Raw genomic sequence first — 144,179 nt, 5'->3', positions numbered from 1 at the left:
ATGAACACCAGTTGGCCCATAAATTAGTGCCACAAGCCCCCCACACTGGCCTGCACAAATTTGAGGCTTCTCCCATCGCAGCTGAGGTGTTGCAATACACTATTATAAATTAAAGGTAAGAGAATACCTATTTAAAAAGATTTTATTTAAATTTTCTGTAGAACGCCGGGCAGTGATTTATAACTTTACATTTTCCATGACATTTGAAATCACTTAGAATATAATAAGGACTATTGCAGACCCAAGTTAACTACTATATGTTAAATAAAACAATTCAAATGTTTAACGGCTATACAAATTTGGTGATATTTCCCAAACATAAAGGTAAAATATTTATTTAAAATGTTATACAGCGATTTTCTGTGCTCTAACATAAATAATAAAGCTCCGAATATTTTTGGATGAGATTCTAGATAATCAAACTTTACATAAATATCGATATTTTTTTATTTTATTATTTATTAAAGTAGACAAAAATATATTTCACAAAATTTTTCAATAACCAAAAACTAATTTTTTGTTACCATTTAAGCAACTGTCACAATAGTGATATTTTTCATCGATACTAATTCTTTATAGTAAAATATATTTAATTCAATTGCAATATATTTATGTGTACTCTTCTCCAATATATTGCTCTGAAAAATTTGAATATTCTATAAGAGCCCATAACCCAAAATAAAACCACTTTGGTTGCACAGTGTAATTGCTTTCAATTATTTAAATAAATAAATTAAGTTGCCATCTCGCATACTAATAGTAATCATTAAAAAAAAAAATAGCTAGGCCTTCGAAAAAAAAAGAGTGTTATGGTTGCTTAACTAGGGAATGTTTTTGTTTTTTTTTTTTTTCTGTTATGTTTAACCGCGATTTGGGCGAACAACCATCACTTGGGCCTTATTCTTGCCCCGATTGTTGCCACGCCGCCGACGTCGCTGATTGTTGTTGATGCTGCCACGCCTCTTGTTGACCCGACGCCTACGGGCGGGCACACGCCTCCTATTGATATTGTTGTTATTATTCTGACCGGGACGCACTCGACTGTTAACCGCCTGGCCAACGATCTGCGGCAAAACACTGGCGATCGGTGATGAGCCATAGATCACCTGGTTGATGGCCGCGTTCGTGGCGGATGAAGATGAGGACGAGGATGACGACGATGAGGTGCCCGAGTTGCCCAGATTCACATAGATGGCCCCATTGGCGGTGGTTGTAACCAGACCCGAACCAGTTGTTCCCGTCGTTGAGCCCGTGACCGTTCCAGTTCCACTTGTCAACGATGTCCCCGTTCCAATGGCCGTCGTGGGACGCAGTTGCTCCAGCATGTCCTGCTTATTGGTTATGTACTGGTTGAGGGCCGAATTGAGACCCGTGTTGGAGGTGCTGCTGGTGCTGCCACTGGTCAGGCCGGAGGCCAGGAACCGCAGCTGGCCATTCTCGTTGCCATCCTTGACGTAAATGCCGGCCAAACGGGTGGCGGGATCCTTGGCCACCACCACCTCCTTGTCCACATTTTGGGCAACCATCGCCGAGGGCCAACTGCCCAGCAGACAGAGCACTAGAATCGCGTTGATCATTTCTGGACGATGGTCTTGCAGACTGTGTGTGCCCATGTCCAGATCATTGCCACTTTTATAGCCCACCATGAGTTGACGCTTTCTTCGCTCATCGGTTTTTAATGGAACACGGAATGCTGGGTGATTTTAGAAAGCCTTTCTTTATTTCGCACTTTGTGGCCCCAGGCGCCACAAGCAATGGCCAGTGCCAATAGCCTGGGGTTCGAGTGGCAAGAGCGTGTCAAGAAGTGCCCGCACTTGTAGGCCATTGTTTGCTTTTAGCCGCGGATCGTGGACCTCAAGTGGTCACAGCAAAATAAGCCAAAACCCATAGCCCGAAAACCCAAAGCCCAAAACCCAAAACCGAAAGGCCCAAGAAAACCGAGAAGTCGCACTTTAATTAAAATTTAAAATCAGCAACAGAAACACGCTGAGATGCAGCATCAGTTGGTGGTTTTTCGGTTTGGGGGCACAGTGGGTTAATGGGGCTTTGACGGAAAATAGGTAAAATCAATCTTCAATTGATAATATCATAAGATCAATTCGAAATTTTGGGTGTTTCATGCTTCTTTGGAAATGTTAAATTATTGTTATATTTCTTCAACCATTATTTAAGCTAATATTTGAAGTTATTATATTTTGTATTTAGTATTTTATTTACCATGCTGTGTATTCAATTTAAAAGCAAAGTGGGAAAAAGTTTGGTGTAAGCATTAATAGTTTAATATTTTAAATAAATTTTAATACTATTAACATATTTTGGTTACTATATCCAGAGTTTAAATAATAATAGAACTGAAAAGCAGGTCCATGCCAAAACAATCTTAATATAAATGAGAATGTTAATGCATGCTTACAAATAAAAGAAGGACGCATGCTCGAAACACTTGCATTATGTGGCAAGTATTTTTACACAATACAAAGTTTAACCCATAAGCCGCTGTGGCACTTTTATGCACCCCCCCTTAACGCTTTTCGCTCTAAATTGCATCTCTTACTTTTTGAGATCAACCGCTGTGAGATTGTGCATTCGGAATGGTTTCCATCACTTTGGCGCCAGTGTGCCGCAGATGGCGCCCCCTATTGGGGCATTCCCAGTCCCATTCCCATTCCCATTCCCCCTCTTAACCCCCTCTTAGCCCCGCTTACTTAACCCCCGCTTGCCAGCCTCATTTCATTCTATTGCCGTTGATGCTGCTCTGCTGCCTTGCTTCTCAATTTTTCGCCTAAGTTGGCCAACCGACAGTTTTGGGGCTGAATGCCTGGCGGGGGCTGTTGAAATAAATTTCACTTACGCCAACGCACACACATACGCACGAACGATGCACTGAAAGCAAAGCACTGATGTTTTATAAAATTATTTTGAAAAAATCAAATTATAATCATCATATCATAAATACAGGACAATACAATTAAATGTTGTTCTTACAAACTAAGAAAAAAAAAACAATCTTATAATAATATTATAAAATTATTATTATACATATACAAAAAGTTGAAAAATAGGATCATCAAAGAGAAAAATTTTGTTAATGAAATGTTTTATATTTTTTTTTTTTAATCATATTTTTGTGGTATTTTTTTGTACAATTAAAACGCAAGAATGTACGTAAAGAATTATATATTAAGTAATTTTTTTCCGTGCAACGCTCACATGCAGAGGCACTCCCATGGAGAGACATATACGAATGTCGCTCACTGTTCGCGGTTCGTCGTTTACTTGGCAATGCAATTACAGGCGCTAACCGCGCGTGAAAACAGCAACAGCGGCTATAACAACAACGGCTGAAGGAAAAACTATCCACACCGAAATGGGTATTGTTCTCTTTCAATCGTCTTCAAAAAGTACAAATTTTGGCTAAATTGAGAAAATATATATATGTTGCTAACTAAAAAAAAACCAGGAAAAGAATACTTTTGAAGTGATTTTAAAGCAATTAATTAAAGCCCAGCTTCATGTCCTTAAGTAGCCTTAAAAAAATATGGCATAAATGCGGGTCTTTATTTAAATTTTCAGTTACCAATTTCATAGATTGCTAAAAAAAAATTTTAAAATGTCATAAAATGTTAATAATGCCAAAAGTTTTCATTGCCAAATTCTTCTAAGTTTGAAGTACTCAAGAGCTCACTGCATCTTAAATTTTATTGCATTATGTACTGCTTTTCAATAAATTTTCAAAATTTCTTAAACTTCTATATTTTTCTAGAGATTTTGAATGACTTTTGGCAAGAGTATGTGTGATAGACTTTGGCTGCTTCTTGGCCGTCCTCTTGATTCACTTTATCCGCCACCACCCCCCTGATTTTGCCAACCCACCCACCCACTGCTTCACCTTCCATTTCCCATTTTCCTGCCACTGAGCGGCTTAAAGCGACGCAATGACAATTAACAACAGGCGACAAAACGACAACGAAAGAAGGTGAGGCCAGAGAGCTGGGTGGCTGGGAAAATTCAAGGGGGGAATGGGGAGGGGAGGAAAATTCTGGGGGGGGTATATGTTGGGAAAAACTCAGTCGGTCTGCGTGGCTACAGAATGCCATATCAATGACAGCGCCAGAAGCCTGAGAAGAAAAATAAAGAGACAACTTCACGCCAGGATTCTTTGCCAGATATGCCACCCACTCAAGTCACCCACCCACTCAAGCCACCCACCTGCCTCACACACTTACGCATATTAACAGGCTTGAATTTTTCAGTTTTTCACAGCAGTCTTTTCCAACGCCACCCCTTCCATTTTCATTTTCACGTGCAATTGAAGTGCAAAATGCGTTTGGCAATAGAATTGCCAGCTAAAGTTTTTCCCAAAAACCCAAAAACCACCGCCCAACCCCCACTAATACCACTTTTCCACCGACTTCTCCACCACAATACAAAACTCAGTTCCGTTTTTCCATCTACTCAATTTTTATTTGCTCCAGTTCGGTTTGGTTTTTGAAGGGAAATTTTTGTAAGTGAAATTTCAATGACATTTTAATGGAAATCGCAAATGAATGAAGAAGTGGAAGCGGGGGGAAGAGGAAGAGGAAAAAGGTGTACTTAGTGGCTTGGAAAACTACCAAAAGAAGGTGGGCAATACAGAGTTGCATAATTGATGCCAAACTCTGGGATATCTTGGTTATACACAGAAAATGACACTTAAGAAGCCAAATGCAGTGTCATTAAATTTTAAATTTATATACATTTATACTGCATTTAATATCAAACTTTATCTGTTGGTATTTCTAAACGAAAATAAAACTTTATCTCTTGACGGAAACTAAATTCTTTATTAAACAATATTCAATATATTCGTTGATGCAAGACATTAAAGACATATATTTTAACATTTATGATTTATTTATATTTATTGGTCTAATTGTTTAATTGAATTTAAGAACCTTTACATTGAAAAACTTTGAACAGCCTACCAAATATTTGCTTTAAATTATTGTTTGAAAAAATCGTATTTAAAGAAGTTTCCATCATAGAGTCCCTGCTAAAAACGTGAATGGAGTTTTAAAAAAAGACTTTCATTCAGATCCAATTTTGTGGAATTTCTCGACGACCCCATCGCCGCTTTTTCCCCCTTTTTTTGTAAAATTACAGCCAGGGCAGCAGACAAAGGAAACAAAGGGAAGAAGATCGAGTCAGACATGCGAACTGAGTCCCTTCGATCGGGGAATAGAGATCCACATGGCATTACGTATTCGACTTTGCCCTCGGGCCTGGCGTCAGCTGTCTTTTCCACCGATATTCAGTGTTGAGCCTGCAGTATGCAGTCTGCAATCCAGCGTCTGCAGTTTGCGATGTGCTATGTGCTATGTGCTATGTGCTATGTGCTATATATGCTATTTAATGCTGAGTTGTCTCGTCGGCAACCGAAATAGATAGAGTCAGAATCGGAATCAGATTCAGAGTCACAAGAATTTCCAGCCTATGTCAACGTCGCCTGCGATGGGGAGAGACGTTCTGGCATTCTGTTTACGAAAATAGAACTATGAATGTCCCTCAATCTTTTAAACGGGACTTTGAAGCGGTGTGCAGTGGGAAAAAATCCTCAGAGACTTATATAAATATATTAAAATATAAATAAATGTTATAATATAATATTTATACATTTTAAAAACTTAGCAAGTATTTTAAGCAAGCCACTAAAATGTTTGTTTTGCTTTTACTCAAATGATTTTTACAACAAAAGAATACATGCTAATCTTTTTTATTTTATAAATATATAATTATTTATTATCTATTTATTTTTGTCCTATATAACGTATTAGCAAAATAAAAATATAAATATATTATTATTTCAAAAATAATATTAACACTGCATTTAACTTAACACATATACATACAATGTATAAATAAGAAATCTTGATTTTTTCCGAAAGCAAAATATTCATATATGTAAAATAAAATAATAATTTATATTTTTCATTGAAACATTATTGTTATTTATATACATACAAATACATACAACTACTCAGTACAGTAGAAAAATAATAGTACAAATTCTGAAAATGGTCTCTAGCTTTATCAGTTACATTAGGGGTACAGAAATTTCTCTCAGTGCACACTCTCCCACTGCTTTCTCCCTGCTTCTCCCGAGATTTTCGCATTAAACATGTCAAACGCTCGTCTCGTCGACTGCAATTAATAAAGGTGCTACATGGATGCGACTGGGGATGGAATAGGATGGAATGGTGTGGACTACTACTGGATCAGGCGACTGAGTTGTCTGCCCCGAGTCTTAAAATAGATCCCCACGAAGCTCCCGTATTTCCCGGACTTTCGACTATCGCGGCCTGGCGTGTTAATTTGTCGCTCGCCCGGGGGTTTTGTTTTAAGTGGGTAGAAACCAGGGGATCCGTAATACCCCCGGCTATGTGGCATTACGCCCCCTACACAATATGCCACGTTATTTATTTGCCGCGTCTGTTTGTCATTTTGGGTATTCGGTATTTGGTATTCGGTATTGGGCATTCGGTTTTTCCAAGGGGTGGGAACAAAACAAAGCGAAATGGGGAAGTTGGACACCTTTTTTTTTATGACCCAGCGCGGGGCAACATTTTTCAATGTTCCTTGTTTTCTGTATGCGACGATTATTGATCTTTAGCCAGAAGTTTGTTACATTTCCGTGTCTATTTTGGGGCACCCGGGGAATACACAATTGAAACACTTCCGTTAATGCATTGATATCACGTGCGAGGCCATGTTGACAATCTGATTTCGAGATCCTCGACAGGGGATTCCATTATTCGGGGTGGGCCTGGGGCTTTCTTTTGAAGATCGGGGCAAGAGTTGGAGGAAGTTGGGATGGCAGTTTTTTTTTTTTTTTTTTTTTTTTTTTGGGGGGCGGAGTGACAGCGCGGATGCTGTGGGGGATTTTTAAGCACTCGGAAGAGTACCTTGCGCAGAAAGAAGAGTGAAACTTGGGGTGGGATTTTTTTTTCGAAAAATAATGGCCTAGAAAATAAATTACTGTCTTATCTGTCATACATAAAAAGTCTAATTTAGTAGGTTTCAAGCTCTCAAAATTAACTATTATATATATTATATATATATTAAATTATTAAAATTTTAAAATAGTTGTAATATTTTTATATTTAAAGTAACTAAAACCGCAATGGATGAAAATCAAAGCGAAAAATATTTAAATTGAGTTCAAAATATAATATATGGACCTCCACGTTTATTCTATGTCAAATGGCTTTGGCATTTATATATTGAAACTATTAATAAACTATATAATAATACCCTTAAAAAATGAAACCAGAAAATTTCAACATTTGTAAAGTAATAATCTAACGCCAAATATCATAAATAGAAATAAAAAATATTTAATTTATATCTGTTTTCTTGCATTAATAAACTGGCTAATATTTATATCATTAATTACGAACTTATTCATGATATTCACTTATTTTTTGTTAAATATGACTTTACTAAACACAAAAATGAATGGAATTTTATGATATCTTATATTTAATGCAGTATAAAGAGGCTCCATATACTTGAATAAATTTCAACAAAATTGCTTGAAATTTATTAAGTGTTTTTAACAAGGAAATATTATCGCTTAAGATTAGAATGTGCGACAACATCCATCATTTGTTTGTAAAAGGCCCGAGATAACTGAAGGATCCTGTTGAGAGCCCAGCCATTTGGCTGTTCACCCGCAACTTTCGTCGCCGGTCATTAGCGACATCCTTCCAATCTCAAGGGGATGGGGAATCTCTGACCTGTGACCTGGGACCCTCGACCAAATCTCTGCTGGAACACTCCAACTAAGTTCGGAATGCCAACGCAGTTTGAGACCCGAGTCCACACCCACTCGAGAGGATTTTGAGGACTTTGAGGACTTGAGGATATGGAGATTGGTGATGGGAGATGAGAGATGGGAGATTGGAGATCGGGGATGACAGCTGCAGGCAGGCCCGATTGCAATTAGGAGCGGGCCTAAGTATTTCCAGATGACCGCCATAAATTATGGAGAGTGCCGGGGCGTAACCCAAACATCCAAAACATGGAAATCAAATTTCAATGGGCCGTATATGCACATTGCATATATATATATTTCCGTTGACCACTTGAAAGTATCGGATTGCGGGCTGCAGGCGCCTGTGGGCGAGTCCTTTGAGTCCTTTAGGTCCTTGGGGCACATCAATGTCCAGAGATGGCCTGCAATTGCACTTAAAAAACACCAAAAAAAAAACCAAGAGTCTCTTGGATTGCCAGCCCAGGATAATGACAGCCTTTGTAATGCGATATGCAACTTCTTCTCCACGTTCTTGTTAGCGTTTTTCCTTTGAATTTGCGCCGCAAACTTTTGTTTATTTGTTTTGTCAACATTTTTGAATCTTTTTTTTCTTTTTAGAAGTCGTCTTGAGTTTCGGTTGAAGTTTCGGATTCGTTTTGGAATTTTTTGGAAAATCAGGAAATGCAACTCAATCAAGATGAGATCCGTCGACTTGTGTGGCTTTGCTCACACGCATTTTTCACGCTAAGCGATCGGCTCTTTATTGGCCTCAAAAATCAAAAAAAAAAAAACACCCGCTGGGCCCCCCGAAAAACGGGCCCTCCATTTGTCATGCTCTCCGGGTTATTTTATACCCATTTTCATTTTCATTCTAGTTGCGTAATAAATTAGTTTTAACCAAAAAAAACTACCGTGCTTCTGTGATACACAGCTGTGTTCCAAAAAATGCTCCTAAACAAATGATTTGAATATTCAAATTGCTTCTACAACAAAAAAACAAAAAAAACCATAAAAGTTTGTATGATTTTTCTTTTTTTTACAATAAAATAATATTCATATATATTCAAAACTTTACGAATTTAATGTTTTAAATAACCATAATTAAGGGCTAGCTTAGAAAATCATTTTAAAGTAAGTTTGAATAATTCAACTTAAGTATCCAATTATTCAAATGTAAAAATTTTGAATGAGTTTTCTAATGGTGTACTTCTTAAAACACAAAACTTTTATTACATTTTTAAAATAAACTTTTGACACAACCCTTTTTATAACTTATAATGCATTCTTTACTTGCACCTTTAAAGATTTTTTCTATTTTGTAAAATATTAAAAATGGTTTGAAATTTCCTGCAAATTTATTCTGTAAACGCCACTATAAATTTGAACATGACTGTTGATGCCCAAAAAGTGCGGAGTTTTCCCGTGTACTCACTCTGCATGTGGCGCTTTTCATTGGATTTTCATTAATTTGAGCCGTGTAGTTTTTCCTTCCCGCTGATTTTTTTGTTGTTGCCGTCGTTGTTGTTTTAGTTTTTGTAATTGCTGTTATAGTTGCTGCTGCTGTTGTTTTTGTAGAATTTGTGGTTGTTGTTGTTGAAGAGCGCGTAATTGATTTGTGGTTCATGCATCCTAAGCAAACAAATTGGATTTGCAGCGGTTGAGTGGTGAGTCTCGGTGTTTTTGGGGGAAAATTCGGAAAGCAAATCAGGCAAAATTGTGGCGAATCCCTCCCGCTAGGAATGTTTTTAAATCGCCGGGACACTATGGCAAAAATGTGTTGAACATTTTAAGTAAAGGATAATATTTTAACAGCGGAAATTGCCCGAAAAATTCAATACAAGTATTTTGTTTTACACAACTGGGTGAAATAAATTAAACAAATATTAATTATTAGTCGAGCCTAGAAATAATAAAGACATACATATGTATAACATAAAATTCAATGACTGACCGTCCTTCATTATTTCTATATTGGTTGATATATAATATAATATTAACATTTATTTCATTAAGACCCAGTTGAGTATAGTCAAACACTTGTATTAAATATTTCGAGCAATTGCCGTTGTAAAATACTACTCTTTACTTACTTATTTTAAATTTGATTTTTGTAATTTATATTTAATACGAGAAACTCTCGTTTATTTCGTATATTGTTTACTTAAAAATTGTTTTTTTTTTTTTTAATTAAAAAACCTTAACATGCGACTGAAATCGTGAGCTTATAGTTGTGATAAAGAAAACTAGCCTGTGTTTAAAGCCCAACTTAATTTCGATAAGGAATCGCTCTGGACATAAAAGTCCCTCAACAAATTATAATCAAATTATCGTTAATTCCAGCCCCCCGCCGACGGTGAACAATCCATTATAAGGGTCCTTCCGGCGGACCCTCCACTATAGCCTAAGCCCCCGTCCCAGCCCCTTCCCTCCTCTCCAATAAACCACGATTCCAATCCGTTTCATCAATCATCCGCCCAATCAAATTCGCCGACTCATTCGAGTGACTTTGGTGTTGCTTTTGACACATTTCTCGAGCGCCAAATCGATCATTATCAGCAAATGCCGTCGACGCAAACGCCCCACAAAAAAACAACACACACACAAAATATAAATCTATACCTAACTAAAAACAAAAAATCTATAGTTGGAAGCTTAAATACCCTTTTACAAGAAACTACTTTATGACAGTCCTAAACCGTATAATACATTTAAAGATATTGAAAATTAAATATACATATATAAAATACTTTACTTAGACAAATATTTAGTTTATTTTAAACTTGATCTTGTAGTTTAATAACTCCTAACAATTCGTTTTTTACCTATTTTAATTATATACTTTTTGTATTTATATTCCAATAAATAGATTGTAAAATATGTTGATATTTTCTTAAGTTATTTAAATTAACTAATTAATGTCTAAACTTAATTTTAAAAACTTAACTTTGCTCATATATTCGTAAGACTTGGTTAAAGGGCATAAAGGCCCCACAAAATTATAGAAAAAAGAGAGAACGATCTGTGGAAAGTAGTGGGCAGCTCATTTAGAGCCCTGATTTGGTCATTTGGCGTCCGCTTCGCTCGTCTTTTTATTCGCCCTGTGTGCAAATTAAGTTTTATTAATTTAATTTTTTAACGAGCCGCGATCCAAGCCGCGATTTATGGCCCCCGACTTGTATATTGAGACATATATTCAGTATGGTCTTTCTGCCTATTTATTTCTAATTTCGTTGCGAGAAGGCATCGTAATGATCGCTGATGAGGTGTTTATGAGCATGGCCAGGCATTCGGGTATTTGGCATTAGTCACGCTTATTGTTTTTCGGCCGTAACGGGGGCGTTCCTTGGTTTTTTGGTTTTTTGGGGGTCTCCGATCTCGGATCGGCATTGCCTTTTGTCTTTGTGGTTCATTTTCCACGTCCAAACTGGGGCAATCATTAGACACAGGGAAATCGCTCGAAAATCGATCCGCCCGATGAAACCGAAAACGTGAGAAATTGATTTCGTTATGCTGGCAGTGAGTGAATCGCCGGAAGCCCATCTTTTAGGTGTGGCTCATAATCACATGCGGGCTTCTTTTCGGTTATATGAGCTTTTAAGTGACGGTCAGTTATGAATGAACAGTCGATAGTTGGGTTACCATTATTATAATAATCAGAAAACCTAATGGAATCGTTAGGTTTTATGCAACAGGTAGAATAGAATGTAGCAAAGATAGTACAAATTAGTTTTTGAAAAACAAATTGTGTCAATAAAAAGGTCTGTTTATTTTTTATTTACTAACTAAATAAAATTAAACAAAAACACATCCCTTAACGAGATTAAAAATTAATAATTATTGGTTCAATACAGGGTTTTCAATCGTGTACACAAAATCGAGAATCAGAGCTTCGATTATAAGTTTTGCATACATTAAAATGATATATAAATAACATAGTTTTTAAAAGTTTTGTAGGTTCTTAAAAAATAAGATATTGACATAAGATGTAGAAGGTATATTCTTGGATAGTTGTAGAACCGATACAAATTATTTTGGAATAAACCGATTTTATGAACCAATAATTGAGGGACCATTTCGAGCCCTTAAGTTAAACTATTCTTGGCAGTCTGTGAGCCTCATTAAAGTTGTAATACATTTTTAGTTGGCCTGTGTGAACTGCTTAAGAGTTTGGGATTTGTTTCGATATTATTTGAGAGCCCTCGTCCATCAGCGAAAGTGGCCCCCGATGGAAGCCGGTGAATTTCTCGCACCCATTTATGCGAATGGCTCTAATGGAAGCCCACGTGTGGAAATGCGCTAATCGGGCCACTGAATACGGCCATCCATCTATTTGGCCTGGCCAAACATTACTCCCCCAACCCCCTAAATACTGGCCACTTAGCGGATCTCGAACTACTATATATATAGTATACAGGACGGCCAAAAGTGCAGTGCGGAAATCAAACAATGCCATTAGGCTAATAATTGCCGCTCGTTATTGTTGTAATTGCCGGCATGGAGGCATAGGCATGGAGGCTCTCGCTCGCCAGCCAGACTAAACGTATTAATTAAGCTATTTATCTAAACTAATGCGAGCATTTAGTGGCCAAGACAAGAAGCAAATTGCACTCATTAGTCCAGTAGTCTGATACTCTGATAGTCCGGTAGTCCACACTCCAGTCTTCGATGAGCCGGCCAATCGGTTTTTCTTCCCAGAGATAATTGGCCCGGATAAGTAGCAAGTGGATCCAATCCAAGGATTGGAGGAATGTTTTTCGGGCCAATTCGAGATATCGTCACTCGCCGGCGGAGCGATCAGCTATATCATCATTAAAGCCGCTTTCAGGTCGGCAAAATGGTACAGGCAACACGCTAGCGTACACTCCGCAAAAAGTTCCCTACAAAATTAAAAAAATAAAATTAAAATGGAAAGCGCTTTTGATGCTGTTGAATAGTTTTGTTTTACCATCAACGTAATTTTATTTGTGCGGAGTAATAAATAATGAAAAATAATAAATATATGAAAAAGAAATTAAATTTATATTATTTGAAGTAAAGTATAAATGGTTAAAAGTTGCAATAGTAACTTGTAACTTGTTTTTAAAAATAAAATAATGACATATTGTCTGCAATTGCTTTACACAATTAAATATATTCTATATTACCATGTATTTTTTTCTCTCGGTGCAGCTTATCGTCTGCCGCATCATTAGCTTGATTATGATTATCAATGAGCACATCGCCAACGCCGTCGCCGTGCCACATTAAATAACACAAGAACTTGTCTTTGTCTTAAAACTGGAACTGGAGCTCAGGGCTCTTTCTTTGGCTTTTAACTTGGCTTTTGTCTTTGTCTTTGGCTTTGGCTTTGGACTTGGACTTGCCCAACTGACCGCTGAACTTCTTTCACAAATTAATCGTTAGCCATGAGAAGGAGTCCATCGGTCGTTCTGTGAAGTTGGTATCAGATATTGGTTTAAACTGCTCTCCTAGAAACAAAAATATAAAAATTGTACAATTTTTCAAAAGGTTTTTTTCAAAAATTGGACAAAATTATACTATTTAGTGCCATTTGACTGGAAATTTCAAGACGATTTCTAGTTGTTAGCAATAGGACTTTTATAAAAATCAGCAAAATCAATTTTTAACAAATTATTAACAAAATTGTATAAAGTTGTTTCATTTTATTTAATATTTTTATGATATTATATTGAAAAGCCAAAAGACTGCTTTTATTTCCCATACTTGAGGGTTCTTAAATAAAGAGTCAAAAACCTTATTTAATATTTTATAAGTCTTTTGTGGACTTTAAGCTAAAATCGGTAGTGCATACCTGAATTACAGGGTATAGATCTTTAATCTCCGCCGTATTTTCGTTTTTGGGGTTTTTCGACTCGTTCCCCGACGATTTCAAAGATCTGGGGTCTCCGATTCGAGATCTGGTGTGGCCGATAAAAGCGGTGGGCTTCCCAGGCGGCGTGACAAATTGCTGGGAGTCGGGGTCCAGATTGGTTTCTGGGTTTCACCAGCTCTAATCATTGTGATTAGCATAATGAGCTTGTGCTGGGGTTGGGGTGGGGATATATATATATATATATATATATATATATATATATATTTGATTCTGTCAGCTGTTGCCGGTTTCTGATTTCTTTAATGGAGCCCAAAGCCCGAGGACAGAATGGTGGGACCCCAACTCCTGCACTTACACGTAATCATAATCGTAATAAAAGGCCACATATGGTTGCCAGGTAGCGCGATGGGATAGGTAAAAACAGCAATGGTATTGGAAGGGGGGGAAATTACGCTTTAGCTGGAGCTGGAGGTGGAGGTGGCCACATGTGCCATCTACACAACATCTACACACAGGAGCACACACTCTAAGCGAGTGAAATGTGCTCATATTTTAACATTCCCCAACCCCCAAAAACAAAGCAGAAAAAAAGAAAAACGAACCATCAAAAAGGCAACAACATCATCATAAGCAGCATCCCCCACACACGTGCAGAAAAATGTTCCATTCATTTGAATTTAATGTATTGCTAAGATATAAACTGATATAAAGCTTAAAAGTCTAATTTTTAAAATCATATTTATTTTTAACAAAAACTCATGCTTTTAAATGTGTAAGAAAATTGTCATATTTAATTGAAAATATATTATTTTAAGTTCTTCTCTACAAATACCACAATTACAGTAAACTAATAGTTATAAATGGAGGTATACAAATTTTATGCAACTCACATTCTTAATTTTATTTGCAAATAAAATGCTTATCTTTAATTATATCAAATATTTTCAAAAGAAAAGTCATGTGAACTATAAATCTACTACAAATAATAAATATACAATTTATGACTCAAATTCAAATGGAAAAATAAATAACTTGTATTAAACTTACAGTTCAATTTAAACCAATCAAGTAAATATCAAATTAAATTCATCATTCTTAAATGAGTATAACTGGTATCGAAATGTTTTTTCAGCTTAGGAAAATGTTAAAGAAATATTGTTTTGCGTGCAGAATGCTCAGCTCATTCACCCCAAAAAAAAAACAGGAGCTCCCCCGGCAACAATAAAAAGCCACAGAAACTGTCACCGGGCACAATGTTTGACAGATGGACTTGCTAGCTGAAGCCGAGCTCATCTAATTTCTGGTATTTGTTCTCGCTGCCGCTGACGGGGAATCCCCGACCCCCAAAAATCAACGAATCCACCATCTCACCGCATATTCCATTTCCGAAATCAGATTTGAATGCGCTCCTTGCGGATGGAGATCCTGCTCATCGCGTGTATCCTGCAAACCGCAATATGAATGAAGTTTTAATAGATGTCTACGGTGACACATTAAAGACCAGCCAAGCAAAAAACACGATGGGGACGGGGGTTTTTTTTATTTTGGGGGGGAGGGCAAATGACAATGGAAAAGAATAATGAATCGCAAGATGCAAAGATACAGAGATACAAAGATACAAAGACATACGGGAAGCGGGAAATATGAAAATACCCACGGATACTACACGGAATCACTCATATTTTACGACCCACACGCATCTGGCACTTTAATGGGGATTGGTTGCAGGCTTAAAAGATCATAAACTGGAATACCGGAATACTGGCAGTACGCAAAGTTCATAGTTCGTGGAATTATGGGGGGTCAGAAATTGAATTTTAATTGGCACGGCTTAAGACTTACTGCATTTTATTATAATTTCATGTTCAAAGGAAATGTGTGGGGCAAATAAGAGAAAAGTATTTTTAGAATTGTGTATAACGCAACATAGCAAAATACAAGTATGTCTTTTCTTCTAGCTTAGAAAGTCAACAAGCAATGAAATATTAAATTAAAACTTTGTATTTTCAGCTAGCTTAGAAAGTTTGAAGAAATAAATATTTTAGACATAATAATTTATGCAAAAAAAATGCAAATTAATTAAAAATGTAATTTCACAAAGAAAGTGATCGACTTAGTAACTATATAATCCCGATTACAGCTAAAAAAAAAAAGACAAAAGTGCCTAAACAAATATATATTTATTTTGAAATGTAAACACATTAAGCACTTACCACTGCTATTATTTTAACCGCATCTGTAAGCTCCCTCGAATTGCCTTTTTTTGAGGGGGTAGCGGGGTCGGTACTATAAAGTAATAACGGGAAATATTCCATATCGAAAAAGAATTGTTGTAGCGCCTTTTATCGCTGGCAAACTTTCGAAAGTTAGTCACTTACCTTCGTGTGCCTTTCTTATTTTTTTTTACCTTCTGGACCCCCACAACCTTTCACGATATTTTCCATAAACATAAAAGTTCCCTGCTTCCTTCCGCAAAACAGATGGGCGGCGAAAAGGGGGGACTGGAAAATTCGGCAGGGGTGTTGCCACAAAGCCCGGCATATTGTATTTATATTTTGTGATTTTAATGCGGCATTTTGTGGCTGCGGCTTCCTTTGTAAGTGTGTATTTTTTTGGCACATGCACGCAGCCGAAAAAGTTATTAAAAAAGAAAAATAAACAATATTTGCTTGTTTTTGGGAGTTTAAATTGGTTTTCAACTTCAGTAAGATTTAAAGAATATTACAAAATAGGTTTAAAGGTTTTTATATTTTTTGAATACTCCGTTAACATTGAAAACATAATCCTTCTTTAATATAACTGTTGAGTTATATATTTAAAAACTAAATTTTATAAGAATTGAGGAAAACATTTTATTACAGTAAATACCTTTGAGATTTAAACGATTTACCATTATATTTACTTTGTAGATCCACTTTAAGTATACTACAATATATATTTACCATAAGATTAAATAAATAAAAACCACATGTTTCTCAAACACCTTCGAGTATTACTTAAAAAAAAAAATATTTGGAATAGTGAAATGTTATTTAAACATAAACTATAATTATTTTTGAAGTAGAGAAATAGATTGATCAACCTAAATCTATTAAATAAAAACATGCTTTTTGAATTGCCTTTCAAATATTTTTTTAAACGTAAAAATTAAATTTCCCCCAGTGTATGTGCTCAACATTAGCGGCAACATTTTTATGACATAATTTCTGTGTTGTTCACCAGCAGGAAACACAAAAAAGAATGGCACGAGGGCGCCCAAAAAAGGTGAGCCAAGCAGACAATCTGCATATGTGGGCACGGGGATTTACGGGTCCCGATTCCCGACTCCCGACTTTCGAGAGCTCCCTCCCCCCCGAAAACTCTCCCGACTTCGATGACCCGGCAGGAGTCTGCAGGACGAAATTCAGGAAAAGGGGCGGTTGCCTTGGACTCTTGTTTTTTTTGCCCCGTGTTCCCTCTCTGTCTCTGAATTGTAATTACAAGCATGTAACCTAATGACACGCCGCTGCCTTTACGCCCCCACCCACTACGAAATCTCCGCCAGATATCCACATCCCCATTTCGGTAAGAGGAGAATCTGTTTTTTGGGTTTTTCCTGTGGCTTAAGTGGAAAATGTTGTACAACAAACATTGAGAGGAAAATGCAAAGAGATACGGGGTACGAGTATATCATCGCTCGATTTATTTGTTCATTTTTTTTGTTGGCCCTTATTATACGTAGGATACTATACGATTTTGTTTTAAATTTTACATTTGGTATTATTGTTAATTTACAACGAATGGTTAATAAAAGCTTTGCAGGAAAAGCTAAAAAGAGAACTTGTAGCTTTAGGTTAAGAAAAAAATAAATTAATGAATAAATTAAAAAATAGCCTGAACTTATTTTTAATCAAAGTTTATATTAGAAAATTGGGTAATTAATAAAGTTTAGTTTTTTTTTGACAAAAGAAAGCATTCTTTATATATAATCTTTTTTATAAACAATTAAATTATATATATATAGCTAGCTAAAATCAGAGAAGAATTTAAAAGTGAAATTATAGTTCCTACACATCTGGTTAATGAAGACGATGTCTGGCATTAATAAACGCATCGTTATACGCAGTAACCTCTGACCTCAGCCTTAGTCCTGCCATCTAACCTATTGCCGTACCCACACACACACACACACACATACACATACACATACACATACACATACATATACACACACAACCTCATTAACACCCAACCAGTGGGGAAAACAAAAACGCGGCCCAACAACGCCAATTGCAGGTGTAATATTTCAATGTGCGTGGGTCTTAACTCCCTACCGCCCCAACACTCGGCTTAATGTATACTCAGGCTTGGCTTTACGCTGCAACAAATACACTGCGAGTAAGGCAATTTATCTATGCAAATACATTATATATAAATTTAACTAATATAAAATGGTGGATTTTTAATGGAATTTTAAAACTGTTGCCCAACTGTCCCATTTTAGTAACGATTTTCTTGCAGTGCAGCAATCCCAAGGAGGACAAGGCGAGTTATGTGCAGCCTAGAACAGGCTGGAAAGAAACCCAGAATAGAGCCCCGAACACCGAGCCTTGTGGGTGTATTATCTTTTGAATTTATTACCTACAAATGTTATTTCTAGAACGTTAGACACCGCATTTGGAAGCTGAGTTGGAAGTCGAGTTTTATGCGCCCGCCTCATCAGCGCGTTCATTAGGGGCCCCATGGAAAAACAAAAACTGAAGCTGATGCTGAAGCTGAAGCTTGAAAAATACGCACGAAAAAAAAGAGAAGGAAATTGTGAAGGCAAGAAGGAAAAGCCGAGGCAAAAACATCATTAAATTTATGAGAGACTTTGGCCTGGCAAAACACGTAAAACAGCTCGAAACAAAGCAGCTTAGTGGGTGATGGAGGGGGGAGTAGGGGTCTATATATATATTCCGATATAGGAGCACAACTTTGCCATAATTATCCCAGGTGGGTCTTAGGCCAAAACTAAATATTTCAGTGGTTTTCAAGAATTTAACACAAGCCAAAGTTTTCCACTTCCAAAAGGTGGCAAGAAATGGACAAGACATTTAAGCGATTTAATTTTAAATTCAATTTTAAAGGATTTAAAGCAATTGTAAAAGAAATGTTCAATAACAAGTACAAAGATTATTTGAAAAAATGTTAAGGCTTGTAAGAAATAATTAATAAATATAAATAACTGTAGCTTTCAATAATTGTTAATTGAAAATAAATAACAAATATTTTTGTGTGAAAAATTGTTAAGGTTTGTTAGAAATACTCAAGAACCGAAAGAAAAAACGGTGAATATTAATAGTTTATTATTATTTAAAGTTTGAAATTGCCAGCGATTATTATACAATTACTAAGTAAACTAAGATATTGTTGTACCTATTCTTGTTTTTAAATACAAAATAAATAATGTAATTTGCTGTTAGTTAACATTGAAAAATTCTTATATTATTTGTTGAATTTCCACACGCATATTGCACTACTTTAAGAGGAAAATCCATTATCGAAATTTAGTTGAAAGTAACCGAAGCGAAATTGTATTTTCCCCCCATTTTCGCAACTTTTCCCCCCGCGTTGTTGCGGTTTTGAAATGTTGCAAAAAGAATCTGCTACTTTTTATTTGGCTTTGGGCACGGTTAACCCTTTTGGCTTAACCCAAAGACAGCCGAAGGCAAAACTGTTGCATTTTCCCCATCTTGCCTTTCCGGTCTTTGACATTTACAACAGTTTTCCTCGACAGGAGGTGGTTTTTCCTGGAGGGAGTTGGGGGAATGAGGAGGTCATGACAGTTAGTCATAGCATGTTTACACAGTGGGTGGTGGGCGGAAAACACACACAGAGACACACACACACACACACACACACACTCGCACACACGAGGAAAAGGGTGAAAATGTGGGTGGAAAAGCAAGACAGCGACAGCGACCATAATGGCGTCATAAAGATGATATCATAATTTCCTACTTTGCTTTCCTTTTTCCCCATTATTGTGTGGTCTCCCTCTTTTCCCCTATTTCTCTCTCTCTCTTTTTCTCTCTCTTTCTGTCCTTTTTTGCTCTATTTCTTCTTGGTTTTCATTTGGTTTTTCCGCTTTTCCTGCTAACTGTTATTTGCTTTTCCTCGCATTCACAGTAGTCAATCGACAAGTGGAAATTTCTATTTTCAGTTTTATTTCTTCATTTATGTCCGGTGCTTGTTTAGCGTTTCTATTTGAATGGTGGCCAAACAATTCGTCAATATTTGTCAAGCCGTTTGGTCAAGGTGCGAGCTCCGCCTTAACCCCCTAAAGCCCCCACCGCTCTTAATGTGCTTGCAAATCGTTCCAGGAAATTGAGTGGGCTGCACTTCAAGGCGGGCAAAAAAATAAAATAAAATACAACACAAACAAAAACGACTTCAAGCGGTGGCGAAACGCAAGCAAACTAAGTTCCCTTAGTTTGAAAAAATTATGAATAAATTTAATTTTATCAAGTGGAGAAAAAATCCCAGGAAAAAGCGGAAATATTTTGTATAGCTTAACGCACTATGGCCCCTTGAAATCCGGGCGATCCCTGAGTCCGGGAATTCATTGGAGTCCTGCGTTGGGGAAAGAAATGTTGCAAAAAAGGGGTCCCTTCTGAAAACAGAGAATCTATTTCGAGTGACTGAGAACGTTCGCCTTAAGTGGCGGCGATAAAAAATTGCGGAATCTGGAATTACGCTTGAGATCGCAACGAACTCGGAATTCTCGTTTTTAATGGACTCTACTTGGAACTCTGAGCTCTTACATTTAACGCAAGTATTTACGGCTAAATGAATTTTTAGATCTACTACTATTTGCTATATTATTGTTTTTTTTTCCATTTAGTTTTCCAAATAAATTGTAGGAATTAATTTAAAGTTTTTTTGTTAAAAAAAATGTTTAACGTAATCGAAAACGATTTATACTATTAATTTTTGTACTTCATTGTACTTTTATTTATAATTTTTGTAGAAAAAAAATAATTTTGCTGGAAAAAATCAAAGTAAATCAAACGAAAATTTTACTAGTTTATATTAATCACTTTGGTAAGTTGGATTTGGTAAGTACGTTTACAAATGTACAATTTTTTTAAACAATAAAAATAATCTAGATTTTTATTGAACTCGTTTATTTTTCAGGAAATAAATTTATAAGCTACAACAATTATAAATATAAATGCATAAACAACACAAATACTACTTCATTTTATTACCTAGTAATGGATGGGAAAAAAAACTTTTACGACGTCTTAATTTAAGCCATATTTCGTGTTAACATTTAACGCACCCTCAAAGCCAACCCCCTTAGCTTTTATCGCCCCAAACAAAAACCGCAAAATGTCCCTCACTTTAAGTTAATAAAATTTTATTTGCGTTTCATTTTCATTTACTTGCATTTTATTATTTTATTTTTATCATTTCGTTAGTGGGGGTGGTGGGCAAATTGACATGAAATCAAATGAAGAAATTTTTATGAAGCTATTAAAGCGAACCACAACAGAAACGGAACCAAATAAATAAATAAGAAACTGCAAGGACCTCAAGGAAGAAAAGCCGAGGAAAAACATATTTATGCATGGCAAAGGGACGAGACGAAAAGCGGTGGTCGGAAATGGAAATCAAATCAAAGAAAATTAAAAACCCATAAAAAAGCGTCCTTTAAGCCGGAAAAACAACACAGAAAACGAGCAAGTGACAATATTAAATGGCTAAAGGCAAAGTAAAAACAATAAAATGAAATGCAAATCAGATAACTGAAGTTTCAATTTTAAAATTCCCCCAAAGAAATTAAAAATGAAAAATATCAAAAAATTAATAACAAATAAATTACTACGTCAAATGAAAGCCTATCAAAATAAAATACCAAAGTGTAAGTGTACTTTACTTTATTTAAGCTCAGCCTGTCCGAGTGAATGTGCATTTAAATTGCATAATCCCGATTAAATAGAGACAAACATTTGACTAACATATTATTCCACTCTTACATTCAAATCCAGTTGGCAAATCCCCTAAGCCAAAACCCGAAGTTTGCCATGAAATTGCCACCAAAAATTTACATTAACCCCATGGAGTGTGAACGTAAATATGTGCCAGCACATATCTCTTTCAGAATAATTAAATGCTAAAGTAGTGCCACAGTCTCGTCCTCGAGGAGCTGGTTTCTCCCAAGAAAAGCGGCAAAAGTGTCTGGCTCGAAGGGGTTAAATGGCAAAGAAACTGGAAATGCACACACTCAAATGAATTAAAATGCGATTGAAATATGGCAAATGGCATGCGTCGAGACTCGAGAAAACAACTTAAAAGGCTGGTGGGTGGAAGAAGTGGGCGTAAGTGCGACAAACGTCTCCTTGCGCTTCAAAGAAGTCGCAAATAGCCCGAAAATACATAAAAAACTGAAGCGAGTAATGCAAAAATCCACTTTTCTTAAAATGTTCTTTTTATTATTATTATAATTATGTTTTATGGTAGGGAACACTCTTGGGGAGCCAAGAAAAGTTGAATGTTATGCTTCCCAACGAAATTTTCTGACAAAATATTATAACAACAATTTATTTTTTCATATTTCGATTAGATATTATATTACTTTTTAACTAACAAGTAACAATACCTACGAAAATATTTTGTGATTTTTTTATATAATTTAGCAATAAATGTATTTTGTTGATAGTTTAATAATTTGGGTTTTAATTGAAGTCAACTGAAAAATTATAAGAGGTGAAGTTTATTATGATTAATTAAAGAAAAATATAACTTTAACAGACGTAAATGCTTTCCACTAAAATAATTATAATTGCTTAAATCAATTTCAATCCTTCACTCAAGCCTTTTATCAATTGAACACATTTCAATTCATTGATTTCCTTAAATTTGCATTAATTCCTTATTATTTATTAGCTGCTAAGCGGCCAGAAATTCAATTCTAATTCTGCCAAGTAGTTTCCCCACTCAATCTATTATTCCTTGTGAGCTTATTAATAACGTACAAAAGGCATCAATCAAACGAGCGAAATTAAAATTATTTCACAAGAAGGCAAATTACAACTAAAGTATTGAAATATTGCCAAGTTCATTTAATTATAAATTGGCTCATAATCAAAGAGCAAGAACTGCCAAGACAATGTCTCGTCAGCACCCCCATTTCCAAACAGTTTTTCCACCCACCTTTCCCTCCCCCCTTGATTTACCACCCCGATTTTCACTCAGTCCGAGCGAATTAAGCTTCAAAAAACACTTCTTTGTGTCACTCAGGTATTTAACCTGAAGCTTTTGCCGCCAGTGGGCGGCTAATTGGAAATTTAAATGCCGCTTCTGCGCCCACTGATGCTGCCACGCCCGCTTCCCGCCCGCTTACCGCCCACGTACCGCTGCTGTGGCAACGTCTCATGTCTAATTAAACGTGAAAATCCTTGACCTTTGAACCTTTTGTCGGAGCTTGGCTCAGGAAAACTCTAGCAAGAACAGGAAGTGAAATACTTGCGTTGACATTGCTTTGACAGTGTTTGTCTGTTCACTGTGCACTGAGCATAAATATGTGGTACTGACGCAGTTTTGTAAAAGATTTAACATATCCTATACCATATATATATCATGTACGGTTATTATATCTTTATTAATATCGTAGAGCAACAAGTAATTGTAATTTAAAGTACTAGTCACAGGATTATCTCTTTTTTTACAATTTTTTTTCCGGCTTTGTTATTTTGATCTCAACTAATTTTCTCACAGTGTGGGCAGCCCCTTCTTCTGGCTTTCATCGCTGGCAGTCGCTCATCTCGAAAACATGTAGGGGTAAGAAAAACATTTGCTATTGTTGTTTCAAATGGCGTCACTGTTGTTGCAGCAATTGTTGAAAACGCAATTTCGATTCGAGACGCCCTTCTCGGGGGCTTTCCCCTTGTTTTTGTATTTTTCGTATTTTTCGTATTTTTGTTCTGCTCCCTCAGCCACTCGAATCGCATTTCAGCTTGAGTGTGAATCATTTCCGTTCGAATTTGGTTCATTGCATGATTTTCACATTAAGAGCTGCACGAAGGGACGCAAAGGGCACGGTGGGGCAGCCAGGGGTTAAGATCTTGGCAGGACCCCTCGCTTGATTGTGTTTTCCTTAACTTCTTTTCGAGCGCAATTATTGACGTGTGCCCCTTGATAAAAGGCAACAATGAACGACTTACAACAGTCACGGTGCTTCTTTTTCATTCTCACTCTATATTGATATTTAAGCAGTTTGCTTACCCTTTTATTTAAAAAATGTTGGCTATTAATGGCAATAAGCTAGGTATAGAGCTAATAATACTTTTATTTTTATATCTTCCATTGAATTTTACTGAAATACAAATACAATAAAAACCAAATAGATTTACAATTGATTTACGTAAAAAATAAAAAACATATAGTTATAGTGCTTTATCTTATATAATACACAAAAAAAAAATGTTTTTAATTATCCGTATTTTTGTGAACTGACTTTTTAAAACATATTCAAAATATAATTGTTTAAAACAGAGCACATTATTTTTAACTAGTTGATGAAAGTAAGCTAATGTAAAGTTCCCAAAAACTCATGGTCTACGTAAATATGCGTGTAGATTAAAATAAATAAAAAAAAATATAAAATCACTCAATTAGCCGCAACTTTATGGAGTGAATTCACAAGCAAATGAAGTACAGCTCGCTAAAAGCATAATGGATAGCAAAGGGTCTGCTACGTTTTGCTTTATTTTTTCACATTTTTTTTCAGTTCGAATTATTTGCGCTCGAGTAGCATAATAATTGCCCTACTAGCGCCGGAAACGGAAGCGCTCATCACGCATCCCCCTTCCACACCGGTCCTCTCGCTCGCACCCACTTGAAATCGAACATAAAAACAAAATTTTCGGCCTGACTAAATAGAAGTATCAACGCCGAAACTCAATTTCCAAACAACAACAAGCGGCGGAGCTATATACAAATATATCAAACGCAAATACAATAACATGGGCATCAGGCGCTAAGCACACAAAACTTTAATATTTAAAATTTTCTGTTGAAATGCCCGAGCAAACAGTTGAACAAAAAAACAAAAAAAAAACAGGAGCAGGAGGTAACAAAACAAATCACAGAAAAAAATGTAAAAAATACATAAAACGACGGAAGTGCCAAACGTCACAGATTTTTTAGGCCATGATTGGAGGCTGCGTTACAGTGGATTAAGTGGAAAAAAATTATAAAAATATCTTATGTAATTTTAAATTACATTAATCATTTCAGTTATTCACTTTACAATTGCAAAATGTTTTTAAAGAAAAAAGTTTTATTTAAATCACTGAATATCCGTTTTAAAAGCTCACAAACAAATACATAATGACAAAGCTAGCCCAAAAAAATAAAAAGAATTGTGAAAATTCCTCATTTAATATATTTTTTTCCAAATTGTTAATACCATGGATCTAACCTCGAAAGTAGATAGCACTTTGTCACCACATAAATTGACTTTCCAAAAATAGAAATAGTAAAATTTTTTAATATTATTTAAATATGACCAAACAGTATCTAAACATAACCGGTTTTTATAAGCTATTTATAACATTTTTGTAGTCCATATTTTACTCGTTTATTCCACTGTAATTCAGGCGGCGCTTCCTTCCAATTTTCAGCTGTCATCGGCCACAGAATAACAATAACAAGAGCGCCTCGAACAACTGCAATCATAACAACACTAAAGAGGCAGAACACAAACAAAAGCAGCAACAACGTCGTAAAAGGGCAACCAAAATGAAAATAAGATACTAAGAGAAGAAAGCAAAGAGACATTAAAGGGGGCGGAGAATCCAGGGAAGAAAGATTAAAATGCAAAGTCAAAAATGCTCGTTTGAATTTTCTGGAGTGCAGCAATTAGAGTAGACTTCCCTCTTCCTTTCACCCATAAAAAGCCTTTCCTTTGCGGTGATCACATAGTTCTGTCTCTTTCAGTTCACATATACCCCTCTCTTTCTGCATGCAGCTTCCGTTGTTCCGCTCCCGATTATGCGGAAACAACTTCAGCACCGAAAGTCGGAGGCTCAACTACAGTGATCACTTAATAAAGGAGATTTTTGAAAAAAAAAAAAAACATATAGGTGTATTTAAATTCAGCAATTCAAATTTAAATATTTGTAAAAACTTTTTTTCTATTTAGTATTCACAACACATAATGTATGTAATTCTACATATGCTTAAATTGATGACTTTTTTACCAAAGGTTTATAAAAATCTTTTACGAATTTCTGGCCACACAATTTTACCATAAAATAAAAAAAAAAGTGTGATTTGCTTTAATTTAATTTAATTTAATTTAATAAAAACAAAATTGGTAAAATGCTGTAATTTACTAACTAACACATTTTTATTAATATTAATTAAAGTGTTTACTTTTTTCCACTTTTTCGATATGATTAAACTGTAAGACAGTTCTACACATTTTTTTGCATTCTTTAAAATGTTTAAAATGTTCTATATTTGTAAGAACTAATTTTTTTGTAACTACTGTAGTCCGCATCTCGTTTATCCGCGGCTCATTGGCATTTGAAACGTCTCGTGTTTCCGTCTCCATCTCTGTCTCTTTCGCTCCTTTTAGCCCCCTCTCTGTCTAAAGTCGTTTGTCGTTTCCACTAAGTAAGTAATCCCGATAAATAAGAGGAAGAAGCGACCGAGCGCCAAACGAGCATTCAAAATCCCAGGAAATATGCACAAAAATGTACATAAATTCGTTTGTAAGGGATTGGTAGTGGGCAGGGGGGTATAGCAAACTGATCCACATGGACACGTGTGTCCCGCTCTGTCGAGCCCTCCCTGTCACACCGCTTAAGACTCCATATGCCCCTCTCACTCTGTCCGCACCTCGGCATTCCGCTCAACTACCTCATCTGCCGTTCTTGGCCATACATTCCCATTCATTCAACGCTTCATTGCTGGGGTAATTGCTTCCAAATGCTTAAACGCTTGCATTGTTGCTGTCCTACGAAACACTGAGAGAAAAGTTTTTAATGCCCCCAATAGAAGTAGTAAGCTTATCTAGGAATATTATTTCCAAAGATTAAGATTAGCAATTTTCGATTTCGTTTGTTGTATGTTGCCCTAGAAGAAAATGTGTTTAAAATATACTATTTGTATTGATTATTATTTAACAAAAACTATGTACTACTTTAAAAATTGTTTTTTAGGTGTAAATTTAGATTTAACTTTTTAAATGAAATCCCAATAAACTTTTAAACTTAATTTTGAAACTAATTGTTGTTTTTAAAACTAGTTTAATTGCTTAAGATAATCAAACGATCTCTGTAATAAAAAGGATCGCAAAAAAAAAAATGTAATTATCTATGACGATATATAACTTTTTTTCAGAATTATTGTTTTAATGATAGAATTTGGAAATATAATTTAAAGAAAAAATATAACTTAAATATAGAGATAACAAATTTAACATAAATGCATTTTTAGCTTATTATTCCGATCCTAAACAATATAGCGTAAAAGTTATAATAAAAGTTTTGAGTTTTTTAAATGTTTGGGTATGGTTGGAGAATAGATTTCACAGTTTTTTTTTGCCAGTGCACCCTGATTTCTTGGTGTCGTCCCCACTCTGTACTATCTCTTCCGACTTCCAGTTTTCGGTTTCAAGTTGGGATGTCCAACATGTGTCGTCGTCATTGATTTGTTGTTGATGGGCATACGACGGCTGCTGAGCTGTGCGAGTGAGATGCGGCGATGCCCCAGCCCATCGGCCTTCTCGTTCTATTGACATTCGTCTGTCACAACCCCCAGAAATCAAAATCGAAAGAAAAAAAATGAAAAGCGAAACGAGATCCCGGGCCCGAAAAATCACGAAAAGACGCCCCCATTTTGTTGTTTTTAGCTTCTGGACTATGTATTTTTTTTAGTTCTTTTTAGGAGGCGTTACTCGTAAATTTCGGCTTAAAAACATTTCGCACTGTCGAAGAGAAAAAGCCTTGGGGCACTGAAAAAAATTGGGCTAATTTTTTAGGATTCAACTTTAAACAGCATTAAAAAGTTCCAATTTTTGGCATCAAGCACTTTTCAGTAAAATAATGATTTAAATAAATGTTAATTTGCGTTTCAAATATTGATCTTAGAATTTTAGGGACTTCGTTAAAAACTATAATTTGCCATTAATTGTTTTTAATATTTTTTTTTAATTTTAATAAAATAATTAATATATAATAATATATAATATTAATAATTAATATATTTTTAATTTTAATAAGATGTGGTATGATTTTACATTGTATCGTTTATTTTATCCACTAAGAGAAAAATCTTAAAGGTGATATATAATTAAACTATTGTGGGCCAGTTCAAGAAGTGGGCGGTACGTGGGCGGGCGTATGGAAAGTTTTCAGTTGCATTCTGGGCCAGCTTTTAATTATGGGCCTGGCCTTTGTTGTAAACATCTGTTGTGTCTTCTTCACATTGCTCCCTTTCCCCTCTCTGTTGCCCTTTCTTTTTTGCATGCGCATTTTATTTAAATTTTTAACCCCATTCCCAATCGCAGGGAACAATAAAAGAACGAGATGCCGGCAGCGTGAATTGTCAATAGTTCTTCGAACTGGAAAAACTGGGGAAAACGAGGAAAACGCTTTCAGGTGCTTTGTCACGAGACCGCAGGGAAAACAGTGGCACCAAATCGGATGCTGCCAAAAATCAAGTCATCTCTTAGAATTTATACAGACATAAATAAACAATTATAAATAAAAAGGTTTAAATATAAAATGCAAAGAATGTTAATATAATTTAAATTCTAAACATAGTAAGTCAATACACATTATTTAGGATCTATTTTGCCCGAATCGAGAAAGAGTAATAGAGGCCTAAATGAAGTGTATAATTTGCTGTAATAATAAACTCGATAGATAAGAATTTTTCAACACCCACTGTGCTTTCCCAGCATTTGGGTGACCCATTCTCCGGTGGAAGTGGAAGTGGCAGTGGGACTCTTTATGCCAGTTTGTCTTATCAATGTCAAGAGTTCGCCTTCCCATACAACACTTTTCCCCCGCGGGGGCTGCCCTCTCCAATATATGGCTATACCTATCCATTTACAGCCAAGTTCAAGATAATAGTGGTGCTCCTTTTGGCATTTTAAACCATTTTTAACATAACTAATGTTATAAATAAATTGTGAAATAATATATATATCAGAATATAACGCTATTTTCTAAATACGAAATTATTCAACACATTTAGGTAAACCTTATAAAATATTTTGATTTTTTAAATTATTCTATTATTTTGAGCAATATATTTAAAATATTTAATATATTTATTTTTATTTAAAATATTAATATATGTTTAACCCTTTTTTTTTCAACAGAAATTAAAAATGTAAAATGTTCCTATTTAGTGATTTTGTCAACTTTCAATCATAATATTTTTTAATTCCAGCAAATATTACTATATTTTTAAAGTCTGATGTATGCATGTATTTATTTATATATGTATATATATATATATATTTCGATGTGGGGCATGCTGTTGCTGCTGTCACTTTTGTGTGGCACTTCCGCTTACTTATTTCTTCTTTTGGGAACTGCATCTGCCGGCCACCAATCAAGATTTTAATGCGTCGGACCCGATGGCTAATTTATGCCGGGCTATAATATCACTTAAGCCCCCCGATATCTTCGGATACCATAGCACCTCCACCCAAACAACAAAAAAAGCCAGTGCTGTTATGGTACCGAAAAACAGAACTGTTATATCCTGTTAACATAAGAACCGAGCCGACAGCCAACGACGACCTGGTTTTTAAGCACGAAGTTGCCTTCGTTTCACTTCGCTTAAATTTAGTACAAAATGCTAGCCATGCATTAGAGAGAGAGGGGCATAGGCAGTGCGACAGAGAGGGAGCAACGCTCGGGTATTTTATTTTTAGCAGCAGGACGGCACGCGAACTCCACTATTTGGGAACACTTTGCCCCGATGGGTGGTGGAGGAGGGGGGTTGGGGCGTCAAAACGGGAACAGTTTTCCCAACATTGTTTTTGCATGCGCGTGCCTCTGTTAACGTCGACAGCGCTTCCAGCGTCGACGTCGACGCCGGCAGAGGCGGTAATGCGACGGCCAAAGAGCGATTTTCCTATAACAAGTTTTTAGTACGTGTTCCGCCGTGTCAGCAGACAGTCGTGTAATTCGGTTGCGTGTCGCTCGCAACAACAACAACAAAAATCACAAAAACACAACAACAACAAATACAACAACAACGAATCAAAAAACAAAAATAAAAAACCACAACAACTCCATGCTGCAGCCAGAATAAATCAAAAACAACTGAAGTATAACCAACCCAAAATATATTCCGAACTTCATTTTTTGAAAGTGCAATCTGTGTTTGTTCCTAAAATTGATAAAATACATCTAAAAACCATGAATAAATCACAAGAAAATCCATATTAAATTTTAAATAAATACAAAATAAAATGCAAAATAAATCTACTAAATATCTGAAAGATATTCCTTAATAACGAAATAATAAATTACTTTTTTTTCTGTTATTGTGTGTGCCTGTGTTTTTGTGTGTGCTGGCCAACTTCCTGTGCAACCGGTCTGCAAAAAAAAAAAGATCCAACCCATTCATTCAGCATCCGAGGCAAGTTGCACCTGCAACTAAAAAAAATACGAAATACAACTAAAAAAAAAGCAATTTATAGAAGTAGAAGTTGGCGACATAAACCCGTTTTTTTTGTGGGGAGGGAAGAGAGCAGCGCCTCCAAGGCCAAACACGATATCCACTTGGCCACAACAAAACACCTCGCAGGACCGCAAAAAGAAAGAAATAGTATAAAAAAAAGAAAATACAGCAGTGAACAACTTTCCACATTTTTCCTGAACATTTTCCTTTATGGTAAGTCGCATTTAAGGCCGTTGTGGCACTTAAGTGATATGCCAAGACTTTAACTTATACGGCTCTTGGAATTTATTATATTATATTCAGTTTACTTGGTGTTGGAATGCACATAAGTAGATTTTACATAATTACTTTGCTTACTTAAGTTAACACCTAAAAAGATAATATTTACAGTGTCACATATCACATTATAAGTCAAAACTTGACTTATAAAATTATTCACAATTTTTAAGGGTCATTAACCTATACTTTTTGTTTAAGTTAAAATTAACTAAGGATATCGTAAATCTACATTAACAGAAAAAAATATTTTTGACTTATTACCTGAGTCACAACTTAGTTTGCAAAGGTTAGATTACAATAAATCTAATTTATATTGAAAGTTTATTTAAAAATAAAAATAACTGAGTTTCGATTAGTTATACTCCCATATCCTTATATTATCTATCACACACAAACTTAAAGAAGTTTGCTTTATGTTCAAAAGGTAAACTTAAAAAAGCCCAAAGGTTTGGCAAGAGCTAAGAGGTCTGAGCTTCGCTCAAGGACTTTTACTCAAGACCAAAAAATGTTTCTCCTTCATACTTGATGCAGCTAAGTATGCTATGCTTTATTTTCCCCATTTTCCCCCGAGCTTTTCTTTGTTTGTCTTGCATTTAAGGGGCTGTTGCTTGAGTGCAAGTGAAATCCAAGCCAGGCCAATCAGTCAATCCACCAATCAATCAATCAATGCAAAATGACTTGCAACTTTTTTTTTTGGGTTGTACACGAGTTTATGGTGGCGGCATTTAGTACATTGTGAAAATGTTTCAAGTCAATTAGGAGAGGCGCCCACGTCATAAATGTGGGCAAACCAGAAAAAAAATAAATAAAAAGGTAGGTGGGCGGTTTTCGCCGGGTTCAGAGGTCGTATTCTGCTTCCGGACTTCGCTAATGGAATGACCAAAAATGCCAGACTTCCACAACTGAGCAAATTCACTTTGATGTTTTCGCTTCTGTGGGCTAAACTTTAATATATATTCCTATTCACTGTACTTAGAGGCTTGAATTTTTCATTAAACACATTTTCGTCAATTGAAATTAATGATAAACTATTATTGCTTAAGAAAGGTATTTTTAAATCCAACTGGGTTTCTATTAAGATCATGTATGCTTATTGGCTACAATGGAAATATTCAATTGGGAATGCATATACAACATTTCCAATGGGAAAATATTAAAAACATACAAGAAACTAATAAGGCTACGATTATATTAAATATGAACAATCAATTAATTTGAATGTCTTGCATTTCATTTTCCATTTAATCAAATAACAAATAAAAACATAATAAAAAGAAATGACAAATAATTATAACGAAAGTCAGTTGAATAAAATATTTTTAAGCACTCAAGTAGGAGCCCAATAAGACATATTCCAATTACTACAATAATTCAATAGGATTGCTGTAACCATAAAAGAAAAAAATAAAATAAACCTTTAATAAATATTACTTAAGCAAAAAATTAAAACAACATTAAAGGTTACACATTATGGTTTTGTTGTACTCCCACAAATTCCCATGTCTAGGAATAGATGTATATTTATCTGTCAAGTCACAACGATTTCCGAACAATTCGTAGATACTTTTATGGAGTTCAGATAGCCATTCCCAAGGCCAAGCTTGAAAGTGAAAGAAAATATACGAAGACAAACATTTTGTGGGTTCACTTCTGACAGATTGGGATTTGATTTGGTTCAGATTCTCTCACAATTTAATTGTAGTTTGCGAGCGATTCACTTGAAAGACTGTGAAAAACCCCCCGCTAGTTCCCACTCCATTAACTTTTAGCCAATTGCCAAAATGACAGAAACCAACAGCAACAAAAAGTCTTGTTTGCCAATCAAATTTTTCAAGTGAAGACCACAACAAAGCGACTGAGGAAGAAGAACGGGTAATAGCGGAAAATTCGGCAAAATGTGGGAGGAAAACCTCAACAAACCAGACCAAAAATATTTCTCTCCTTCTAGTAGTTGTTTTTTTTTCCTGGTGTTTAAAATTTTTTCCTTGGGTTCTTGAAGTCATAAAATTTTTTTTTTTTTCGAAGTCGAAACTTTTCTAATCAAATTAAGAGTGGGGCGAATTGGGGGGCGGGTGTGGGCGGTGGGGGCGTGGCAGTGTGATGCTGTGAAAATGAAAATTATCTAAAACATTTGAAAGTCGGTGGAAATATTAAATGTAAAGTACAGTAAAAAAATGTTATCAGGAATTTTTTTAAGCTATTAAAATATTAATTTAAATAGAAAACCACATTAATTAAAAACTTAAAGTCGAAATATTAATCATATAAAAATATCTATGACAATTATCTCAGTCATTTGTTAAAATTAATTAATAATAATTGCTCTGTGAACTTTTAAAATTATTTTAAACATAATATCTTAGTCAATCTTTAAAATAAAATTTAATGCCAAGAAGCATGTCATATGGAGGAGAGTACAGTCCAATAATGGAAAACAAAACTCAAAAGTAGAACAATAAATCCAGCGAATATTCGCCATGGCAAATGGAATCCGTAAAAGTGCACACAACTTTACAGACTTCTCAACTCTGATCCCTTGCCAGTGATTTAACGACGTGAAACGCACTGTGCTGCCCCATAAAAATGTTCATCATCATTTGTTGCTTCGCCCAACTGCAAATGGGCAAAAGTTTACACATCTCAATGACCTTGGGTACCAGAAACACCCACCACCCACCGCCAAAAAAAAAACAAGCAAAAGAACATATTTATTTATAAATACGATGCGAAAAGCGGAGTGGAGCGGAAAAAAATAGAAAAGTTTGCTGCATAAAACTGAATTACCGGAAATTGGCCAACAAAATAAAAGGGAAATAAACGGCAATGCGAAAAAATGCTGGAAGCTCTTGGTTTTGGCCAAAAGTAGGTGGCCAAAATGGAGAAGAGGAAACGGAAAAGTTTTTTACCTACTTTGGAAAGCGGGAAGAAGCCAGGCAAAAAGTGAAAAATACCCACGTATATAGGTGCTTATATATAAACAAGAAACTAGCGCAAAAACTTTGCTCAAAGTGAGCAGCAATTGGGAATCAAAGAGAATCACCCTTTTAAATTTAAATTCATAAAGTTAACAAAAAAATATCGATGGGTATTAATCCAAAAAAGTTTGCGTAAAAAGCGCCACTATTTATTCGACATTTATTTACTTAAAAACAACTTTCACAGTGGATTTATACAAGGCAAACATTCACGCATAAATAAAGTTAAATCTAGCTTGAAGTTAAAATAAAATTCCTGAATTTAAAATAAATTACTTTGGCAAATATTTTATTAAAATATTTACATAGAGGACAAATTATGCAGGTAAATAAAATTAATTTGTAAAATTGTTCTGGACTTTATTTACAAAACAAGCAAGCAAAGTGCTAATGATATTTAAGGTTTGTATATACACAAAACAATTTAATAAATACATCTTGAAACAGAGAACTAGGAGTTTATTAAAAAGAATAAACAAAAATATAGTCGATTAATGATGGTTATAAATCTCTATTAAACACAAATAAAAACTTGAAGTAAGTAATTTATTATTAAGTTTCTAGCAATATCAAAATTATAGAATCTTACAAAAACTAGTAAAATATGCGTTTAATTTCTTAGCTTTTTACCCAGCTCCAAAAAGTGTGCCATAATTTCAGCATTTTCTTGGGTTTTCATTTAAATTTTTGCGTGCCTTTTTGCGGCTCCTGCTGCTTTTTGTTGTAATTGCAAGTGCGCCACTTGCTTTTGACACCTGCTTTTCATTGGGTGGCCAAAGGGGGTGTGAAAATTCGCCGGGAGGGGGCAGCCATTTATTATGGCCAGCTTCTTGGCTTTTCCGCCCACTCCAACAGCCATTTTTCCTCCAGCTCTTGCCTTCTTTTTTTGCTTGCAATGTTTTTGCTTTTGTTGGCTGTCGCCGTTTGTAATTGACATGAAAATTTAATACCATAATTTTATTTTGCACTTGGCCTACACTCCACCACCCACCAACGCACCACCCACCAAAGCACCAACCACCGCCCACGCCTGGTGTTTGCCTTTGTGCTTTTTTAGATTAGAAAAGTTTTTTCCTTGTTTGTAATTTTTATTTTTATTTTATGTATACATTTAGGTTGGGCTTTCTCTTGTTTTTCTACGCCTATGCAGCATCGCCGAGAAAAGGGCAAAGTTTTCGGTCAACTCGAAAGTTTTTAAAGTGGACAAAACTGCAGTTTTCCTTCTTTACTCGCCGACCCATTTTTTTCGCAGTTTTCCCGCCTTTGCATTTTTTTTTTGCAATCGATCGATTTTAATTGAATAAAGCAGTCCTTTATGTTTATCTTGCTGTGTTTAAATTAACTAAATTCATTTCACTGGATTTTTGCTAACTTTTTCTATAAAAACTGCAAAACCTTCTGCAAGCTTTTAAAAATTTTAAAAATTCCTTTAAAAACTTACTGACACTCTTGAAAAAATCGTCAATGTTTTTATTTTTGTATTGTATTTCCACTTTTTTATACAGCCGAGTTCTGCGAAAGGTCTGAAAAAATATCCTTACATACTTTACTTAATTATTATTTAAGCCAGTTCACGGCGTAAAAAAGAGGAGCTCCAATTGAGCTGCGATTGAGTTGAGTCCGTCTCACTTTGGTTAATTTTCATTTATTTGCCAGGGAGCATTTACATTTTACTTTACCGCCGTGAAAATGTTTCCCGGCTTTTTCCTGCCGGGTTTTCTTTCCCGATTTTGTTAAGTTTTTTTTTTTTGCATTTTTTTTTTGGCTAAAGTTTGTGCCTCCATTTGAGCAGAAAATCGCGTAGCTCGCTGCCGGCGCTTTCTGCATTTGAATGATCTGGCAGCGAGAGAGCATGCTTAATAATTCAATTCATAGGCGCAGTCACGAGAAGGAGTCACGGAATACAAAACAAGGGGCAAAATAAAAGGAGGAAAAAAAATAAATGAATGTACTGTATAGTATATACAAGACAGAAAATAAAAGGCCGGCACAAAAAGAAGTTTGCCACTCATCCTTCGTTATCCCTGAAGGGTCCTGGTCCTGGATCCTTAAAGCAGAGTGACACACCGTCCAGGAAGTGAGTCCTGCCCTTGTCCGTCCGTTTCACCTCCACACTCCACATTAGAGGCAAACAAAATGGGCAGCACAACAACAAAAAAAAAAAAGAAAATTCAACTTTTTTTTATTCCTTTTGCTGCTGCCGCTGTCTGTTTCTGCTGTTTGCCTTCATTTGCATACACAATTTTTATACAACCTGCAAGCGTTTATTTGCCGACATCCTGGCCATGTCCTCTGACCATCTTATTGCGCAACGCATTTCGTTTTAGTTTGCTGGTGCCAAAAGCACAAAAGTGTCGAAACGCAGTCAGGGAATCATTTTTAATATGATCTTAATAATAAGCATTACAAAAAATATATAAATATATAATAAGTCATTAAATAATGGTTATGATAAACTAATAATTTAGAAAAAACCTTTAATCGTATAGCTAAAAAGTGAATACAAAGTGTTTTAAAACTCTTCATTTAAATTTTTAAATATTTCTAGATAAATGTATCTCATAGCTCATATTTTGAAGGCATGACTTATATGTTTGTATGCCAGACAAACAGAGGCTGCAAAATGCCTCCCACTTTGCAAAATTCTTGCTCATTTGTAGCTGGAAAATTGCTTTGGCTTGCAGGCTGGCCGAAATTAAATTTTCCTAAAATTGTTAAATGAAGCCAAACTTCAGGAGCAGACAAGAACACAAGCACACACACAAACCAGCTTAGTTTGTACTTATGCTTTGTTAATTTAGTTATGCCCAAGTATTAAAAAGAGATTTTTGAGCTCATTGAGCTTCACGCAGAGCCAACAAACTTTTCCCCCATCTTCATTTTGCTTATTTTTATTTCCATCGCCATGTTTTGCGGCCAAAAGTTTTGCACACATACAGTTGGATACAAAATTATGGTATCTAGTATTTACAGATATCAAATATTCTTATTGAAAAGAATAAATTAGCCTCAGTTGATTTGCAACAAATTATGTTTTTGACCAAGCTTAGCATTTTTTGTAAGTATAAAATTTCCATTTAAAAAAAAAAAATGTAAAACAAAATTAGTTTACACATATTTCGAATTCGCCATTAAACATTAGAAAATCCATTGAGCTCAAATTTTTTTTAAAGAACTTTTTAAGATTATGATTATGTCCACAGCTGTCCATACACTTGGCGAAAATGATGGTATGCCACTTTTGGCGCTTCCTTGGCACTTTTGATTAAAGTAAGTTAAGGGGCTAAAAAGGAAATGGCCTCAAGGGCCAGTCAAAAGCTGGGAAATGGTCAAAAAAAAGGCAAATGGTGCGAGGGGCAACCCGTTGCCTATCCAATCACTTACTCCACTCATTCATTCATTCGCTCATTCATTCATTTTTCGACTCGAACTCGGACTCTCGGGTCGACTTTGCATTTAAATCAATTTAAGCGTTTTACAGTCAGTTGAACCTTTTGTGCTTCATGTCATGTGCACACCGACACACACACACCCACACACACACTGTGGAAAACCCACAGGCATAGAAATGGAAAATGAAATGGGAAAATGGGAAATGGGGGGCCTCAAAACTGCACAGCAAAGCCAACCGCAAAAATAGAGATGGGTCAAAAAACACGGAAATTCTTGGCCATTTATTTGGAAAACTGAGTGTCAAAATTGCAGAAATTAAAAAATATTGACAACTTGACTTAAAAAGAAATTTAGTTTTGATGTGCATAATTTAAAACCAAATAAATATATAAAAACAATAATCATTAATCAATTGTGCTGCTATTTTTACTTTCTATTTCGTTTTGAAGTTGCCGTTTTAAGTATAAGTACTTATAACCGCACCATATCACAAGTTTTAATAAAAATAAAATAAACGAAGACATGGACCGCCAATCCCGATTAAAAAACAACTCGAAGAAGCTGTTTGTTATGCAATAGATAGAAGCCAAGAACTTCAAATGTCTCGGATATTCATGGAAATTCGGTCTATTCGCATGCGTTTCGGCATTTCGTAATCCCATCACGTGCTCATCTCTAGAAAGAGATGGCTATGCTGGAGAAGAAAGAGACGGACAGAGGCATTTGGAGAGCAAATTATGCAGACACTTAAATATGCCATAAAATTATTCGAATTCTGCATCAATTCTTTGCATCGTAGTCCTTCGAACTTACCCTCTCTATTTTTGCCTTTGTTTATAACTCGAATTTTATTTATTTTTGCTCAGCTCGCAAGAAAAAATATATAAAAAGATGTGTATACATTTGCAAGGGTTTTTCGTGAAAGGATATACAAAAGTTCATGGGGTCATCGAGTGTGGGTAGAAAAATCGAAGATGGCAAACATTTGGCGCACCGAAATTATGCAGCTGAAAGAGTACTTTTCTTAAACTAAGGATGCCTTCGTAGATTAAATGTCTTTAAAATTGTGCCCATTTTCATTTTCGTTTTAGAACTATTTGTTTTCGTATTTGTTTCATTTGAAAATGACTTTTCATTTGATAATGAGCTTTACTAATTTTCACTGTATGCCCAGCAAATGTCAACTTAAATTCATGTTTTAACTGGAGATAAACAGATTTAATATGATTTTTTTTTCCTGCTTTGGCTGTAACGATGATGATGATTATGTTTTTTATTTTTATATTTTTTTCTGGCACCGCTGCTTTTGTTAAACCCAAACAAGCGTGTGAAAATTGCAGCTGTGTAGAGACGTGAAACAGGATGCAGGACACAATGGGATGTGCGTTGTCCTGGCAACAACAATTGTCACAATTGTTAAAAATTTATAATGATACTATGAACTTTTTATGGCCGTCTGGGCACTCGTGTAAAATATTAAGGCAACCCGCACTAACAAATTTGTGAAAACATTTATTTACTCCGAATTATATGCAACAAAAAACGCAAGAACTTTTTTGTTTACATTATTTGTTGTTGCTAGCAAAATTAAATACAATTGCAATTTTTACAGTCGCACTGTGTCAACACTCACTATCTCTTTCTTTTAATTCGCTCTGATGTTTCGTTTTAATGAATTTGTATATTTATTTATGTTGAACACATTTCACTGCCACAAAATGATGACAAAAAAATGGCAACAACTAAAGGCAACACAAAAATGGGCAAACGATAATGAGAGGGCGTGGCAGAAAAACGAGTTTAGCTGTACAAACATATTGAACTTTAGGAAAAAACACACTGGCTTTTAGAAATGTCTTTGAAAAAGTATCAGAAAATAAAAATTGCTTAAAATGAGATTTGTTTAATTTAAATATTTAGTAGCCTTAAATAACTCCTAAAAAGTAGTAACATATATTTGAAGATATGAATTATTTCAAACATAAAAAAAAAATACAAAAAAATAGAGAAGAATACCCTCAACTATTATTTGAAACATATTTGTAAATTGTAACAAAACAGACAAGTGCATATTGGAATTACCCACACCGTTGGAAATTAATTGATTCGTATTCCGATTTGATTTGACCACAATTGAGTCGATTAGCAATCCCTCAACACCTTCCCCTAATTGCTTGCCCTGCAGTATTTGCCAAATTTTCGAATTGCCGACAGAAAAAAAATTGATTTTCAACGGGCGGGTATTAATTGCAAGCCATGCCATAAGCGTGTACTATACACCGCATGCTGATTATTTTTGCGCACCGAAAAATATTCTAACTTCGGTTTATTGCGATTGCCAAACCATCGAAAAACCGCCGCCGTACAATCGACGATGATTAATACGAACAATGGGAGAAAAGCGGAGAAATTCTTTGCGGTGGGCATCAAATTGAAAACCCAATAAAACACTCAATTTATTTAAATTGCATGCGATTGACAATCCGCACAATTGAGCACAGATGCACCGTCACCAGCCACCGCACACAGAAAAAAAAAAACAGAAAAAGAAAAAAAATTAAAAGGAAAAAGTTTGAACTATCGGGAAAAATGTACAATCCTATTAAGAATAAGTGAAACCAATACTTGAAACAATGTCGTTTTTACATGTAAAAATTTTTGTTTCATATGAAAAAAATCGTTTTGTAGTCATATATAATTGCACTTATATCGGTTGATTTCCAAATGATTTCCAATCACAAAAGTTTTTTTAAGTTATAATATAATTAAATTTCTTTAAAAAGTTTTGGTACTTTTTCTCTAGGCATGTGTCTGAAAAACATGCAGATATATTTTTTTATTATGAAAGTTATTTTTAAAATTGAATTAAATTAAATTTTCTTAAAGAAGTTTCGGTTCTTTTCCGGAAATATCACACATATTAACCTTGTGTATCAAGAACTTGCAAATGTATTTTTTATTCTATAATGTACACATTATTATTATAACAAGTATCAGTTATTATAATATATATTTTTGATAGCAATATTTAATAATGTTGAAAGCTTTTTCAAATGCTCTTTCTAAAGTCATTTTAAAACCTTTTTTCCAAATTTTAAAGTACCAAATATCGATGGACGATTTGAATGCCATTTTTGTCTGTGCACAGTAACTGAAATTCATTTTATTCCATATCGCAAGGCCCCTCCTTTTTCCTTTTTTTCGGCTTTGTCTCCTGGGCGTGCCAATGTGCGAGTGGGTATATCTGATTAGTTAAGCAGGACACGTACCGCTTGCCACAGCAAAAGTGACAACAACAAGCGCCGAAAAAAAACACTCGAATATGAATGACAAGCGGAATACAAAATGCACGATAAAAAGACAACACAAAAATTGCCATGCCAAATAAAAACGTAAGCAAATCAAAAATTTCAGGCAATCGAAAAGGCTAAAAAAAAAACAGCAAAAAAAAAAAACAAAAAACGAAGAATATAAGGAAAATTAAGAGGGGGAGAAGAAGTGTTTTCACATCTTTTCACAAGGCGGAAAATGCTGATTGGGCGAATTTCCTCTTGACCCAAACCAAAATGGATCAGGATTAGACGAGCAAAACATCTCACAATGTATACAAGCTATTAGCAAAATATAGAAATGTGTAAGGAGAATATTCTGATGAGCTAACAAAATATTTAAAGTCAACGAAAAACTTGTTTATCATTCCTTAGACTTTAAGTGTATTAAGTATATATACTTTTTGAACATTAAATTGAATTGAACATCAAGTTTGCCTTGTGTCCACCTTTACTTAAAGCTTAATTTACCATTTATTTTTACTTTTGCCTCTGCTATCTCTTCGTTCCTGGCACAAAATCTCTGCATTTGTGGCAATTGGTGGGCGTGTTGGGGACCACCCCCTCCGGACTACGCCCCAGCATCCCATTTGTCATAAAACATAACTCAGCAATTGCCCATGCCCCAATGAGCCCACGTACGCCCATCAATTGTCATTTTTATCAGCGTACCATGTCGCGAAATGTTGATTTTTTTATTCTCCACTGAAAGCAAATTTTATGACTTCAATTAGACGTTACACTTTAAGATATTAGGATGTTTTCGAATTTGTTAAAGCAAAACTTAGACATCCCTAATCACTTTACTTAAAGAAGCCAATAATAAATAATAATTAAATAAAATAAACTTTGGCTTTCAATTATAAAAAAACAATATATATAATCACTATAATTAGCCAAATTTTAAATTTTCATAAAATAAAGCTTCTAAGTTTGGAATTATAATATTTAAAAATCTTTTTTTATTTCCGATTTAATGCACCCTATTTTTCTTACAGTGTCTCTTTTACCGACTTTCTTTTTATTTGGCTTGTCCTCCTAAAAGTAGGCTACAAAAAAATATGGGTGGAATGTCGGGAGGTGGAAACAAAGTGCGTATTATTGACGCCCGGACTCGTCTTCTTTGTTTCTGCAGTAGATGTTGCTGCCTGCTTAAAAAAATTGTTTAAATGCGTGCGAAAATTTTTTGTGTTGCTGTGGCAATCGCTGAAGAGAAAAATCCAGGGAATAGCTTACAAACAATGAAACTAACCAAACATTCTCATACAGCTATGTTCAGAGCACGAGGGTGAACTAAAATAATGTACAAAATGTTTGATACAAGCGAATATACAATTTGGAAAACCTTATTTTGTTTTAGTTAAAGTTAAATTTTAAATATTACAATATTATAAACTATAAGATGGCCCAAACACTAAATGCACATAGACATCCTCTGCTCTTTATAAATTAATTAGTTAGAACTATAAAACGTTTTAAATTTTGAGATTGTAAGAATTTAAGACATCTTAAGTACTAGTTTTTCGAAAACAACTGTACATACTTGCAGCCTTTTAAAGCCTTTCAAGTGGAACATTTGTTGTCAAATTTTACAGGTGTTACTGGCACATCGTTTGATGTTTTTCGGCATTTGATTTTGATTTTGCCCTCTGCAGTTACCGTAGTTTCCGTCGCCCTGGTTTTTGATATTGTTGCCCTCGTCTTAACTTGGCTAATCAAAAGATAACTTGTGTGTTTGTCGGTGGGCGTCTTTGTCTGCGGTTGATTCCACTTCAAAGCTGCCAAGCTGGAAAAGTTAAATACGCCGAGCCGATACTTTTGATTTTGACATGTGTGTGGGAGCTGCTATTGTGGCATTTTGTAGATTATTCAAATTAAAGTCGCTTGGAAGGTCGTCACAAAGTTGGGGAAAAATTTTGACAAATAATGTTGATTTTTTGGGTATAAAGATTTACCCTCCTGTCTGGAATTGCATTTTTGTACTCCCTTTTTTCTAATTTCAATTAAATTCAATTTCTTGATCAATTAAGAGAAGTTTATAGTTTCTGAGAATTACCTAAAAGCTTAGAAATTTTACCGACATAACGTTTGAATGTAAATGTTTTGCTAATTGCACAATTGCTTACCAAATTTCCCATTGATTTTCCTTGTGGGAAACGAAGCAAATTCCAAATTCGCCCACATATCTGAAAGCTCATTAATAATTATAATTTTTGCGAAAGTAGAGCAGACTGAAGCCATTAGTGCGCCGCCTCCGCCTCCCGAAGGACTCATGAAATTCAAAACTATCTCCGGCCCCTTTCTATATTTACCACCCTGCTATTTTCTATTTTCTAGTTTCCATTTTCCCCACCCTCACTACTCACTATATTTTTGGTGACTGCGTTTCTCTGGTCGCTTTTCCAGCTGCAACTGATATGGATGTTTAAAGTCGTGGCTGGGGCATCGTTAGTTTGCCATACCGATACCTCGCATGGCCTCCCTGATTTTCAACCATTTACCCAACATTTCGCCCGTGCCCCACTGCGTATACGCAATATTTCAATGGCACCCCGTACCCTTCCGAACGTAATGCACAAAACACAGGCTGGGGAAAAGGGGCGAAGAGGGCGTGGCCGGTCTGGTAAGCTGAAATGTTTGCGCTGCTATCTGTTCTAGGCCTGGTTATCATTACCAAACCCCTTACCAAGCCCCCCTTCCCACTGTTTTTGCCCCAAAAGAAAGGCAATGCGTTTTCTGTCTTGTCATATGATTCAATGAATTTTTCACACAGACACACAGCAGGCTAAAAGGGGGCACTGTGAGGATGCACTGGGAAAAACTAAACAAACAAAAACAATATCAATTTAAAATACTATAAAATATGAATATTTTAAATAACTTTTTTTCCCAATATTTAACATAACTATATCTATTTGAAATAACTTAAAATTTCAATGAAACTTAAGTTTTTATCAGGTGAAAAGTTAGGTAAAATAATACAATATTATAAAACATAAAAGATTTGAAGTTAAACACATGCTTTTCAATTAGAAATATAAATTATACAAAAATATAACTGGGGAACTTACAAGTAATAAAAAAATATATATGTTTAATACATTTTCCACGATTTCGATGATTAAGTTTTTCAGAATTTAAGCTTATTAGAAAACGTTAGAAAAACGAATGGAAAACTACTGGATACAGAATTTATTTCTCTCTGTGTGCCAATGTCCTGGCCAAATAGCATGACAAATGTATGCAACTGGGCAGGAGCAAGGCTCCAAAGGACGAAATGGGGAGTCGGCTTGTTACATGCAAGTGTAGAAAACATTGCAACCCAAGAGCAGAGCCGGGACAAAAGGGGATTCCTAGGGGCTTCCAAAGGGGGGTGTTATGATTGTTTCACGAGCTGACAAATAGAGCAACATTGCTGGTCTCTCTTTTAGGAAAATTTATGCCTCTCCCTGGCAATGAGCAATGAGCTATGTGTTTTGGGGAAAGTCGTCATGGAAAAAGGGAGGAAAAATCTAGAGATACAAGGAGGCGTGGCACGAATAACCATATGCTGCCCAGCACTCGAGTTCTCGAGACCACAAAATATTTGGTTTAATCAAACTTCTTCCATGGCACAGTCTTCGATAAGTTAAATTTACTCATGAAAGATACAACACTAAACAAAAAGTTATCAAAAATATAAAATATTTGTGTCTTCTTTAAGGTTCAACAAATATTTTCCTACATAAATAGAATAATAAATCATTTTTAATCAGCTTTTAAAAGTTCATATACCTTAGGCTCACTTAGTAATTTGTAAAGTAAACTTTAATGGTAACTGGTTTCCTATTTCTTAAAACATGTGAAAGTATTGTTTATTACAAGTATTTAAAACTAAATAAAATTAAATGTACTATTATATTTTAACATTGTTTTTCTAGTTCTTTTCTTCAAAAATACCATAAATTCAACTACCTGCGCAACCAAAGAAAGTTTATTCATTAAATTCCACAAACACATTCCTTAGAAAATGTGTCCCAAATAATTTCACAAATCTTCAATTTTCACTTTCAACATTCCTCTGAAATCTGTGAAAATTCACTGCCGAGTTTTCAGCACTTCGCCCCCTTTTAAATTCATTTACCTGACCAACAGCAGGAACGACGAATGCCGTCGAATTCCCATTCAATTTCCTGTTCAATATCCTCTAATCAGCCCGAAAAGTGTGCTACAAATTCCGCCATTTCCTTTAATGCCTTCCCCCATCGAGATATATAAGTATATCTATCAAAATTAATATTTAATATAAAGGAAGACGAAGAAGAAGCAGAGGAAGAGGAAGAAAAAGAGCCTTTTGCTTGGCACATTAATATATTTATCAAAATCGACTTCGCAAATATTGTTTTTTCTTTCGTCCCTTCGAAAACAAAAACAAAAACAAAAACAAAAACGAAACGACGTGACATAATTAGCAAAAGAAGGGGAAATACAAGATGAAAATATATATGGGGGCGTGTCCCTGGCATTAGGGCGTAAAAATATTAATTTCCACTTAAATGAAAAATTATGCTCAATTTGAGTGCCGACGCAGCAAATAAATTTTTGCACATAAATTCCCAAGCGCTAATAACAATAACAATAATAATCTGTGACATAACGAGGGGGTGGTGGTTATGAAAAGGGGGCAGTGCCAAAGGTGGGAGTGGCAGCTAATGCCCGGCTATCGTTGTGCGATTAAAAATTTGTTATTAATTAGATGGGCCCGGTGTCGTGTAATAATTCACAGCTCATCTATACATACATATATATGTATATATATATATATATATGCTTTGCACCTGTGTGTGCTTGTGAGTTGTTAATGTGTTGGACATTAGTGAAAGTGTGCGTGTCTGCGTATGCATCATCGGGCAATTAAAGCACAATGGCGAAATGTCCTTTTAAGCCATGAATCGAGCCTAACAAATGCGATTATTGAATACGCAGTAATTAAAGCAAGGGTGTATTTCGACTCTCGATTTTCGGACTAATCGATTAGCGATACCATCTAAGCAGTCGATAACGTACTTAATGAGAAATGTGTTTATATATATATACTCAAATAATTTTAGTATATAAAGAAAAGAAAATCCATTTTACAAATGTGTAATGCTGAGTCAATACCAATTAATAGTCAAAAATCAGAATAAACGATGTTAAATATATAATTTAACTCTTAATAGTTTTAATATTGCAGTCTCTTAACATTACTTGAGATACATCAATTTTAATTAATTTAAATTGTTATTGAATTTCTAAACTTCGAAAATCTTATAAATCAGAAAAGCAATGTAAGAGCTCGAGTATTTGGATGTTTTACACCAAAAGCTACCTACTAAGACTCGAAAATCTCCACAGCGAGGAATTCAAATTTAAATACCCACCAGACAGACAAAAATGTATGGCCAGCATTTGTATGCCGCAAAAATTGAACAGTTTTCCACGATTTTGCGGCCTCGTCTGCCGTTCCTCCTATCTTCCATCTCCGAGGCAAAGATATACACATATAGTACTGAGTGCCCCCCTTTAAACTACACCCATGGCCGGTGGCCTCTATCAATTTCAATTGCGTTTACTGCCGGTGGCAGTGTAATCAGTTTTTCGCTTATTGCCGCGAACTTTGCCCGCACACAACGAGGTCAAATCAGGCACGACACGCCCACTGACGCCCCCCTTTCGGCACCCCTGGTACGAGAAACCGAGAATATTGGATAATTGGGCTATGCGAAAAATCGGCCAATAACAAACCAAACCTTTCATTTTTGGCCACTACATTTTTGTTTTCTCTATTGTCAATTTTATTTACTCAATATTTTCCCCTTTGTCTTTCCACTAGATTTTTCGAAATATTTCACTTGTGTTTATTTATGGGCATATATATCTTTTTTGTATTTTATAGTTTTTTTTTTTTTGTTGCCGAAAAAATGGTTCTTTTGTTCATTTTGTGTATCTGCAATTGGCGAGAAATGCAAATTAAATCAATTTTGTTGTTGTAATTGGAGCTTGTCAATTGCTTTGATGTTGTTGTGTTTACCATTCTATATTTTCCTTTTCGGCTCTTTCTGTTAAGCAAATAAATGTATGGTATACCAGAACAGAAAATACATACGAAAAATAAAATAAAAATAAGCTAAAGAAAAAATATTGCTGACAAAATCGTTATAAACATTGATTTTCAACCTGTTTACCATTTTTTTCTCTATTTTCAGGTGAGTTGACAAACAGGGATTTCGAGTACTTTCAATGGGTTGCGTAAACTGGATAAGTGAGTGTATTTTGGTACTTTGGTAATTAAGTTATTTTCGCAGGAAGGGGGAAATGTGCAATTTTATGAGAAAAGAGAAAACAACTTGCTGATTAAATTTAAGTTTATGGCATTAGCGTTGGTAAAGTAAATTTTACAAAACTTATAGTGTAAGATAACAGAAACAATGCTATTTGAACAAAGTTATAGCGAATTTTATTTTAATTAAAAACGAATATAACATGCAAGAGTCTCGAAATAAAATTTCCATTCTTCCCCATTAAATTTATTCACTTTTTCCGCAAGTTTTCCTTCTATTTTCCAATTTATTTTTTCCCCTAAATAATTTTTTAGTTTGTTTCGAAGACAGGTGCGGCAAGAGGTGAATTCATTTTTAATTAAAAACAAGCCACGCCCACCGCAAAAAAGTAAAGCACGGAAAAAATACCTTGCAAAATCCAACAACTAGGGATAGAATATATAGTTATATATACACCAAAAACCTCAACCCCCTTGTTTTTTTTCCTTGTGCCATCTTCAGTCAAATTCATTTCGAGTAGAACAATTTTAGCTGTCTGAATTTTTTTCCCTGCTTTCTTCAACATTTTTTATATTTTTCCCTGCGACAGCTTTTCATTTTGGCCATGGAAAACCCCTTTCCATTTCCATTTCCCAGCATCCCAATGAAGCACTTTCTGGCTTAATGCCTTCCTAATTGAAAGTTGCAAAAATTACAGGTGAAACGGAAAGAGACAGGTATAAGCCGAGGGAAAGAGACGGCAAAAAGTTTTTGCCCATCAAACCGCAAATAATAACAAGAAGAAGTAGGAAAAGCGGCTGCAGAGAACAAAGCTCGGTAAAACAGAAGTGGAAATGGGGAAAACTGAGACGGGAAAAGAGGGAAAAACGACGAGGCATTGACTAGAAAAATCCTACAGCTAAAAAACGAAGAAAGAAAAACCAGCTGAAAAGAAAAAGAAGACAGAGGAATAATATAAAGAAATATTAGGGAACATTTTCTCTATAGTATTACATTCTCAAAGATTAAGCTAATTATTAATATTTGATTATTAATATTAATTATATTATGTAAAAGTATTAATTAACAAAAAGAAAACTAAAACAAAAAATGTTAATGATAAAATGAAATTATTTAGTTTTGAAAATAAATTATAGACAGTATTAAAGTATAAAAATTCGTTCAATACTAAATAATATAACCTATATACTTTTAAGCTTAATTTTTATACCGAAAAACTGTAGTGTGACGCCTGTATTTTGTATTTGGTATTAATTTAATCGTTATCATCAGGTTTCAATGACAACTTTTTTTTTTTAATCTTTAAAGTGTTTTTATTTATTGAATAAAAAGACAGCAATCTCTTTGTAAAATGTACATCACAGAGATAAAAATTTGACCGAGATTTTATTGCAAATTAGTTCCGGTGCCACTCGAATGGCACTAATGCGCTGGCCTTGACTGTGTCCGCCGAATGTTGAGGTAGGCTAAGCGGCTTATCTGCCAGTAAATGCATTGGAATCGAGTCCTCAAACAGGTCACCACCAGCCAATCGCCCACTGTCGCCCACCTTAACCCACAATCGCCCCCCGGCGAACTCTTAACCCATTCCGTTGTCAAGTGCCTATTAGTCGGGGGGCCATTTAATTAAGTGGGCGTGGCAATTGATTATAATCGGCGGCCCGAAAGCGAACAACAAACAAAACGAAAATCGAACTCCAAATCCAAATTGATTGCCAAATTGAGGGCCAAATCAAAAAAAAATAAATATATAAAGGGTATGGGTGGAAATACGCGTGACCTTGTCGGCCATTTTGTACAGACGCTTTTCCTCTGGCGATAAATAATTTATAGAAAATTTTCCTCTTATTAATTTGGCAATAGTCAGTGGCAAATATTTGGGAAGCCTAAGGCTCCAAATAATTTCATTAGCTGGCAAATTATAAATTTAAATAAAGCAAATAAAACGGAATGCCAGTAATTTATTATGTCAATCAGTTGAAATTAGCTTAAATTTAAACACTATCACATAACAAATGTACGAATTTTATAGACTAAGTTTAAACAAATGTAAAAACTTATATTATATTAGCTTAGTAATCAAAATTTTTGTATTATTCTTAAAAATAACAGTTTCCTAAATTGTTTTTCTTGTTTTTACAAGTTTTTAAATTAAACTTAAAAATTGGAAATTGTATTATTTTTTTTTCATTTCCATTTTTGATTGACAATTCAATTGTGTTTATATTGAAGACTTGGTATCCCATGTTCATCAGCCATTTTCTTGTTTTCCTTGACCTTTCCCCACCAATTTGTTCATTGCCTGGGGTTGAATTATTTACTTCAACACTTCTGTTTGGTTTTATTCAATTAATTAAGTGATTAATTATGAGGCCAGCCTGCCAACAACTTTTCATTGCGCCAAGTCAACAGCAATCGAAAACTTTTCAAATTGTCATAATTATTCAAAATTGTTTTCTGCCCAATTTGAATACAGCAAGCCGCGTTTTTTTTCATGGCTTTTCCGAGCGGCGATTCCAGAAATTTGCCTGCCTTTAATCACGCCTCTTTGATTAATGGCTTGCTGGCAATTGAGAAGAATTTTTGTTTGTAGTCAAATAAGACAAGCAAAAAAAGGAGCCAAGAAACGGGCCAAGAAAATAGAAACAGGGCCCAAAATGTTGCCAAGAATTTCTGTGGCTCAGCCAGAGACAAGCGACAATGAGACAAAATTGTCGCAGATTTTTCTCTTTCCTCTGGATTTTTCTTCTTTTTGCTGCCCTGCGGCATTGAAATATGCAACAGCAAAGCGGCGGAAAGGCAGGAAAAAATGAGGGAAATGAGGAAAATGGGTTGGGGAAAAGCCTGGGCATGCCAAAGGTAGCTGCCAATTTATTTTGCATTTTCTTGGGTGATTTTGTCCATCACTTTACTTCAACCTTATTTTATACCCTTTCAAAGAGTTTGCAAAGGTAAATGCCATACTGAATGGATATATAATTTAATACCCATATATATATTTATTGTACCATGAGATAAGATTTTTATATTTATTGTTTGGGATTTTTAATTTATATTATTTATTATATAAAAACTCCTACCGATTCTACAAATTGACTTCTGTCACGGATTAAAAAGTCAACCCAGGGTATTTCTACTACAAATACATTTTTCTGTGGGGTTTTTCTATTTAATGTATATATATATATATATATATATATATATACAAATATGTGATTTTTTTTTGGCCCGGTTTCTTCTCGTTTTTATCGCGACATTTTGCTGCAGCGACTCATGCATGTACGAGAGTTACAAAGGGGAAATGCTGAAGGTTTTAGAATTCCTGCATAAATCGCATTGATACGTTTACGGGCACCAACAACAAAAAAAAAACCGTCTAAAAACGGTGAGGAATTTTTCCTTTTGTTCGGCGGTAGTCTTGGCCACGTTTTATGGCCCCGCCCACTCTTAACCCACGACAGCCCCGCCCCAGTCTGCTGGGCCTGCACGTGATGTGAAAGAATCGCTATCCCAGCTGAGCCCAGGACGTGTTCTTCCTGCTCCGCCACCGATTCTTAACTCTTAACTCTTAGCACTGAAGTGCAACTTCAGTTCAGATCTCAGCTGGAGTCTACGTCTGTTCAAGGACACTGAGAAAAAAATAGGACAAAAGAGCCCCAAAAAGATAGAAACTATTATAAAAGATGCCCAACATTTATTAAATTTACAAACTAGTACGCTTTAAAACAGGAATACAAAATAAAATATACTAGTTATTAACCAAAATACTTCAAAAAATCTTGCTACTATTTTTTAGTTTACTTATTTTCACCTAAGTAGAAAAGTATTATAAAAAATTTATTAAATTTACATGGAAATACGCTTTAAATTAACATAACAAAATAAAAACTTCTAAAAATTACCCAAAATTCTTCAAAAATTAAATAAATTGTTTAATTTACTTATTTTCACTTAAGTATTTTTTTTTTTATTTAAGATTGTATGATTATAGTATCCATTTTTTTCGTGAGCAAGTCCAATTTCTGTTATTATTATTTTGATGATACATTTTTTTAAAATTCGTTTCATCTTATAATGTTATTTTTTCAGTCAAGTCCTAATGATAAGTCTGATGTTTTCTTTTTTTTTTGGGAGGGCTGAAGAGGGTAAGTTGGCCAAGGGTTATAGTTATTTTCAGGACTCTGGCTCCATGTGAGTTCGTGTGACAAATGAGCCAGCAGGCTGGATTCAAGAGTGCGGAAAAGAAGGAAATTTGTAGAAAAAAGCAGTTGGAAATGGAAATGGGCGATAGAAGGAATGACGTAGAAATGCCTTATAAAATTCATACTTGTGGTATCAATATTTGATCAGAAGGCAAGCATTACACACACGTGGTCTTATATTTTTTGGTTTTTCATATTTCTCTTTATGGATTTATTAGATATATTTTTACATTAAAGAGTTCTTAATTAAGTCTATTTACCTTCAAATGTCCAAAAATGTTTATGATCTAATTTAGTCAACAATGAGCAATCATTTCCCTTAGGGTAATGTTACTTTACCCACAATTTGCCTACGATTTGTGTCGTTTATTCTTCTCTGACCTATCCTAAATAGATTGGCTTTAAGCCCGGCCAAAAACAACTTAACTTTGAGCCAAAATATTCCCCTTACCTTCTCAAGTTTCCCAACATCACTGATTGACTGCCAAAAGCGAATAATTCAAAGTTCCTGACAAACTTTCCCTTTTGTTCATGCCATTTCTTTTCTTTTATGCTCTCTTGTTTATTTTTTCCGCTTTGACTCTATATATATATATATATTTTGTTTTGTTTTTTCAGCTTTTGTGGACTTGGGCTTAGAATTTATTTTTATGACTCACGCACTTTTGCGGCTTCCGCTTAGCTGCTGCTCCATCAAAATGGAGCCATCAACACCTGCTTAGAGCGAGAGAAAAGCTGAGGAAAGTTGTGTAGGGGTGGGAAATGCAGGGAGCAAATCAGAGGAAATTCGAGGGAGTGAAAGTGAAAGGACCAAAGCGAAAAATATTTATTTCGCAGCCAGAGAAACTTGGCTTTGAGTTATGGCCGGCAGTCGGTGAAACTCAATTTGAATAAATTGTTGAAACAAAACTCAACATATATGCACTCAAAAAAAAAAAGGGGAGGCGAAACACACACCACACACACACACACACTCAAACCAAACTCAAGCTCAAACAGAAAGAGCAAAGCCATAAAAATCAAGGGTAAGATGAAGGAAAAGTCCTGGGCAAAAATAAAAAAGAAAAGGGGGCAGTGATTTTCTTTTTTCCGAGTCCATCGAGCTGCCAAACTTTTCGCGCTGCGACTTTAAAATGAAATTTACAACATGGAAAAAGTACTTTTTCCTCTTTCCATCCATTTCTTTTATATTTTTTGTTTGATTTTTTTTCTTTTTTTTTTTTGTTTATGTTGTTGTACTGCAATTGCCAACTGTTTGAAATGTAAAGTGTAGTGGTGGCGATGTGAGAGGCTTTTGCATGTGTGAAGAATCAAGGCACATAAATTTCGAAAACAGCCAAACAATAAGTACAGTGCGGATAGGAAACAGTTGACTTACAACATAAAATTAAATATAATAATAAAACATTTTTTAAAAGTCATCTTTATATGAAATCATCAATTTAAGTGTATGTATATAGTACCTTATAAGCCCAAAAACATTTGCATAAATACAACTTTTTTATTAAAAACAGTATAATTTTTTTTAAAGATTTTAGTTTGTTTTGGTTCGCTTTGATTCGATTTATATAATAGGAATTTCTTAAGACTTAAATAAAATAAATCAATAAGTGCAAAAACATTCGCCTTAAATAAATAAAAGTACAATATCACATAAAATTCTTTCAAAGAAACAACGTAACAAGAATTTCTTTAAATATTAGAAGCAAATGAAATGGAGAATGTACAGATTTGATTTATCCAGTGATCACTGTAGCCCAGAAGAGCAGAAGCTGTAGCCGCCCACGCGGCTTTTAAGCTTATTTACTGCTTATATATTTTAACACCCCCCTAAAAAACTGACACAGCCTCTCTTGGATATCGCTCGCGATACCCCTGGCCACTCGAAACCCCTCCCCGCCAAACCCCCCTTGCCATTCGACAGCAGCCAGAAATGAAACCAAACAACAACAAACGATTTCCCTCGGCCTTGTCGGCGACCCCCTCCAATATATTTTATTTTTCGGCAGCACTTCCGTGCCAGCCGACCCTTCCCCCTTCAACCCTCCCCCCACGACCTTCCAGCCACCCCCCCACGCCTCTGCATCCTGAGTCTTGCATCCAAGCAACCCAACCACCCAACCACCCAACCACCTCCTCTCGATGGCCCTCAACATGACAAATGGCTGCAAATCGTCTTCCTGTCGCGACCGCCGCGTTGACAGCAAATGGTTTTTCTTTTCGTTTCTGTTTTTTTTTTTTCGGGGGCCTGGAAAAATATAGCATGGAGTTTGGTAGATTTTTTATCGCTATTTTTCATTATTTATTTAGCATTTCTTGTATATTTTCGTTATATTTATTTCACTGGCAAGGCGAGACTTTTCCCGTACTTATTTTCGTTGCCTCATAGGCAACACGAACCGTTCTCTTATCTGCAAGTTTTCCGGGTCTCCAGCGCGGAAATTTTTTTTTTCTTGTTTGTGGGTAGCTGGCAAACTAAATGACATAAAAATAGGGGCAGAACAATAAAAAAATAGCACGGCATTAAAGTCGACCCATAAAGCTGGGTCAGCACTTAAAGTAGCTCAAAAACTTAAGGTTAAAAATGAATGGAAATAGATCAGGTTAACATAAAATATTTTGTATTTTTATTTATTTATGTAATAATTCGGCATTAAAGTCAACCCTTAAAACTATAATTAAAGGAGATCAAAACATTAAAGTTAAAACTACCTGCCTTAAAAGTAAAATAAAATAGACATAAATATTAAAAATAAGTAAATATATATTTTAGAATAGTTGTAAATAGCTTCTTATTGTATTTCTCTGTACATAAAATATTTTCCCCATAAAAACCTCGATGAAATTGACTACTGTGATGCCGCAGCTGAAGTTCATGTTAAGATAAGGCTGATTTAAATAAAGCCATTTACCTTGAGAGTAATGCGAAATATGTGGGACCCTCGAAATGTCCCTCAAAACACTTGACTTTGATTTAAACCGCACCGCCCACTGGCGTCCCTCGATTGAACCCAAAAATTAACCCGGGCCAACCTTTTCCAAATTGGTAAATTTGCGAAATTCAAGCGTTTTGAGGTTTTGCGACCTTTCAACCCCATGTAACCCCTTAACCCCCATGTGCCACACCCACCTCTTACCCAGTGACGCGACGCAGTTCCCGAAATGTCCGGGAACCGCAGTCTTGTCAACTTATTTAGTGCTCGGCCGCAAGACCCAATCACAAACACACGACAGAGACGGGACATATTAGCCAGAAAGAGAGGGCAAATGAGAGTTGGAAAGAGCAAGAGTAGTAGCGGTAGTAGTACAGAAAAACAATGCACTGGCAACACGCAACCCAAAAGTGAACTAAAGTTCAGAGGCGGAAATTTCGCAGCGACCGCAGCGACCAGAAAACAAAACCGAAAACCAAAACCGAGAAGGCGTTGTGGGGTTAACGGGGGCATTGGGGGGTTAAGGGCGACCGCCAACTAAACATTACGCATACACCTCGTTGTCCGCGCACAAACACACACACTATTCATCCCACTTGACCCACAGATGTGGCTGGGATGATAGCACTAATGCAACTAAAAATCTATGAAAATATATGTATTTTATATTTTTTAGATATATTTATATATTTAAATAAATTGAATGCCATTTTTTTATTTTTACATGTATTTTTTTACATTTTTTCAAAGTATTGGATTACTAGGATCCTAGTGAACTTGTTTATGAGTAGAAATAAATTAAAGGTAGCCTTTTTTTTTAAATATAGATCAAATGATAGATAGGACTTGAAATCACATATAAATTCGTACTCTCCAAATTAAATTATTAAAATTGGCCATGACAACTTTAACTAAAGGTAAGCCTTCAACAGCGTTGTTGATAGTTTAACCGCGAGTGTATGGGTTTCTGACCATTTGGCGGACCAGCGGCAGCTGGAAAAGCTCTCACAAAAGAAGCAAACAAAGCGGAAGGAAATAAAGAAAAAAGTGGGCGACGACCTTTTCACGTAAATTCATTGTCAAGCCGTGTGTGCCGGCGAAAGAGAGGGTAAATGCGGGGTCAAACCAAACTTGAGAGCGAAAGAGAGGGGAGAAAGAGTGAACCTGCACCTGACACGAAACTGTTGACGAAGCCGGGCCACTTCAAACAGTTTTTCCCCACCCACTTCAACGACCTCCCGAGGCCGTTTATTAAAACTAATTAAAATGTTTAAAACATTTATAGAACAAACGGAATGGAATGGAGCGGCCAGGGGAGGGGGTAGGGTCTTGCAGGAGAACAATACTTGGGCAAGGACATCCAACGGGGAGCGAGTCCTTAATTGCCGCAATTAACGTTGGCAAGAAGGCACCCACCCACCAAATACCACCCACTCACTGAATTTATTTTTTCCTCCAAGAACAATAAAGGAAAAACTACATAGACTTTTCCTTAAATCACATCTTCAACAGCTTTAATAAATACAAATTTAAGCTTAACTTTTAAGCAGTTTAAATTAAGAAATTGTGCAAAAATAGTGTTACATAAGTATTTAAATTAGTAGGTTTTATCGGCTTGGCAAATAACTTTTAAAAATGAAAATATGACAGCTAGTACTGCTGATTTTCCATTTTCCGTTTGAATATCCACTTTCTTCACAGCTTAGCAGAGATCTTGGGAAAATCGCACACAATTCCCTTTCGCTGACCTCGTATAACTTTCGTTTAGCGGATTTTCCCGCTGGATTTCCCGCTCGCTTCCCTGAAAGGACAAAGATCCTTGTGCGTCCGGCACTTCTTCATACCCCGCTGTTTACCATATCCATTTCTGAGCTGCTCCCATTTTAGTTCCCGCGAGCCATTCAAAAACTGCCAAGGAGCGAGATTTTCCTTTTTTTATTTTCGCCTTTATCCCGCAGATTTTCCTTTTTTTTTTGATTTGCGTTTCTGCTGCTGACATCGATTTGGCCGCTTTTCAAGTGCACAATTCTCTTTCATTTCTTTTTCCACACGTCTCCTCTCTGTTCTCGGTTCCTTTTGTTTTCTTCGCGATTTTTGTTGGTGGATATCGTTGCGCGACATTTGCATAAGCCCGCATAGAGCCACGCCCCCACCCCGCCCTACTCGTACATATTGAGTATGCACTGAAAAATGAAACATTAAATGAATGAAGTTCATCAGGAAACTCTGCTGGAAAGTATTTAATATTTATTATACAACGTAGGAGTTCTTTTTTTTTAATTTAAATGATTAAAAAAGTTTTTCAAATTACATCTCAGAATGTTTTTCCTATAATTTTTCTTATGATTTTTCAGTTTCTAAATCGAAAACATCACTGAATACGAAGTCGATGTGACTTCAGTTATTTATTTGCATTTTTTTTTTTTATTTTATTGCTTATGCTTGCATTTATTCACCGTGCATATATGTATTTATATGGTATATATAACCCGCCCGGCACCCATTGCACTTGATTATTTACTGCATTTCCAATATCGTCGTCGTGCAGCTGCACCACCCCCTGAACCACCCACTGCCGCCTCCTCGAAACGTCCTTGCCCCGCAGCTCATCGTCCACTCATGCGCAAGGACAAAATGCATTTCCAAATTGATTGAAGGCGCGCTTCAGCTAGATAACTAATCAATAAATTATTGAAATATTATGCCAAGCTGAATTTATCAATGCAGTAAAAATAAATGAAAAAAATGTAAAAGCCAGGGCATAACAAATGTATTCGTTTAAAAATGCAGACAGGCCAAGTCAGCTTAAAGTTTAAATATAAATGGAATTAATAGCTCTTGAAATTGCATTAAATTTTTGATTTGTCAAAAATGTATATATTAGTTTTACTTGATATACTAAATAAAAGATTGAATATATTTTTATCTCAAAAAAAAATTAAATATTCTGCAAATGTTGCTAGCTTACTTTTAAATTTATTTCTAATTAATTTCTTTTTTTTTTTAATTGTACCCATCCCCTTTTCTGTTCGTTATATTTGCTCTCAAACCTCATTGCGCTGAAATATATGCAACATTCTCTGATATTCGACTGCACCAAATCATATCGAAAAGCAACCAGAATACAAAAATCGACCAACAAAAAACAAAAGGAGAGAAAATAGTAAAACCAAATGCATGTCCTAATTGATGACAGGGCGAACATGGGAAAAAGCTAAGAGGAAGCAGAAGTGGAGCCAATAACAAGAACAATGGTGGTGGGGGGAAATCGAAACTAAGCAAAACAAAAGCTAAAACCGAAACCGAATCAGAAACAGAAACAGAAAACGCAACGAAAACGAAGTTTTGCACAATTTAGTGCACATTGTTGCCATTTATTGTTGTTATTGCTGCTGTAAAATTGACTTAACTGTACTGCAACAGCAATAATAGCAACCCCCGACCCCTTAGTCACCCCTAACTACATGGCAAAAAATTAGAACCATATTCTGGGACCCCTAATTAAAAAAAAAGGTTAAATTAAATAAAATTTATTTGATTTGTTGCATTTTATATTTATTAACTTACGCACACTGCAAGGTCAAAATAAGAGATCACACTGCCAGCTTAATGAGAGAAATGAATACATGTTTTAGGAAGCCAGACAAAAATATATAATATAATTATCTTTCTTTTGGTATACAAAAATCACTTAATTTTTATCAGTGCATAAAAGCATTAGAAAATCCCTCCTTGGTCTAACCCTTTTTTTTATTTGTTGCTACTGGTTGGGGAACTTTGTGCCCATTATTGATCCGTGGCATATAGGAGAGACTATTCCACCTTAACCGAGGGGCGTAACCTCGCTCAACTCTCGACCCCCCGCCCTTTAAGCCCCCTCTCATGGGCATGCCTAATACGGGTCTTTATTTAATTTAATGCCATTTTGTGCTGCCACCACACTGAAAAGGGATGAAGCCGAAGGAACAACAACCGCAGGAGCAAAGAACAACTTAATATTCATAATGATAATACGGGCAAATAGACTGAAGGAGAGATAGCAAAAACATCAAATGCCATGAAGGGAAAGTAGAATGTTGCCTTTTCTGTTTAATTGGCTGCTGTGAAAATGGAAAAGTATAATATTGATTTAAGACATACCTAATAAAATTTCCAAAAATATATAAGTGGTCTAAAAACTAATTGAAAGAGTTGTTATAGCCATTTAATTTAGCCAAAGTCTTTGGAAAATATATATTAATAAAAAAACCTTTTACTTGGCACTAAGCCGCTTCAAATGTATATTCAATGCATTTACATTTCAACTCTTCACTCAAATTGTTGAATTTAATTGGCTCTATGTAGCATTCATTTTCATTTATTTAAAATCTCTTTGATGCCCCGAAAACTCAGCGACTTTATGTGATTTTAAATTTGCACTCAGCATAACCATTGCAATTTCTTTAAAATGTTTGTATTATTCTTGGCTCTTGCACCTTTGGCTCTTCCATTCTCACATCTTAACACTGTGAAAAATAATAAAATTCTGTAAGATAAAATTGAATCCATTTTGAAATCATTTATTTCTATTACTTCATGTTACGTGACTTACTGAGAAATATGTCTAATTATATTTAAAACAAAATAATCCTATTATATGCCCATGGCATGGTCACACTTTACTTTTAACCAGCCGTTGATTTCATTGACTTATGTAAATTGCGTGTTTGAATATTTTAAAAATGTAATTTAAGAAACTGAGTTTTGACAGTGTGCCTATATTCATTACTGCGTGAATGATTCATTCGATAGTCGCTGCAGTTGCTGCCATTCCCATGTAAAAGTTGCGCCACTTTTGCCCATGTATGTGTCTTGGGTTCATGTGTGTGTGTGTGTTTGTGTGTGTGTGCCGCGTGTGTGTTTAAAGAAATTGTTTATTATACAGCAGCAGGCGGAAGGCTGCGCTGCATTCGCCTCCTTGCAACAATAACACAAAAAAAATTCAACAAAAAAAAGGAAAATACTAGAAAAATGAGAAACACATGTCCGCTTGGGCGCCTTGTCTTACCGCCCCCTCGACCCACCATGCGCCCAGCCCGAATTCCCCCGACAGCAGGCGCCTTGTTGCACATGAATAGACACGCACACACATGCAATTACTCCCCCCATTCCGCTCCTCATTTGTCCTTTATTTTTTCTTTATTTTCAGTACTTTGCTTAAACGCTTTAAATTGTTTTCCATTTTCCTTTTTATACTCTTGCAAGGGGTAGTTTAATTTTTGTCAGAAGTTTGCAAAGCCTTTAATACTTTTTCGAAAATATAAATTATATATGTATATACTTAACCAGGATCATCAGGCGATTCGATATAGACACGGATTAGTCTTAATCGATTTTAAAAACTTTTTCTTATTATACAAATATATATATGTATATAGTCAGAAGCGACTCGTAGTTTTGATTGGCTTATCAGAAAATAAAAGCTCAAAAATTAAATACGTTTCTTTTTTGTCAAAAGAATAATTAACGACATTCTTACTGATCTTAACTGATTTGGTTTTTAAAGAAATTTATTAGATTATTATACATAATACAATGGAAACAACATTTTTCTTACAGCTGCAAGGGTGTTTCAGCTTCGACTTACTGTATTTAGTTTCCTTTCCTGTTTTTTTTTGATGTTGGGGCAAGAAAATTTGTACCTAAGCGCATTTAGGGAATTTAAACTCATTTTGCGAGCCTTTCGGTAAATCGCTCAGGACCTGGTCCCTTTTTTTCCAAATTCCCTTATGGGGGAATACACTGGGTAAAGAGTTTGTTTACTTACAACAAACACTTGCCCGGATTTAATTGAATATGTTATAGCCTTTATACACACATTATATTTGATAAGAATATTATTTAAATACAAAATTTTCAAATTAATTTAAATTTTAGCAATTAACACTAATATTATACAATTTAAATAATAAATTATGCCTACATATAATTATAAAATATTTTACTCTGATAAAATAACATAAGAACAGAAAAATAAAATAAAATTTTTTATCATTAATCATTATATTTAATTAATTTACGAAAAGACACCAGTAAACGACATTAAAAATTCCTTATCAAATTAACTCAATTCGCGTAACTATTTAAGCCAACAAGCAGCTAATTGGCGGGCCACTAATGAAATATTTCCCCTGGAGTTAATTACACAGTTAACCCCTTCATTCGCGGGAATTCGCTGGATTCCAATTGAATCAATTTCCAATTAGAATTTCACAACGCTCAATCACTTTGCAGCGCCATCTAGTGCAAATATTGAGCAGCACTCGGTTCGCGGGTCAAGAAAGGCCAACATTTGCCTTTAACTCGCGGGAAAGAAAGAGACAGACACATTTTTCAAGGGTGTAGACTGTGATGGGGGTTTTTTGGGTTAAGATGCCCATAAATTGTGTTCTAAAGTCTTTACTAGTTCTTCTTTAGCTTATAAAAAACTGAAATTCGTTAGCCCCCCGATAAAATCCTGCCTACGCCCCTGATCTATTGTATATTAGAGGTGCCAAACGGGCGTGGAAGGGGAGGGGTGTTGAGGGGGCGTTGGGGGGCGTGCGCTTTGCTTTATTGTTATAGCGCAAACAATTTCGTGTCATCCGCAATTAGGCAGACTTCAGGCTCAGGCTCGCGTAATATCGATTTAATTGCGTCCCGCTCGACAAAAGGGGGAAAACGGGGGCTAGGACTGGTCACGAGAGGGTTAAAGGGGGTCTGATGGCACCCAGCATATATGCATGAGGTATCCAACACTATAACAACAGCAAAGTGGACAAAGTAGCCACGGTGAATTGAAAGAAAAACGAATGCGGCACGCAAAGATTCAAAAGACGTAAATGAATGACTCGCCTAATTTGAATACCAGTCATCGAATTAACAAGTGAGAGAAAAATAAATAAATATATTTTTTTAAATAAAAAAAAGGTATTCCTATAAAAACGTAAAAAAAAATATTTATTTTTATTTAAATCGGGATAAATATTGGTCAAAACTGCGAGTGTCATACCAACCTAAAATCGTCATAAAATTTTCAATCAAATAACATTTGCAGCTGAAAAATTATATTTTTGGCCAATCTTCGCAAAAAAACATGTTATTACCCCTTATAAAAAATTCAGAAAAAATAATTTATAAAAATGAAATGAGGATGAATGGCGTAGCTGCATAAAATAGTCAGTCCTTTGACCCAGTTAAAACAAAAACACTTTACAAAAAAGCAAGGTACTTAATTTGAAACACCTGTATTTGTATATATTTTACATAAATTTCTAAATTTTAAATAATAACGACAAAAGCATGTCATAAATATTGATACTAGTTGATGTGAAAATAAATTTCAAGTGAAGAGCTCTGCATTAACCATATTTTTTCTATTTCCTATTTTTGCAGGTAAGCCATGTTCCAAAAGAAGTTAAATTTGATATAATTAAACTAGATTTATTTGGGTAAGTTTGATATTAGCTCATGTTTTTATGACTTTAATTTGGACTCAGGGCCACTTTAAGGGATTCACTGTTCCCATTATCCTCAAAATTAAGCTGCAAAGGCGCAAAAAAGAAGGACACGTTTTCGGCTTGGTCTTAATCTGCTCTAGATCCTCGAATCCCCCGCACTATATGCATAATTGAATTTAGTGTACCACTCCGCTTGCTCTAATTCTCACTCCACGTCGAACTGAATGAGGTTCCAATTTGATTGCATTAACATTTGACATCGTCAGGAGCGCAGGACTTTTGGTCAGGATGGAGGAGACGTGCCAGTATACAAAGGGCACAACACACACGCTTACACTGGGGGAAATAAGTTTTAGTTGGTTGGCTGAATCGAAATCTACAACATTTTCAGCTCAAAAGACTAATAAGTAAAAAACCAAAAAAAAAACCCAAAATTAAAAGGAAAAGTTTTGAAGATGAATTTCTCAATTCTCATTATTTTTAGCAATTAAAAACATCTTTTAAAGATGTTTGTGTTTTTTTATGCTGTAATAACAAATATATTTCATTAGTTAAAGTGATTTAAGCATTTTTAAGATTATTTGGGCTGTCTAAAGGCTATTTAAAAATAGCACAAATCCATAATACATTAAAATACATAATGTTTATGGTTTAAATTTAATTCTTCAAAAAATGTACTTTAAGATTAAATTTTTCCTCTCAGTGAGTCTACACAGATGTGTGCATACATTAACAGAAGGTTTTCGTCCTTTCTGCGGCTGCCTGTGTTCCTGATGCTAAAGTTGCTTTGTTGCCGGCCTCCGTTTAATATGCAGGATTTTGTTATTAATATTCAATTAAAAGGCTTCAGCTGGAGTGGTCTAAAAGGGGGGGCGGCTTTTCGCAGGATGCCATGGGGGCGTGGCCAGTTGGCAAGTGCGAAGGCGGCGCGAAAAGTTTTGCTTAGCTCTGCTCAATGCCTTTTTCCCCTAACGCTTTATTTTTCTTTTTGGCCCGAAAACAAAAATTGATGAATTTATTGGCCTGGCCACGCCCCACTCCTCAACGCCCCCTGACTAATTTATGGCTGCTACTGATGAGCGGAAAGAAGAGGAAAACGTAACAGCAGCTGAGCAACATAAATTTGATTACGATTTTTCCAATTTTGTTTTTTTCAACATTGTTTTCGTAGAGTGGGAACAGTTGAGTATCCTTTACTGTCCTCAGTTGTTGCTTAACGGAATGTAAAATGGAGTGCAATTATGTATTGAACACATTTTTATATTCATTCATATTCATATATATGCATTCTAAATGTTTTAATCTGGACTTTGATTTTCATTTGTTTTTGTTGTCAACTTTTTGTTAAATTAGGGAAATTGTACAATTTATGCCTGACTTTTTTAATTGATAAATTATTAAAGCCTAACCTTTTGATGTTTAAACTTATTGAATTAGTTTAAGTAAAACTCTTTATGTTACTTAGACTTAATAGTTTACTTAAAACTTCGAATTAGCTATTTGTTTTGTGGAATCCTTTTTTAATTATCTTTGTTTATTCCGTTAATTTCCTAAGTTGTCTTTAGTTACTGTTTTCATTTTTCCTCCTTTTTTACACTTTATCTTGAAGTTATTCGCTTTGTGAAAAGTAAACTTCCGCTAAGGAAAAAACAAAAAAAAAAGGATAATAAACACATGACAATCCAAAAAGTGTGCGTGTGTGTGTTAATTTGCTTGAGTGTGTGCGAGTGTGTGGCGTAGTTTTCCAAAGAGGAGGAAAAACTTTTGTTTACCCAATGCTGGGGAATGAAAGATATTTCCAGCGAAAATTCCTTCGTGAGGGATCTAATTAACATAATGTTGGGAACACCCCCTCGTTCCCCTATTTTTTCCACAATCTCTATGACACTGCATTTGTGTGGGTGTAGGTGTGTGTTTTGTGTGTGTGTGTGTGTTTGCTGGTATGTGTCATTAGCGTTTTCGTGGCATGTGTTTTTCCACTTTTACCAACTCCGGTTTATGTTGCCATTGCACACAAAGAAAAACTTTTATAAACATTTAGAAATGAGGTTAAACAAGGATTTACAAACCTAAATATCTAGATATAATATTTAACAAGATTTAAATATTTAATTTAATTTAAAGCACAAACTAAATTTTCAAGACAATAACATATATTTATATTTTTTTAAAACTGTATGTTTTATTTAGTTATACATACAGATTAAAAAACATAGTAATACTTAAACATTTTTGTTTTATTGTTTTCCCTATATAAATATTTAAAGTTTAAAAAATTCTGAATAAAATTTATTTTTCTATGCATGTTCCTTAATCTTTCCCTTTCGCTTCGCACTCTACACGTCTCTTTCGCTTTTCCTTTTGCGGTGGCATTTTCAGCACGTGCGTTTCCAACAATAACAACAACAATAGCAGCTAAACTAAACCCAACTAAAGTAACTACAAAGGCAACAACAATGCTGACAGTCCGCAATTACAATAAACAAAACAAAACGCAGCAAATTCTGGCAAATGGGGAAAATTGAGAGAAAAAAAAGGTGTGAGAAAAAGACACAACAACAGAAAGGAAATGGGTTACTCGTACAAAGGAAACGAAAAGGTGGGGTCTCGAAAAGTGTACAATGCCCTGATTATGGTAATACTTCGAAAAAGTACAGTCAGCAGCCGATTAGCACATAGATAATGCATGATAAACGATTACCCAACACTTAATATATTGAGCAATTATCGTACACTACACATTTGTTCATTTATTAAAAAGCAATTGGAATGAACATTTCTTTACTTATCGAAACCTGAATCAAATATAATCGCGATTTATTAAAATGTATCCTATAGGAGTGTGTATATTTTACATTATTTTTAAGATTGTTTTTACATTTCCCAATATCTAAAGAACTCATATTTCTACTGCGTAGTTCTTAATTTACGTTAAACGCAATCAAAGATGTTTTTATACCATCTAAAGGTTAGTAAACCTTCATATTTTTTCCTGTTCCACTTCACATAATTCTGGACAATCGTAGTGATTACAGTAATTCATGATCTTAGGGACAATAAAAAGCAAGTGACACACCGAGGGCAGACCAAAAGTAATTTTAATGTCTCGCCTGGAAGTACATAAAAGCCGAAGTCGTGGGTAAAAATGAAGAACAAAACGCAAATCCTCTAGGTCCCAAGCACGCAAAAGAAAATGGGGAAAATGGTATGTGTGTTAGTGTGTGTGTGTGTATGTGTGTGTGTATGTGTGTGTGTGTGTGGAGAGGGGATAGGTTGGGGATGGGTATTATCGGGGAAGTGGTTTTTACTATCCAACGAGAATCTACCGCAACTAAAAACAAAAGTTATGTGTGCACGAAAAATCATGTCCAGTCATTTCCTGTACAACTTTCGGTCGAAGGACCCATGGGGTCCTGCCACAAAAAAGGAGGGGGGTTTCGGGGGTCTACAACACATCATTCCCTCCACTTCCCTCCCCTCAAGCCAAGCGGCTTTCGTTCGGTGGCCTTTTATGGTCATAAAAATTTTATTATAATTTTTAATAATTTAGGCAAGCATATTGCTGCCAGCGAAGCGAACCCGGAGCTATCCGAAGTTTTTCCACAGTTTTCCTTTGCCTTTTGTTTAACCCCCCAACTCTCCTCAACTCAACTCACCTCCATCCACCCCCTTTATCACCTGGCATATACGCACGCCGGGCATTTCCGGCTCTATATATGCCCGGACTTTTCTCTGGACGGACAAAATACGGACGGACACGGACACCGATACGGACAGTGGAGCACAGTAGTCGCAGTCAAAGTGCAAATGCCGTAAATCATGGCGCTGGTAAACAAGCAACAGTGAGAACCGCACAGAGAACTACGCGAAAATAATGGAAGACTTGCGGAAAAGCACCCGTAAATACCCTGGAAATAAATTATTCAATTATAGAAATATTTTAACACTTATATTCCATTTGGTTATGCCATTACTTTTACACTATTATTTATCAGTCTGCAAGAGCAAAAAAAGATTAAATTGTTTATTACGTTTTGGTATAATCTTAAAAACAAGTTATAAAAAACTTCTTTTAAAATTTTGATTTGATTTGATTTGCATTTATTAAAACACAAAGAGTTATTTTAACTCATAAATTAAATTCTTAATGAACAAATCATTAAACCGATATTCTCCGTTTTAAAAAAGGGTATCAAAAGAGGAAGAAAAACTCTGAAAATAGCGAATGGGATAGTCGTATAGCTATAGCAGGAGCTAAAGCGATAGCGATACGGATTGGGGGGATATATACGATGTCTTTCGGCGCGTTTCGTTAGAGTTTTAAGCGCATTTTTGAGCTCCGTTTTTCCGTGTTTTCCGCGCTTTTTTGCTATTTCATTCAGACGTTTCCTTTTTTTTTTTTTCTTGTTTTCTTGTTTTTGCCCTACAAAGGTGCCGCCAATTTGATGAAATCGTTAGCATTACCTTTTGGCTAGATGTTGAAAAGAGGGAAAAAGGAAAAATTGCTGGAAAAACGAGCAGATTTTCCATAGTTTCAAGTGTGTGCGAGTGTCAAGGATAAGGCGAAAGCAAAAGAAGCACGGAAATTTCTCACGTGTACACCCGATAAGGAATTAAAAAGAATTTCGCGTTGTTAACTTCTGGAATATTTGTGGCACTTTTAAGTGCAGAAACAAAAACAATCAAAAGCAATGATTAACAAAAAATTAACATTTTTTTTATATTTTAAATTGAGTATCAAATTTAAGAAACTTAACATATTAAGAAATTTTAAAAACAAAAAACCCAAAAGTACAAAACTATGATTTTATAGACATTTATTTAGTCTGCTTGGCAAATAATTTAGCTTTGATGCATTCCTCCAAAATGTTTGTGTTCCTATTATAATAATAAGGTACCTATAGCTTATATTAGATAAGAAATATTGGGATTAAAGTAAATGATTATTTTGAGTTTTAAATATGTATATACAAATTAAATGAAACTAATTTACTTAAATTTACTTCACAAACAACTGGCTTGTTCTTCTGCTTTAAATGCTCTTGGGTCAGTAGCGATTTTTCCTCATAAAAAAAGAAAAAGAAAAATGCGAATAACAAACAAAAGCCGCAAATGCCAAGGCCAAACACCGACTGACAAGGGGATGAAAAGGAAAAATAGGGGGAGGTCCTATCCCATATGTCATACATATGTTTGGCGGCCCGTTTGTTTATGGGAGCCGCATTCAGTCGAGGAAAAATGGAAGCGAGGAAATGTACATAAGCCCAACGGAAAATACAAAAAAGTAAGCGACAAAAAGTGTGAAAAAAACGCGTTAAAAATCGCCGGAAAAAAAGAAAACTCAGCAGAAGGCAGAAATGCGTGCAAAGTCCGCATCGAGTATATTTCAATTTTGGCTACATGAAGAAAAAATTCGAATGGAAAAAGAGACATCTTCTTTTCGAAAAGCACAAAACTACAATAACACTTTAAATAAAGTATTGTAAACCTTAAAAGTGTTAAAGTTTTTTGAAAGTTTGTATACAATAAATCTAACTGTTTCCTATTTTGAAAGCCACATTTTGAAGTATGTTTAAAAATATTTGATTTGGTCTAGTGATTTTTATAAAGTTGTCTACCAAAATATTGAAAACATATGTATTTTCGGTGTTTTATAGTCTATGTTTAAATTTTAATTTAGTGTTGGTAATATTAAAATATATTTCTTATGTTTTTCGGTGCAGAGATGCACTTACATATGCAGCTTAGCAGCAGTTGGCAGTCGCAGTCTGCTGCAGTTGATGGCACAAATCCAGACATCTGACAACCCCACACATTCCGACTCATAATACCAGAGTTTTCATACACATTCAGCCCTTTCATTTGGTTTAAACTTGACCCACAAAAACGAATTTTATTGCATTCGCTTGCCATGCGAGAAGTAAAAAAAAGGTGAAAGGTGGAAAGGGGATTGGAAAGGGGATTGGAAATGCGAGTGGGAGTGGGGATTTTAAAAAGTCGAATCTCCTTTGGCCTGGCTTGTAATTATTTTTTATGGCATCTGTTTTCATCCCGATTTCATTCATTGCGAAACCGAAAGATGTAATTCAATTAAGGGAAAAATTTAAACAACGAAAAAACTTGAATAAAAAAGTATGGAATAAATGTTGAATGTTGCAATATTTTAAAGAATCTTAAACAGTACCAAAAACTTATATTAAAGAGAAACTTTCAATTATTACTTAATAAGTTTAGTGGCGGAATTTGCTTTTAAAAAATATTTCCTTTAAAACTTCTAAACCAATATATATTTTTGGAAAAATCAATTTACATGAATCTTACATTTTACTTTTAAACAATTTCTTTGGCGACATCTAGCGGTTGATAGTAGTGTATTGGCGGACATATGCTATCGCCTAACATATGTAAAGCTACAGAGGCTTAACAGAATTTGTTTAGCTAACTTTATTTTTATTTTAATTATTCAGCCAAATTTAAATATAAATCGTATACAAAATTGTATTTTTAATTTCTTGTCAAATAAACCAACTGAAAGCAATGTATTAGAAAATTATTAAATTAAAATTTCAGTACCTTTATCACCTTGGAAATCCAAATAACATTTAGGTATTCAAATGACAAAAAAAATTTTAAATATTAATTAAATTGCTTTAGCTTTTATGATTTTAATTTAATAATTAAGGAAAAGTAATCCCTAAATAATTTCACATTTATTTAAGTATAGGTTTGCGTAGGTATTTATAATCTTTCCTAATATCTTTTGAAATGAAAATTTTAATATATGTATACTTTTATACACTTTCTTAATAATTGCCACAATCCTTCTTAATCACCTAATTGCATTTTGACTTACTTTTTGCAGCTGAGTTAACAATTGCCCGGTGAAAATGAAGAGAATGCGCAGCAGTCGCCTCCTGGAGCTGCCACTGGTCCTTCTGCTGATCCTGACGATGCTCCTCCAACCGACTGCCGTCCAAGCCAAGTCGAAGAAGAACAAGTCCAACTCGAATTCGCACCACGGTGATTCCTCCTCCTCGTCGTCGTCGTCGTCGGGATCCTCCTCGTCCGCGGGGAATGAGGAAAACAAACCGAAGAGCGGCGATAATGGGGGCCAGCACTTTGCCATGGAGCCACAGGATCAGACAGCAGTGGTCGGATCCCGGGTGACGTTGCCCTGCAGGGTGATGGAGAAGGTCGGTGCCCTCCAGTGGACCAAAGACGACTTCGGACTGGGCCAGCACAGGAATCTCAGCGGTTTCGAACGCTACTCCATGGTGGGCAGCGATGAGGAGGGCGATTTCTCCCTAGACATTTATCCCCTGATGCTGGACGACGATGCCAAGTACCAGTGCCAAGTGGGTCCCGGTCCGCAGGGTGAACAGGGCATACGATCGCGATTCGCCAAACTCACCGTTCTCGTTCCACCGGAGGCACCGAAAATCACCCAAGGCGATTATCTGGTGACCACCGAGGATCGCGAAATCGAACTGGAATGCGTTTCGACGGGTGGAAAGCCGGCGGCGGAAATCCATTGGATCGATGGTCTGGGCAATGTCCTCACCAAGGGCATTGAGTATGTGAAGGAACCCTTGGCCGATTCGCGCAGAATCACAGCCAGATCCATATTGAAATTGGCGCCCAAAAAGGAGCATCACAATACGACGTTCACGTGTCAGGCACAAAACACGGCCGATCGAACGGAGAGATCGGCCAAACTGCTGCTCGAGGTCAAGTATGCGCCCAAGGTCACCATTTCGGTGGTGGGTGGTGCCCTGGCGGGCGGTAAAATTCCCGAAGGCGCCGAGGTCATCCTCAGTTGCCAGGCCGACGCCAATCCGCATGAACTCAGCTATCGATGGTTCATCAACGATGAGCTAATGCCCGGTGATTTTACCACTAAAATGGTGAGTATATTATTAAAATATTTATTATATATGATTATTATATACAATCCTTTTTTTTTCCAGATCATTCACAATGTCACACGGCAATATCACAATGCCAGTGTCAGGTGCGAAGTGGTCAATGCAGTGGGCAAAAGCGAGGAAAGCCAGAAACTGGACATAAGCTGTAAGTACTACATATTTATAATGTTTGGTATTTTAAATATTTAAAATATATATCAATTTTTCCCACCATAAGTTGGTCCAGTTTTCCGACAACGCCCCGTTAGTGTGGAGGCCGATTTGGGCGCCACTGTGACCATGCGTTGTGAGGTGGCTGGCAATCCCACGCCCGAAATCGAATGGATCAGCGAAAACTCCGATAAGGTAATTAAAGCTGGTGTCATACATATGTAAATAACTCGCGGTTATCTAAAAGAAAATGCTACACTCATTTGAATTAAAACTGAATTTTCTTGATGATTTTCTCAGCATTGCTTCACTGCTTGAACATGATTGATCTAAAGAATTCGCGTAATGTTAAATAAAATGCTTAAACAGTATTGATCTAAAGAATTCGCGCAATGTTAAAGTAAAATCAGCAATGATTATGTGTGTAAGCCTTAAGTTTACTGGCTATAAATTTGTTTAATAATTTTTAAAAACCTTTGATGCTAAGATGAGGCTAAAGAATTCGCGTTGATTTTTACATTTTGTACATTTTTATCTCAGTTTGCTCTATAATACGAAATGTGTTTATTAACATAATTACCCTTTGTTTCGCAGGTTGTTGGCAATTCACCGGAACTGAAGATGAAGGTGACCAGCGACAGGGCTGGCCGATACTTCTGCAAGGCGGTGGTCAATGGCTTCCCCGAGATCGGAGCGGAGGCCACGGTCTATGTGAAGAGGGCCCCGAAAATTACATCGCATAAGGTGCAATTTGGCGGCGTTGGTGGCCGCGTGAAGATCGATTGCCTGGCCTTTAGCATACCCAAAGCGGAGCACATACTCTGGTCGTTCGAGGGCAAGATCATCAATATGAGCAGTGCCGATCCGGATATCTACATATTCGAGGAGCATCATTTGCCGGAGGGCGTGAGGGCAGCGCTCATAATTCGCGACAGCAAGGCCACGCACTTCGGGAAGTACAATTGCACGGTGATGAATTCGTACGGCGGTGATTCACTGGTGATCACACTGCTGCGCGAACCGGGCAACATACCCGTACTGCTGGTCGTCATGGGCTCCATGTTCTGCGTGGCCATCATCCTGATGATCGTGATGATCATCATTGTGTACCGCAAGCGGCGCAGCCGCAAGAAGCCCATGCCGGCGGACGTGATTCCAGAGGCGTCGCGTGGCGGCGACAAGTTGAACGAGCTGAAGAGCGAGCTGCGATCGAAGGCCTACGATGTGGAGTACTCGGAGGCGGGCGGCGATGGACTGGCCATCAATCTGACGCAATCGCCCATGCCCGATGTGCAGATGAAGGGCGCCACTTTGGGGGTACCGCTCGCCGGACCCGTGAAATTCGATGAACGATTTTCGGGCGATTTCGGTGGTGCGGATCGATACAATCGCCAGTGTCACATCAAGAATCTGAAGAACCAGCAGGAGACCGCCTACAAGGGCAGTCCACAGGCCAATGGATATGCGCATTACTTCGAGTATGCCCTCGACTACAGTCCGCCTGGTGAGGGGGCGGCAGTGATTGTGGGCGGGGCCGGTGCCGGTGCTGGAGGTGGTGCTGCTGGCAAGGTCAAGAACGGTGGCATGAACTCGGCCACACTGCCCCATTCTGCCGCCTCTGTAAACGGGGGCGGCGCTGGCAATGGGGGCGGGGCCAGTTTGCCACGCAACCAGAGACACGAACTTCAACAGTCACAACAGCAGGCCAACGGATTTCTAGGTGAGTTAAGTTGTGTTTATTTAAGTGAAATTAAAGAAATAGTTAAATATAAAAGTCTCGAAAAGTGCACTGGTAAAAGACTACTCAATTTGAATATTTTTCGCTTTGATTTTCATCCATTTTTGGTTATTTTAATCATGAAAATATTACATTTTTTAAAATTGTAATTTTATCTTTTTTTTAAATTGATTTTAATACTTAAAAATTTAATTCAAATTTAAACTATATTATAATTAAATAAATGAATTTAAATGAAATAGGAACTATTTTAAATATAATATAATTTTTTACACTATACTATTTGACACCTTTTAAGTGGTTTTGAGATTTCTATGTTTTGGTTAAGTATTCGAGATTTCGAGTCTCTTTTAAATGTATTTCGAAAAGTAAAAAAAAACAACAAGTTTTTAGGTTGAAACAAAAAATACAACAATTTTTCACAAGCATGCTGTGAAACAAACATCTAGAGATTTAAGATTGTTGTACATACATATACAGTGCGCAAAAAAAGTTTAAGTGCCTCCATACAAAATGTTCGTTAACTTTTTTTGCATGTATATAAATTGTAAAAATCCCTAAAGGCCAGAAATCGCTACACTTGTAAAATGTTAGTTTATATACACACTAACAGGTGGCGTGTCAATGTAAAGTTAGTTATATTCAGTTAAGCCACTCTGTTGTGTTTTAGTGGTAAAGGAAAATTTTTGTTATATAAAAATTCGCATCATTATTTTATAAGTTATTTTTTGATTTACACAAAACACTTAGCACAAACTGGTAACTGAATCTTTTTAAAAATTAAAATATTCTATTAAATAATTTTCCCTTTGCCCAATATAACTTATCGAATTTTGTTGCTTTTTCAGGACAACCGCTGCTCCAGAACGGCATCGATAGTCGCTTTAGCGCCATCTACGGTAATCCCTACCTAAGGACGAACTCCTCGCTGCTGCCCCCCCTCCCGCCGCCCAGTACCGCCAATCCGGCGGCCACGCCCGCCCCGCCTCCCTATCATGCCGCTCGCCATGGCCATGCCCACAATGGGGGCCTCAAGCATTTTGTGGGCGGGGCGGTGATCACGACGAGTCCAGTTGGGAATTTGAACGGGAGTGGGGGCGGCGGCGCCTCGACGCCCAGTGGCATGGGCGGGATCGTGGCTGCGGGCGGCAGTGTGAGCGGTAGCAGTTCGAATTTAACCGCCAGTAGTAATACCCTGGCGGCCACGCCCCTAGCGGGCGTAGGCGGAACCAGCGGCCAGTGTGCCCAGAGTCCGTCCGGGCAATTTATACTGTCCAATAATGGCAAAGGACACACACAAAAAGGACCTCTGGCCACACACGTTTAAATACGCATACAAATGCCCGAAAGATCACCCTATACATATATATATATATATAGATATATACAAAAAATATCATTGGAAGAGCCATTAGCATAACCCGTAAATGTATTGAAAAAAGAAAACGCAGAACTTCTAGTGGTAATATTTTTTTTGTCAGTAAATAATAGTGTAATTCTGATTCAAGTGGTGTTAACTATTTTCGAAAAGGCAATCACTATTTTCTGCATCAAGTGTGAAATTGATACACCATTGAGTTTTTTATTCGTATTGCTCGGCATATAAAAAAAAGGACCCTAAGAAAATAGTTTAAACACCCTTGAGTAAAAATTAACCATATGTAAAACAAGAAAAACAAAAGCATAGAAAAAAAAGAAAACAAAAACCGTATTGTGATTTATAGCGTTAATTATTTTATGAGAAGGCTCGATGAGTTTTGGAACGGCAAATTATATCAACTAGTGCAAATCTTAAGCTACTTATCGAGTAAAAAAATCGTATATCAATTTAACACGGAACGTATCGAAAAAAAATGCAAAAATAAACCAATTACAAAACTTCAAAAGTTAATTTTAAACAGCGAGTTGCATACATTTTTAAACGAAAATCGAAAATCAATTCAATTATATATGTAAAAACGTAATTATAAAATGCCTGTAGTTAGTTCCAAGTAAACGAAAAAATCTAAAAAAAAAAAAGAAAATGCAAAAGCAGCAAGCAAAAACAATTTTCTAAGCCAAAATTTATCAAATTTTTAGACTTTAATAAATATATAAAAATATATTTATGGAAAAATACGAAATGAATGCAGTGAGAGAAACTTTTAGCGTAAGTGCTGTATTTTATTTGTGACCCGGTCAAGAAAAGCCAAAAGTAAATGAAAATGAAAAAATAAACTTAAACTTTTCTATAACGTAATATTTGATTAATTTTCTTTTTTGAATTCTTCAAAAACACCGATTTGTTTTTAAAGTTGTATTTATTTATTTTTTTTTTTTTTTTGGATGTTTCAGTATTAAAACAATTACAAAAAAAAATCCCCAAAAACCACAAACTCTTAGAAAATAATAGATTAATAAATCCATGTATTGGTGTTCAAAGTTAATACAAGAAAAGCCGCCTTCATAGTTCCCAAATCCAAACTTGATCGGGTTTCAAGGGCCTCAGCATCCAGCATCCATGTGAAAACTAAAAAATTTTTTGTCTAGCCCTTAAGCGAGTAAATGAAATTTAACTTTAAATCAATTATGTAAAGAAACAAATTGAATATTGTGTATCGTATAAATATAGAGCATAAATGTGTATGTCAACGCTTAAAATAAATGACTAGCTAAGATTAGAGAGAATGATTGTTTTTTTTTTTTCTGCCTAGAAATATAAGCCTATTTATAAAAGTAAAAAAAAAAAGTGCATGTAAACAATTTTAAAGGTAAAACAAAAATTAAAAAAGCTTAGCAACAATTTGTAAAACATTTGAGCGATCTACCAAAAAACCAAAGTAAGTGTAAAGCGTAAAATTTTTAACACGAAATGCTGCCTTATGATTCCTTGTTGGGTTCTTAAATCATTAAGCCAATACTGTAATTAATTTTTTTTTGTCAAACATATACACGAAATATACATATTTATATAGAGTAATACACAAAATGCTTTAAATGTTCTTCATTTAACCTGATTTAATTACTCGAATCTATTTCTATTTCTATTCTTTCCTTGGGCTAGTATGAGCTTTTTAAATGGGATAACGTTCCGAATATCGGATATAAAAGATGGTGTTACATTTTTTGGATAATTGTCAAACGATTCAATTAAGAGTTCAATTACATAGACGTTACAAAAACGAAACGATACAAAACAAAACAAAAATAAATTCAAATGCAAATCCTATTAAGCCAAGTAAATTATGATAATTACAAGAAACGAGTATGTGAAGTGCAGAATGCAGAGTAAAAGATTCAGAAAATGAAAACGGCGTCGAGAACTAAGAACGTACTGCGTGCAACATGAAAAGAAAATGAAAATGTATCTTTAAGTCGAGAACAACTCAAATTAGTTGCAAATAAAAATACAAGAAAAAGAGGAAATAAAAAATATTTCAAAATGCTAGATATCTGATTTTTTATTCTGGTGGTTGATTATAAAAAGAAGATGAAAGAAAAAAAAAACGTGAAATGGGATTATTATTTTTTTCTTTTAAATTAAGACTTCAAAAAAAATGTCTTCAATTTGTATGAAAAGTTTTAGTAAAATAACATAAAACTTATCAACTTTGTCATAGGTCGCAATTTTAAAATAGCTCACTAATAAGTTATTGAGAAATTAAAGTATTATCAACCAAAAACAACTTTGATTTACAATGAAAAAAATGTAATATTTTAAAAAATATTTTTTCTAAATTGGAACAAAAACTAATCACCCAACCCTTCACATTAAATTGATTAAGTTTATTATTACCTAAATTTCGTTCTCCAGTTCGTGTCGGTTCATATTTTGTAGGTCCTACGATCCATTAATCATTGCAGATCATTTTCCAGCAATTAAATATTCGATACCAGAACTCAGATTCGTGAACATCGGGCAGTTTCATTCTTCCATACTCCGTTTGAACACTCACAGTTTTTTACAGCTGCGACTGAATGAAGATCATTGAACTATTAGTTTTATAACTTTTACCTGGGCATTTCCTGAGCTCGGGTTTCCGCCTCCTAAACTCTTTTTTCTTTAGGTTTATTAGCCATGGGAGGTGGTGTGATCTTTGCGAACGCAAAGGCGAACGACAACACATTTGCATTATTCAGCTGCAAGATATTAGCCAAAGGAAGTGGTAGTAAGTAAAAATGAGTTGAAAAAACTCCACAATTAATTGTCATAAAGAGAGTTGTGCACGGAGAAAAATAGGGCTAACACAACATGCCAATGGTATTTGGCTTAGACATTTTAGTTCTCTAAAACTATATCACAAATTAAATAATATAATTACATCAAACCACCTGATTATGCCAAGTTTTCACAATCTTATGGGATATTTAATTTTTTTTAAACAGGTTTTAAGAGTGCATTTTAATTGACATAAACAGCTTATCATGTTATTTTATTGAACAACACACTCTGGTTTCGGGTTTAACAAAACTTTAAGCCATATATAGGCAATATATGAACATTCGTTTATAAATACACTTGCTAGTTCCAATAAAACCAGTTCGACTTATAGGCATTAACGGTAGTTGAGAAATGGTACAACATTTCTAATTCCAACATAAAATGTTGCTCACGCTGAAAATGTTGAACTATAAAATTAAATTCTTTCGAAAAAGATGGTTGAAAAAACGCCCATAGATTTGATATACAAAGAAAATTATAGATCACTAATCCAATTCATAATAACTCCAACTCACAGTTTGATATACATATTGATATGTACATACAGTAGGCAAAGTGTACTTAAACTTATTTTGCCCACTGTATGTAGTTTCCTATGATCTTAACATACGATCTTATTTGTAAATACTTTAGACTCCCACAATTACCGGTTAATTAAATGAGCTTTACAAACACAAATCTAGATTATTAACGATATTAACTTTACAAATATAATAACCAAGTGACTTTAAATCTCTATAAATGCAGCTCGTTAAGAGACTTATTAAAAATACGCCCTCTTAATTTCTCACCCTTCTTTTCGCTCACTCTTTGTCGTTGTCTTCCCTTCCTTCGTTTTCCGTTTGCGGCTGCGCTCTCCGTTCCTCCTTTTCGCCCCCTTCCTTTGCTTCGCTTTGTTGTGTTGTCATTTTTCAGACAGGTGGTCGTTTTTTTTTCTACGTTTCTTGTTTTTCTCTTAATTGTCTCTCTTTGCTGACTGCGCATGCTCTTTCAGATTTATAAAGCCGCCTTCACAAAAAAAAAAAGATTGGTTTTACCGTCGGCAAAAGGCAAGATTTCTGTGCCAGCACTTTTTCCTTTGAGTTTTTCGCTTCGCTATTTGTTTTTTCGAGTGGACAACTTCCTTTCCAGTACTCCTCTTAATGAACTATACCACATTTATGTGGTTTATTTGACAACTGGCACAGCGAGGGGAAATATTTGCATATGGAACGGCCGTTGTCTAATCACTGAGTAAATACTGCATCGAATCGGTTGTAGTTTTATGTAGGTGTACTTAGGGTCGATTGCCCCAGTAAAATGTCAACTTTCCTCGGAACTCAAAAGTTTTTAAGCCGAATTCTTTGGCTTTGCGATGGGAAACTGGGAAATTCAGCTCTAACATTCAAAATTTAAATTAAAAAAAAAAAATCAAGAAATTTGAAGTACATTGTAGTTCGTTTTAAAATAATTGTATATATTTTTTTTAAATTGCGACATAAACTTCTTATGTTACTTATATTAAAACCCTGCAAAATAATATTCAAAAGTTAGCATATCATACATCGTTAAATAGTTAATAGTAGATATTCAATTTAAAAAATTGCACAATTATTAAAATATTTGCAATATTTTTATGTATATCTTAAAATAAATAAAGTTAGTAAATAAACCTTTATTATTATTAATTGTTTCAAATCTAGTCCAATCCTTGTCATTATCACATCCCTTTTGCCATTTAATTTATTGGTTTCCAAGGGATATTTATTTCGATTATAAAAGTAAAAATAATTATAATTTAGTTATTTAAATGGTCAATTTATAATTACTAGTCCATTTTATTAACTTTGACTAACATTTTTACAACATTTCTGTTAGAGAGCCATGTTATTGGCCGACAAAGGTTGGAAGCTCGGCTTCACTTATCTGTTACTTCAACCGCGATCGATTCGCTATTTGCGGGTATCGATGCTTTTGGCGGTAAACATTAAGGTTTAAACAATGTTTAAAATTATATTTATTTATTTGAATTAACTTAAAAGCAACAAAGTGTTTCCTACGCCCTTTGTGAGTGGTTTGAATTTTTGAAAGATGGAATACTCGTTAGAGTTTGAAAAACTTCGGTTGGGAAATCGGTTGCATCATCCAAGTTCCCAACCAGTTTCAAGCATCGTTACATCAATGTCAGCATTAAAGTTGACATCCGAGCTAACATTCACATTTCTCGGTTACAAAAAAGCGTTGTATTATAATTTAACTTTTTTTAAGGAAAACTTGTATACTTGTAACCCTTGTGTTAGGCAAACTACGTATTAACATTTCGATGGGGTAATCGGTTTTTAAGCCAAGTTCCCAACCATGCTCATCGATAGTTCGAATCATCGATACATCGGCATTAATGTCGGCATCGATGTCGGCATCGATGTTTGTCCGCCTCTAGCGTGCGATCAGATCGGTTTGAATTGAAAACGAAGCGAAAAAGTGCATGAAACGGTTGAAAGCGGACGAGCGGAAAAGTGAGTGATAGAGTGAGAAAGAAAGAGCAAAAGCGTGCGGCGTCGGTCGGTAATTTGAATATTTGCTCGATCCTCGAAGAAATACGACAAAATATTGTTCTTTTTTTTGGCATTTTTTTTAATGTTTCAAAACGGAAAATGTCGCCGTCGTCGGGAGAGTGTCTCCTCTTGGTTTACCAAAAAAAGCTTTAACATTTAAAGTTTAAAACTATAAAACACCGTTAGATATATTAAACACTTAAATATATTCGAAACAAATTAAATTCCTTTGTTAAATAAATATCCTCAAAGAGAGACCGAAAGAGGAGCGAAAAAGAAACCAGAAGAAGTGAAAAACTGGAAAAGTGGTTAACTGGAAAACTGGATTACAATGGAATGGCAGCGCAGCCGACGTCGCAGTCGCGCACTAAACACTTGGATTTGTTTTTGGATTAACAAAATGCATGCGGTCGTTTCGCTGCCAGCGTCGCTGCATCTGCTGCTGCTGACGCTGGCGTTTGCGAATTTGCCGCACACCGTTCGCGGAACTGGTGAGTAAAGAGGAGACGCCGATAAGAACGAGGGGACACAGCACAAGTCGCGGAAAAAGGGTGGGCGCTAAAACAGGAATTGCAGGGCTCAAGAACACTAAATTGCAGCTTTCATGCAACCAAAAGTGTCTAAAACTAAAAAAAACTGGATGATATTGGACTGGAATTTATAGTTCAGAGTTTTTAGACGACTTACAGGTTTATAGGTCCCAGGTTTCACTTGCGAAACAAGAATTACAGGGTCTTATTACGGTTCTGGTACACTAAACTATAACTTGAAACACCATTAAGTTTACGACTCTTAAACTTTATTGGATAGATTTAAAACCAATTCCCAGATCTTAGTCAATCCTAAATTACGGTTGTAATTTCATTTTAAGGACTAACCACAAGATTGCTTTGTTTTGTATGGTATAATTAAAAGTAACTGAAATCAACTCCACTAGTTTCTTACTCTTTGGCCACTGTACCTGTAATTTTCAAGCGTTTTTTCGCAATGTTTTATTGTCAAATTGATTAGAATAAATAAATGCTATCTGAGTACGCTAATGGGCAATGAGTAAACTTTTTTTATGTTAAAAAAAAAACTTATTTAGATTAAAAAAAAACCTGTTTCAAGTTTTGGCATACGATTTTGGGATGAAAAAATTAAAAATTTCCAAAATAAACATCCCTCAACATAAGTCTGTAATCTCGGGGTTAAAAAACTGATCTTCCAAGTTTAGGTATTTGCTATCCAAGTTGTAAGCCGCCGCTCAATAGCACATGTATTGATGCTTCGTATTTCCCCTCAAAAATCCTTTGCAATAATTGTACAAAAATATAAATATTATTCAATTATTAAATGTGTAAGCCCAAAAAATACAGTTTTCTTAACTGCTACAGAACGCTTTACCCTTTAAATACATTTGAACGTTTTTAGCTAGGATGGATAGAGTTGGAACGGTCTTGTAAGTTGTCTTAAGTCAGATTTTTCCTATGACAGTCAACTTAGTAATGCACGATAGTAAACAATCAAATGAAAATGGTAAAGGTAACAAACATGTGTTATATTCATTTCATAACCATATCCATAGAAAAAAATGTCTAAATATGGCGGTGAGAAAAAAAAGGTTATTAATATTCTTTTTTTAAAAGTTTACGCCCCATTTGCTCCAATCCAAGTTTATTCAACTTTCGGCGATCGAACGCCTGCATTTAGCCAACAATTTAGGGTTTTATTTTTTGCAGGTTTAATGTGGCACGTAACGGTTTCGGGGATCAAAAATATAAAAAAAAAAAACAACAAAAACAATAAGAACAACCAACAAGCAACCACCACCACCGCATTCGATTTCATCATATCGGGGCAGAAGGGACAGGGACTACTATATAGCATATAGAATAAACGACAGCTGGGCTCCTGGAGCCAAAAGTGAAACAGCAGGAACAGGAGGAACAGGAGCAACCCCTGAATCCTGGCATATTGCACATGCGCGTCCTTTTTGCTGCTGCTTGCTCAAAGATCAAATTACGATATGCAGTGAGCGTGCGAGCGAGCGGGATGGGTTTTATCGAGCTGTGAAAGAGAGAAAATATAGTCGAGTATCGCGCTTCAGATACTTTTGTATCTTTTCTGCCTGCTCTGGCTCTGCTCCCTTTTGAATGCCTCGTATTTATTTCTCGCTCGCTCTTTCTCGCTCAGCTATTTCCTGTATATCCTGTGTGTGCACCCCGAAAATAAAAACAAAAAAAATAAAAACCAAAAACACATTTCTTGACTTTCGTAAGTCACGCACACGGCGGTTCCTTAATTAGCCCTCGCCTAGACTTCAGTAAATACTATATAAATACTATATAACCCATGCGCATAAAGTCGGTATATAGCGATCCATAACCAACATGCCCATGGTTATGGGTCGTAAAATGTGCATTTTATGATCGGAATGGATGGGATCATCCACATAAAGTTGCAACTAAATTTAATGGCAATAAAATTAAAGGGGAAGAGAGCACTCATATTGAAGGAATATATCGCTTTAAATTGAGGATCAACTGGCGGATGAGGGTAGTACTACCTAGATTTACAGCTGGGAAATAAATGTAACCTTTAAAATTGTACATACTTGTACTATTTTTGCAGTCGAAAGCATAACACAATACAAAAATTAGGAAACTTTTATAGGTCCTTAATAACTCAACATACGACTGACAAAAAATATTATGACTACGGCATTACAAAATACAAATATAAGTTCAACTCAACTAAAGCAGCAAAGTTAATCTTCTAAATAATGTAGGATCAATTAAAGTTCGACTAGAAATCGTGTATAAATTATTGATAAGTTAAAATAAATTATGCATAAAATGATCATTAAGAACAGTTTAGACAACATTCTTGATGCAACAAAGTAAGAGGTAAACTCTAGTAAACAATTCCATCAAATAATAAAATATTGCACCATCAAATGATCTAGCGATCGATAGCAAAAATGCCTTCATAAATGTCTAAAGAAAATGCAAACTAATATAAATAAATCTTAAGTTCATATGATAGCAATGCAGATAATATGTATTAATCAAGGTGAATCATTAATTAATAACACCCAAAATAAAATGCAAAAATCAGGCCAATTCTCACGACTTCAAACCCCTTTTCCAAGGACGCGCGGCACTTAAAACCCCCAGATTATTGTGAAAGTCTCTCTTTTATTTCGGCGTCTCAATTAATTTCGAGACAACCACTTATCGACCATTTACTGTCGCATTTATTAATTAATCGACACCGCCGACGTTGGCCCAAATAACAAAAAAAAAAAAAAAAAAAAAGTATCACTTAAAAATATAACTTTCCCATCAGTAACTTAAGAAGACTTAATTAAAAAAAACGGTTTATGAAATCGGCTAATTTCTCAAGTGTTAAATCTGCTGTTACTCCTTGCCTTTCGCCTGGTCAAAACCCAAAAAAAAAAACCTGTAAGTGATAAAGTAAAAAATCAAAAAAAAAAACAAAAAACAAAAAAAAACGAGAAGAGAAGTGGAATCTTGTTGCCTGGTCGGTAACTTGATATGGCATTGGATATAAGGCAGAGCAGTTCCGTTCCAGACGATCCCGATCCCGATGGCGATCCCGATGCCGATGCCGATCCTGTTTTTCGGGACACACCTCGAAACCAGAATTGGCAAGGTTTTCAGGTAGAATTTTGTTTGCCAATGTCTACTTTGCTCGCTTCTTTGCTCTCCGGAAATCCACAATGCTTTTTTATTTTTGTATTTTTTTTTTTTTTTTTTTTGCTTGCACGCTGCTTTTTTGTGATTTTCTTCGCTTTGCTGATATTTGTTATTTGTTCCCATAGTCATTGCATAAACATGAAATTCATTTTCCCAGCCCATCTCTCCTGTTGACAACTACTTTCCAAGCCAAGTTTTGTCTTGGGAAAATGCCTCAAATGGCTAGGCTTCGGCGATGCGATGCGATGAATTGAGGTTTTTATCATCTATTCCCTCTCCACATGTGTGTATGATTTGCTGGTCAAACTAATTATGAAAACAGTCAGTATGTGTCGGTGTGTCTGCAATTAAATCCGCTTTGAAAAATCCATGGATTGTGTATGGATTCTAAATCTCAACTCTCCACTCTCCACTCTCCGCTCTTCGCGGCCTTTATTGACTTTTAATGATGGTCAGGCGAATTAGTGCGCCCTGACTTACTCTTTCTGCCATGGCCAGTTTAATGAGTTTTCTTTATGGCCAGGCCAGCACACACACACACACACACAGTTTAAGACCAGCAGATACAGGTACCACACACACAGATACAGGTACGGTTTGAGCCAAGACGACGAGATACAAGATACACACAAACAGACGGACGCACTGACCGAACAAGTTTTTAGTTTTTTTTTTTCCTTTTTCTTTCGTTTTCTTCTTTTTTCTTGGGTTTTCTTGGCTGGTCTCTTTGGTCTTCTCTCCTTTGTGTGGCTTGTTCTTGAACGCGAATGCGATCGCCAAGTAGAAGTATCTGAGAGATACAAGAAAAAAAAAAAAAAAGGCTGACAACCTCAGAAGAACCCCTCCTTTCGACCCAGCCCCGCCCCTTTACCCTGCCTTCTTCGCCCCCCAAAGCAACCAACAGCAATTTTTATAGATATTACCCAAAGTGTCTTGTTTGGTTTGGTTTGGTTTGGTTTCTCTCCTTCGCTTTTCGACCCGGTCTCTTTTTGTCTTCCTGGCTTTTGGGCTTTTAGACTGGGCCCCTGCCACGCCCCCCTCCTGGGGTGCCCCCGCCCCTGCAAATCCCCCTCTGCAATGCACGCTATGTTGCCATGGGATCTGTTCCGATTCTCTTATACAAGCAGCTCTCTCGTTTTGTCTTCGAAAAGTGGGAAATCGGTTGGAAAACGTCGATGTTAATGAAAATACCTGTGTGTTGTCTAAACTTTGATTAAAACTAATCAGCCTGACGGTTAAAGATGCTGATAAATTCGCGGTTAGAATTTTTTTTTAAATTTCGCTACCACTTTTCTAAACAAAATTAAACAGTAATTTATATTTTACATACGAAAGTCTTAAACAGACAATGAAAATTCTAAAGATTTCGGGATTTATTTTTTTTTTTTGTTCCCTACGCTATAATAAATAATTCTATATAAATAACTTTTTTTAGGCTTAAAATTAATAAAGTAAAATGGTTTACAAAGAGGGTGACCTTAATATTGCAAAGCTTTGTAACACAACCCTTAGTTGCAATGTTATATGATTAATAACAAAGTGTTCTGGAGTCAAAGAAAACGAATTAAAATATTTGCGAAGTTTATGGGTTCATTAACCTAGCAATAGAATTCTTTTTTATGTATTTTGATGATAAAATTTCAAAATAATTGTAAACATGTTTTTTGGGCAGTCAAAAAGAAACCGAATAAACACAAAATAATTAGAAAATTGCTGTTACATGCTGTGTTGAATAAAATTTCTTTTTCTTTGCCCTGGTCTTGGCATTAAAGAAATTTACGATTTCCTGGGCAAACGCAATCAGTTGGCATAGAAACTTCTTGGCCAAGCTGGCTCTGTCGCCCCGTCTCTTTCGCTCAACCCATAGGCCGTCTCTTTCCCGTCTTCTATCCTGTTTTGGAGGAGGCAATGAAAAATGACAATCATCATTATATACACTTGAGCGGATCGACGACAGTCGCCGATCGTGTGCTCGTCGTCTTCTCAAGTTGAAACTGAAATTGCTCCGACTTTGTCTTTTCTACCTTCTCCTTTCCGTTCCGTTCCGTTCCTTTCCTTCTTCTTCTCCTCCTTTTTCATTGTCTCCTCTTTATCCGCCTCCTTCTCCCATCTTCCTCCTCATATGCGTGTTTGAGAATCATCTGTAAAGAGGGAGAAATAGAGATCGGTGCAAGCTGAAGTGAGTGGTTGACTTTAAGAGATGCATAGATACTTTGACTTGCATAATAATAACAATAATGATCGGTGGTCGAAGGAAAACGCACTGTCAAAAGATACGGGATGATATGACCGTAAGATACATGTTCATGGTGGTCTGTAAGAGCCTAAGAACCTTAAAAGATACACTCAAGCAGCATTAGAAAGAAATTGCGCATCGTAAAGATGCGATTCTTGAACAGTAATAAAGATATAAGTAAAGCCTAAGACTAGTTTTGATTGGTATCTAAGTATTTCTTATTTCTCTTAAAGATCGGTTATTAAAAATGAGTTAGATATATTTTGGTAAACCATTAAGATACTTCTAAAACGTAGTAGATACAATGTAAAGTAACTGGATACCATGAAAGATACTTAAAACAAAATAAAAAGGTATCTTTAAGACTGCAGGACACACAAACACAGAGATAAACACATGCTTCAAGCTGCCACTTGAAAATGCATCTCAAATTTCAAGCATCTGACAGTTGTTGGCTCTAAAGTACTTAAGATGCTTTTCGAGTCTCAAGGAAATACGAAAAAGGATGTACTTTGTTATGGCTGAAGTTACCAAAACAATTGAGAAACTTTAAATAGACAAAGATGCTTTTAATATAAGTAATTAAAAGAAATTCTAAGTAATGTTAGATTCAAGTACATTATAATAACTAGAAATAAATTTTTTGGAATGGTAACATCTAAAATTAAATTTTTACAAGTAATCATTTAGAAAAGTAAGTTATCTTTATAAAATAGTTTTTCAGTGGTATCCCGAAATTTTCAAACAACTTTTTTAGTGCTTCTTAAGCTGTATCTTTTATGCAACGATCATTAGCGTCTTGGTTCCACTTCAGCCGAACGATCACTTAGCATTGATTAGGCATATCTTTTGGATGCATCTATTGAATTTTCAGCCTCTTTCTCTTTGACTTTTCCCTTAGCACATTTGCATAAGGCCACCATTCCGTGCGGCGCCGGAAGAACTAGCATTTCTTTGGTGACAAATTAGCAGACGCAGAAAGTAAAGTAAATATGAATCGAACTCGAACTCTGCCTTCTTTCTATCTTCCTCTTTTTCCAAACTTAAACTAAACATTCACACGCTGGTTTGTTGTCTGCCGGAAGTGTTAAATGCTTCAGTTTATTTAAAGTACACAAGAGGAGTAAAAGAGAGACGAGACTCCATACAATATCACTCATATGCCATTATTTTTATGGATTTTCGAGCGACAACAACCCTTTTGTGTGTGCGCCTGCGTGGCCTTTTTTCAGTTTGGCGCGCATTTCCTTCAGCCTCGACCTTTTGAACTCCAACTCGTTCTCCCTCTCGCTCTCTCTCTCTGCGTTTTTTTTTTTATTTTCCGGCGAGGGCGGATTTTGTCAAAGTGTCGCATATGTTTTCAAGTGCACTTCAATTACCAAAAAGAAAATATATGTATGTACATATATATATAAATGTATATAGATTACTTACAACTGCAGCTGTGTGTCCTTTCCTGAGGGCTGTTTATCACTCATCCTCCCTTCCAAACGTTTTCCACCCCCTTCTTATCATGCACTCAATTACATCGTCGGGTAGGTCAATTATTCTCATAATATTATCTTTCATTTGGCTAAGCATTATGCTAATCATCCGAGCTTCTCATGTGGGAAAATAAAATGCGAGTCGGTGAAAAACGGGGGGAAAACAAGTGATGATCATCAAGTGGAAACAGCGCTCAACTGTGAAAAGTTTTGCTTGCCACTTGCAAATAGGGTTTTTATTTACTTTCATTGTAAATTTAAGTACAGAAATATTTGTAAAATATAATATTTAATGGTTTGTTTTCAAGTACTTACTATAAAGCTAATTGTTATATTGTATTTTGATTTATAAATTTCAAAACTATTTTTAATATAATTTTTCTTGACTTTTTACTTAAACAAATTAAAATACAAGTCTTTTTGAGAAATCAATCAGGGAATCTGTAAACTACACTCTCTGGCACTTCCTCTAGATTATTTCGCCCCTTACAAATTCGACTAATCCAAAATCTATTTCAACATATGTTGCAATAACCATTTCGTAGACCGCAAAAACCACAAACTTCCTCCCCCATTTACTCCAAAATTAAGCGTATGAATGGGGAAAACAGTGGCGGGGGTAAAGGGTTTATGATAGGGAGGAGCATTGGAGTTGTGTTTTATTTTTCTATACTTTTTTTTTTTTTTGCTTCCTTTTTTTTATTTTTGCTATCGCCGACGACAGTTGACTGTGGCCTATTAATCTATCAAAATGCTTCAAACGCTTTGGACCAACAAAAGGGGTTAGCTGAGATAGAGATAGAAGAAGGAAAGAGATGGCTAGAGATGGTGTGAAAGAGACGGACAGAAGAGGGGGTTAGCTAGAAAGAGAGAGAGCAAAAAGACAAAATTCCATGCCACATAACCCAAAAAGACCAAAAGAAAGAGCGAGACCGTGTTTCTTTGACGTCGGTGGTTCCCACACTCGTTTATTCGTTTTACGACTTGCCTCCGCTCCACGCCCCCCAAACGCCCCACCGCCCCTGTTGTGCCACTCCCCCTCCTCCATCGAGCCCCCTTTTGCTACTCGCTTCTCCAGCGATCTCGGCTACTTTTTCATTAACACTTTACAATCTTTCCGCATTTTGTTGCCTGCTGCTGTTGTTACAACGCCTCTGCATGCCGCTCATTTTCCAATGCCCTCGCCATCTTCTATACATTTACAGCAATGGCCAAAATAATATGTTTTATTTGCTGGAAAAAAAATTATATTGCTTATGAACGTGTTTTTAATTGTAAACCAATATAAAATAAAAATTGCTTAGCTTTTTAATATCGATGCATAATTTAAAAGTCCATAATTATAATGCTCACTAATTTTTTCAATAAACATTATCTTAATAGTGAATCAAGTAGATTTTTGGTTTTTAAATTAAATTAAATTAAAATTAAATTGATTAATTGCGATATCGATAATAATAGCAATATTATTAACAATTTTATAAGTGTACCATTTTTTTTTCGAAAACGTTTCCAAACGTTTTCCCACTATTATTTTTGCCACCGCTGTACTTCTTTCTAACCAATTTTCTACTTGCCATTACACATTTATGTAGGCAAAGTATTTATTTATTGCTGGCCCCCGCAGCAATTTGTGATCATTCGATGAACAATTCTCATAGAAAAAATGATCGTTCGATGATCACTTCGTTTTCTTTGGAAGCTTATCACTTGTTGCAGTTTTTTGCGACGCAAATTGTTTATGAAAATGTCTTTTATCATCTTCGCCATACACTTCGAACATGTAAAATGCGCATAAAGAGATGAGCCAGAAGAGATCAATGGCAAATGAAAATACTTGAGAAGAATACAAAATTGGAAACAAATGATATATTGCGGGGGCTTAAGCGTTCGTTAACAATCAATGAGCAATTGAAACGAATTTATTTCGGCAGCTTAAAAAGATTCGTTCCAAGAAACTGTTATATGATAGCCAAACAACAGTACCTTTGATCGATCCGAAAATATATAATTAAATATTGTCATTTAAAATTAATTACATCTATTGTTAAAATTGTTGTTAAAATTAATTACATCTATTGTTAATGAAACACTTTTGTGCAATCATTTAAATTTAATCGATTTACATAAAGGGCAGACTTTAAAGACTAGTGTCTGACTTATAATAGCTTTTAAATTTTCTTATTTGATTGATTTCTTTAAGCTTCCGGAATTTTTGTGGTCCATTTAAAATTCGTGGCAATATAGTCGCCTAATAAAAATAATAAATAAACATGAATGAAGCCTGAGAACAAACCGAGTTTAGATAAGAAATTCGTCCAACGGAATAGTGTATGGATATGCGATAAGGCCGTTAAAGATTCTGGTCTTTCAGCCCAGTTTCCGATTTCATTCGCAAGTCAATTTATCTTTCTTAATGCACGTGTGCCCAAAACATAACATATAATTTTCACTCTACTGTTTTCTCTTCTTTCATAATTAGAATTCGTGTAAGCTTTAATTTTTTTTTGCCATTTTATTTTATATCTCCACTTGCTGACATTCTTGTTGATATGTTTTTGTTTTCTATATTTTTTTTCCTAGAGAAAAGCGTGAGAAATTTTTGGCCGTGGTTTGGTTTTTTTTTTTTTTTTATTTTGTTGTTGGTGTTTTTCTTGTTTTAGTTTGGTGTGGTTTGCTTTTTGTTTTAGTTGTCGCAGCTGTTGTGTTGTTGCTTATTATGCTGATAGCGTTTGCTACTTTTTCATTGTTGCTGTTTTTTGTTTTTTTCGTATGTGGTAATGCGAAAATTTAAATTCGATAAGCGCCATTTATAAAGAAAAAACCCGCGGAGATATTTCATTATTGTCTTGGCTTCCCTTTTTTGTTGTATTTATTTGTTTGATGTATGTAAATTGTTTTATTTTTTTTTTTTGGGTAATTACAAGTGGTTCATTGATCGCTTTATGGAAGAGATTTGGCTGGTTTACAAAAAAAATTTCAATTTACCATATTAAGTAAACCTCCTTTTTCTTATTATTTCTGAAAGATGTTTATAAAATATTAGTTTTAATGGGTATCCCGAAAATTTATAAGTTTGCATCGATATAAAAAAAAAGTTTAAGCCCAATATCACAACCGAATTCTACACTCTTTAAAAAAAATGGAATAACTCGGTTTTATTACATGCAACATTGACCGTCGTTTCCATGCCATTTTCATCGATCAATATCACGGATATTTGCAAGTCACAGTCACGCCTGCTTTCATCGTTGATTGTGAAATGTCGTGACTTTGAGAGATCCCCCCGATTTGCAGCCCCTGCCAATCTCTATTACACATATCGTTGAGCAAGTTTAATTAGGTCTTAACTCGGTTTGGGCCAAGTCAAGCAATTAACAGCTCATTTGTCGGCACTGGTGGAAAAGCGAGTAAGCGGAAAAGCATGTGCAGGCAGGCATCTGCTTAAACGGCGCATAAATACCGGCCAAAACAATTCCACACAATTTTGCTCCACGTTGATTTTACATGTGTGGTAAATCACACGCAATAAAAAAAAATGCCCAGATAGGTATAAAAACCAAAAAAAAAACTACTTGAAAAACTGAAAATCTTTTCACGCTCTGTCGATGAAGCGTTGAGTGCTCATGCCATCCCTGTCTTTCTCGCCTCTTGCCGGCAAATTAATTAAACAGAGTCATAAGCCCCGGCCACACCTCTCGAAAAACCCATTTAAGCTCTGTCCCCATTTGTGTGATCTTTACCTGGAATTTGTATAATTCAATTTCAGACATTTGCCCAGTTTGGATAGCAACTTTGCCTCACTTATTCTTCATGCAGTCCACGTAAAACACATATACAATTTAACAGCATTTAAAATGGTTAATTTCCTTTAAAAACATGATTTATTTAGAAACCTAAACCCAAATAAACTATTTAACAGAAAAGAATAAAATCAAATTTTGAAACTAAATATTATTTCTCAGTTTTACAACACGTTATTATATAATTATTAAATGTGTAAAAAAATATTATTAAATATTTAGAAAACTACTAACGTTATAAAATCAGCAGATTTAAGAGGCTGCACCCACAACTGACAATGCGTTTTATTTATATTTTTTCCTCTTTTAGATTTGTGCCTTTTTTTGCATCTGTTTTTTTTTACACTAATTGAGGTCAATTAGTTTACAAACAAACGCACACACTCGCGGACAAACGAAGACAATCAAATGCAGAGCAACATCTGAGAGCATGCTGCAATAATTTTTCTTTTTGCATAAATTTCTGCAATATTGTGCACACGTTTGGATTGTGACTCAATTTGGAGTTATCTCTTTTTTTTTTGCTTCCTTCACTGCTTTATTTATGTATTGTCATTAGCCAGTTAATCAGGCATATATACATACATATATCTGGTGTATCTTTGGGATTTATGCCACGTCTTGTCCACAAGCCATCGATCATCAATGTTTAAAGGAGACGACAGACAGTGAGCGAAAATTATGGAATATATTACGGACAGTACAAAAAAATATAAAATTACTATTAATCTTATAAAATATGTAAAAAAAAATTTACAAAGGATTTTCAAAACCTTAAAAATATTTTTATAAATAAATATTTTGAAAATAAAAAACAAACTATATTAAAATACAATTCTTAGTAAAACCGTTTGAAAAATAATATTTAATAAAATAAATTAAAAATCAGCCAATAACAAATTGAAATATTATTTTGAATGTTTCGTTTTTCTTGGAAATTGTCAATTTGTGCATTCAATTGGCGCTTAACTTAAACCTTTTTGCATTTGATATATGCTTGTGTATGCAAGGCGGTACAGTGGCAGTCCATTGTGCTAGTGTGTGTGTGGACACCCTCCAGATACACCCCCACCCCCTTTGGCAGACAAAGCGATTTATTTATCTCCGCCTGACGGGGGCAATCAAAACTTATTGTCGTCGCCTCGAACCGAAATGAACCGAGCCGCATGAAATTCTGAGTTCAGTTGAGTTAGGAACCCCTCTGCTTTCTTTTTTATTTATTTATTTTTTTTTGGTTTATTTCAGCGCAGGAAATCGCCACACGCCCAATTAGAAAACAAAATATACAGTTGAGCGCAAAATATTAGCAAAGAAGGTGTGAAAAGTGCTGAGAAAAGCAATTAAAGTAAATGAATGCAAGCAAATCATTTTCCTTGAGTAGTAATGGGTTTTTAATGAAATACCAAAAGCTGGTCGATACTTATGCCATAAGACTTTAACCATAATTTAGTTTTTAGTCTATAACAACATAATAAAAACTTTTTAAATGGTTTTAAATACTAAGCATATTTTTTGAAATCTCGTTAAAACTATTTTTATTGTTTTATTAAAAACCCACTATTATTTTGAGCCCATCTGTTCATAACTAATATATATTTTTTTTTGATCACAGAACCTGGAGAGGTGAAGTGAAATTGGGGGGATTGCCTGTTTGCGGCTTCGTTTGTTTAATTTCGTGTGCCAGATATTTTTCAATGGAATAAGCATAATTTTTGTGTGCCTTCTTTTTTTTTAATATTTTATTTTATTTTCTGTGTGTGTGTTTTTTATGCATAAAAATAATTTGATTTGATTGCACAAGTTTCAGTTTTCTTATCCAACTACTTTTCTGCAGCGCTGGGCAGTTCAAGTGCAGTGAACTTTTTGTCTGCGATTGACAACAATGATGATGATAATGATGATGAAGACGGTAACTTTGACATGCCGCCCGTTTGCCCTTAAAAGGCGGATACATATACGATCTCCCGATCTTCTGCAAACAGAACAAGAATGTTTTCTACTCTTTTCCCCCGCCAGTATTTATTTATTTTTTTTCTTTGCTTTGCAACGATGTGGCATGTTAAGTAGACATAAATGGGCGACAAGTTAGCATGATCATACAGATATGGCGGACAGCTTCGGGGGCGGGTCAATTGAGGAGTTGTCTATTACAATTTATACAAGATGTATTGGTTGGTAAAAGCTGAGACGCTTTTAAGTAATGACCATATTATCAAAACTCATTAGAAAGACAACATAAAATTGATATAGTAAAGAAAAAACTAATTTTATTGGGTATTGTTATATATAGTGGGGCAAACAACAAAAAACTAAGTTTAATGCGCAAGTTTAAAATATTTAATAGTGTTAATTTTATATCTGAAAATGTATTAAACTAACAACCTTTAATTGTCTTAATCGAAATAAATATAATTTTTATAAAAACTAAAAAAAAGGATGTATACAGGAAGAAATTTATATTATTTAATAAAGATTTAATACAGAACAATTAACAATCTCATACAAATAATAATAAATATGGTTGTTCAAATTAAAATGAAGTTGCTCTTTACTTTTAGATATTTTAATTTAAGATTATCCTAAATTAAAAAATGTGTTCTAAGTTATTTCTGAAATTTATGAAATTTATATCATCAACCCCAATTAATTATAATCCTTTTTCAATTATCCTTGCAGATACCGCGTTGGTGTCTGTTTCCTGCACAAGTTTGGGCTGCCAGAATGGCGGCACCTGCGTCACACAAAACAATGGCAAAACCTATTGCGCGTAAGTAAAGTTCAAGACATAAATATAGGGAATATTAGACTGATGCGAAAGAGAGAGGCTGCGTGGCATTAGCATATGTCAATCAAGAGCTCATCAGCTTCAAGGACAAGGGTTTTTCTGTGCACTCTTTTTAATTTAACTCGAAATTCGTCTAGACAAAGAAGGGAAGTTGTGTTGTTTTGGCCAGACAAAAGCGCCCGCACAATCTTCGGTCTCTCGAATCTGCGGTTTCCAGTCTGCAGTCTTCTGCAGTTCCCCCAATCGCCAGTCTTCAGTCTTCAGTCTTGAGTCTTTGGAGTTGAGTCTTCTACAGTCCTCTCCCCGGCGGATCGAATCAAATCGGGCTCGTTGTCGAGCGACATTCCTGGCAAATCGGTTTGAACCTAAACGAGAGTCTGGGAGTCTCTGGTTCGTGCCTTTAGCCCGGTTCGCATGATTTTCACTCGCCTCGTATCTCGTATTTCGTATTTCGATTTTTGTATTTTGTTTCCTCCTTCGTGTATTTGCTGTCTTTTATTTATTTATTTATTTCTTTCTTTCTTGACTTTTGTTTTTTTTTTGTCTATTTCTCTGTTGTTGTCTCCGCAATAAATCAAATGCGGCCCAAAACAAACGGCACGTACGCAACGCATAACTCCGTTTGAGTTATTATAAATAGAGAGTCTGGAGAGTCGGTGAAACGATCGGCTATATCCATATATTTTGACAGACTGTCGTCAACAATTTTTACGAGTCTGTGAAGCGGACCAACCAAAAAAAACAAAAAAAAAACACCAACCTACATGGCATAATTAAAAAACTCATTGCAAGAACGCACACAAAAAGTAAAGATCGAATTGCATTCCAACCAGGTGGGGAGACGCACACTCATGCTTAAACTATTTTTCCAGCGATCGAGTTTTATTTAAGCTTTAATTTTGTCGCATACCTTATGAGTCAACAGTGAGATAAGGAAAATGTATCTGATTGTAAACTTCAAAATCTATTTTTAGTGTAGTTTAAAGGAGTCAAGAAATTCTTCTTTTAAATATAGTTTTTTTAAGTTATTAGAGAAGGAATGAGAAAGTTTTTCTGTTTCTAAAAAATATTGTAATATCAACGAATTTCTAAAAACCTCCTCTCATATTTCGCGCTAAATATTCATTTTGATTTACCCTTATTGATGTTCGTTTCGGCTCATTGACTCATCAAAAAAAAATAGGAGGGAAGAAAAAAGCAGTTTCATACATCAAAAGAAATTTCCGCCAAAAGGGGGCGCGCTGAGGGGGCGTGGCCCGGCCCGACCAAGAGATGCTGCTCATTAACATGTCATAAACCGCAAGTAAGAAATTCGGTTTTTTTTTTACCGCTTTTGTGACTCTTAACCGTTTGCCCACATTTTGCCATATAAATCAAACTCATTGTTCTGAGATGGCAGAGACAAAATTGAGCCAGACTACATGACATTTGACATGAGGAGCAATGCGAAAAGAAAAAATAGTTGTGGTCCAGTCAAAAAATGAAAACCAAACTCTGTTGCTCTGTTGGCAATCAAGTCAATTAAACAAACAAGCTGGCAAGCGGAAAAGCGATCGTAAAAGCCAAGCTTTTTGGCCGCCACTGAGAAAAGCAGACAGAAAACAACCAGAGCAATTCCAAATCAAGACAATGTGGTAAATGGATCAGCATGGATCAACCGAAAACGATCCGAGGATCAGTTGGCCATAAGGCCGAAACAAAAAATCAGCTCTAATAGCTCAAGCTCAAGACAAAAGTTCAAAGCGATCTTATCGCCAAATCCGAAATAAAAAAAAATGGCTTAAAGAAAGAGAGGCCAGCGCACACATATACACATGGCCATTGGCTTGATCGTGCCTTTGATGATCATCGCAGCAAAACCAAGGCAAGGCAACCGAGGAAAGAGCTAAAAGCTAAAAGCAGAAAAAAAAGCAAAATAAAATAACCCACGGATCCCGAGAGCCAAGAGTCTGCACAAAAATATATAAACGAAACACAAACAACGAATGAAAAAACAAACCAAAACCAAAGCCAAACTGGCATCGGCATCGCAGTATTAGGCTAAGAGCCAAGCGCTTTTATGTAATTGCCCAAAGATAGTTGAAGAAAGAGCGGGCCAAAGGATCGGTTGACATGTGTAGTCTCTTTATAGAGAGATTGCGGCAGGGGGTTCCCCCTAGAAAACTCTGTTTACAACGAACGCCAAGATCTCGGCGATCAGAAAAGGCAAACTGATCAACCATTGAAACTGTTGTACTATTTTAGAATACAAACAAGATCAGGTTGAATTGATTGTGGCACTAGATTTAATGAGCAAATGCGATCTATCTAGCTAAACATTTTAAAATATATTATTAATAACATTGAATAGAGAAAGATTTTTAAAACTTAACCAATAAAAAAATTTGATTTAGAAAAAAACATAAATGGGTCTTTATTTTCAAGGAATCAGAATTGACCAAGGAACTTTAATCAATTATAAAATTATTTATTTATTTTATTTATAATATAGAAAAATGTTATTTTTCATAACATCTGGGTAAACGTAAAAAAGAAAGGTGTAAAAACTGTAAAAACCTTGTAAAATCGATTTAAATTTGTCCAACCAAATCATCTTTAAATTTGCTGATAACTTAAATCAAATTAAATCGAAATAAAGCATTATTCTTAGACGTATTTGATCTTCAGAAAGTGAATTAACCGTCGAGTGAGAAAAGTTCGTTGCCTAAGTCTTTTGTTTTCAAGACATCACCTGTGTGTGTGTGCGTGTTTCTAAATGCTCACACACAGCGAGGAATAATTTACGTTTTTATTTGAACTCTTGGCTCACACGCTTTGCACTTGAAAATGTTCTCTGCTTTCTTCTACCTTTTCTTTTGCCTCTTTCGTTCTTGTTCTTGGTTTTGTTCTTTTCATTTCTTTTCTTGTCTCGCCTTTTCTTTTCTTCTCGAAAAGTGAAAAAAGGGGGAAAAGCATTTCCAGGCTGCAATTACTTTAATTAACTGATCATTAAGCACATTGGCCATGGGGCTCGATGCTCTATGTTCTATGGTCTATATGGTCTGGAAATGACAATGGAAAAGCCAACTTTTCATCTGTGCTGGGATGACACATTTAACTTGCAGCCGCCATTTTTATTATATATATATATATATAAATCTCTTTCTTTATATATCTATATATATGTGTACATCCTTCGGATGTTAAAAAAAAAAAAAAAACTTGTTTGCAACCTGCTCTGATTGCTTTTCTGTGTTACACAAGCTCCGAAGAAACGAAACAAGGGTCTTCGAGATGAGGAGAATTGCGCGGAGTAGTAGTACCATGGGCCCATCCCATGAGATCTTGGCTACCCGAAAAGCGTAGCGAATATTTATTGTGCATTCCGCTTGCATTTTACATTCTTCAAGAGGCCCTTTTGCTCCCTTTTTTTTTCTTGTATGTTTATGTGCTCTGTTTTTATCGTATTTTTTATTTACTTTTTTTGAGCTTTTTTGTTTTTTGTCTTGCAGTTTTTTTTTTTTTTTAGTTGTGCAGTCGAGGCGTTGGCGTACAAAATTCCTTTAGCCAGGTCGTCTCTTTGCCTCTCTCTCTTTGGTCAAATTAAAACGTTTTATTGAAACTCAATTAAGTTGCGCATTCTCACGAAACACTGAAGATGGTAGACCAACTCGAAGACGGTGTTGTTGTTGTTTGTTGATGATGGTTGGATGGTTGAATGGTTGGATGGATGGTTCAGTTCAGTTCAGTTCGGTTCGATGGTGAAGAGAAGATGAAGCGTAGAAGGCAAAATGTTAATTATTCGAATGTGGAATGATGCATTACATAAATCTGAGCTTTGTCTTCTCTCATAACTCAAATGAAAGATTTTCCCAGGCTTGCATCTCTTAATTATGCATATATGAAAATACCTTTTTGGGTTTTTCTTCTACTACCGGCGACAAATCATTTCAACACACATCCACAAGTCTGGCAATCGCATATCGAAGTTTTTAACTTGTGGGAGTACCTTTTTATATATTGAAAGGGCTTTTAATGTATTAAAATATAGGAAAATCATACCTCAACATTAGCGGGTTTACATTGCTTATTTTATGGATAATAAGTACACATTTAAATTCATTATTGGTAACATTCAGAAATTCCCTAGTTTGATTTTCAATGAGAAAGTAACATAGTAATTTTCTGGGAACCCTTTTTAAAATATCTCAAAGCATTTTGTTTATTATAAGAGGTTTGGTCAAAGGTATACCACATACCAAAAATTTGATGACTAAACCCAAGTTTCAATGAGTTCAGATGGTCGCTTTTATGATAATGCTCCATTGGTGGTTTTATGTTATCATCATAAACAGTTAAATTTAAAATTTTCAAATTGACAACATAAAGATAGTTTTTATTGGCGATAGTTTAGATTGATTAACATTTGCATAAAACAAACAAGTTTGACAAAGTGAAACAGCCCATCATAAAACCGTTTTTTATGGTTCATATCTACAAGATGTTTTTCCGCTTTATTAAACCAATAAAAGCTCACAAAATGGGAGTTCTGTATAACAGAAATTTTCGGGAATGATATCTCCACGTTGCGCAATGGGATATGGTCAGGTATTTTTCGTTACCTGGAAACTGGAACCTGTGGAAATCATTTGACGGACCAGTGTCAGAAAATGCATTTCTTTTTTCAACTTTTTGTTACCTGCTCAACGGACAATGGGAAATCAAACAAAAAGCAAACCAAACCGAAGAAGACCTTAAATCTCTTCACAAACAACAGCTGGAAATGGATGGATGGATGGATGGATGGATAGATAGATAGATAGATTTGGTATGTGGTATATATGGATGGAAACAGAACGGAAAGGAAATTTGTTGGGTGTAAAATTTGTTAGTGAGCACGGGGGTCACGCATTTCATTTCATTTGAGCTCAGTTCAGTTCAGTTTAGTGCAGTTCGTTTTTCCACTCTGTCCTCCCTTCTTTTCCCATTGTTCTCGAACAGCTAAGCAAATACCAAATACCAGCAAATGTCTGGGTGAAAGGAAGCGATAGATAAAGGCCCAGGGATAGGGAGAATCGGGCGAGGAATATATACATGTGCGCACACATACCTATATGTGTTAGATATGTGTGTTTATACTTTGGGCGTGTTGCACCTGCGCATGGAAAACGAACACACATTTTCACGTGAAAAACACGGCTCAGCAAAAGCCGAAAACGGGAAACTCTGAAAAACTGAAAAACTGAGTGCATGTAATGCGAGAAGTGTGCTCGGTACCCTGAATATTCCCTTCTCTCCTCATTGTTCTTTTCGCTTCTCGTTTTTGGCTGAAGTTTTGTTTACCGCGCAGTTAATGTTTTATTTTTTAAGGAAAAACTCAGAAAGAGCTTCATTAAGAAGTAAATTTTAAAATCTACTTGTATAAATTATATGATCATGAATTCCTAGAATCAAATATTAGTCAAATTCAAAGATTATTTGTATGTCAAAAGATCAAATGCCTGCCTGCATTGTCAATGCTGATATTTCTGAAGTCAGAGTTTAGAAACCATTAAAAACGCGCCAAAACAAATCGGGGGTTTCCCATATCAATGAAAGATTAGCAAAATAGATTTAATGGGATCAAAGCTTAAACGAGTAGTGATAAAGCAAGATTTAATAAGAGCCCCTACAAAGTAAGTCTTTCATAATTCCTTTGAATCGGACAAATTGTTCAAGTCCAACTTATTGGTGTCCTATCAGCTAATTAAGCAAATGGGATCACTCAAAAAGTGACTGCGATCTGTGAAAAAGTGTCTGGGGAATGTTTGTGCGGCGATAAGCAGTTTATTTGTTGTCAGGCCAAAGCCCCCCACTTACCCCTCAATCGAGTCCGCGATATTGTGCTGAGATCAACAGAAAGCTGCATATGTATTTGAAAAATATTTATGCTTAACAGTTACATTTTAATCAAATTTATTTGTGTAGATACATTGTTTTATGTTTGTTATGGTCAAAGAGCATAAACCAAAAAGATGTTTTGTTATGTTTTAAAAGAATAAATAGATTTCACTTAATTTTAAATTTTTGAAATATTTTTTGTAGGATTTAAAAAGTACTTAATTTATTAATAATAGAATTACTTTTGAGCAGTGCACAAGGCGTGTGAATTGCAACTAGGGAAATTAGAGACTCGAAAGGCAGACCAGACGTAAAGTCGAGAGGAGTTGTCTTTCGATCTCTGGAAGCCATATATAGATATAGTAAAGCGGAGTGGTCGAAAAAAAAGGAAAAGATGAATGATCATCGGGCGATGACATTAAATCATTTGCTTATGAGCCATGAGTCTATGGCCATACCGCCGCCCCTCATCTAGCCCAGAAATTCATAATCCATTCGATACGAGCTGCTGTGGTTACCCATTCAAGCGAACGATCGTGAGAAGCGAATATACATATATAAAATATATCTATGTATATTTCATATTCACTTCAGTGCAGTTATGATTGTGAACAATTTCTGTACCGATCGCCGACCGCAAATTGAGTTGGAAGCGGAGATACGGATGCAGATACAAATGCTGAGATGCAGATACAGATACAATGATCTGATCCGATCTGAGATAGATTAGCGTTGGCTTTTCTCACGACTGATTTGGGTTTATTAAATTCAAAATAAAATAATGGCTAAATTAGGTTTAGGCATTGTGGACAATTTAAATATTTATATTTAATTAAGTTTAAAATTTTATATTTATAAGCTTTTATCTATCTATCGATAAAGCACCTAACTATAGTTTGTTAAAAGCATTTGTATGTGCAATGATATAATATTTAATTTATGGCATAGAGCTTTTATAACTCACATATAGTTAATTTGAACAAAAATAAATGGTTTTAGGCATTTATAAGATATATTCCATGCCCATTTACCATTCCGTTTCCTTCACGTGACAAAGGTGACTCATTCCCTTTTTGGCCAACTTTATAAAGGAGGCTTGGAAGCAGATCAAGGGGGGCATAAGGGGGGTATAATGGGTAGAAGGAGATAAAGGCAGCCAGAAACACACACTAACACACCCAGTAGTTGCTGCCTTGGTTTATTTGCCAATGCGAGTCACGTTTTCTGCCAGCCCTCTCTTTCTGACCCGGTCTCTCCCTCTCCCTCTCTCCCTCTCTCTATTTCTCCGCGAAACAAGTTACGAGCAACTTCGAACTCGAACTGAAAAACTCGGCTTGGCTATAATTTATATTACATTAATTTTTCCATCCAACAATTTTCCCCTCTCTTTCGGGCAGCAAAAAGCCTGACACCTCATTTGAATGGGGCTTCCCCTTCGCTACTTCTTTGCCTTCTCATCCAAGATTTTGCTGGAGCTTATTTCTCCTTTTTGGAAAGGTCTTATCAGTGGGCTAATATCAGCTAAATACCTATCGAATTCTCTGCCAGATTAATGCCGAAGAAAGCTTAATTTTCATTTATCAACATGATATCGGTTTATCGAAAATTCTATAAATAATAATACCGTTTTCAAAGCAAAGGAATGGATTTTAATTTACAACTGTTCTTATAAAAAATGTTTAATACAGACTTATATTCATACTTATTAGGACAAATAATAACATGGTTGTATTATCGATAAACTTATCGCGACAAAAAATTTATCGATTTCTTTATCAAATAATTATTAAAATTTCCTCATGATTAAATTACTAATTTTGCGTATAGAAAACCCTTTTCATCATTGTTTTAAGTGTACCAATACTCTTCGCCTTGTTTTTGCTGGCAAACTCTCTAAATTCTCTTTTAAAAATTTGCAAGCTGTCTTCGATTACGATCGACAGACTTTGAGGTTAGGCAGGGCCTCTCTATAGGGGATTGCTACAAATTAATGCTAAATCTAAAGCATTTTCACACACTTGTAACGGGAAGTAAGCAGGCATCGACAAACAAAAAAGGAAAAAAAAAGGAGAAAAAAAAAAGAAAAAAGAAAAGCAGTTTTTCCTCGGCTGCTGCCACTGCTGCTACTGCTGCTACTGCTGCTGATTTTGCTTTGCTGGCTGGACCAGCAAACATCCCATCGTCTCTCCATCGCTTTTCAGGTTGGTCAGCAGCCGCCTTAATGATTATTCATTGCTTGTTGCTGGTTGTTCGGTTCGGTATGTTGCTGCCGTGCTGCTTGATGTTGCTGTTGCCACTGCATCAGCAATGCGTGTAATTTTCTCATTGCAGCGCCGATGAAGAAGCGGCAGCAGCAACAGCAGCAACAGCAGCAACAGCGCAGCAGCGGCAAAAAATTTAATATGCAATCAAGATCGCGCACAAATTACCGTACATAAAAATTGTTTTCTCAAGGGAAAAGTAACAACAACAAGGCCTTAATGTCGTTGAAGAACAACAACACTAAAATCAAGTTGGGAGTGGAGAATCGGCAAAAGAGAGTCGCCAATGTGAAGACCAGATATTGTTCCATCATTGTCATTACCCAACCAATTTGTAGTATTTTTTTAAAACATTGTTTATGGGAAACTTATTGGAGGGACTTTTCTTTGGCCCCGGATTTATTAAATGTCGTGAAAAACTATGGGAGCTTGCTAGAAAGAGAAAAGAAGTTTATAAACAAAATAGATAAGAATAGCAGGCATTTCTTGAAGTGCTATAGATATTTTAATTAATGACTTCGTATGTTATAAGCTAAAGAAATCACCTTTGATGCGATATCCTATCTTTCGTTCATCTGGATCTCCAACTTGTCCAAATCCAATCCCAATTCAGCCATGTGAAAGTGGTGCAAGGAGCAGAGTTGGGGCGGAAATGGGGCTACTTTGTCAGCTTTAACACTTCGGAGTCGTTGGAGCTGGGATTTATCAGGCGGCGCAGATCGGGCTCCTGACTTTGGTCAACTAAGCCGACAAGTCGATAAACTGCACCAGCCATCCGAACGATATGTGTGTGAAAGCACTGGGGGAAAAATGTGAGGCCAGGCGCCACTTGAACAAATCCGTTCATTTGGAGTATGTGCTTTTTCTCCCAGTGCTTAGATCTGTGTCTCATTGCTCCCATTCAAATCGCCACCTGCAGCCCATTTAAATGGCAAACCCGCTAATCCGTATCCATCTGTATGTCTTATTTTGCAGTTGCGACTCGCACTATGTCGGCGACTACTGTGAACACCGCAATCCGTGCAACTCGATGCGTTGCCAGAATGGCGGCACCTGTCAGGTGACCTTTCGCAACGGCCGCCTGGGCATCTCGTGCCAATGTCCTTTGGGCTTCGACGAGTCCCTGTGCGAAATAGCGGTGCCGAATGCCTGTGACCATGTGACGTGCCTCAACGGAGGCACTTGCCAACTGAAGACCCTGCAGGAGTACACGTGTGCGTGTGCCAACGGCTATACAGGTGAGCTTTCTATACCCTTAGGATCATAGACCAGGATCAAGGACTATATCTAACTCAATTCAATACAGGTGCCCGCTGCGAGACGAAGAATCTGTGCGCCAGTTCGCCCTGCCGCAATGGAGCTACCTGTACCGCCTTGGCCGGAAGTGGCAGCTTCACCTGCTCCTGCCCGCCAGGATTCACGGGTCACACCTGCTCCGAGGACATCGAGGAGTGCCAGTCGAATCCCTGCAAGTACGGCGGCACCTGCGTCAACACCCACGGATCGTACCAGTAAGTGAATATATATATATATATATAACTACAGGATAACCCAAACGATTAGATTTTTAATGATAAAGAAACAACTTCTTATTAAACATCATTAACAAGGAAGAAAAAAACTTCTGATGGCTAATTTTATCAAAAATCTAAAAAAAACACCAATAAATATATGGAAATCGCATTAAGCACTGTAAAGTTTTTGTTAAACGCATCGATTACGCATTGAAAAACATAGCTCTTCAGACAATAACTTAAAGAGAAACAAAACAAATCGATGAACATCGAAATCCCAATCCGTTTGAATATCAATCGAAAAGCCGATTTTCAATAAATCGAATTGTCAACGGATGTGATAACTCAACTTCCCGCTGACAAGTGCAAATTGTTTTCTCTGTTCGACAAAAGATCAAACACGTCTGATTCTGCACCCTTTTCTTTATATTTTGTTTTTGTGGGCGCTCCAAAAACAACCTCAAATCCCCCAAAATCGATAACAAATCATCGTTGCGAAACGATTAGCATATTTATCTGAAGCTTTTGGCCGCTCGCTTGCTGGTGGCTTCCTTTAATTAATGGCAATTTAAGAGTAATAACTTATAAAATCGCATTTTATTTCGAAGCGATTTGCATAGCTTATTGATTTTCGTTTAGGCCAACAACAAATTGCCAATTGGTCCAACAACATTTCCACTCTAATTAAAACACACAAAAAGCGATCGACCTATAGAAAATGAGTCGTCGTCGGACAAAAGATCTCAAATTTCCGGCGATCTTTTGTCTAGAAAACACAAGTTTTTACTCTTTTTAGGTTTTTTTGTTTAAGGGGAACTGGTTCAGCCACGTAAATTAAATTATTTCGTTTACGTTTACGTTTGGCTTTTGGTTTTTTTTGTGTCAGTTCGGAATCATTTGCATTTTTAATTTGAAACACACAAATTATCCAAAGGGAGCGGTGAAGAGGGTGTGTGGGCAGTTATATATATATCTTTACTAAAAACCATTTGAGCCAAAAAGTGCGATGTGAACATGTGTTTGCTGTTTGTTTTAGTTTAGTTTGACTGCGCATGTTTTCAAAGCAATTAGCATACACTTGAAATAAATTCGTCTTAAAGTTACAAATAATACAAATTAACTTAATAGGAATAAATGCACTTAGAAAACTAAAACCCCATAAATTGCAATTAATTTTGGTCCTTTTGTGTGTGTGTCTGTGTGTCACAAACATATTATATGATAAATCGTTGCGATCGGGAAGTGAATGGGGGGCCCAAATGATCTTCTGCCACCGTTGAATTGCTGGCAGGGCAATTTGCATAAATTTCATATTCGATTTGTGGATTTTATGATGTTTCTATGCTAAAACCTGCGGCCGAAAGCTTAGTCATGCTTTAGTTTATGGGGTTTTAGGTTTTCTGTTTCGTTTTATTTTGGCAAAGACAGCGATTTTATTTGTCAACTGTCAGTTGGTGGGAATTTATTAATGGAAACAAACTGTCGAACACAAACGAATAATTAACTGAATAGGTATTCGGTATTCGGTATTCGTGATTCCTTATTCATGGCAATTGGAATGGGCCCATTGAATATTGAGTGGCTTAATGGATGAATAATATTCCATGGGAGTCGGTCAAAGGTGAACTGCATTTTTTTTTTTTCTAGTGCAGTGTGGATAGTGGGTATTATTTCTATGTCTCCATAAGATTACCATGGTAATTCCAAGAAAACGCCAATCAGCTAGCTGATTATAATTTGATAAATAGGATAAAATATTTTAGAGATATTTTTTTTGTATGAAAGAAAAGAAATTTACCATTTGTAAAAAAATAATTGAAATCTGCCCAGATTTCACTTGCTCATTAGGAGCCCCACACCCATAAATAAAAAGAACCCATAACTCAACGAACCCAAAACCCAAAATCCAATCTTCGTTTTGAGAGATAAAAAAAAAACAGAGAGGCCCTTGGGCTATTGGCCTGCTGGATTTCACATGTCAATCAAAAATCAATTTTTTTTCGAAATGTTTCTCTGCTTTGTTTTCTTTGTTAGACACCGGCAATTTTCAATTCAATGTAATTTACTCGAAAACCTTTGGGGAAATGCGTATATGCGTATGGCGATGTGGATTGGAGATGGGGATTGGGGGGAAAATTGCGGGGTCTCTACGAAGAATTGGGATCCCCAATGAGTTCTGTTTTGGCCATGCTGACTATTTAAAGAGCTGCTGCTGCTTCTCGGTTGGTGCCTTTTAATTGTTTAATTTAATTAAATGCTCTTTAATGGTCTTAATTAGCGCTGGAAGGGGCGTGGTCTTGTCCGTTGGCCTTTTAAGGTGCTCCCGACGCGGCCAAAAAAAAAAAAAAAAAAAAACACAAAAACCAAACCCGTTTTAATGGCTGAAAAACATTTCTCAAGAATCCCAGTGCACTTGGTTCGGTTTACAAGTCACAAGCAAATTAAGTTTAAATCACATTAAACAAAAACAAGAAAAAAATGGTATAAGAATGAAAGAAGAAGCGCGCGGCAGTACAAAATCAAAGTGAACAAAAACCCGGGCCATAAAAGAGAGTCCCAGAGAGAGATACTCCACTGGAGTTTTTTTTTTTTATTATATATCTTTGTTTTGTTTTTTTATTTTTTTATTTTGTGGTAAACGAAAAACCGGTCGAAACTCCTCTAAGCAATTGTGGCAAAGCCAGCCAGTCCACCAAACACACACTCACACACACACACTCGCTCGAATTAAGCCCCTTTGGATTGAGATACAAATCCAGATCCGAATCCGATTCCGAATTCGAATTGCAACCAAAACGGAAGTTCAGGCAAGGGACAGATTTTATGGTTTCCCTGGTGGCTTACCAGTCGGCCAGCCCGAATTTAATTGCTATTAAAACCGCGTTTAATTGCTGTTCTCGCTTCTGTTCTAGATGCATGTGTCCCACGGGCTACACGGGAAAGGATTGCGACACCAAGTACAAGCCCTGCTCACCATCGCCCTGCCAGAATGGTGGAGTTTGCCGGTCGAACGGTCTGTCCTACGACTGCAAGTGCCCCAAAGGTAAGTTGATAACTACAAATGTTAATATACAATTAAGTTTAATATCAAATGCTTCGTGAGAAACCAAGTTACCCAAGGTAATTGTTAATGACATCTGATCCAATTTAAATGCTCCTGAAAGCATTTGCCACTGATATATTTAGTACCAAAAATAATAGTCGAACCATCATACAAAGCTTGTTACGATAAGGTTTTCTAATATAACATCTTAAATATAAGAGTCATTACAATCAAATCGAATTAAAACCTAGGTATTTTAAGCAGACCATCCAAATACCACATTTTATATCTTGATCTTAACTCCGAACCAAGTTACTATAAGTTACTTTAGCATTTTAAGTAAATACACTCTTTGAGATTATTTTAAAGTCACTATTATCAGTGTAAGCCCTAAAGTATCAAATTTCAATTGCTTACTACCACTTGGAGATCTGTTATTGGAGGTTAATTTCCTATGGAAGCAACCAATTCCAACCCGAGGCTTCAAGTTCTCAGCAATCAGGGGAAATTTCGCGACGCTTTCCGATGAGAACGCTTCTCTCCGCCTATCGATAACCAGTTATCGATGATGGTTGGTCATGACTCATGACTGGCCACGAGCCAAATGGAGGAAAAAAAAAAAATAGTCGCCCACGCTGAAGTATCTGAAGTAGCTGCCACAAGGGGCAAACTCGTTTGTCAGCTAAAAACCCCTTTGCCTCCTCTTTTTTTCGTATATATATATTTTTTTTCTTTTTTGACCAGCCCAGCATCATTCATCAGTTTTTTGACTGCAACTTTTACATTTCAGCCCGTTCCCAGTGCAGTTCATTCCATTCCACCATTCCGGGCGCATTACAAATTTAAAGATCGTGGCCCCATCAGCGCGTCTTTCTTCTGTTTCTTCTGGCGGTCTCTTCGGCTTCCTTGGTTTCTTCCGATTGTGTTGCATGACCTCCTTAGGGCGTAACTGTGCTTAAGCATCCATGCCACCCCGCAGATCATTGGTAAAAGTTTTTGGACGGAAGATACGAGTGGTGGGGGTATCAGATAAATAAAGAAGAATCGGGAAGAGGGGGTACGATAGCACCCGGAAATTTTGCAGTGATTTATTCACTAGCTTCTGTAGTTTACACTTATGGCTTAAATTTAATTAGTTTAGCCTTTTTTGTAAGACAGATTTTATAAATAGGTTTAATCAGAATCCTTCTTTGCACTAATTTAACCTATCGCATTTTGTCTAAATTATTTCAAAATATTTGTATTTATTTCTGCCTTACTTTTCCCTTCTTGCTTATTTATAATTAATTTTGACGGTGGTTTTCCTTGTTATTTTTTGGTGCCCTCAACTTGTTTTCCCAGCCAACAACTTAAGTGAGTTGCCGCCCGTTGTTTTGTTTAGTTTTTTTTTTTTTTTACTTCTTTCTTTATTTTGCATAATGAGTGCAACTCCGACTTGCCCCTCCCCCTTTTACCCCTCCCATTATGTTTTTTTTCTGCACTCTTATTGCAACGTGATGTCCACAGGGCGATTCGTGTCGTGTCGGTTTCGTTGTTGTTGTTCGTTGTTTGGTTGTGGTTGTTCGCTGGCTTTTGTAATTCGGTTGGAATTGCTCAACATTGGTTAACAACAACTTAAGCTTAACAAACAACAACAACGGAGTGCGAAAAAGGCGTTATAACATTTCCCATTGCAATAAATATTACAAATTCCAGCCTTGGTCACACTTTCACACGATCTTTACAAGCACTTGATGTTACTTAAACTTCTACACAATCCAAGTTAAGGTGGTTTAACACTTGGAATTATTTTAGAAAGGAACACTGTTGCCGAATTTGACTTTTTTTGATTTATTTATTAACTACACAAGTTTTTCCCACCGAATCAATTTAAAAAGTTTGCGTTTTCCGCAAATACAAATTTCCCAGTGCAATAAATATTGTCCAATTCCTGCTGTTTTGATCCCTATTTCACACGATCTTTAGCTGATCTGATCTATTTCGAACTTTTCATTTGCGTTTGCCTCATTAGAATTTTTGATTGGGCGCAATTAAAAGGCCAGACACACAGAGCTTATCAAATTGTTTTAACTCCCCTCGCTGCAGTTTGTGCAGCTAGTAAATTGTCGTGTGCAATTCGCATCAATTGAAATGAATTAATTGAAAATTGCACACAAAACACACTCACACATGTGTGCCTAAATGCAATGCGAGCAATTTACATGATGAATACAAAATTACAATAAGAAAAACACTGAATGGGCGACAATTGGCGACAGAAGGTTAAAAAGCTGATGAAGAAAAAGGAGACATAAAATGAAAACGGGTATCTTAGGGTCTATTAGCAAAGAAGAAATACATTCCGGAAAATAATTTTTTTTTTACGGATGTCTTAAACACAGATATAACATTTAAAGTATTATCAGACATATGTATTTTAATTTATAGTTTATAGTATAGTAGTATAAACGCCACTAAAATTAAGAAAAAAAGTTTGAACATTTTATTTGAATTTAAGAATTAAAATATATATACATATATAGTAATCAAGATATCCAAACATTTAAAGGTAGTAAAAGATATGTATATTAATAGTAAGCGGAAGTAAGGGTTCCTTTTCGTTAAGGTACAAAATATTTACGGATTCTTTTATGGAAAAGTGCTTAAGGATTAGAGTTCAAAGTGCGGTCACTAAGTGACTGGGTGACTTGAAAAAAAAAAGCGCAACATATATGAAACAGATGTGGTTGTTATGTTATGCTCTATCTCTTTCTGCTTGGTTTATTTATATATGTAAAAAAATGGTGAATGTTGTGTGGTACTCTTAAAATGTCACTTTCGTCACAATTTTTTCTTCCTTTTTTGGTTTATCTTTTTTTTACCTTATTATTTCTTCCTTGCCCTTTTCCTTTCCTTTTTTGTTTGCACTTTTCCAGCAACAAGTTGCAGTTGCAAATAATAAAAATAATAATAAATGACGCACACGCATGCATATTTCTTGTGTTTGTGTATTTGTGGCCCTTCTTTTGTGGCTTGAAAAAATGGGGAAAAAAAACCGACCAAGCAAGAAAATCCATTTAAAAAAACAAATCTCGTGGGCGAGAGCGAGAGAAAAAATAAAAAAAAATACCAATGCACATAAAATGCGATTTAATTCCTCCAACACATACACACTAAGAAAAATAAAGCGCAATGAACGAGGTCCAAAAACGCGATCGAGAGAGAAAAAGAGCGCGAGAAGAGAGCGAAAAAAAAAATTAAGCATAAACGGCATTTTTCCATTGTTGTGCGAAAGAGATAGCATAATAAGTGGCGTGGCAGTGCGAAAGAGAGGCAAGATGGCTTGGCGCGCATTCGAAATAGTTGACCGCGGCAGCGAAGTTGACGTCGACCGCGGCAGAGGCTTGGGGCAAAAGATATGAGACCGTGGGAAAGAACAACGAAAGACATGTTGTTGCTGGCTGTGTGTGTGAGTGCCACATGTATGCTGACACAATAGCGGCCACAAAAATAGGACACAAATTTAACAATTCGACCAATTTTATCAAAACAGAAGAACATTACGTGAAATGATTTTCTATTAAATATAAAAAAAGAAAAAAGTGTTGCATAAATAATTCAATATGGTAATATATTTTAATTATAATAATTAATTAGCGAGCACATTTTTAAATATTCAGTTCTACAATTTACAGACAAATTAAAAGAATTTGAAATATGGTTAATAAATTGCAAAAAGCCCTTTTCAACACCAGTTTCTTTTGTTTTGGTCTCTGCTGTGCGCGTGTGTTGTTTGTTTGTAAATGACTGTGTGTTTGCGTCTGCGCGCTTTTTGCCTTGCCTTGTCTGTTTTCACGTTACACTTTGTTTGCCCATTCGCTTCGCATGCGCAGCAGTGTTGCCAGCTGTCTGCTTAGAAATGCTTCAAACACGCTAAAAGTAAGCTAAGCCAAACAAATTCTGCCTCTAAAAGTACCTATATTTGGCGAGGAAGTAGCCAAAGGAGCAACACACATGCGCAGATGCATAAATTTCGAAGCGCAGGCGCAAAGTAAAAATGAAAAAATTGAAAAACAAAAAAAAAGGGGGAAGAGAAATGTTCTCTTTTTGAATATGGCTCTTTCGTTTTCTCTTTCGCGCTCTTAAAAACATGTGCTGCACAGCTGCAAATCTACAATTTTAAGCGTCGTTTTCCTTTTGCATGTCTCCTTCGCTCTTCCCCCTCTTGTTATTGCTGTTTCTCAACCACTTTTTGTTGTTGCTGTAAACGTTTATTATTGAAGCATTTTTTACGTTGTTTGCCATAAATCGGTTTTTATGCACTTCATTGCATTCAGTGGGTGTGAGGGAGATGGTAGAAAATAGGACAGATGCACTTTTAGGTTCTTCATAAACACTTTTTTGTTAAGAAAAACTTTTTTAAATTCAGAAGTTTTTAAATATAACACTGAAATCAAATGCAACTTGAAATTACAAACGCAAAAGAAATATTTGTAAAATGCTATTTTTTTTTCAAATATAATTAAAACGAATTTATTCTATATCCTACAATTATAGGATTATGTATGTAGTGGCAATTTAGACCTTTTGTCAAAAGACCAACCCAAAAACTTTTTTAATATAATGTTCATTATATTTTAGTTTTAATAATATTTTACCATTATGATACTAGATATCGAATATTTCATAATCATCCGAAGAAACTTAATGATTTTAGATTATATGATTATATTTAAGTGTTTGATATTTTTTAAAATTATCTAATATTACTACGAACTTCACGAATACAAATTCAAATTATAATCTTATATTATAATTTCTTGTGTCCCTTAAGGGTACTAATCGATCAATACTATAAATACTACTTTTAATACTCAAATTTAAATTACAATTGGTTTTGCCATTTACTTATGATATGGCTTATGTTATATTTTTATTTTTACTATGAACTCCAGGGTTGTATTTTAATATTAAATCTTTCTTCTGTCTTTTAATGGGGTGCTAATCGAACGTGGTCCTATTTTCCTATACTACATTAAGAATTAAGAATTAAGAATTAAGTTTAGAAAATGTTAGTGTTTAGTTGTGGATTTTCTTACTCCTTGCTCATGATGTATTTGTCTGCATGTTGCAGGTTTCGAGGGCAAGAACTGCGAGCAGAACTTCGACGAGTGCCTGGGGCATCTCTGCCAGAACGGAGGGACCTGCATCGATGGCATCTCGGAGTACAGTTGCCGCTGTCCGCCGAACTTCACGGGCAAGTTTTGCCAGGACGACGTGGACGAGTGTGCGCAGCGGGACCATCCGGTGTGCCAGAATGGAGCCACCTGCACGAACACCCACGGCTCGTACAGCTGCATCTGCGTGAACGGCTGGGCGGGATTGGATTGCAGCAACAACACGGACGACTGCAAGCAGGCGGCCTGCTTCTACGGAGCCACCTGCATCGACGGCGTTGGCAGCTTCTACTGCCAGTGCACCAAGGGCAAGACGGGGCTGCTGTGCCACCTGGACGACGCCTGCACCTCGAATCCCTGCCATGCGGACGCCATCTGCGACACCAGTCCCATCAACGGCTCCTACGCCTGCTCCTGTGCCACCGGCTACAAGGGCGTCGACTGCTCCGAGGACATCGACGAGTGCGATCAAGGGTCGCCGTGCGAGCACAACGGCATCTGTGTGAACACCCCGGGGAGCTACCGCTGCAATTGCTCGCAGGGATTCACCGGTCCGCGCTGCGAGACGAACATCAACGAGTGCGAGTCGCATCCCTGCCAGAACGAGGGCAGCTGCCTGGACGATCCGGGCACCTTCCGTTGCGTCTGCATGCCCGGCTTCACCGGCACCCAGTGCGAGATCGACATCGACGAGTGCCAATCGAATCCGTGCCTCAACGACGGCACCTGCCACGACAAGATCAACGGGTTCAAGTGCAGCTGTGCGCTGGGCTTCACCGGCGCCCGCTGCCAGATCAACATCGATGACTGCCAGAGCCAGCCGTGCCGGAATAGGGGCATCTGCCACGACTCCATAGCCGGCTACAGCTGCGAGTGTCCGCCGGGCTACACGGGCACCAGCTGCGAGATCAACATCAACGACTGCGACTCGAATCCCTGCCACCGGGGCAAGTGCATCGACGACGTGAACAGCTTCAAGTGTTTGTGCGATCCCGGCTACACGGGCTACATCTGCCAGAAGCAGATCAACGAGTGCGAATCGAATCCCTGCCAGTTCGATGGCCACTGCCAGGACCGGGTGGGCAGCTACTACTGCCAGTGCCAGGCCGGCACCAGTGGCAAGAACTGCGAGGTGAACGTGAACGAGTGCCACAGCAATCCGTGCAACAACGGGGCCACCTGCATCGACGGCATCAACTCCTACAAGTGCCAGTGCGTGCCCGGCTTCACCGGCCAGCACTGTGAGAAGAATGTGGACGAGTGCATCAGCAGTCCGTGTGCCAACAACGGCGTCTGCATCGACCAGGTCAATGGCTACAAGTGCGAGTGTCCGCGCGGCTTCTACGATGCCCACTGCCTCAGCGATGTGGACGAGTGCGCCTCGAATCCGTGCCTCAACGACGGACGCTGCGAGGACGGCATCAACGAGTTCATCTGCCACTGCCCGCCCGGCTACACGGGCAAGCGGTGCGACCAGGACATCGACGAGTGCAGCAGCAATCCGTGCCAGCACGGCGGCACCTGCTACGACAAGCTGAACGCCTTCAGCTGCCAGTGCATGCCCGGCTACACGGGCCACAAGTGCGAGACGAACATCGACGACTGTGTGAGCAATCCGTGCGGCAATGGCGGCACCTGCATCGACAAGGTCAACGGCTACAAGTGCGTCTGCAAGGTGCCCTTCACGGGCCGCGACTGCGAGAGCAAGATGGATCCCTGTGCCAGCAATCGCTGCAAGAACGAGGCCAAGTGCACGCCCAGCTCCAACTTCCTGGACTTCTCCTGCACCTGCAAGCTGGGCTACACGGGTCGCTACTGCGACGAGGACATCGACGAGTGCTCCCTCAGTTCGCCGTGCCGCAACGGGGCCAGCTGCCTGAATGTGCCCGGCTCGTACAGGTGCCTGTGCACCAAGGGCTACGAGGGACGCGACTGTGCCATCAACACGGACGACTGCGCCTCGTTCCCGTGCCAGAACGGGGGCACCTGCCTGGACGGGATCGGGGACTACAGCTGCCTGTGCGTGGACGGCTTCGATGGCAAGCACTGCGAGACGGACATCAACGAGTGTTTGAGCCAGCCCTGCCAGAATGGGGCGACGTGCAGCCAGTATGTGAACAGCTACACCTGCACCTGCCCGCTGGGCTTCAGCGGCATCAATTGCCAGACGAACGACGAGGACTGCACGGAGAGCTCGTGTCTGAACGGCGGCAGTTGCATCGATGGCATCAACGGCTACAACTGCAGCTGCCTGGCCGGCTTCTCGGGGGCCAACTGCCAGTACAAGCTGAACAAGTGCGACTCGAATCCCTGCCTGAACGGGGCCACCTGCCACGAGCAGCGGGACGAGTACACCTGCCACTGTCCCAGCGGCTTCACGGGCAAGCAGTGCTCCGAGTACGTGGACTGGTGTGCCCAGTCGCCGTGCGAGAACGGAGCCACTTGCAGCCAGATGAAGCACCAGTTCAGCTGCAAGTGCTCCGCCGGATGGACAGGCAAACTGTGCGATGTGCAGACCATCTCCTGCCAGGATGCGGCCGACAGGAAGGGCTTGAGTCTGCGCCAGCTGTGCAACAACGGGACGTGCAAGGACTACGGCAACAGCCATGTGTGCTACTGCTCGCAGGGATATGCGGGCAGCTACTGCCAGAAGGAGATCGACGAGTGCCAGTCGCAGCCGTGCCAGAATGGAGGCACCTGCCGCGACCTGATCGGGGCGTACGAGTGCAGCTGTCGGCAGGGATTCCAGGGGCAGAACTGCGAGCTGAACATCGACGACTGTGCGCCGAATCCGTGCCAGAATGGCGGCACGTGCCACGACCGCGTGATGAACTTCAGCTGCAGCTGTCCGCCCGGCACGGTGGGCATCATCTGTGAGATCAACAAGGACGACTGCAAGCCGGGAGCGTGCCACAACAATGGCAGTTGCATTGATCGCGTCGGCGGCTTCGAGTGCGTCTGCCAGCCCGGTTTCGTGGGCGCCCGCTGCGAGGGTGACATCAATGAGTGCCTCAGCAATCCGTGCTCCAATGCGGGCACCTTGGACTGCGTGCAGCTGGTGAACAACTACCATTGCAACTGCAGGCCCGGACACATGGGCCGCCACTGCGAGCACAAGGTGGACTTCTGTGCCCAGAGTCCCTGCCAGAATGGCGGCAACTGCAACATCCGGCAGAGCGGACACCACTGCATCTGCAACAACGGCTTCTACGGCAAGAACTGCGAGCTGAGTGGCCAGGACTGCGACTCCAATCCCTGCGTCGTCGGCAACTGTGTGGTGGCCGACGAGGGCTTCGGCTACCGCTGCGAGTGCCCCAGGGGCACGGCGGGCGAGCACTGCGAGATCGACACCCTGGACGAGTGCTCACCGAATCCGTGCGCCCAGGGCGCCGCCTGCGACAATCTGCTGGGCGACTTCGATTGCCTCTGTCCCAGCAAGTGGAACGGCAAGCGGTGCGACATCTACGACGCCAGCTATCCGGGCTGGAACGGTGGCTCCGGCGGCTCCGGTGGCTCCGGCGGCCAGGAGCGCTATGCCATCGATCTGGAGCAACAGCGGGCGATGTGCGACAAGCGGGGATGCGGCGAGAAGCAGGCGAACGGAGTGTGCGACTCCGACTGCAACACGTATGCGTGCAACTTCGATGGCAACGACTGCTCGCTGGGCATCAATCCGTGGGCCAACTGCTCGGCCAACGAGTGCTGGAACAAGTTCAAGAACGGCAAGTGCAACGAGGAGTGCAACAACGCCGCCTGCCACTTCGACGGCCACGACTGCGAGCGGAAGCTGAAGAGCTGCAACAGCCTGTACGACGCCTACTGCCAGAAGCACTACGGCGACGGCTTCTGCGACTACGGCTGCAACAATGCCGAGTGCAGTTGGGACGGCCTTGACTGCGAGAACAAGACCCAGAGTCCGGTGCTCGCCGAGGGCGCCATGTCCGTGGTGATGCTGATGAACGTGGAGGCGTTCCGCGAGGTGCAGGCCCAGTTCCTGCGCAACATGAGCCACATGCTGCGCACGACGGTGCGCCTGAAGAAGGACTCCCTGGGCCGGGACTACATCATCAGCTGGAAGGACAATGTGCGTGTGCCCGAGATCGAGGACTCGGACTTTGCGCGCAAGAACAAGATACTGTACACGCAACAGGTCTTCCAGACCGGCATTCAGGTCTACCTGGAGATCGACAATCGCAAGTGCACCGAATGCTTCACCCATGCCGCCGAGGCAGCCGAATTCCTGGCCGCCACGGCGGCCAAGCATCAGCTGCGCAACGACTTCCAGATCCACAGTGTGCGCGGCATCAAGAATCCCGGCGACGAGGACAACGGCGAGCCGCCGGCCAATGTGAAGTACGTGATAACGGGCATCATCCTGGTCATCATAGTGCTGGCCTTCCTGGGCATGGTCCTGAGTACGCAGCGCAAGCGGGCGCATGGCGTCACCTGGTTCCCCGAGGGATTCCCAGCGCCGGGAGCCGTGATGTCGCGCCGGCGTCGAGATCCGCACGGCCAGGAGATGCGGAACCTCAACAAACAGGTGGCCCTGCAGGCCCAGGGAGTGGGTCCGGCGGGAGCGCACTGGTCGGACGATGAGAGCGACATGCAGCTGCCCAAGCGGCAGCGCTGCGATCCCGGCTCCGGCGTCGGTGGCCTGGGCAACAACGGTGGCTATGCCAGCGATCACACCATGGTCAGTGAGTACGAGGAGGCCGACCAGCGGGTGTGGTCGAAGGCCCACCTCGATGTGGCCGATGTGAGGGCCATCATGACGCCGCCCGCCCATCAGGATGGCGGCGAGCACGATGTGGATGCACGCGGTCCCTGCGGCCTGACGCCGCTCATGATTGCGGCGGTACGCGGCGGCGGCCTGGACACCGGCGAGGATATCGAGAACAACGAGGACAGCACCGCCCAGGTCATATCCGATCTGCTGGCCCAGGGGGCCGAGCTGAATGCCACCATGGACAAGACGGGCGAGACATCGCTGCATCTGGCAGCCCGCTATGCGCGGGCGGATGCGGCCAAGCGGCTGCTGGACGCCGGAGCGGATGCCAATTGCCAGGACAACACGGGCCGGACGCCGCTGCATGCGGCCGTGGCGGCCGATGCCATGGGCGTCTTTCAGATCCTGCTGCGCAACAGGGCCACCAATCTGAATGCCAGGATGCACGACGGCACCACACCGCTGATACTGGCCGCCCGGCTGGCCATCGAGGGCATGGTGGAGGATCTGATCACCGCCGATGCGGACATCAATGCGGCCGACAACTCGGGCAAGACGGCGCTGCATTGGGCGGCGGCGGTGAACAACACGGAGGCGGTGAACATACTGCTCATGCACCATGCCAATCGGGATGCCCAGGACGACAAGGACGAGACGCCGCTGTTCCTGGCCGCCCGCGAGGGTAGCTACGAGGCCTGCAAGGCGCTGCTGGACAACTTTGCCAATCGCGAGATCACCGATCACATGGATCGATTGCCGCGCGACGTGGCCAGCGAGCGGCTGCATCATGACATTGTGCGGCTGCTGGACGAGCATGTGCCGCGGTCACCGCAAATGCTCAGCATGACGCCGCAGGCGATGATCGGTTCGCCGCCGCAGGGCCAGCAGCAGCAGCCGCAGTTGATCACCCAGCCGACGGTCATTTCCGCTGGCAATGGCGGCGGCGGTGGCAACAACAACAACAACAACAATGGCGGCTCTGCCAACGGCAAGCAGAGCAGCCAAGCGGCCAAGCAGAAGGCGGCCAAGAAGGCCAAACTGATCGAGGGCAGTCCGGACAATGGCTTGGATGCCACGGGCAGTCTGCGGCGCAAGGCCAGTTCAAAAAGACGAGTGCGGCCTCAAAAAAGGCCGCCACCCTGAATGGCCTCAATCCCGGCCAGCTGGTGCAGCAGGGAGTGCCGTCAGCGGCGGCGGCGGCGGCTGTTGCCCAACAGGCGGCGGCGGCACAGGCGGCAGCGGCGGCGGCACAGGCGGCACAAGCGGCTGCCGTGGCGGCCATGTCACACGAACTGGAGGGATCGCCAGTGGGCGTGGGCGGCATGGGCGGCAACATGCCCAGTCCGTACGACACCAGCTCCATGTACTCGAACGCGATGGCCGCACCGCTGGCGAACGGCAATCCGAACACGGGCGCCAAACAGCCGCCGAGCTATGAGGATTGCATCAAGGTGAGTTCAACGCGAATTCTTAAGCATCACTTGTGCGACTGAAGAAGATTAAAAAGTGCGAATTATGGAAAGCACTGTTTAAAGTAAAAGACAAGCATCACATTGCCAGAAATTGTCATAGCAGAAAGTGTAAAAAAAAACGCGAATTCTTAAGCATCACTTGTTCTAACAACGTGAATTCTTAAGCATCACTACTAATTACTACATTTTTCCAGTCAATAAACACATTTTTTGCTTTTAATATTTTCTTTTTTTTAAATCCAATTGCGAATTCTTAAGCCCTACTCGTACTTACATTTCTTAAAGTATAAAGCAAAGATTAAGAAGAATTCTTAAGCATCTCTCTAAGTAGCATTAATTTAAAAGTGATTTTGGTTCATGATACATAAATCATGAAGAGAAGTTTTTTATGTACATTAGTTGTGCAATTAAAAAACACTTTTTATTATTATTATTTGATTGCATTAAAAACAGTTTGTAAGATGCTAATAATTTCTCCGCTATTTGTTCCCAGAATGCGCAATCACTGCAATCGCTGCAGGGCAACGGTCTGGACATGATCAAGCTGGACAACTATGGCTACTCGATGGGCTCGCCCTTTCAGCAGGAGCCGCTCAATGGCCAAGGACTCGGGATGAATGGCAATGGCCAGCGGAACGGAGTCGTCGCCGGCGTCCTGCCCGGCGGACTGTGCGGCCTGGGCGGACTGACCGGTACCGGAAACGGAAACGGAAATAGCCACGAGCAGGGACTGAGTCCGCCGTACTCGAACCAGTCGCCGCCGCACTCGGTGCAAAGCAGCCTGGCGCTTTCGCCCCACGCCTATTTGGGTAAGTTTCGACTCGAGTTCTCTTACTCATACTAAATACAATACATTACAATAATCTACATAATTTAATGAATTAATTAAACTAACTAAAACTTTTATTGCTCAACACCCAATTTGAGTTTTCATTTTCACTTCGATTTTTAATAATCATGAATGTAATTTGATTTTGAGTTTTATTAAACTTGATAAAAATATAACTAGTTAGCAAAAATGTATAAACTATAACATATCATTTTATTAGAGCTTTCATTATCACTATGTTTATAAATAAATATGAGTGTGATTTTATGTGAGATTAAAAAAAAAATCTTTTTGGTAATACAAACTAATTAATTTATAAACTTATTTAATAATTATTTAGTTATTTAATTGGCATTAACAATATTTAATTAGATGTCAAAGCAATGATATTTTACGTCTTTAAAATAAAAGTTATATGAGATTAAACTATTGATTTAAAGTGATTATCAATTCTATTTGATAGTAGGTATTACCCTTTTGGTTTGTTGGTAAAGCAATGATATTTTATGATTTTAAACATGTTTTGTATGAGATCCTCCTATCCATATTTTATGTGTAATGATGACCATATGGTGTGCTTACTAATCGATCTCGTTTCTTCCGTTCCAGGTTCACCATCGCCGGCCAAGTCGCGACCCAGTCTGCCCACCTCGCCCACCCACATCCAGGCGATGAGGCATGCCACCCAGCAGAAGCAGTTCGGTGGCAGCAATCTCAACAGCCTGCTGGGCGGGGCCAACGGTGGGGGCGTGGTCGGAGGCGGCGGAGGAGGAGGCGGCGGCCTGGGGCCCCAAAACTCACCGGTGAGCTTGGGCATCATCTCGCCAACGGGCAGCGACATGGGCATCATGCTCGCCCCGCCGCAATCCTCGAAGAGTAGTGCAATAATGCAGACGATGTCCCCCCAGCAACAGCAGCAGCAACAGCAGCAGCAACAGCAGCAACAGCAGCAGCAGCAGCATCAGCAACAGCAGCAACAGCAGCAGCAACATCAGCAGCAGCAACAGCAACTCGGAGGACTGGAGTTCGGTTCAGCGGGCTTGGACCTGAATGGATTTTGTGGATCTCCGGGTAGGTTCACTCACAAACTAACGCAATGTCCGATTTTGGACGAACCATAGCCTAAACATGCTTAGATCAACACTATTTCTTGTATAAATTTTGGTTTTAAGATTTTAATCGTCACGGATTTTCATGGCAGGTCCATTTTCAGTGTGCAATTTGCCAACTTTCTTATTTGTTTCTACTTTCAAAATTATTTATTATTATTTATAGAAATTTTTTGATTTATTTTTGATTTATTCATCTTGGCAGTAAAAAATTAGGAATGGGTTTTGTTATAAGGGTATAAAATATTGCATCCTCAGTTTAAAATAATTAAAATATTGTATTATTTTGCTTAATGTGGCTAGCTGAAAGGGAAAAAAACGTATTTTTTTAATTTTAATTTTTTTGTATTAGGTTTAAGGTTGAAAACATAAGACTTTTGGGCTGCAATGCCTTTCAAACAACAAAGAAACTAATCAATTTTGTGTGCTCCACTTTGCAGACTCATTTCACTCGGGTCAAATGAATCCGCCCTCGATACAAAGTTCGATGTCCGGCTCGTCGCCATCGACCAACATGCTGTCGCCGTCGTCGCAGCACAACCAACAGGCCTTCTACCAGTACCTAACGCCCCCGAGCCAGCATTCCGGCGGCCATACGCCGCAGCACCTGGTCCAGACGCTGGACAGCTACCCGACGCCCTCGCCGGAGTCGCCCGGCCACTGGTCCTCCTCCTCGCCGCGATCCAACTCTGATTGGAGCGAGGGCGTCCAGTCGCCGGCGGCCAATAATCTCTACATTTCCGGTGGCCATCAGGCCAACAAGGGATCCGAGGCCATCTACATTTGACCATAAGCTGGACAGCTGGACAAGACGGATATGGATATGGATACGGATATGGATCTAGATCTGGATGTGGATGTGGATGTGGATGGGATTGAAATCGAAAGCAAAGTCGATTGCCAAGGATGACAGCAGAGGGACTCTTAAAGAGTCCGCGGCTACGTTCTATCTAAAATATGCTATATAAATGTAATTCTCTAATCTCTACGAATATGTATTTTTCACGCGACTTTTTTTTTTTTTTATTTGAGTATGTGTGTGTCTATAAGTTTTAGATTTTAGATCGAAATGCGCAATTCTAGCGGAAGAAGCGTCATAAATTGTAGGAACTTAAATTATTTTAATGCTTGTTGTACAGTGCGTGCCGATCGCATATATATATATATATATATATATATATATATATATATATATAAATATATACTATATATATAGAGGTATCTACTCATAGATATACCAGTTAAGAGCTCGTTTTGTGGCGCATCTTATCTTATTGTCGTAACGTCATCGTAGCTTCCAGTAAACGAAAAAAAAATAATAATAAAAACATAAAATAATAACCAGAGAGAGAGAGAGAGGAGAAACTAAACTTAGCGCAAATTCTGATTGATCGATTAAACGTTGGTGGGACATTTGTAGTTGTAAGCGACCATTATATCACTAGGCCCTAAGTCTAGGCTAAGTTTTTATCGAATTCTACATTTAATTATGGCCCACAGCTATATAAATATATATATTTCGTAGTTTTGTAGGTTTCGAAACTGAAGTGCTTATATAAACAAAATTGTTAGACGTACACCGCATCAAAACCTTTTTTTTTACACCAACTTTTTTTTTTATTATTATTATTACGACTATTATGTATTATTACATATTGACTAAGCTAAACTGTAAAAAGATTCTCATAACTGTTTGATTTAAGATGACAAAACAAAAGGAATTGCAAAAGTTATACAAAAAATCACCAACGAGAACGTATAATGCTAATACATAAAAAAAAAAAAAACAAAAACAAAAACGAACAAAAAAAACAAGAAAAAAGACAGTAACCAGCCAAGTTTTCTATATATATAAGGCCCCCCTTATAAGCTTAGTTGATTATTAGATATTTTCAAAAAATATACAGCAGAAAAAGACACTAGATGACCACAAATACGATTTTTTTGTTCGAATTGCCCTATTTTTAATTTGAACTGTAATGCTTTCGTCTATCGTCTATATTTTGTGTAAGTTTTTAATGTGTAAATTGTAAAATTATTTGTTTTCCTAACTTAAACAGCAAGACAGCAAAACGTAAATGCAACCTTTTTGACATAAATAATAAATATTAAATAATTATTTTAAAAACGACGTGTTTTAATTATTTTGTGGGGGAGCGAAAAACCCTTGTGAGTTAAATTTACAATTCATAAAGGAAAAAAATATGAACAATTTTGTAAAAAAATTGACCGCAACTTCAGACAGAAAGTGTCTATGTTTATATGCATACCTACCGCGAATTCTTCAGCATTAATGTACTGTTAATATTTTTTTGCAAATTCTTCATCTTTAATTTGATATCTTGAAATAATATTTTTTTAATATTTTTTCTTTAATTGTGACTAATGGAACTTGGTAAAATTAACCTTTAACCCCCACAACCAAACCATAGAAAAAAATCAGCTTTTTCGTGTGGTCAAAGGTGTACATTTAATTTAAGTTAATTTGTTGTCAAGGGATCTTGTTGCTCCCTTAAGGCCACACCCCCTAACCGACCGCCGCCCACCGCACATCGCATGATGACGTTACATTTTAGTTGTGTGGAGTGTGCGTTTTTCTTATCTTACAGACAAGCAAACAAAAAAAAAAGGACTACAGATTAGAATATAGTTTTTGGAAAATGTCGACTAGATTTCCTTTTTAGTTTCTTCCGTTTCCGGTAACGTTGTTGTACTCGTTGTGTGAGGATTTTCGGAATCCTTGGAATTTTCATCACCGTCAGCGGGGGATTTCTTGGCCCCCGGAACGAAGGGGCATACGCCGCCCTTGCACTCGAAGGGGAATTCGGGACCCTTCTTGATCACATTGCCCTCGGCATCCTTTTTCTGCCAGGGATTCCAGTAGCGCAGCAAAATCGGTTGAACGAATTTGTGCCAAATATAGAGCAGCAGTGGAATGATAAAACAGGGTACGCACACCATTGTTCTTTTGGTTTGTGGGAAAACCTGGTAGTTTGTGGTATTACTGGATTAATAGACTTTCTAGTCTTATATCTTACTTACTTGCTGGGGGAGTTATCTTCCAAAGGGGGGCTTTGTTTTCCTTTTATTTTTTAAGTCTTAATTAATTTTTGGTGCATAGTGTGACCAGGTTATATTTAAGATTTATACCTTAAATGAAGTACAAATAAACTCTTATATTCCAAATATACTAAATGCTAGTGAAGACCGAATCCTAACAGTCGTAGATTGCTTAGACTGTTTAACATAAATATTTAATATTTTAGCCAAATAAAACATATTTTTTAATATATTTTTGTATCAATCATTTATTGAATTTCCACAGTTTTAACCCAATAAAGGACACCGGTAGGGGTTTCCTCCGCGACAACAGTATTCCCTGCCCGCCTGCAGATTGGTATTAACCCATTGGTTGTGACAGTTTTTGATGAACAAATAGGCACGTTCCTTGTGACAATCGTGACCCAATGTGGAGCAAACAATATTTGCGGAATTCGGCAGATGTTGAACGATCTAAAATTGATAGGTAAGTTTATGTTAAGTGTTAATTGAGTATCGGAAAAAATTATATTACAACATGATCATGAATTACGATTAGAAAAATTTTTATCAGTTACATATTTTGATAGAGAAATTTTAAAAATAAATATATCATGATCCCACGTATCCCATTTTGATATCCAGTTAAATGTTTCAATTCTTTTACATTGTGTTTACTGTACAGTACTCACCGCCTCCAGACACTTAGTTTGACACTGTTTGCGACCGATGGCATTGCAGGGGAACATTTGATCCAATTCCTGGTGGATCAATGGCTTTGTCGGCAAGCCATTGGGAATTTGCGAGGAGAGGAAAACGCCGCAAGTGCAAGGAACTGGCTGATTATCCTGCTGGGGTATTACCGCTGATCCTGGCGTCGGTGGTGAGGGAATTGTGCTGGCCAAACTGCTCGATGTGGTGGTCGTCATCAGCGGTATTGGGGATGGTTCGGCCAATGTAGTAGAATTTTCTACTACCGTCTTAGTTGCGACATCTCCGACAATCGATTCCGTGGTGCTGGCATTATTATTATTCAATTCCGAACTGGTCTCCAAATCATTTCTGGGCGTTGTCACAATCACAAACTCCACGGCAGTGAGCCAATCTGCTTCGGTAGTGCTGCCAATTGTGGTGGTTTCCGGTTTGAGGCCCTTACTCCGCAGACGTTTCTCCTTGAGCGTATTACCATTTCCGTAGAGCGGCTTCTTGTACACTATTTTCGAGGCCTCCAAATGGATGGCCAGCAAAAGGACCAAAAGCAGCAGGGAATTCTTAAAGGCAGCTAAAAAAAAGGTAAATTGAGATAAATTTAATATACCAGAAATTCTAAAGAATAACGAAATTAATTTCAACATATTTTGTTATATTTAGATCTCAGAAATATATTTATAAATAGGAAAATATTAAACGTTTTTAAAGTCCCTAATGATTTCCTTTTCCAAATCGCACTTTTAAGCTTTTGTTACAATTAAGACCAAATGATGATTCTAAGTTGTCCAGCTATTTTTATTATATAAATTTAAATCACCAGATCTTACCCATTTTGTAATTTCCGACTCACTGAATACTTCTGCTTGTGGCACCATCCATTTTATAAGCCATTTTTCACTTGGCTTGCACTTTTCAAGATCTTCATTTTTTCGGCTTAAAGCGACCCCCAATGAAGTTCAAGTTGTGAGAACCGACAAACTGTGTCAAGGTAATAAAAGCAGAATAAAAATGATTAAGCAGAATTTTAGCTCAACAATTGCAATTCATTCAATTATAGAAAAAAAGTGGATTACTTCCGAAAGTTATAGCATTGGCGGTTTTTTAAGAAAAGAAAAGATCAGAATCTGTTACAATAAAAAAATGTATTATTATTTATTATTTATCAGTTATAAACGCCAAACATGCCTTTTTGGAAGATAAACCTTTATACAAATTATAAATAATGGGTAAAAACTAGAAGTACTTTTGATATGTAAAGTTAAGTTAAAGGTACTCTCAAAAATATTTATAATTTTTAGAGTACTAAACTATAGATGGTTTAAAAATTTAAATACACTTAATTCCTTAAATATTATCAAATCAAGGGTTTTATTTTAGTGGGAAAACTAAATCATTTTAAAATCTCAACTATATATGTAGTTGAAAATGTACCGCCACATTTAACCGTTTAAATTAAATTTGGCGCCCTTTTTGGAAGAGTATATTTTTTGTAATGGTTTAGGTCCCTGCTAATTTGGTTGGTTGATTTTTGGTTGGCGTATTTGGTATTTCGCAATACCAAGCGATTGGTATATTTTATTTGACCACGAGTTTGGTGGAATCGTTTATTTTGTTTTCCAAAAAAATAAGAAATAAAGAAACTGAATGGCTCGCAAACGAAAGATTCCAGTGCGCAAGCACCATGGCATTCGCGATCCCCTCAAGCAGCAGGAGCAGAAGGAAAAGAAGTGGGTTCAAATTAAGTAGAATAACTCGAATAACACATGTCCACACTTGCAGACTCTCCAAAGTAACCAACAATCCACCCGAGAGAAAGGACGAGCAGCAGGTGTCCTTCAAGTTCCGGCAGTTCAAGCAGCTGGCCGATGCCACCAAAACGGGCAAGCGGACAAAACTGGGCCAAATTGGCCGCGAGGATAGACCCAAATCCGCGCCAGGCAGCTCCTCCTCATCCTCCTCCGCCGCGAAGGACGCGCGGAACATCAAGCAGTTTGCCAACGAAACGGACGAGGACTACCTGCGTCGTGTGAACCGCATCACCAGTGCGTCCGTTAAGGAGGCCCAATACGAGGCCAAGTACGGCGTGAATGTGATAAGGAACCCCAAGACCGGCGAAATCACCATCCAGAAGCGGCCCAAAAACGAGATTGACGAGCTGCTCAAGCAGAAGCAAAAGGAACGCCGCCTGGCGGGCAAGGGCAACGGACGCAGGAAGCCCCAGCAGGGCGCACAAAAACCGACCATGGATGCCAGGACCAGTCGGGAGCTGGTGAAACGGGCCTACAAGGAGGCCCAGCAGGAGGTGGACATCGAGGAGCAGCAGAATGCCGGGCCCATGGAGTACAAACACGATGTGGTGGCCTTCGGCGAGATTGTCCATGCCCCGCCCTCCCTCAAAGTCCTGCCACGCAAGGCGGCCAAAAACGAGACAGTGCCACGGCCAGGACGCAAGACCAATCTCCTGCTGAAATCCATGCTGGATCCTGACAAAACCCAGGCACCACAGCCGCAGGAGGATCGCACCAAAGTGGACGCCAAATCCAAGAGCGCCTTTAAGGCGCCCACCAAGGCGCAGATGAAGGGCAAGCGAAAGGATCTGCCCCTGGCCACAAGATCTATGCTCGAATCGGAGCGCAGCAAAATGGTTCTACTGTACCGTCAGCTCAAGAACAAGACGTCGGCGGATGCCTGAAAAAAACTGACAAAACATAGACTAAATCTTAAACCCCTACTTGATTTTTTTTTTGCCCTAAACCTAATCACTAAGGTTATGTAAATGCATTTGTTACCTACTGAAATACAAGAGCAGTTGTATTGCGGCTTACAATGTTTGATAAATTGATAAGATTCATAGTAAATATATTTTTTAACAAAACACAAATTATTTGCTTTTATTTATGACATTGCATTGGTCACATATTAATGGAGATACTTTTTTTGCGGTTTCAACTAAAGGATATAGTCGTTTTACCTAGATAAAATGAATAATTAAGTGAGGAGACCGAATACAACTGCCATGTTTTGTTATATCCCAGCAAAAGAAGAAAGTATTACCTTTAAATAAATGCGTTGGAAATGTCTCTCTTTGTTGGCTGTATCCTTGAAATCCATTGATAAGTATTTAATAAAATAGAATCCGGATAAAATATACAAACAACATTTATAACAAAACTTGCCTTAAAGCTAAAAGAATATTTAAATTGTTTATTAAATAATTAAAATTCCTTTAAACAATATTTCATTGGAAATAATAATATTGAATCATTTAAATAAAATAAACCAAAATCCCGTTGAATAAATTTTGGAGTTTTTGAAATATTTAATATTAAAATTTTCACTTAAGTTGATGAAAAAAATATACAAAACAACTCTAGTTTGAATGCTAAGAGAATATTTTAAATATTTAAATAAACGAATTGGAGCGCCTCTTTCCTAAGTGTGGCCATGCTATAGCCCAAGCTACATATGGTTTTGGTATATTTAAAGTATATTTTCTGAATTTTTTCTTGGCATATAGCAACGCAGTTATTTTGGTCACATTGGTAGCGACGGAAATTTATGAAATTAAGTTAATTTAGTTAAATTAATCTCTCAACAAGAGCGCGCGTTTCGGAAGTCGGCCAAAATTTGCAGTTAAAGAACACGAACAGAAATAAGCAGACATCGACAAAACTATTGTGTCAACAAATTGTTAGCCAACTTCTTTTTTTTTTTTTTTATTGATTATATTCTTTGTGAGTACACATACACACCCACACTCACATACATAAAAACACACGGGCACGCGGATAGAGAGGAAAACAACAATTTGTGGCTGGCGCGCAAATACACACACATAACAATAACAATTGATAAATTGCTTAGACGCTAAATGAGTCAATCGCATAATAAACCAGTAAACGCGTGAAATAAATCGGTTGCAGAAGTTTAAAGCAAAGTTTACATCGCTTAAACCGCAATGTCGTGCTGCACTGGTGTGGGTGAGTAGTTCTCGTCGGTGTGCGTTTTTGTTGTTTTTGCTTATCAGCTGGTGCGAAAGAACGGTGATTAACCCGTAGTTAGTGTACTGTCTGCGAAGCAAATAACGCTGATTAAACCGTAGTCAGTCGTTGGTGATTAAAGCGACACCTTTTCGTTTTTCCCCCTTTCAGACATGTCTGATAAGGGCATTACGCTGCGCAATGGCAGAACCAAGGCGCCCCAGGAGCAGTCGCCGGATCAGGTGGCTCCGCAGTCGCCGCTGGAGCAACAGGACCTTAACCCCCAACAGGCCACCCCGCAGAAACAGCAGCAGGCCATGTCCGCCGACGAAAAGAAGGCCACCAAAAAGTCCCTGGTCATCGTTGCGGGCATCTTTGTGGCCAGTTTGGCCACCATGTGCTATGTGTACGCCATATTCCCCGAGCTCAACGCGTAAGTGGGTCTATCTGGGGTTAATCCGCCACGGATGATGTGTCCCCAGCGCATTCGTGCACCTGTAAGGTGTTAAGTGGCCACGATCTGTGTGTGTGTGTGCGGTCTCGCTTGATTTGCGAGCAGAGATGACGGCCAAAGATCCGCTAAAAGAAGCTAGAACACATCTATGCATCTGCGGTTAAGAAAAATACCTAGATCTGTTTTCCAAAGACGATTGGATACATTTTCAAAATTGTATTTCCTTTTTGTGTAGTCTTGATCATCCAAAAAAAAAAGATGTTACATTTCTAGGAAATTTAAATTCCCATTCCGTTTATTGTACTTTTTCAAACCGGAACCAGATTGTTTCTCGGAAATCATCTTAGTCACAGACTGAAATAACAGAGATGTATAAAATTCAAAACTTTTTATATATTCTCCCAATTCATTGAATTTTGATTTGCATTAAATCAGCAAGTCATCGCATAATCTCACTTTTTTGTTTGTCAAATTTTTTTAGCAAAAGCAATGGGTTGAATACGATCCCTGGGGGATTACTCTTATCTTTTTTTAAGTCCCTGGCTAGGTTCGTTTTTTTGTCATTAATTAATAGAGTTATGAAAGTTTTCTTATCTGTTTTTGTCTGTGTGTTTTTGGGCATGTCATTAACAGTTTGGCCATATAGTGGTTATAAAACAATTGCAATAGTTACTAAATGATACCTTTTACGGCAATATAAAAGCACTTATCTTTTGTATTGTGTTGGCTTCCATTCAAGGGGCGTTTTCAGGGAGTAAAGATAAGAACTATTTACAAATAGCTATAAATAGTTAAACGCTTTTAGAAAGAGTTTGTTTTAAAGTAGATAACTATTATTTAACCAACTAATTATACAAAACAACTGGCTCTTAGTTAAAACTTGTTGAGTTACTTTAAGTTTTTAAATATTTAGTAATATATTAGCCAGATTTGGCTGGAAAATGTCGGAATCTACAGTTCTATCGTGCGAGAGGGTTATTCGCGCACACACACACACCCATACACGCACAAATATCGAGTCACGCCACCAATATAATATACTTATACATATACACCATGTTTACACCTTGTCTCGCTCTTGTTCTTCCGATTTCCGCAGGTCGGAGAAACAACATTTGAAAATTCCGCGTGATATCCAAGATGCTAAGATGCTGGCCAAGGTCCTTGATCGCTACAAGGACATGTACTACTTCGAAGTGATGTTCGGCGTGGTCGTCGCCTACGTATTGTATCCTTTTTTGAGTATCAAAAATCAAGTAAACAAAATCGGTTAAGACCGATTAGATAAGCGCCCAATAGAGTTCTATTGTCCGGCGCGGTGACCTTGACCCGATTACCAAAAAAAGAAGGCCCCGCACAAAAAACTATTCACGGTCCGTCCAACGATCGTGTGTTTCCTTGCCTTAATTAATGCACGATCACCGAACGGCGGGCATTAAAGCATAGTGTGCATATTAATTACGTGGGCAGCACGCGTAAGTGCGAGCGAGGTGGCTCTAGGAAGCGGCAGAACAGCTGATATTGCCCTCCCGCTCTCACTTCTCCACGCACTTACTACTTGCACTCTCTAGAGTGGACCTTAGTATGATGTCCACAATTTTTTATCATATACGAACAAATTTAGCTGGTGAATACACAAATCTCAACAGAACTTTAGCAAGAAATATTAATGTTTTATTTTGTGGTGATGTCAAAGTTAGTTCAGATTAGAAAAATATTGGTCAACGACGCGTATGAGTTATGAATCACAAACGCTTTGAAAATGTGGACCAGTTTTGAATTTAGGCAGAAGTTTATAATTCGAGAATCAAGTTTTTAATATTTTTTTTTGTTCAGGTTCACCCTATTGCACATGAGCATGAGCTACCTCAAAAATCGACTTCGGACATTCATGTGACGCATTCTTTGTGTTTGTTGCTGTTTTCGCCTCAGAAATCAGCTGAGCTGGACACAATTTTGTTGTCGTCAGTGTTTTGATTTGTGTTTAGTGCTCTCTTTGAATTTAATTGCGTTTTCAGACCCCAGCCAAGTCAGCAAGCAAAAAAGCAAAAGCAAAAGCAGATACGTAACTTTATGGCTGTGCGCCAGTGTGTGGGTGAATGTTTTTTATTGCCCCCGTGCAATTGTTATCGGGCATTTGTAGAATACGTGGTCCGATGCCAGATGATACGATTCTGCGGGATTGTCGGGATCTTTCGTGGCGATGGGGGTGTCATTGTCAACTCTTGGCGTCTATAAATACCCGCCCACAGACGTTCGAGCACGCGTCCAACTAGTCGTACGATTTGCCTTTAATCCCAAATACAGGAGTTCCTAGAAAATGAAAACTTAGAAACATGTTAGTTTACCAGGAATAAATTTTATTAGAAAAATTCCCCATTAAATTGATTTACATTTTAAAATCTATTAAAAAAAAAAAAGATTTTGCAGGGGCTCACGTAGGTTTGGGCTGAGTTCAAATGCTGTCATTTATGGTTTGCATTTCTAAATTTTTTTTTTTGTTTCATAATGGGTAAAAACCAAAATTAAACCAATTAAAAATGTAAGCTTAAAAGTAAAAGCTTTCAATGTGTTAAGCCCCAATTATGAACCAAAATAGAAAAAATTATATATATTTTAAATCATGTCATTAAAAATGTAAGCTTTGAAATATAAGCTTTCAATTCCTTTGAATTGACGCTTAGTGGGGTGCCACTGTACAAAATAATTCAGCCATTATTCAGATCGAACCGCCTGCGACTGGTTGCCTTGACCCAATTGAAATTCATTTATAGCCTGCAAACATTCGCCATTCCCGGATCGCTGTTTCTGTCGATTCTACTCGGATTCCTGTACAAGTTCCCGATCGCCCTGTTCCTCATCTGTTTCTGTTCGGCGCTGGGCGCCACCCTATGCTACACACTTTCCAATCTGGTTGGACGTCGCCTGATCCGGCACTTCTGGCCCAAGAAGACCAGCGAGTGGTCGAAGCATGTGGAGGAGTACAGGGACAGTCTGTTCAACTATATGCTATTTCTGCGCATGACGCCGATCCTGCCCAATTGGTTCATCAACCTGGCATCGCCGGTGATCGGTGTGCCGCTGCACGTCTTCGCGTTGGGCACCTTCTGCGGCGTGGCACCGCCCTCGGTGATCGCCATCCAGGCGGGCAAGACGCTCCAAAAGATGACCAGCTCGAGCGAGGCCTTCTCCTGGACCTCGATGGGCATACTGATGGTCTGTGCCTGCGCCTCCTTGCTGCCCGGCCTCCTCAAGAACAAGTTCAAGCACAAGAAGGAGGCGTAAGCTGCTGAAGGAATGTGCCGTCCTCAGATCGATATATATATGCTATTCCCCAAACTGAAACCAAAACAACCCGAAAAATCATTAATTGTAATTCACAACACTACAAACTATACAGAAGGTAAACACACAAACTACGTTTTTTGCTTTTGTAATAAAACGCGGCCAAGCAAGGAAAAGCCCGCCCCAAAAGAATATTTCGAAAAAATGCCACTTCGGGTCTAGATCCACTATGTTTAAGTCTACTACAAAAATATCTGTGTTTATCCTATTATTATATGATTAGTTTTTTTTTCTAAACGTATACTTACCAACTTTTGCATCATATATTTCCATCAATTGTTTTTAAGTTAGTGAATTTTTTGTTTAGTGCTATTGCAGTATTTACTAGAAAAGTTCTCCTATAAGTAAAACAAATTAGCAGAAATCCATTGAATATTACGCAACGTATGTAATTTAAATAAAAAAGATAAAGTATGTATGTGTCTGCAAGTAAATGTTCAAGAAAAACAAACTATTAAGCTTGTGTTATTTTGGGTGGTATTTAAAAGTAAGGATTACAAAATATTTGGCTTAATTTTATTGTTTGATTTTTCTTTAGTCAAAAGAATGCTATTGAATTTTTAAAAGCAAAGTTGTACTATTAAAGCTATGGATGTTTAAAAATAATGTTTTTTCATTTAAAACTGCTTGTCTTAAAAAATATATATGTTTTATATGAATAAGAATATAACATTGAGATTTTATTCAAATGCATATTTAAAAAAAGTTTTTACTACGGGCATTCAGTGTTATGAAAGCACTTGAAATATAGCTTTTTGTGCAAGCTTTTTAAACTTTTGGCGCTTATTTTGAATTCTCAGTTGGAAGAACTACTGCCTTCTAACCTCTTGCCACTGACATTTTTCACCCCAAAACTTTTGCTTCCCTTGACGCTTATTCTTTGTTATGATATTTAATTAGCCTTTCTTATTGTTGGGCCTTTGTTTTTGTTATTTTTGGGCGCCTTTGTTGTTATTCTTGCGGCTTGGCAGCCATTTGATTTGTGTGCTCAATTAGTTGGGTAAACTTTTTTAAAAGGATTAACTGGGGGGATCCGTTTTGCAAAGAATATTTTTAATTCACTTTCACTTTGGCAGTGACTTTCTATTGGCCCATGAGAATTGTTGCCAACTGTCTGAAAGCTTGTGGTTATTGTTCTTTTTTTTGGTGAAAGGTCTCCAGTCAGACTGTGCTACAGGTGTCCCCCACATACAGTGCTAGAAAAAGCATGGAAATTGTGCCGGGCGATACTGGCACGCACATCATGGCCGACACGACTCTTATCTTCTGTTGTCCTGCTCTTGGTAATTGATTTAGGTTGCGTGTAGTGAAACATAATGGGCCGTAGCGGAAACTACAGTGGGTATTGGTTATGGGAAAATCCGTATTGTTTTTCATACTTATTTTAAACAAATCCAGCAATAAAACCAAATGTACGACAAATTAAATTGCCAAAAAGCCACAAAATATAATACAAAATAATCATCACGTAGTTTCAGCCAAATAATTAATTAATAATGTTAACAATTGCTCCCAAATAAGTCTAAATATTATTTATTATCTTGATAATCCTGAGCTGACAATTTGTTTCTTTTCTATTGAACTAACAGGTGAACCTGGTTAGGATTTATAACTAAATCTAATTTATTATTGATTAGATTCAAATGCTCCACTTTTTGTTCCACTCAGCGATGCAGTACTGTATGACCATGCCAGCATAGAAATTGTATTAACGACATCATAATTTCGCCCGCCATGCGTTACATCAGTACAAAGGCGTACGCCAACTTTTGGTAATTGCCTAAAAAATATGCACATCTTTATTGGGCTTAAGTAGTACAGATATGAGCTGATGTGGGTGCTTCGAGTGTTTCTGTCTGTTTCAGGCAACAAATTCTGATCATTTAATGCGCCCAGACAAATGGAAGTGGAAGAGGCAAACGCAAAGGCAGCCAAAAGGAATCGTAATCGTTTGGAAATTATGCACTTCATTAGTTGGCTGCCCATGGGCTTTGTCGAGCGATTTACATGGCTTACAAATATAAGTATAGTAGTATAGTATCTCCCACAAACCCCCACACATGTTGATGAAATTTTAATTTGAAATTTGGTTAATTGGCATACTCTATGGCTCAGAGGCTAACTTCAAGGGACACGTTAAATGAAACCAATTTTTACATGGAAATAGTTCAAATTCCTGGCACAAAGTTTACTTTGGATTTCAAGGAAATCAATTGAATTTAAATTAAATTTAAGAATCGTATTTTACAGTTAATTGTTAATTTTACAAAGATAGCCCAAAAATCCTTATAAAGTTATTAAATTATGTTACATAGTTAATCCAATGCAAATGGCAGACACATGTAGATAATTTCACCCATTTTTCTTTGTCGCACATTTCTAGACTGTGTAACTCCTGTTTTTTTGTAGCTTAATTATTTTCGTTTTAATTTCGTCTACCCAAATGTGTTTTTTTTGGCAATAGAAGAGGCCAAATTGTAAATCTCGAGTGTGTTTTGTGTGCCTGGGCGGGCGACTCTAATCCACTTTGTCGCCCAGTCTGCCAATTATGCAAATCAATCAAGGCAAGGGAATGGGCTTCACTAGAAAACGTGCCCTTTGCAACATTTTGCACTGACATCGCACAGTGGGGAAATCACCAAATTAAATGTTAAATAGCATTTACTTTAAGTTATATTAAAATTAAAACAAAATACCCTATACCGAAATAGTGTAAATTTCAGCTAGAAAAATATTAACCAAGGAAATATAAATTGCATTTCCTTAAATAAAGCAATCATGGACACACATGGCCATAAACTCAAGGTCACGAGTAATTATTATTATTGTTATTATTACGTCCATAATTACTTTTACATTTTATGAAAGGAAAAATCCCTTATTTTTTCTGAGTGTATATGTAATAGTTAATCTGAATTTAAGCAACTATTACCCGTTTTTTTGTGGATGTAGTTTTATTATAACATGGGCTTATGTTAAATAGACTTCTTCCTTTTATTTGTGTGTCTTGATAAGCTTAATTAATTTAACCACTTTTTAAACCATATCGCCCAGTGTCGAGGAGGTCGGGAGTCTGAAGAGCCTTCCAGGTTCCAGAAGCGGATCTGCAGTTGGCCGATAATTGAGGCCCTGGCTTGGCACAAATTTGATGTGAATTGGCTGACGTGACCGGGGCCAACAAGGGCGCCACAGTTTGCTGGCAGAGTATTATTTTTTAATTGCCTAGATGTCTGGACCCAGGATCGCATACATCGTGTTTCGCTTCCAGGAAAATCAGAAATTAAATTTCATTGTCCAACGAGTGCCTATCGAAGGCCAACCCAAAACACGCACATGCGTTCAATTTAATCCAAATTCAATTCACTTTATTCGTTATTCTTATCGGAACTTGGGATTTTGCACCAGGGCCCATTCCCAATTCCCAATCCCAATCGCCTTTATAGTCCTGTCTGTGGCCAGCAGACCAAAGGATCCGAAATCTAAACACGCGCCCCAAAAAAACCTGTCCATCCATCTACGCATCCTTGTGGCTCCTGGCTTCTTAATTAAATAAGATTGAAAAGCTTCAATTATTCAATAGAACAATAGAAGGGATAGCTAGGCGAAAAGTTGCTTTCCATTGCAATAAGACTGTCTGTGGTTTATAAAAACAACAATGGAATTATATAAAAGTTGCAAAATAATTAAAAAACTATTTAAAATTCACTATTAATAAAATTAATTATTTATCTCACAATTTTATTTCTTAACTTATTGATTATTCAGTTCTTAAATAAATTTTGGGACTGTAAGAATAACATTTTTAAATATTATTACATGTTTAAATATAAGGCCTAATACCGTTGGCCAAATTCCAATTAAATATATAATAAATAAATATGGAGTCTAAACTTAACCATTTTCTTTGGATATGCATTGACATATAAATCAAGGACTCGGCCTTATGGTTTTATACCGCACTGTTCTGCTGCCAAGGCCATCTGTTATTGCATCTTTTCGACCGACTGAACAAATCGAAAGCCGTGCAGAAACAAAGGACTTGTCAAGGCGCCCAAAAACAAAAAAAAAATCCGGGCCAACTAATTGTAAAGTCAAACAGAAACTGTTAACCAAATGGTTCTTGGATAAAATTACCCTAGGGATGTGGCAGATTTCGAGGTCCTTTTTGCAGCGACTTTAATTCTAATTCTAATTCGAATCCTGACACATTTGCGCCGTCGATTCGCTCATTTGACTGCAGCCACGACGACGGCCATGGGTATTAAAAAAGTTTTCAATTTCGTTGACGTCCTTGAGAGTTTTCTTAGCAGACGAAGGTACATATTTTCCTCTTGTTGTTGTACATTTAATACCCATTACTAGAATATTTTTGGGGTATATATGTATATAGAAAATTATGTAATGTCTCGTTGCGTAGAAGTAATATGTTTATGGAAGCAAAGAAATATATATATAAAACTAAATATTATTTACAGTCAATTTGAAAGGTTCATTATGAATAGTTTTTAAAATACAATTAAAATATCTTTATAGAAGCAAAGAAATATAAATATAAAAATGAGTTTATTATAAATAAATAAATAGAAATAAAATTGTTTAAGTCCAATTAAAATACTACTCCTTTTGTCTAACATGGTGTATAAGTCATATGTTTCTAAGAACAACAAAAACAAAACATTTTTTTATATCATTGTAAAATGTTAACCATCGACTGCAGGATATTCTTTCAGTCTGAATTCCTCGTACTGGCTGCCCTTTTTATTTGTCTTCTGGCGAAAAGGGACGCGGACAGTCGACGGCCACCATGGGCACCACATAATTTTAACTTTTGTAGGCCAACATAAATACTTGATTAAGTAAATCCACATTTGTAGACAGACTTGAGACGAGTGGGTCGCCGAATAAAAAAAATAATCAAAATAATATATAAAATTTGGGGAGCCTTTGACCCGCCGATCGTATGTTGTGGCCTGACTTTATTTTATGCTGCTCTCGATTTGCATAATTTAGCGAACAGAAAAGGCGCGTGGCTCGGCTCTAAAATTACACCCAATTTCGTTGGTAATCAGGTTTAAATGGGGGACTTTACTTGAAAGTTAACCTGTCAATAGCGACTGTGGAAATTCCACAAATCTTCCAGAAATCCCGATCAGATTAAATACTACTAAATATACAGAAATAAATAAAAGAGCGCCAACCAAACAAAACAAACAATCAACTTGAGTATCTCCCCGAATCGCCGGGCAAATAATGAAGCAATGAAATGGCCAATTTAAATCAATGCGCCTCTTGGCCCAGACAAGAAAAAAAAAAACATTGCCAAAAAAAAATGAAGAAAAAACAGGGCAAAAAACTGAATGGCTAAATTGCCTTTCGGCCAGCTCATTTCGTTGTTTTTATTATTTCTGCTGATGCTGACCCATCATCGTCCTCTACATGCCATTAAATGTTGCTGAATTTAGACGGATTTCAGTCTGATTCATTTTAGAGCCACAATCAATCGAATGGAATCACCACTTTTGATGGCGGGTGCTTAATGGGGGTGTCTACTGTAGTAAAATCCAATATCATAATTTATTTAATATACGTAGAATATATAACACATATTAAAAGTATTTTTTATTATTAAAGGATCAAGAAAAGACAATTTTTGTGTCATAAATTGTAGGATTTTGGAAATATGTGAAAAAAAAAAATATTTTCAAAGAGTCTTTTTGTTGTAACTTGGTCAAAATTAAACGCATATCCATAAGAGCGACAATTTCTGATTTTTTTGTAAGGGGGTACATCATCATTTTTTGCAGAAATTTGAAAATCTGAAAAAATTTTAACTGTGAATGCCATTTGATTGGAAATTTTATTACGAATTCAACGGTGTATGACATTCCACATTTTGACCATTATTTTCCAGGGTTTTAACACAAAAACCAAGTTTTTATCGTTTTTTTTTGGGGTTTTAGGCGATTTTTCAAACAAAATTAATTCTAAACAGTCTTTTTGTTGTAACTTTGCCAAAATAAGACCCAAATTCAAAAGAGTTGCTATTTTGAACAGCTGGCAACCTATGCCATCCATCCCTGATCGATTGAAAACAAATAATTTAGTTTTGACACAAAAACCGAATTTTGAAAAACGTTTTTTGAAAAATTTATTTATGTCCAAATTTCTGACTTTTTTGTAAGGGGGTACATCATCATTTTTTGCAGAAATTCGAAAATCTGAAAAAATTTTAACTTTGAATGCCATTTGATTGGAAATTTTATTACGAATTCAACGGTGTATGCCATTCCACATTTTTACAATTATTTCCCAGAGTTTTGACACAAAAACCAAGTTTTTAATGTGTTTTTTGGGATTTTTCGCGATTTTTCAAACAAAATTATTTTTGAAGAGTCTTTTTGTTGTAACTTTGCCAAAATAAGACCCAAAGTCAAAAGAGTTGCTATTTTGAACAGCTTGCAACCTAAACCATCCGTCCCTGATCGATTTAAAACAATTTATTTTGTTTTGACACAAAAACAGAATTTAGAAAAACGTTTTTTGAAAATTTTATTTTTGTCCAAATTTCTGACTTTTTTGTAAGGGGGTACATCATCATTTTTTGCAGAAATTCGAAAATCTGAAAAAATTTTAACTTTGAATGCCATTTGATTGGAAATTTTATTACGAATTCAACGGTGTATGACATTCCACATTTTGACCATTATTTCCCTAAGTTTTGATACAAAAACCAAGTTTTTAATGTGTTTTTTTGGGATTTTTGGCGATTTTTCAAACAAAATAATTTCTAAAAAGTCTTTTTGTTGTAACTTTGCCAAAATAAGACCCAAAGTCAAAAGAGTTACTATTTTGAACAGCTGGCAACCTAAACCATCCATCCCTGATCGATTTAAAACAATTAATTTTGTTTTGCCACAAAAAAGAAATTTAGAAAAACGGTTTTTGAAAAATTTACTTTTGTCCAAATATCTGACTTTTTTGAAAGTCAGAAAAAATTTTAACTGTGAACGCCATTCCATTGGAATCCTTTTGGCTTTCCTTTTAGTTTCTGAAATGATTGTTATGATGATTACAAGGTTTTCTAATTATTAGTAAAAGGTCTTTTCCGCTGCTCACAGATGTCCCATGAAATTATGCACATGTGTGTGGTTAAGCTGACAACAAGGCTAAATATTGATTTTGTAGCATCAATGGCAACAACAATTGCAGTGAGAAAAGATTGGCAGCCGCTTTGCTTTGACATATGGCTCGTTGTTCGTTCTTCGTCCTTTCTCCTTCCACCATGGTACCGCCCGCCATCTATCAGTTGGGTCCTCCAGCGTCTAGACATTTCCACATAAAAGCCTCGCAGTCCCGCTTTTCCACTTTCCCATTTTCCCACTTGGCCACCGTGTCTGACACATTTTTTTGTAATTATGCGACAGATTCGTTTTTCAGTGGGCTCTTTTCCTTTTTTGTTTGTTGGCATCCTTGCTCCTTCCACCCACGCGGATCCTTTGTGCTCCTTTTTAATGGCAACGCTTTGCGTGCCTAATTTGAAGCGCACACGGCGCACATTAATGAGGAGGGCCGAAAAGGACGAGCGTGAAGGGGCAAGGGCAGGATGTAGGACACCGTGGAACAGGATCCTACATGCAACCCGAGAAACAGCCCTGTAAACAAACATTTGAACCGTCTCTGCCTACAGCAAATATCAGTTTTCAAAGCTAAATAGCTAGTTTGTTAAATTTAGTTTTCTAAACAAAATTATTCGCTATTTTTTAAGAGGATCAACAAAATAAAACATGTTTTAAAGCCTTAAAATGTATTGCTCCAACGCGTTTTAATTGAATATTTATAAATATTTGATAGATTTTTCACTTTTTTAATTTTTTATATCCAATTTGTTTTTATTCTGCAAAAATATTTATATATTTCTAACTTAAAGTTTTTAAATCTCTAATTAATTTGTCTAAGTTTTTTATTTTTTCTGTAAATACTTGTATTTTCATGCTGAAATATTTATTTAACAGTCATGTGTAAAAACAAATTTTATTATTTGTGTTTATTTAAAAAAATAAATAGTTTTTGTACTAAAGCAAATTCAGAAAAAAGGGCAAAGAAATAATTTGCAATGTAGATACATTTTCGTTGTTGTTTTTTTTATGACAAAATGAATGCATTTATCCATTAATGCAAAATATAAAAAGAGTATGGTAAGTAAAAGTAAATAGCTTGCTACTGTTATTTCTAGAAAGCGAAGACTTTTTTGTCCATTATTATTGTTTTTAAATTCTGAACATATACTAATAAAGTACGCCCCACTGTGTGTGTGAAATAATATATCTGGCGATATTATATTGCGACCCGTATGCGCGCATGATTAAATAAGATGGAAATGTAGCATAGGGCTGATGTTGTTGGGGGGTGTGCAGTTAAATGGAATTTCAACGCTTTCTTTTAACTGCAAAATTAATGATGATAAAGTGCGGACGAGTCAAAAGAAGTGCGATGAATGGAAGCGGACTCCACTAGAGTCGGGAGTCGATGAAGTTCCATTGATAGGAAGCCTACGCTATCCCCCAACAAAACCATTGTATTCCTGGGCACACACGCATGAAATTAATTACGAAATGCGTGGGCGAATGTGCAAAAGCATTTAAAGTAATTTAATGCCCTCAAATAAAACAAATTGCAAAGCAAAACGCACAGCGACACCAACGGAAAACCAACAAAATCTGAATTCAAATGAATGAAGTAGAAATGCGGGCTGAAAAGTGGGAAACCAAATCGATTTGGTTAATACCCTAGGAATGTGATTTCATAAGTTTTAGTCATTATTAAATATTTAATATTTATTTTCCACATGTAGTTTAGGTAGCAATCATTAGGTCACTTTTCAAAGTAAGCAATATACGAATACATATTTGAAATATATAATTTTAATAAACAAAGTATTTACAAATTTGATGATTGTTAAATTTTTCAAAAAAATGATAGAATATTAACGAAATTTGTAACTTAGTTAAATGGCATGTTAAAAAAGGTCTGTTAGGTTAATTCTCATACAAATTCTCATTCCAGGGTATTAAGAGAGGGAGTAATGGGAATCAGACGCCAAATATGCAGACAAACAAATGGCAGGCAAAATCGGACGTATGCCATATGTGCGAGTGGGAGGGCACGATGCCGCAGGGCGGTGGTGTGAGCGAGAGGCGTAAAAATAAAATGAAATTTGACACTTTGTTTCTTTTGTGGGTGGCAAACAAAAGCGTTTTGGTATTAGTGCTTGTGGGTTACGAAACAAACACACGCACAAGTGGGTGCTTGTTGTTGGCAGTAGATTTTCCGATCATTTTACGCGTATTTTACTTCGAATGCCAAAACCAGCGTAAACGACCTTGGAGTGGGTGTCCACACCCTCTGCGCTCTTTACCACCAAACAAATCGACTGCGACATTTACAGGACCCTAGTGGCGTTTAGTTTTTCCCTTTTTTTCATTTGAACCCATGTGGCATACGGACAAAATTTTAATACCCTGAAAAGTATGCTTTATTTTTGTAAATATAGTTTTATATTATTTTTAAGAGCAACGTTTCGCTTGTTAAGATACTAATGTAATTTTTGTAATAATTTCGTATTTATTTTTCATATAATTATCTTATAGCAACTAAAACGAAATTTCCTGAAAAGAAAAAAATATTTTCCAGTGTAAGAGTAACAAAAACCACCGCAGACTGAGCAAAGCAACAAACTGTATGAAAAATATCCTTTTATTCCGTTTAGCCCGAATACCTTTTTCATTGAGGTAGTCCCCAATAACTTTCCAAAACCCATTCAACAGATAAATGGAACATGGAAAGTGTCCCAGGGAATCCAATGCAACTGCATTACGCATCCGCCCTGGGGTACATCACCAAAAAAAAAAAAAGAAAAATAACAAATCGCAAGAGCACTAAATAAATACGCAAGACTATATAAATAAAGTGACCCAAACTGAGCTGGTAAAAACAAAAACAAAAAAAAAAACAAAAACAAAAGAATACAAGACAACGGAGCAGAGTTGAGAAAACTTTATTGAAACAAATTTGAAGATTAAATTACAGTCATTTACCTCGGCAAATATTTGCCGAGAAGATGCCCCCAGAGAAATGGAATCCGGTGGACTGGTGGCGATGATGAAAACGATGATGATGACATTGATGGCTTTAACGCTAACCGACAATGGACGTGGGATAGTGGGATAGAGGGAGAGAGGAATGGGAATTCAAATCACAGATTGGGCTCTGTCCGTCAGGAGAACATGTGTAAAATAAATCAAATTTGATTGGGCTAAGCGGTTAACTTGGGGCTCTAATCTTTGTTAACACACCATTTGAGCAGACATAGGCATTTATTAACAGCCAACGCTGTGTTCGGGCTTAAATTTTATTTTATTTTAAGTTAACCCGTTAAAGATTGAAGATTGTTTTCGAATTAAGTTTTTATTTTTAAATTTAAAGCTAGCCCTTGTACTTTAGAAATCATGTGAGTTTATTACGATAAATATAGATTTATGTATGTAAAAATATTATATAAACATAAAAGCAAAAAAAATTATTTTTAATTATTACTTGCTAAATTAAAGTCGCAATTTATTTCACAGAAAAATAATATGTAAAAATAATATTTTTAACGTAGTAATATCTATATAAATTTTAAAACTTGTACTACAAATTTAAAGAATTATAAATTAATTTTAAATACAAAAATTGATAAATTTTTAATATACAAAATTATTTTTTAAATTGTGAAAATGCCGAGTATTTATCGAAACCATTTCTTATAGCTTAGCTTAAAAGTTGAGAGACTTATGGACAAGAGTTATTAAAAGTTTGTAGAACCAATGGAAATTAATGATGCGTGGAAGATTTCCCTTGACTTTAGATTGTTACTATATTTTTATGGCAGTGAATTGCTGATAAAACTCCAATTAATCGCTGGCCATTACCGTTTACCGCTACTCGTTATGCATATATATCTATATCTGGCCATATCCGTTGGCCATCGGCTGCGCTTCTTCTTTGTGGCACTATAGGCAAATTGAGTGGTGAACAGGCCTCTATTTTTTCCCTTTTCGCTGGAAGTTCAAGTGCCAATGTGCTGTCAAAAAGTTGTTAGTTGTTGGTTATGTGTTTTATGCACCATCTACCCCCAAACATTGTGTTTTTCAACTTGTCTGAACTGGCTTAAGTACAAATTGAGTTTCACTGTCGTTGTCGTTTTCGTTTCGCCCATTGTTGTTGGCTGCTCCTTATAAACATTTAAGGTTGTAATATTGTTGTGCTGGCCTTTTAATGGCTTTGTTTTCCCTGGGCCGTCTCGCAGTTCGCCCCCTCCCTCTTGCACGGCCTCAGCCCGTCTCTTTCGATTGTGAGACAAAAGCGCAGCGCACATAAATTCATCATAAACGTCGACAATATTAGCTAAATTGACATACGGCCAAAGAACAGACACCAGAAGGTGAGCCAGAACTTGGCCGAAGCCTTGTTACACCCGCCTAAAAAATTGAAAAAAGATTTCTAAGAATCAACATTAATTTGAAAGTACTAAAAATTATTAAATATTTTATTATATGTACAAATCGGTTACCAAACTCATCTTTTTTGAAAATATTTTAAACATTTTTAAAATGCAACCTCTAAAAAAGTTTCCTTTAAAATATGTAGTCTGTTAATTATTCTTTGTATCTTTTATTGGTTGTTTTGATTCGCAAATTAAATTTTAAAATAGTTACTGTGTAATATTTTGTTAATTGATATTAAAATATTCTTTTGTTGTAATCACAAATTTTTTATAATATTTAACACCTGATCGATAACACACTTTTGACCCACATTTTTGAGCATCACTACGAAGTTTATACTATTTTCTTACTTTTCTTTCCATACTTCCATTAAAGTTGAATATTTTTTATTATCTTCAAAATTGTATACACAAAGTGACTTTTTTTTCCAAAGTGTACAAAAAGTTTTAATAAAACGAATGAAATGCAGAAAATTCCCCAGTTGCCCAGTCCAAAAATTTCACCTCCTGAAAGAACGTAACTGCAGTGAACTAATAAAGTAAAATCGAAAAGTGCCAAGAAGCAGCTGCGCTGGAACTTTGCAAATTAACTAAAACCATAAAGCGTAAATCGAATTAATTTAGCTAGGCGGTGATAAAGGTTAATCATCAAAAAATAGAAGAGCTTAGGAGAAATAATTTAGAGGGAGAAAAGTGAGGCAAACTGTTAAGTTGACGATAATGACGCAGCTGGAATAAAGTTGGCCTGTCTTAACCCATTCTCAACTTGGGTATCATTTTTTCACACTCTATTCACGTTGATGTTTTAACAATCTTTATTTATTTATTACCCCAGCTTTTATAAAGTTATTTAAAAGCCACAATTTTCAAAGCTTGTTATAGTTTCGATCATAAAAACATTTTAGTATACAATTGATTTATTGTATAATTAAATTAAAAAGAAGCAATAATACGTATAAACTTTATCAAGCTTATGGTTTAACAATCTTTAATTATTTTCAACCCTAGCTTGTATATAGTTATTTGAAACCCATATTATTTAAATCTTGGCATAGTTTAAAATATAAACATTTCTAATAGCTTTAAAAAATATAAGCTGCGCAATTTTATCAAGCATTAACAATTTTAAATATTTAAATTTAATCTGTAAGTTCTTTTATTTTCCTTATTTTTAAATTCAGGCTTTTGACCGTTTAATATGGCAGGAAATCTGAGGTGCAGTTAGAGGGTTATTTATAAATGTTAATCCCGCGAAATGGGTTAAGACAGGGTCTTCGCTGTGATCCCTGGACTTTTGTCTATGTAAATGAGATGGCGCCCCAAAGGCGCTGAAACTAAAGAACATATATATGTTCGAAGAGGGGGCTGTATGGAGGGACTACAAAAAAGCAACAAAAACACAAAAAACCAACGAGAGGCGAAAGTAATCTAAAAGTTCTGTTTCATTTATTGACAATTTGTTTCAAAATAATTGGCGGCGAGCACCCCTCAAGAAGCCCATACCCCTTTGACCCCCTCCTTGACCCAATAACGCTGCCCTGCCGACGTTTTTTGTTAACAGTTAGCAGCTGAAGGCTTCGCTCATTTGGTTTATGCGCCGCAGGACATGAGCACGTCCACGTCCTTCGTTCTGCGACCAGCGATTACGGGTTGAACGAACTACACCGTGGGCAGTATATTCGCTCAGTGTGTTTATTTTGTACGTTTTTTGTTTTGTTTTGGAGCGACAGGCGGGGGCGTGGTTTGTTGCAAAATTCATGGAAAATTGATTGCCACTATGCAAATAACTCTTAAATGCCAATATTATGGGCACTTTAATGCAAGCAAAATGCAGGCAATTACGCTAAAGTGTTTTTACAAAATTGAATACTAAGTATGCTTTACCATTTTAGAGACAGCATTTTGTTACAGTTTTATGCGAGTGTTTATTTTTCTGTTTGGCATTTTTAAATTAAATATTAATTATTAATATATTAAATATTATTAAAAGCATTTTAAGCCGATTTTCCTAGACTGATTTTTTGACAAATCTCCCAGGGGCTTCTTAATTTTAAGCCACTTGCAGGTCAAGTTAATAGCATGTGAAAATTTATGAAATGGATGTGCCATAATCCCCCATAAAAGCTAAAAAAAATCCTCAAAAAGAGAGGAAGGCAGAATCACCTGTGATGCAGTTTTGTAATATCTTTATGGGAATTTTTTCTGAGACAAATCCTAAGCAGCTGGCGGTCAGCAGAGCGTCTAATCTGCTTCTCTTGTCTCTCTCTACTGTCCACTACCCATCTCTTTCTTGGCCATATTTTTTATCTCCTTCCCCCCCTATTCATTTGGTTTTACTCGGACTTGTTTCCAGTGATTTTCTCCTTTTCTTGCAGCAATTGGCTGCAAAAGCGCCTCTAATGTGGTTTCTTTTCTGATTTTTTTATGTCCCTTTTTAACCCACAACGTGCCGTCTCTTTCCATTGACAGCTTAGTGTCGCAAGAGCCAGCGAAGCGTGCAAATACAATGAGTAGATAAGTAGTTGCGATTCCGAGTTCCAGTCTACTGTCGATGTCCAGATTGAAGTGGCGGATGTGCAGGGAATACCAAGCGATGGCAGGCTGGCTGCAAAAATATTTGCTCGTTTTTGGATGTCAAGATATTAAATTTATATTTAGAACAGTTTTCATAACATTTTTTTTTATAATTAGTATTGCTACAATGCGGGAGTATTTATTATTAAATTATTTTTATTGATTTCATTTGATGTCTTGTTTTAATGACTTTACAATTTATCACGCATACGTACTGTTACCTCTCATTAAATAGCCTTTTTTTTCTTTATGTCTTAAATTATTTTAAAGCAATATCAATAAATTGACTATAAATCAAAAATAAGAGTAAAATTATTTTGTACGAAATTCAGATTGGCTTACGTGTCGTATGAGTGATTTTTATAACACCATTTGCTTGGCTTCCAAGCAAGTTTATTGCAAACCAAAATCAACCATTTTAAACGGTGAGATTATGTGTTTCCTTTGGACAACCCCTATGCACATATTTAACAAAACAGTTTTATTCAAAAGGTCAATTCTCCATTCTCCCAGTCCAATATTTAAATAAAGCTTCCTTTTTCGTCAAAAACCATTCCCACTAAAACTTAAGAGAGTACTTACTCTCTTAGATAACTTCCCTACCATTATTTACCCCAATTAAAATCCTTCCCACTATTTTATGGTACCCCATCTGGGTACAGTGAGCACTGCGATTGCGCGGATAAACTTCCCCTGACTTGCAAAAGTCGGGCCTCAGGGGAAATCCGCGATTTATGAATGAAATCAAATTTACTACGCCACTGGGAACAGTTTCTCTGGTTTTTCGTGAACAAGGAAAGATTTCGTGG

The 144,179-nt window shown here is 37.0% G+C and overlaps 7 protein-coding genes and 1 long non-coding RNA gene across 12 annotated transcripts; 4 read left to right on the top strand and 4 right to left on the bottom strand.

Moving 5' to 3' along the window:
- Nucleotides 1–802: 802 nt before the first annotated feature.
- Nucleotides 803–1,613, bottom strand: LOC108136192 (putative uncharacterized protein DDB_G0277255). Its single transcript, XM_017257191.2, has one exon. The coding sequence runs from the start codon at nt 1,611–1,613 to the stop codon at nt 861–863; it is 753 nt and encodes a 250-aa protein (XP_017112680.2). The 3' UTR covers nt 803–860.
- Nucleotides 1,614–29,782: 28,169 nt separating this feature from the next.
- On the top strand, nt 29,783–73,248 carry LOC108136243 (irregular chiasm C-roughest protein). Its single transcript, XM_017257283.2, has 6 exons — nt 29,783–30,518; nt 68,059–69,100; nt 69,164–69,266; nt 69,339–69,466; nt 69,866–70,991; nt 71,858–73,248. The coding sequence occupies exons 2-6, from the start codon at nt 68,084–68,086 to the stop codon at nt 72,334–72,336; spliced, it is 2,853 nt and encodes a 950-aa protein (XP_017112772.1). The 5' UTR covers nt 29,783–30,518; nt 68,059–68,083; the 3' UTR covers nt 72,337–73,248.
- Nucleotides 70,903–76,638, bottom strand: LOC108136244. 4 transcript variants are annotated; one of them, XR_001773951.2, is made up of 4 exons: nt 76,002–76,638; nt 75,004–75,128; nt 74,785–74,956; nt 70,903–70,987 (listed from the first exon to the last, which is right to left on the bottom strand). It is a non-coding gene; the product is annotated as an uncharacterized LOC108136244 (long non-coding RNA). The 4 variants fall into 4 exon arrangements; XR_001773953.2 differs by having other exon boundaries at nt 74,785–75,128; nt 76,002–76,218; nt 76,281–76,638; XR_001773950.2 differs by having other exon boundaries at nt 74,785–75,128.
- A 994-nt stretch (nt 76,639–77,632) lies between these two features.
- LOC108136210 (neurogenic locus Notch protein) lies at nt 77,633–119,850 on the top strand. The gene is given in 10 exon segments (XM_017257218.2): nt 77,633–78,235; nt 91,645–91,735; nt 100,849–101,111; nt 101,180–101,384; nt 104,300–104,430; nt 109,544–115,411; nt 115,414–115,763; nt 116,278–116,593; nt 117,223–117,684; nt 118,163–119,850. Coding segments are annotated over 10 exon segments (8,193 nt in total). The 5' UTR covers nt 77,633–78,075; the 3' UTR covers nt 118,510–119,850.
- A 316-nt stretch (nt 119,851–120,166) lies between these two features.
- On the bottom strand, nt 120,167–120,882 carry LOC108136212 (UPF0729 protein CG18508). 2 transcript variants are annotated; one of them, XM_017257219.2, is made up of 2 exons: nt 120,765–120,882; nt 120,167–120,707 (listed from the first exon to the last, which is right to left on the bottom strand). In XM_017257219.2, the coding sequence occupies exon 2, from the start codon at nt 120,681–120,683 to the stop codon at nt 120,390–120,392; it is 294 nt and encodes a 97-aa protein (XP_017112708.1). In that variant the 5' UTR covers nt 120,684–120,707; nt 120,765–120,882; the 3' UTR covers nt 120,167–120,389. The 2 variants fall into 2 exon arrangements, with proteins under 2 accessions (XP_017112708.1, XP_017112709.1); XM_017257220.2 differs by having other exon boundaries at nt 120,769–120,874.
- Nucleotides 120,883–121,012: 130 nt separating this feature from the next.
- Nucleotides 121,013–122,352, bottom strand: LOC108136190 (follicle cell protein 3C-1). The gene is made up of 3 exons (XM_017257189.1): nt 122,300–122,352; nt 121,454–122,043; nt 121,013–121,235 (listed from the first exon to the last, which is right to left on the bottom strand). The coding sequence occupies exons 1-3, from the start codon at nt 122,301–122,303 to the stop codon at nt 121,050–121,052; spliced, it is 780 nt and encodes a 259-aa protein (XP_017112678.1). The 5' UTR covers nt 122,304–122,352; the 3' UTR covers nt 121,013–121,049.
- Nucleotides 122,353–123,039: 687 nt separating this feature from the next.
- LOC108136168 (coiled-coil domain-containing protein 137) lies at nt 123,040–124,353 on the top strand. The gene is made up of 2 exons (XM_017257165.2): nt 123,040–123,199; nt 123,252–124,353. The coding sequence occupies exons 1-2, from the start codon at nt 123,117–123,119 to the stop codon at nt 124,162–124,164; spliced, it is 996 nt and encodes a 331-aa protein (XP_017112654.1). The 5' UTR covers nt 123,040–123,116; the 3' UTR covers nt 124,165–124,353.
- Nucleotides 124,354–124,997: 644 nt separating this feature from the next.
- LOC108136336 (transmembrane protein 41 homolog) lies at nt 124,998–129,702 on the top strand. The gene is made up of 4 exons (XM_017257440.2): nt 124,998–125,452; nt 125,624–125,885; nt 127,006–127,134; nt 128,681–129,702. The coding sequence occupies exons 1-4, from the start codon at nt 125,431–125,433 to the stop codon at nt 129,189–129,191; spliced, it is 924 nt and encodes a 307-aa protein (XP_017112929.1). The 5' UTR covers nt 124,998–125,430; the 3' UTR covers nt 129,192–129,702.
- Nucleotides 129,703–144,179: the final 14,477 nt, after the last annotated feature.

The sequence above is a fragment of the Drosophila elegans genome, unplaced genomic scaffold, assembly GCF_018152505.1.
Source record: "Drosophila elegans isolate 14027-0461.03 unplaced genomic scaffold, ASM1815250v1 contig_149, whole genome shotgun sequence".
NCBI classification, from domain to species: domain Eukaryota; kingdom Metazoa; phylum Arthropoda; class Insecta; order Diptera; family Drosophilidae; genus Drosophila; species Drosophila elegans.
Note: the sequence above shows the minus strand (reverse complement) of the source record. Positions and strands in the feature narration are given on the sequence as shown.

Bases quoted from the DNA above. Each gene is read 5' to 3' on its own strand.
- LOC108136336 (XM_017257440.2), top strand. From the start codon at position 125,431: ATGTCGTGCTGCACTGGTGTGG. The intron at 125,453-125,623 runs GTGAGTAGTTCT...TCCCCCTTTCAG, and splicing joins GTCGTGCTGCACTGGTGTGG to ACATGTCTGATAAGGGCATT. The intron at 127,135-128,680 runs GTATCCTTTTTT...ATTCATTTATAG, and splicing joins GTGGTCGTCGCCTACGTATT to CCTGCAAACATTCGCCATTC.
- LOC108136192 (XM_017257191.2), bottom strand. From the start codon at position 1,613: ATGGGCACACACAGTCTGCAAGACCATCGTCCAGAAATGATCAACGCG.
- LOC108136168 (XM_017257165.2), top strand. From the start codon at position 123,117: ATGGCTCGCAAACGAAAGATTCCAGTGCGCAAGCACCATGGCATTCGC. The intron at 123,200-123,251 runs GTGGGTTCAAAT...CCACACTTGCAG, and splicing joins CAGGAGCAGAAGGAAAAGAA to ACTCTCCAAAGTAACCAACA.
- LOC108136212 (XM_017257219.2), bottom strand. From the start codon at position 120,683: ATGGTGTGCGTACCCTGTTTTATCATTCCACTGCTGCTCTATATTTGG.
- LOC108136190 (XM_017257189.1), bottom strand. The intron at 121,236-121,453 runs GTGAGTACTGTA...TATCAATTTTAG, and splicing joins AAACTAAGTGTCTGGAGGCG to ATCGTTCAACATCTGCCGAA.
- LOC108136243 (XM_017257283.2), top strand. From the start codon at position 68,084: ATGAAGAGAATGCGCAGCAGTCGCCTCCTGGAGCTGCCACTGGTCCTT. The intron at 69,101-69,163 runs GTGAGTATATTA...TTTTTTTTCCAG, and splicing joins GTGATTTTACCACTAAAATG to ATCATTCACAATGTCACACG. The intron at 69,467-69,865 runs GTAATTAAAGCT...TTTGTTTCGCAG, and splicing joins TCAGCGAAAACTCCGATAAG to GTTGTTGGCAATTCACCGGA.